The sequence below is a fragment of the Anomaloglossus baeobatrachus genome, chromosome 6 (assembly GCF_048569485.1).
Source record: "Anomaloglossus baeobatrachus isolate aAnoBae1 chromosome 6, aAnoBae1.hap1, whole genome shotgun sequence".
NCBI classification, from domain to species: Eukaryota; Metazoa; Chordata; class Amphibia; order Anura; family Aromobatidae; genus Anomaloglossus; species Anomaloglossus baeobatrachus.
The window spans coordinates 13,347,420-13,487,451 of NC_134358.1; the positions used below are offsets into that span (position 1 = coordinate 13,347,420).

The 140,032-nt window shown below is 52.4% G+C and overlaps 1 protein-coding gene across 1 annotated transcript; it reads left to right on the forward strand.

The window, feature by feature from the left end:
- Positions 1 to 3,241: 3,241 nt before the first annotated feature.
- On the forward strand, positions 3,242 to 102,201 carry LOC142243804 (alanine aminotransferase 2-like). Its single transcript, XM_075316008.1, has 12 exons — positions 3,242 to 3,267; positions 10,938 to 11,068; positions 24,799 to 24,888; positions 26,217 to 26,325; positions 26,417 to 26,550; positions 32,123 to 32,366; positions 33,508 to 33,587; positions 74,981 to 75,117; positions 78,430 to 78,601; positions 92,275 to 92,430; positions 100,412 to 100,524; positions 101,964 to 102,201. The coding sequence occupies exons 2-12, from the start codon at positions 10,946 to 10,948 to the stop codon at positions 102,052 to 102,054; spliced, it is 1,449 nt and encodes a 482-aa protein (XP_075172123.1). The 5' UTR covers positions 3,242 to 3,267; positions 10,938 to 10,945; the 3' UTR covers positions 102,055 to 102,201.
- Positions 102,202 to 140,032: the final 37,831 nt, after the last annotated feature.

The window sequence follows — 140,032 nt, forward strand, 5'->3', positions numbered from 1 at the left end:
CTGTGACATCACTGTGTGCATTATCCCTGTACTGTGACATCACTGTGTGCATTATCCCTGTACTGTGACATCACTGTGTGTACTATCCCTGTACTGTGACATCACTGTGTGCATTATCCCTGTAATGTGACATCTCTGTGTGTATTATCCCTGTACTGTGACATCACTGTGTGTATTATCCCTGTACTGTGACATCACTGTGTGTATTATCCCTGTACTGTGACATCACTGTGTGCATTATCCCTGTACTGTGACATCACTGTGTGCATTATCCCTGTACTGTGACATCACTGTGTGCATTATCCCTGTACTGTGGCATCACTGTGTGCATTATCCCTGTACTGTGACATCTCTGTGTGTATTATCCCTGTACTGTGACATCTCTGTGTGTATTATCCCTGTACTGTGACATCTCTGTGTGCATTATCCCTGTACTGTGACATCACTGTGTGCATTATCCCTGTACTGTGACATCTCTGTGTGTATTATCCCTGTACTGTGACATCTCTGTGTGTATTATCCCTGTACTGTGACATCTCTGTGTGTATTATCCCTGTACTGTGACATCTCTGTGTGTATTATCCCTGCACTGTGACATCACTGTGTGTATTATCCCTGTACTGTGACATCTCTGTGTGTATTATCCCTGTACTGTGACATCTCTGTGTGTATTATCCCTGTACTGTGACATCTCTGTGTGTATTATCCCTGTACTGTGACATCTCTGTGTGTGTTATCCCTGTACTGTGACATCGCTGTGTGCATTATCCCTGTACTGTGACATCTCTGTGTGTGTTATCCCTGTACTGTGACATCACTGTGTGTATTATCCCTGTACTGTGACATCACTGTGTGTATTATCCCTGTACTGTGACATCACTGTGTGTATTACCCCTGTACTGTGACATCACTGTGTGTATTACCCCTGTACTGTGACATCTCTGTGTGTATTATCCCTGTACTGTGACATCACTGTGTGTATTATCCCTGTACTGTGACATCTCTGTGTGTATTATCCCTGTACTGTGACATCACTGTGTGTATTATCCCTGTACTGTGACATCACTGTGTGCATTACCCCTGTACTGTGACATCACTGTGTGTATTATCCCTGTACTGTGACATCACTGTGTGCATTATCCCTGTACTGTGACATCTCTGTGTGTATTATCCCTGTACTGTGACATCTCTGTGTGTATTATCCCTGTACTGTGACATCACTGTGTGTATTATCCCTGTACTGTGACATCACTGTGTGCATTACCCCTGTACTGTGACATCACTGTGTGTATTATCCCTGTACTGTGACATCACTGTGTGTATTATCCCTGTACTGTGACATCACTGTGTGCATTATCCCTGTACTGTGACATCACTGTGTGCATTATCCCTGTACTGTGACATCACTGTGTGCATTACCCCTGTACTGTGACATCACTGTGTGTATTATCCCTGTACTGTGACATCACTGTGTGTATTATCCCTGTACTGTGACATCACTGTGTGCATTATCCCTGTACTGTGACATCACTGTGTGTATTATCCCTGTACTGTGACATCACTGTGTGTATTATCCCTGTACTGTGACATCACTGTGTGTATTACCCCTGTACTGTGACATCTCTGTGTGTATTATCCCTGTACTGTGACATCACTGTGTGTATTATCCCTGTACTGTGACATCACTGTGTGTATTATCCCTGTACTGTGACATCACTGTGTGTATTATCCCTGTACTGTGACATCACTGTGTGTATTATCCCTGTACTGTGACATCTCTGTGTGTATTATCCCTGTACTGTGACATCACTGTGTGTATTATCCCTGTACTGTGACATCACTGTGTGTATTATCCCTGTACTGTGACATCACTGTGTGTATTATCCCTGTACTGTGACATCACTGTGTGCATTATCCCTGTACTGTGACATCACTGTGTGCATTTTCCCTGTACTGTGACATCACTGTGTGTATTATCCCTGTACTGTGACATCACTGTGTGTATTATCCCTGTACTGTGACATCACTGTGTGTATTATCCCTGTACTGTGACATCACTGTGTGCATTATCCCTGTACTGTGACATCACTGTGTGCATTATCCCTGTACTGTGACATCACTGTGCGTATTATCCCTGTACTGTGACATCACTGTGTGCATTATCCCTGTACTGTGACATCACTGTGCGTATTATCCCTGTACTGTGACATCACTGTGTGCATTATCCCTGTACTGTGACATCACTGTGTGCATTATCCCTGTACTGTGACATCACTGTGTGTATTATCCCTGTACTGTGACATCACTGTGTGTATTATCCCTGTACTGTGACATCACTGTGTGTATTACCCCTGTACTGTGACATCACTGTGTGTATTATCCCTGTACTGTGACATCACTGTGTGTATTACCCCTGTACTGTGACATCACTGTGTGTATTATCCCTGTACTGTGACATCACTGTGTGTATTACCCCTGTACTGTGACATCTCTGTGTGTATTACCCCTGTACTGTGACATCACTGTGTGCATTATCCCTGTACTGTGACATCTCTGTGTGTATTATCCCTGTACTGTGACATCACTGTGTGTATTATCCCTGTACTGTGACATCACTGTGTGTATTATCCCTGTACTGTGACATCACTGTGTGTATTATCCCTGTACTGTGACATCACTGTGTGCATTATCCCTGTACTGTGACATCACTGTGTGCATTATCCCTGTACTGTGACATCACTGTGCGTATTATCCCTGTACTGTGACATCACTGTGTGCATTATCCCTGTACTGTGACATCACTGTGCGTATTATCCCTGTACTGTGACATCACTGTGTGTATTATCCCTGTACTGTGACATCACTGTGTGTATTATCCCTGTACTGTGACATCACTGTGTGTATTATCCCTGTACTGTGACATCACTTTGTGCATTATCCCTGTACTGTGACATCACTTTGTGCATTATCCCTGTACTGCAGTAGATGGACATCACACAATATATGAGGGGTAAATGTATCAGGGTCGCTCCCTTTTCTGCTGATACCCGCTCATTTTCTACACTGTGCCTGTTTCTGTGATATGTAAGGTCACATGACACATACCCTAAAATCTGCTATAGCAGCGAGTGTGTGACCTTTGACCTGTACGGTTAATAAATGATCCCTCACCAGATTACACTGTAACCAGGTCACAGGGACCGAGACGTAAAGATTCCTCCAGAACCAGAACAATCAGCGCCACAGCTAGAAACAGTCAGAAAGCAGGTAATGTGGGGGACCCCGAAAATGCCGGGGACACAGATGGGTGAGTGCACAGAATAAGGCCGGGATGATGGGAGTAGTGGGTGTATGTGACCCTGGATGATGGGAGTAGTGGATGTATGTGACCCTGGATGATGGGAGTAGTGGGTGTATGTGACCCTGGATGATGGGAGTAGTGGGTGTATGTGACCCTGGATGATGGGAGTAGTGGGTGTATGTGACCCTGGATGATGGGAGTAGTGGGTGTATGTGACCCTGGATGATGGGAGTAGTGGGTGTATGTGACCCTGGATGATGGGAGTAGTGGGTGTATGTGACCCTGGATGATGGGAGTAGTGGGTGTATGTGACCCTGGATGATGGGAGTAGTGGGTGTATGTGACATTGGATGATGGGAGTAGTGGGTGTATGTGACCCTGGATGATGGGAGTAGTGGGTGTATGTGACCCTGGATGATGGGAGTAGTGGGTGTATGTGACCCTGGATGATGGGAGTAGTGGGTGTATGTGACATTGGATGATGGGAGTAGTGGGTGTATGTGACCCTTGATGATGGGAGTAGTGGGTGTATGTGACCCTGGATGATGGGAGTAGTGGGTGTATGTGACCCTGGATGATGGGAGTAGTGGGTGTATGTGACCCTGGATGATGGGAGTAGTGGGTGTATGTGACATTGGATGATGGGAGTAGTGGGTGTATGTGACCCTTGATGATGGGAGTAGTGGGTGTATGTGACCCTGGATGATGGGAGTAGTGGGTGTATGTGACCCTGGATGATGGGAGTAGTGGGTGTATGTGACCCTGGATGATGGGAGTAGTGGGTGTATGTGTCGCGGGCGGAGGTGGGGACGATGCGCTCTCCCACTGCTCGGGTCCGGCTGCTGCTGCTGCTCAGTGGTGGCTCGAGCGGTGGGCCGGATCCCGGGGACTCGAGCGGCGTTCCTCGCCCGTGAGTGAAAGGGGGAATTGATTGTGGGGAATTTGGTTATTGTCCGTGACGCCACCCACGGTTGTGGTGAGATTGGTGACACCACCGCTGCTCTGGACGGGGATCCCGGGAGCGGTGACAGGGAGCAGCTTTGTTGTTAGTTCTCCCCTCCGTGGGTAGGGGGTTGGTTGTCCCGGGGCCCGGTGATGGGGTGAGGGAGGGAAGGCAGGCGGGTTACGGGGCCTGGCCAGGTGCAGGGTCGCGGGGGCAGCGCTGTGCCGCACGGCACGGTGGTACTCACTCAGGCAATGATACACACAGAGTCTCCAGTAAAACACACGGCTGGATGGAGCGGTCCCACAGACGGCTGCGGTGTTATTCCTCCCGGCAGGTTGATGGTGACTGCCTTTCCCTGCACCTGTGTAGTGTAATCGGTTCCAATGGGTTCCCACCGGTAACCCGCTCCCCAGCTTGTAGGCTGCTGAAGGAGCCCCTTTGCCCGCAGGCTCTGGCCCTGGGAACTTTAGCCTTGGCGGTGACTGTGTTTCCCTCTCTCGGTTGGACGGTTGCCTTCTGTCGGGACTTGGCTGCTGGGAAACCCCGGAGGTTCCCTTCGCTAACGAATTTGACAAATTGCACGGCGACTCCTAGCCTTGCCGGGGTCCGTAAGCCCCTGCCGGATGGTGCTGGCTTCTCTTTGCGTTCCGGTCCGGTACCGCCGGGCCAACGCCCGTCCACGGTCCTTACGGCTAGCTCCAATAGGCCACTCCTGCAGACGGTCACCACCGTCTGCCAACCTTGCTGTTCCGTCCGGGCCACACACCCGAACCAACTTCTGTCTACTCTTCTACCACTTCACCTCCTCTCACTGTCACTTCCAAAACTACTCTCCTGCTTTTTCCCGCCTCCAGGACTGTGAACTCCTCAGTGGGCGGGACCAACCGCCTGGCTCCACCCCCTGGTGTGAACATCAGCCCCTGGAGGAAGGCAACAAGGGTTTTTGTCTGACTTAGGTGTGCCTGACCGGGAGTGTGAGGTGTGAGGTGTTGTTGTCTGTGGCCCCTGGCTTGTCCAGGGCGCCACATATGTAACCCTGGATGATGGGAGTAGTGGGTGTATGTGACCCTGGATGATGGGAGTAGTGGGTGTATGTGACCCTGGATGATGGGAGTAGTGGGTGTATGTGACATTGGATGATGGGAGTAGTGGGTGTATGTGACCCTGGATGATGGGAGTAGTGGGTGTATGTGACCCTGGATGATGGGAGTAGTGGGTGTATGTGACATTGGATAATGGGAGTAGTGGGTGTATGTGACCCTGGATGATGGGAGTAGTGGGTGTATGTGACCCTGGATGATGGGAGTAGTGGGTGTATGTGACCCTGGATGATGGGAGTAGTGGGTGTATGTGACATTGGATGATGGGAGTAGTGGGTGTATATGACCCTGGATGATGGGAGTAGTGGGTGTATGTGACCCTGGATGATGGGAGTAGTGGGTGTATGTGACCCTGGATGATGGGAGTAGTGGGTGTATGTGACCATGGATGATGGGAGTAGTGGGTGTATGTGACATTGGATGATGGGAGTAGTGGGTGTATGTGACCCTGGATGATGGGAGTAGTGGGTGTATGTGACCCTGGATGATGGGAGTAGTGGGTGTATGTGACCCTGGATGATGGGAGTAGTGGGTGTATGTGACCCTGGATGATGGGAGTAGTGGGTGTATGTGACATTGGATGATGGGAGTAGTGGGTGTATGTGACCCTGGATGATGGGAGTAGTGGGTGTATGTGACCCTGGATGATGGGAGTAGTGGGTGTATGTGACCCTGGATGATGGGAGTAGTGGGTGTATGTGACCCTGGATGATGGGAGTAGTGGGTGTATGTGACCCTGGATGATGGGAGTAGTGGGTGTATGTGACCCTGGATGATGGGAGTAGTGGGTGTATGTGACCCTGGATGATGGGAGTAGTGGGTGTATGTGACCCTGGATGATGGGAGTAGTGGGTGTATGTGAAGGAAATAAGTATTTGATCCCTTGTTGATTTTGTAACTTTGCCTACTGACAAAGACCTGAACAGTCTATATTAATTTTATCAGTGAGATATAAAATATCCAAAATAAAATCCAGAAAATCAAATTATTTGCAGTTTGCAGAGAGAAATAAGTATTTGATCCCTCTGGCAAACAAGACTTAATACTTGGAGGCCGTCCCCTTGTTGGCCGCACAGCAGTCAGACGTTGTGTAGTTGATGATGAGGTTTGATGTCAGGATGAATTTTGCTCCTCTCCTCTTTGCAGATCATCGTTACGATTTTGAGGCTGCTGCTTGGCAACTCGGAGCTTCAGCTCCTCCATAGGTTTTCTTTGGGATTAAGGTCTGGAGACTAGCTATTCAACTTCATGACCTTAATGTGCTTCTTTTTGAGCCACTCCTTTGTTGCCTTGGCTGTATGTTTTGGGTCATTGTCATATTGGAAGACCCAGCCACGACCCATTTTTAATGTCCTAGCAGAGGGAAGGAGGTTGTCACTCAGGATTTTACGGTACATGGCTCCAACCATTGCCCCATTGATGTGATGAAGTTGTCCTGTGCCCTTAGCAGAGAAACACCCCCAAAACATTATGTTTCCGCCTCCATGCTTGACAGTGGGGATGGTGTTCTTTGGGTCATAGGCAGCATTTCTCTTCCTCCAAACACGGCGAGTTGAGTAAAGGCCAAAGAGCTCAATTTTGGTCTCAGCACCTTCTCCCAATCACTCTCAGAATCATCTAGATGTCATTGGCAAACTTCATGCGGGCCGGTTGCACCTGGGCCTTCTTCAGATGGGCCGGCCGCACCTGGGCCTTCTTCAGACGGCTGGTGCACATAGGCCTTCTTCAGACAGGTCGGCTGCACCTGGGCCTTCTTCAGACGAGCCGGCTGCACATGGGCCTTGTTCAGCAGTGGGACTTTGCAGGCACTGTTACGGCATAATGTGTTAGCAATGGTTTTCTTGGTGACAGTGGTCCCAGCTGTCTTGAGATCATTAACAAGTTCCCCCCGTGTAGTTTTCGGCTGATCTCTCACCTTCCTCATGATCCTGGAGACCCCACGAGGTGAGATTTTACATGGAGCCCCTGATTGATATGGATTGATACTCATTTTGTATTTCTTCCATTTTCTTACTATTGCAGCAACACTTTTCTCCTTCTCACCCAGCGTCTTACTTATGGTTTTGTAGCCCATTCCAGCCTTGTGCAGGTCTATGGTCTTCTCCATTCCAGCCTTGTGCAGGTCTATGGTCTTCTCCATTCCAGTCTTGTGCAGGTCTATGGTCTTCTCCATTCCAGCCTTGTGCAGGTCTATGGTCTTCTCCATTCCAGCCTTGTGCAGGTCTATGGTCTTCTCCATTCCAGCCTTGTGCAGGTGTATGATCTTCTCCATTCCAGCCTTGTGCAGGTCTATGGTCTTCTTCATTCCAGCCTTGTGCAGGTCCATGATCTTCTCCATTTCAGCATTGTGCAGGTCTATGGTCTTCTTCATTCCAGCCTTGTGCAGGTCCATGATCTTCTCCATTCCAGCCTTGTGCAGGTCTATGATCTTCTCCATTCCAGCCTTGTGCAGGTCTATGATCTTCTCCATTCCAGCCTTGTGCAGGTCTATGGTCCTCTCCATTCCAGCCTTGTGCAGGTCTATGGTCTTCTTCATTCCAGCCTTGTGCAGGTCCATGATCTTCTCCATTCCAGCCTTGTGCAGTTCTATGATCTCCATTCCAGCCTTGTGCAGGTCTATGATCTTCTCCATTCCAGCCTTGTGCAGGTCTATGGTCTTCTTCATTCCAGCCTTGTGCAGGTCCATGATCTTCTCCAGTCCAGCCTTGTGCAGGTCTATGATCTTCTCCATTCCAGCCTTGTGCAGGTCTATGATCTTCTCCATTCCAGCCTTGTGCAGGTCTATGGTCCTCTCCATTCGAGCCTTGTGCAGGTCTATGGTCTTCTTCATTCCAGCCTTGTGCAGGTCCATGATCTTCTCCATTCCAGCCTTGTGCAGGTCTATGATCTTCTCCATTCCAGCCTTGTGCAGGTCCATGGTCTTCTCCATTCCAGCCTTGTGCAGGTCTATGATCTTCTCCATTCCAGCCTTGTGCAGGTCTATGGTCCTCTCCATTCCAGCCTTGTGCAGGTCTATGGTCCTCTCCATTCCAGCCTTGTGCAGGTCCATGGTCTTCTCCATTCCAGCCTTGTGCAGGTCTATGATCTTCTCCATTCCAGCCTTGTGCAGGTCTATGATCTTCTCCATTCCTGCCTTGTGCAGGTCTATGGTCCTCTCCATTCCAGCCTTGTGCAGGTCTATGGTCCTCTCCATTCCAGCCTTGTGCAGGTCTATGGTCTTCTTCATTCCAGGCTTGTGCAGGTCTATGGTCTTCTTCATTCCAGCCTTGTGCAGGTCTATGATCTTCTCCATTCCAGCCTTGTGCAGGTCCATGATCTTCTCCATTTTAGCCTTGTGCAGGTCTATGGTCTTCTCCATTCCAGCCTTGTGCAGGTCTATGGTCTTCTCCATTCCAGCCTTGTGCAGGTCTATGGTCTTGTCCATTCCAGCCTTGTGCAGGTCTATGGTCTTCTTCATTCCAGGCTTGTGCAGGTCTATGGTCTTCTTCATTCCAGCCTTGTGCAGGTCTATGGTCTTCTCCATTCCAGCCTTGTGCAGGTCTATGGTCTTCTCCATTCCAGCCTTGTGCAGGTCTATGGTCTTCTCCATTCCAGCCTTGTGCAGGTCTATGGTCTTCTCCATTCCAGCCTTGTGCAGGTCTATGGTCTTCTCCATTCCAGCCTTGTGCAGGGCTATGATCTTCTCCATTCCAGCCTTGTGCAGGTCTATGGTCTTCTCCATTCCAGCCTTGTGCAGGTCTATGGTCTTCTCCATTCCAGCCTTGTGCAGGTCTATGATCTTCTCCATTCCAGCATTGTGCAGGTCTATGGTCCTCTCCATTCCAGCATTGTGCAGGTCTATGATCTTCTCCATTCCAGCCTTGTGCAGGTCTATGGTCTTCTCCATTCCAGCCTTGTGCAGGTCTATGATCTTCTCCATTCCAGCCTTGTGCAGGTCTATGGTCTTCTCCATTCCAGTCTTGTGCAGGTCTATGGTCTTCTCCATTCCAGCCTTGTGCAGGTCTATGGTCTTCTCCATTCCAGCCTTGTGCAGGTCTATGATCTTCTCCATTCCAGCATTGTGCAGGTCTATGGTCTTCTCCATTCCAGCATTGTGCAGGTCTATGGTCTTGTCCCTGACATCCTTAGAAAGCTCTTTGGTCGCCCATGTTGTAGAGGTTAGAGTCTGACTGATTAATGGAGTCTGTGGACAGGAGTCTTTATACAGGGGACAATGTAAGAGCTGTCTGTAATGCAGGGAACGAGGGGATTAGGAGCGGCTAAGTGTCTGTAGCCAGAACTCTTATGGTTGGTAGGGGATCCAATACTTATTTTCTTTACTAATTCAAATAAAGGTTTCTTTCAGCTCACCTATTCAGTGTCCATATTACTGGCTGTGAATCCACTTGCTTCTGGGCGGTCCAGGATACTAGAGAGTGGAAGGAGATCCAGCACTCGCCAGATAAAATCAATTCATTTATTTCAAAAAATCATTAAAAACATGGCACAATACACACCGCTTACGGTAAGGTCCTTACTCATATATAGCTGAGTAAGGATCTTATGGTCTGAAACGCGTAAGCGGTGTGTATTGTGCCATGTTTTTAATGATTTTTTGAAATAAAGGAATTGATTTTATCTGACGAGTGCTGGATCTCCTTCCACTCACTTATTTACTGTATATGACTCTGGATGATGGGAGTAGTGGGTGTAAGTGACACTGTTATAATGTGTGATAATATTGGGGTGTCAGGTGAGTGGTTATATCGGGGTGTCAGTGTGTGGTTATATCGGGGTGTCAGTGTGTGGTTATATCGGGGTGTCAGTGTGTGGTTATATCGGGGTGTCAGTGTGTGGTTATATCGGGGTGTCAGTGTGTGGTTATATCGGGGTGTCAGTGTGTGGTTATATCGGGGTGTCAGTGTGTGGTTATATCGGGGTGTCAGGTGCGGGAAAATATTGTGGTGTCAGGTGTGGGATAATATCAGGGTGTCAGGTCTGTGATGATATTGGGATGTCAGGTGTGTGATAATATCGGGGTGTTGGGTGTGTGATAATATCGGGGTGTCGGGTGTGTGATGATATCGGGGGGCCAGGTGTGTGATGATATAGGTGTGGAATAATAGCAGGGTGTCAGGTGTGTGGTAATATCACGGTGTCAGGTGTGTGAAAATATCGGGGTGTCGGGTGTGTGAAAATATCGGGGTGTGGCGTTTGTGCTAATATCGGGGTGTCAGGTGTTTGCTAATATCGGGGTGTCAGATGTGTGATATCGGGGTGTCAGGTGTGTGCTAATATCAGGGTGTCAGAAGTGTGATATCGGGGTGTCAGGTGTGGGAAAATGTGGTGTCAGGTGTGGGATAATATCAGGGTGTCAGAAGTGTGATATCGGGGTGTCAGGTGTGGGATAATATCAGGGTGTCAGAAGTGTGATATCGGGGTGTCAGGTGTGGGATAATATCAGGGTGTCAGATGTGTGATATCGGGGTGTCAGGTGTGGGAAAATGTGGTGTCAGGTGTGGGATAATATCGGGGTGTCGGGTGTGTGCTAATATTGGGGTGTCAGGTGTGTGACCTGTGTGTATGATGAGATGAATCTTGGTTCTTGCAGGAGACATTATGGCGTCCAGGAGGAAGCTGCTGACTCTGGAGTCAATTAATCCGAGCATCCGAGCGGCCAAGGTCCCGATCCTGGGATCCATCACGATCCGTGCGTCTGAGATCCAGAGGGAAATTGAACAGGTAACAAATACATCATAACAATATAAGAACACTCCGACACACAGACATAAGAAACTGGATCTCACCCACAATACAAGGCAGTAGATCTGGATCTCCTCATAAAATGTAGCTTACTGGATTTTTTCCATAATATAAGATAGATCTCCTGCCATAATATAACATACTGGATTCTCCACATAATATTAGATACTTGATCTCTTTCCACAATGTCAAATACTAAATCTCTTCTACACTATAATATACTGGATCTCCTCCACAATATAGGATAGTAGATGCTGGATCACTTTTTTCAATTTAATATAATATAACACATTTTATCCAGAACATGAGATATTGGATTTCCTCTACAATATAACTTACTGGATCCCCCCATAATATAGGTTACTGAATCTACTGCACAATACATGATACTAGATCTCATTGACAATGTAAGATAATGGATGTCCTTGACAATATAAGATACTGGATCTCCTTGACAATATAAGATACTGGATCTCCTTGACAATATAAGATACTGGATCTTCTTGACAATATAAGATACTGGATCTCCTTGACAATATAAGATACTGGATCTCCTTGACAATATAAGATACTGGATCTCCTTGACAATATAATATACTGGATCTTCTTGACAATATAAGATACTGGATCTCCTTGACCATGTAAGATACTGGATCTTCTTGACAATATAAGATACTGGATCTCCTTGACAATATAAGATACTGGATCTCCTTGACAATATAAGATACTGGATCTCCTTGGCAATATAAGATACTGGATCTTCTTGACAATATAAGATACTGGATCTCATTGACCATGTAAGATACTGGATCTTCTTGACAATATAAGATACTGGATCTTCTTCACAATCAAGGAAGGAAGAAAAAGTTCAGCTCACCCAGTCTGATGGAGACCCAATTGGAGGACAGGTGCACGGGGAAGAAAAGCCGGCCAGGCTATGGATTCCAAGGAGGGAAAAAGGATTCCAGCATCCACGTCCAATGGTATATATAAAAAATTTTCTTTATTGAAAAACATTAAAATGAAGATTGAGAATCACATCCTGGCAAATAAAATCCCTATGAGGACAAGGATATAGAGATGGTACGCGTTTCGAGCGATTGGACGCTCTTAGGGGTACTTTGCACGCTGCGACATCGATGCTGCGATGCAGAGTGCGATAGTCCCCGCCCCGTCGCAGGTACGATATCTTGTGATATCTTGTGAGATTCCCTGCGACGTCGATCTGGCCGGCGAACTGCCTCCTTATTAAGGGGTCGGGTCGTGCGGCGTCATAGCGACATCACACGGCAGGCGGCCAATAGAAGCGTAGGGGTGGAGATGAGCGGGACGTAAACATCCCGCCCACCACCTTCCTTCCGCATAGCTGACGGGAGCCGCGGTGACGCAGGTAGGAGATGTTCCTCGCTCTTGCGACTTCATACACAGCGATGTGCGCTGCCGCAGGAACGAGGAACAACATCGGACCATCGCGTCAGCGTAATTATGGAATTCGCCGACGCTGCACCGATGATATGATTATGACGCTTTTGCGCTCGTTAATCGTATCATCTAGGATTTACACACTACAATGTCGACAGTGACGCAGGAAGTGCATCACTTTCGACATGACCCCATCGACATCGCACCTGCAATGTCGCAACGTGCAAAGCCGCCTCAGTCCTGATCCATAATGTTACAACACATGTCGGGGATTTAAAGGAAAAGGGGGGGGTGTAAAAAGGATATGACATCACGGAAAAAAGTTAGAAAAATAATGCATGGGCGGTTATCCATATAAGGCAATACGTAATATAGCAAACCACATATGAAGGAGATGATATAAGGAATAACACATAAACATGCAAAAGATACGAAAAATACGCAAAATGTGCAAGGAATATAAGAAAATATATATTTTTCTAATAAACATATTGTTTTCATAGCCTAAGGCGGGCTTTGCACGCTGCGACACCGGTAACAATGTGTTACCGATGCTGCAGCGATAGTCCCGCCCCCGTCGCACATGCGATATCTAGTGAAATCTGCCGTAGCGATAATTATCGCTACAGCAGCTTCACACGCACATACCTGCCGTGCGACGTCCCTCTGGCCGGCGACCCGCCTCCTTCCTAAGGGGGCGGGTCGTGCGGCGTCACAGCGACGTCACACGGCAGTCGGCCAATTGAAGCGGAGGGGCGGAGATGAGCAGGATGTAAACATCCCGCCCACCTCCGTCCTTCTCATTGCAGCCGGGAGGCAGGTAGGTGATGATCCTCGCTCCTGCGGCTTCACACACAGCGATGTGTGCTGCCGCAGGAGCGAGGAACAACATCGCACCTGTCGCTGCACCGGCATTATGGAAATGTCGGAGGCTGCAGCGATGATACGATAATGACGCTTTTGCGCTCGTTCATCGTATCAAAAAGGTTTTGCACGTTGCGATATCGACCGCGACGCCGGATGTGCGTCACTTTCGATTTGACCCCATCGACATCGCACGTGCGATGTCGCAACGTGCAAAGCCGCCCTTAGTGCGGGATCGCAATGCCCTTAGCGAAAAAATTGCATGTATCCGTATAGGAATGAAAAGAATGGGTCATAATCCAAATGTCTCCAATACATGAGAATTCGATGTGGGACTCTAATGTGTCTCAAGAAACAAATATAAAAATAAGCATCAGAAAATGAAAAAAATTAAATACAATTGTGTAGAGCATATGAACATACGTGCATTAAACATATGTGTATTTGTGGCGCCCTGGACTAGCCAGGTAGTCACAGGTACTGCAACACACACCCCCACACCGAGACAGGCACATCAGCCAGACACAAAATCATTGTTGCCTCCCTCCAGGGGCTGATGTCCACACCAGGTGGGGTGGAGCCAGGCGGTTGGCCCTGCCCACTGAGGAGTTCACAGTCCTGGAGGCGGGAAAAGGAAGTCAGATCAGTTAGGGAGTGAAGGAGAGAGGAGTAAACTGACGGTGTCCGGGTGTGTGGCCCGGGCACTAAGAGCAAGGTTGGCAGACGGTGTTGGTCGTTTGCAGGAGAGGCGGATCAACGCGGAACCGTAGGACTGGGGACCGGTACCGAACCGGGGAGCGAAGTGAAGCCAGCACACACAGGCAGGGCCTACGGACTCCGACCAGGCTTGGAGTCGCCATTAGAGGTCAAATCCGTCAATGACCGGAAACCCAGGGGTTTCCTAACAGCCAAGACGCGATTGAAGGCAACCATCCGACCAGTAGAAGGAAATACAGCTACCGCCACAGCTAGAGTTCCAAGGGCCAGAGCCTGCGGGCAAAAGGGCTCCTCCAGCCCATATACACGCTGGGGAGCGGGTTACCGGTGGGAATCCATCGGGACCGAACATACACAAAGGTGCAGGGAAAGGCAGCCACCACCAACCGTCCGGGAGAAGCCACAGCAGCCGGCTGCGGGACCCGTCCATCCAGCTGTTTGGTTTACCAGAGACTTTGCGTACATTTGTGGCTGAGTGAGTACTACCGTGCCATCCGGCACCGCGCTGCGCTGTTCCCTGCGACCCTGCACCTCGCCAATCCTGCCTCCCCGTCACCTCACCGGGCCCCGGAACCACCAACCCCTACCCACGGAGGGGAAAACAACATCCCAACTGCTCCCTGCCATCGCTCCCGGGATCCCCGTCACCAGCAGCGGTGGTGCCCAACCTCACCACAACCCGTGGGTGGCGTCACGGACTAAATCCCCAAACCAAACCACCCCTTTCACTCACGGGCGAGGAGCGCCGCTCGAGTCCCCGGATCCGGCCCACCGCTCGAGCCACCGAGCAGCAGCAGCGCCGGACCCGAGCGTCAGCGTTAAGTCGAGCAGCGCCCCGCCGCCTGCGACATATTAAGAAAACAAAATATGAAAAAATGACACGGAGATGAATACGGATACATGTATGCACATGTGAACACATATGACTCATACATAGTCACCCAATTTGTAAAATAATGGACACCTGAATATGTAAGCATGTGGACAAGAGATATATATATATATATGAGCGTATAAAGCGCATCCTGGCAGGAAATAGAGACAATAATTCACAAAACTATCTACCATTTACTATAGAAGAAATATTAATTTTTAAATTTGTTATATATACACTTTAATATATGTTTTTGAGTTTGTCTCTCAAATTCATGCCCAGAGGCGCTCTAGTCTCCAACAAGAAAATCCATTGTGCTTCCCTTTTGTGCCTGATCTTTGCTATAGCCCCACCTCGGTGTGGTAATACAATTTTTTCTATAGCATTGACCCTGCAACTATCTGTATCACCTCCATGAATGGAGATAAAATGTTGGGGTGCAGCTGATGGACTCCTGCTGCCTCTGTTTCCAGCATCATACAAATGCTCAGAAATCCTACGTCTCAAGCTGCGCCCTGTGCTGCCCACATATTGAACATTACATGAACTACATGTGATGACAGAAATCACGTGAGTAGTTGCACAATTAATAAAATAATTGATGTTATATTCTTTTTTTGTAACACTGGAAGTTACTTTTTTCACATTGGGCATATACCGTATTTTTCGGACTATAAGACGCACCGGACCATAAGACGCACCCTGGTTTTAGAGCAGGAAAATAAAATTTTAAGCAAAAAATGGAGTCATGACACACTGTTATGGGGCGAGGATCTGCTGCTGACACTGTTATGGGGTAATATCCCCAAATTCTCTATTAAGATACCCCATCCTTGTAATGATCATCCTGCCTTGTATATACAGTATATACCCCCATCCTGCTATATACCCCCAACCTGCTCATATACCCCCAACCTGCTCATATACCCCCATCCTGCTCATATACCCCCATCCTGCTCATATACCCCCATCCTGCTCATATACCCCCATCCTGCTCATATACCCCCATCCTGCTCATATACCCCCATCCTGCTCATATACCCCCATCATGCTCATATACCCCCATCCTGCTCATATACCCCCATCCTGCTCATAATATACCCCCATCCTTACTCATAATATACCCCTATCCTGCTATACCCCCCCATGCTGGTATACGGCCCGCATCCTGTGGCAGATAAAAAAAAAACTGTTCATACTCACCTTACCTCACTCCCTGCAGCATCGCTCCTCCTCCCGTCTGTGTCAGCAGCAGCGCCGCTGAGTGGAGCCGTCTCTGTTCCCCTGCAGTACCACGATCTCTTCCTGGCTGCCGGCGGCCGCTGAGTGGAGCCGTCCCCGTTCCCCTGCAGCATTGCGATGTCCTCCTGGCTGCCGGCGGCCGCTGAGTGGAGCCATCTCTGTTCCCCTGCAGTACCACAATCTCCTCCTGGCTGCCGGCGGCCACTGAGTGGAGCCGTCCCCGTTTCCCTGCAGCATTGCGATGTCCCCCTGGCTGCCGGCGGCTGTGTGTGGACACGTTCGCACCGCGATGACGTCATCGCTGTGCGCCGCCGACACAGACAGGAGGACATCGCAATGCTGCAGGGGAACGGGGACGGCTCCACTCACGGCCGCCGGCAGCCAGGAGGAGATCGCGGTACTGCAGGGGAACGGTGACAGATGAGTGTACTGATTCACAGCACCCTGCGCTGATGATGATGCACGGGGGGCAGTGAATACAGCCGCACATGATCACTCCAGGCTGTAGTTGCCAGGGGTGATCATGTGGGCCGGCTGTTTATCCCTCGCCCATCATCCCGCCCACCTGTCAGCACTGAGAGATGATGGGCGGGATGATGGGCGTGCATATTAAATGAGCGGGTCCACGTGGTCACAGCAGGCGGCTAAAGCCTGCCTGTGCCCCCGATGACCCGCTCCACCGCAGCACCCTTGTGAGGTAAATCCAGAGATGATGATAAATTATGACCCAGTCACTCCTGACAGGACATCCCCCCTCCCCTCTTCTTCTCAGATGTCCAACATCTGGGAAGGTGTCACATCCCAGCAACACATCCAAGGGCCATCTCCTGTGATATGGAGATTAGATGAGCTGTGCACAATGGACACAGGATGACCCCCTGCCGTGACCCTGTAACAGGAGTTTATATCTCATTACAAGGCTATGGAAGCCACTAGACAGAACGACTCCGGTAAAATATGGTTAATACCTCGTAAGCCATATTTCCTATAAATACGGCAAGCATAAAAGTGATTTCCCTGCAAGCGGACGGTGCTAGCCCATATTTTATAGGGAAATGGGACCTTGGGAAGTACCCCAGGCGTGATATCGTCCAGTGGGGAACTAGCAGACAAGCCATGAGTCCTCTCGTTCTGCAGCTAAATTCATAACTGTCACAATGAGAGCATTGGCGTCCGCCTACGACGTTCCCAGGCAAAGTTATGGCCAATATCCCCTTTTTGGATATTACCCTGACTCCAGCCAGGGGTGGAGCAGTGTTCCCTCTGAGGTCACTAAGGTAGGAGGGGACAGGGTTTTGACCAGATTGATAACCACAGTTCGGACATTTTAGCTTGTTCTTTGCTCGGGGGTCTGAGTCTGGAAAGACCTGTGAGGGAGTCCTGGAAACCTGGTCTAACAGCGCCCCCCTGTGGCCAGACGCACAAGGTAACTGCTTGAACTGTATGCCTGTTTGTAAAGCATGCTCTATCTGTAACTGTACTCTGACTCATCTATGTATATATTCTGTAGATCCTCTATTGTATATATTGTAGTTTCTAGTGTGGTTTAGGCCGATTAAATTATATAATTAATCTTGGGCTGTTCTATTATCTCGATCTTGAATCCCACGTCTGTGTGTTCGGCTAATAGTTACCGTAAATCGGTTGGTGGCAGCGAGTTGTGCCAAGGATCATTGTGGGGCAGCCAGTGAGATTCGGAGAGGTTTTTATATATTCCGTCCGCGGAGGTCGGGGGAATATATACCTTACTCTCACCGGGAACCCTTCAATAATCGGCATAAGTAGAATAGCGGCCTCCTTGCTTTTTGTCGGGCAATTCCATATTTGGCCTGACTATAAGAGGGGCGCTAGAGAGCGTGTCACGTGCTCTGTCTGTCGGGAGGTATAAAGGAGGGGCGTGACTCCTGCTTATCACCCCCCGATCGTGACATTGGTGGCCAGCACAGGGAATTTCTGAGTGACCCCCCCCCCGGCTGTTCGTGACAACCCTCATTCCCCGCAGCTCTACATTCAGACCATAAGACGCACCCCCCACTTTCCCCCAACATTTGAGGGGAAAAAAGTGCGTCTTATGGTCCGAAAAATACGGTATTTGCACAGGCCGCAAACTTTCTGGCCACGTTTGTATGAGCCTACTACAGAAAGCCAATTGCAAGAATCTGATCTGGTGCGAGTGATGTGATCGCTTGGGGAAATAGTGGCAGCTTTGGCACGAATCTTACTCCATTATCAAGAATGGTTTTAATGGTATTATCTGTATATAAGATGGGAAGAAAGTTTCTTATAATGTTGACAATCATATAATAGTCGGTACTGAACTTAGTAGAGAACACAATGGGATTTCTATCAGAAGAAATTGAAGGGTTTTTTGTTTTCTAGATATTGATCTCGGTTCTTTAAATCTGCCCTAGTTTTGGCTTTGGAAATGGTTTTATCAGAATATCCACGGCATAGAAATCTGTTTTTTAATGATTTGTATGATTTGGAATGCGATATCATTAGACGAGCAGCACCTCCTAGCCCGAATAAATTCTTCTTCACAATATAGGATACTGAATCTCCTCTACAATATGTTGTGCCCCTCGTTAGACTTTGCATTGGCCGGCGAGTCTCGGTGAGGTCATCTCCTTAGGCCCAGGTAAGACCCTCTAAGACACACAGTCTCAGTCGTATTTTGGGGAGCTTTGTCCTCTGGGCTTTCGGTGCTCTTGTGGCGCCCTGGACTAGCCAGGTCGTCACAGGTACTACAACACAACACCCCCCACCCCGAGATAGGCACATCAGCCAGACACAAATCCTTGTTGCCTCCCTCCAGGGGCTGATGTCCACATCAGGTGGGGTGGAGCCAGGCGGTTGGCCCCACCCACTGAGGAGTTCACAGTCCTGGAGGCGGGAAAAGGAAGTCAGATCAGTTAGGGAAGTGGTTGTAGAGGAGCAAACTGACCGTGTCCGGGTAAGTGGCCCAGGCACCGAGAGCAAGGTTGGCAGACGGTGGTGGCCGTCTGCAGGAGAGGCAGATCGACGCGGAACCGTAGGACCGGGGTTGGGCGGTGGCCCGCCGGTACCAAACCGGGGAGTGAAGTGAAGCCAGCACAAACCGACAGGGCCTGCAGACCCCGACCAGGCTTGGAGTCGCTGTTAAACAGGTCAAATCCGTTAGTGACCGGAACCCCAGGGGTTTCCTAGCAGCCAAGACCCGATTGAAGGCAACCGTCCAAACAGCAAAAGGGAAATACAGCTACCGCCACAGCTAGAGATCCCAGGGCCAGAGCCTGCGGGCAAAAGGGCTCCTCCGGCACATATCCACGATGGGGAGCGGGTTACCGGTGGGAAGCCATCGGGACCGAACACACACAAAAGGTGCAGGGAAAGGCAGCCAACACCAACCGTCCAGGAGAAGCCACAGCAGCCGGCTGCGGGACCCGTCCATCCAGCCGTTTGGTTTACCAGAGACTTTGCATCCATTTGTGCCTGAGTGCGTACTACCGTGCCAACCGGCACAGCGCTGCGCAGTCCAAGCGACCCTGCACCTTGCCGACCCTGCCTCCCCGTCACACCTCACCGGGCCCCGGGACCACCGACCCCCTACCCACGGAGGGGAGAAAAACATCACAGCTGCTCCCTGCCATCGCTCCCGGGATCCCCGTCAATAGCAGCGGTGGTGCCCCAACCTCACTACAAACCGTGGGTGGCGTCACGGACCAAATCCCCAAACCAAACTACCCCTTTCACTCACGGGCGAGGAGCGCCACTCGAGTCCCCGGATCCGGCCCACCGCTCGAGCCAACGAGCAGCCACCGCAGCAGCGCCGGACCCGAGCGCCAGCGAGAGCGCAGCAGCGACGGCTCCCTCCCCGCCCGCGACACTCTCATCCTGCCCGACCTCGGGGTTTCTGCCCACATTCGGCCCTGTCAGCTGCCTGCCGGACACCAACTCCTTTTATTGTCCTCCAAACACAAGAACTCACAGACTACATTGGACTTTGTTCCTACCATTCACTCCACGATGCTGTATGTACATCTGTCCTCCTGTGGTCTCTAGAGTACCACGTCCTCACTCCCCACGTGCCTTCCTGCCTGATGCACCACTGCCCGGGGTCTGTGTGTGCCCCCAGACCTGCAGCTTTGTAGATCCACCTCAGCAGGTAACCAATAACAGAATCCTAACACCGTGGATTGAGAAGGTGCAGCGGCTACAGCCCCTTTGCCATTAGATACAGAGCATTTGTCTGGACTGCTGGTCCAACTTGCTGAGAGCCAACATGAGCTTGTCCGCGCGGTGTAGGATCCTTCTGCTTCTATGGACACTTTGCCTCAGACTCGTGCACTTTCACCACCGGTTCCTCAACACCGGCCACAGCCTAATATTCACCCGGGACTTTCTGCTTGGGCTATATCTCCACATTCGCCAAGTTCTCCAGATTTTGACATAGACATTAAGACCTATCGGGCCTTTGTAAACGAGTGTACCTTACACACTATCTACCATCCTTCTGTCTGCCTTCTGTAAAGTGTTTGATAATCGGGTCTTGTCCTCTCCACCGCTGATTCCCATGTGTCACATCCCAGAGGGTCTTCAAAACCTGCTCTGAATCGCAGAACCAGACCCCATGGAGATCCGCCAGGACAGATCATCTCTATCTGAGAGATCCCGTCGCCTGTGGTAGATCCACTCACTCCGCTGCAGCTCGAGGGAGAGACAGAAATGACTTTCAATTTATTACCTTCATAAACCTAACAGCCTTAGCAGCAGAAAAGGAAACAAAGAGAACATGAACTCAGGTTCTCCACATGCTAATGTAACGCCCCTGTAAACGGGTCGTTACATGGTATTAAATGTTACCCCATTTTTTCCCGGGCAGGAGGAAGAAGAGTCCCCACAACACACACTCACATCACACTGGCAGGAAGGAGTTAATAGCTTTTGCAGCATGAAGTTTTGAGTCCATGACTCATCCTGTCTCATTAATAAGCAGGTGGCTGGACTCAGGCAGGTCTCCATGACAACCAAGGGGAGGGGCCTGAATAGGAGTGAGTTTAGTGCAGAACACACAGAAAGTTGGTCAGAATGTCAGAGGCTGCAGCAGAGTGCAGACTTACACAGGACAGCTCCTGCTGAGGAGATGCCACGAGACCAGGGCTGATAACACCTAGAGGAGGGGAATGGAGCTGAGGACTGGGGATCCCTGGAGAAAGTTGTACCCGGTGGCGGTTGGTGTTAGGTCCGCTATCGGGGATGAGAGAGACAGAGAGGCGGCGAGTTCCCAAGATGCTCTATGCCACGGGGACGGCACTAACGCACCGAAAGGGAGAGACCCCCAGAACACCCTTCCTCCTACCTGCCCGGGACCGACCAAAGGCTACAGGTGGCGAGGACCAGCACCCGGGTGCGATGTCAAACGGACTTTAAATAAAGAACAACTGGAACCGCAGACCATGACTGCTGTGAGTAATACCGCCGCACTGTGCCCCCGGTGTCCCTGATGACTGTTGCCCTGGGTCTCATAAACCTCCCGGGGCCACCCCGCTCCACCCGTGGGGAGCGATTCGATCCGGCTGCCCGTAACACCTGCCCCGGAGAGAGACCGCGCAGCGGCGGCTGAACACCTGGCCGCAGACCACGGGTGGTGCTGCAAGCATCCCCCGTCCCTGTCCTGTACCGTTTCCTGGGGGAGAGCGATGGCAAGCTCCCCAGGAACCCCATTACCCTCCTTCCATCCCCCCTGTAACACCGGACTGATGGTCGGACTTTCCTTTTATTGAAACCCGCCGGGGGTCACGGAAGCAGGGTCGGGCCACTCACAGCCTGACCCCGAATACCACCGGCCCGGTGACCGTGCGAGCCCTGCAAGCCCCGGCGCGGGCGTTTCACTAAGGCTTGAGGTTCCACTCTGTACAACCAGAGCATCAAGGTGGAGGAACTGCTTCCTCCAAACACAGAACACTGAGTGTTTCCAGTTCTTTGGTGGCTCTAGTACCCTTCTTTTGGGTGTCAGTCCCCAGTTGAGCCCACCAGTAGGGAAATGGTAAGTCCTATGGCTTCCCCAGGGAACTCTCTACCACCTGGTACCTCTCCACCCATCCTATCAGGTCATCGGCATTCCAGGGATCTCCCTGGGCAATCCAAATCTGTACCAGCATCGGGAGGGATTGAACTGTACATATTTTGCAAAAGAGGGTGGTCGTTTCCACTGTGTGCCCTGATCCTGAGTTTGAGGTGTTCAAGATTTGGGGGAACACCCATACTGCCAAGGTTTGAGGGTGACGCCCCTGCCTCGAAGATTTGGTGGGATGCTCCTGCTTCCAAGTTTCAAGTGGACACCCTTTTTCCAGGGTTCAGGGGGACGTCCCTGATGCCAAGGTTTGGGGGAAACTTGCTGCAAAAATTCAGGCGGATGCCCTTATCTCCAAGGTTTATGGGGATACCCTGCTGCCAAGGTTCATGGGGATACCCTGCTGCCAAGGTTCAAGGGGACATCCTGTTTCCAGGGTTCAGGGAGATGTCCCTGATGCCAAGGTTTGGGGGAAACTTGCTGCCAAAATTCAGGGGGATGCCCTTATCTGCAAGGTTCAAGAGAATACCCTGCTGACCAGAAGAATATCCTGCTGCCAAAGATGAATGCTCTGTAGGAATATTGATCTTGTGCACCCTAGACAGGTCCACCACGGTCTTTTCTGCCTAGATGGGTCCACCAGGGTCTTTACTGCTTATATAGGTCTTTCAAGCTCTTTTTTTGCTTAGACAGGTCCACCAGGGTCTTCTCCTCCTAGATAGGTCCACCAGGGTCTTTTCCACTTAGATAGGTCCACCAGGGTCTTTTCCACTTAGATAGGTCCACCAGGGTCTTTTCCGCTTAGACAGGTCCACCAGGGTCTTTTCCACTTAGACAGGTCCACCAGGGTCTTTTCCGCTTAGATAGGTCCACCAGGGTCTCTTCCGCTTAGATAGGTCCACCAGGATCTTTTCCGCTTAGTTAGGTCCACCAGGGTCTTTTCCGGTTAGATAGGTCCACCAGGGTTTTTTCCGGTTAGATAGGTCCACCAGGGTCTTTTCTGCCTAGATAGGTCCACCAGGGTCTTCCAGTCCCCAGACCTGAATATCATTGAAAATCTGTGGGATGATGTGAAGCGGCTGTCCATGCTCGGCGACCATCAAGCTTAACTGAACTGGAATTGTTTTGTAAACAGGAATGGTCAAATCTACCTTCATCCAGGAACTCATTAAAAGCTACAGGAAGCGACTAGAGGCTGTGATTTCTGCAAAAGGAGGATCTACAAAATATTAATGTTACTTTTATGTTGAGGTGCCCATACTTTTGCATCGGTCAAATCTTGTTTAAATGCGGATTGCACATTTTCTGTTAGTAAAATAAACCTCATTTCAATCCAGAAATATTCCTCAGTCCATCAGTTATTAGATATATGAAACTGAAATAGCAAAAACCCAAATTGTTATAAAGAAAAAAGGTTAACATTAATAGGGGTGCACAAACATTTACATATGAGTGTACTATAACAGAAATGATAGGAAAACTGGAGGCTTCCCACAACACATGGCATTGTGGGTAATAATTAATCCAGTGATAAAGAATGTGGAATTGAGGAGAAAGGTCGAACATGATTGGCCACAGTATTTTTGGATCCTATGTAACTATGTAATATAAGATGCTAGATCTCCAGACAAAATATAGGATACTGGGTCTCCCACACTCTCAAATACTGGATCTCTATAACATTTAAAGATACTGGATCATCACCACAATATAAGATTCTGGATCCCCTTAGGAATACAAGATACAGTATCTTATATTCCTGAGGAGATACAGTATCTTGTATTACTGAGGAGATCCAGAATCTTGTATTCCTGAGGAGATCCAGTATTGTATATTCCTGAGGAAATCAAGAATCTTATATTATTGAGGAGATTCAGTATGTTATATCCCTGAAAGGATCCAGAATCTTATTTTCCTGAGGGGATCCAGAATCCTGAATGTTGAAGATGATCCAGTATCTTATATTGTGGTGGAGATCCAGTATTTTATATTCCTGAGGAGATACAGTATCTTATATTCCTGAGGAGATCCAGAATCTTGTATTCTTGAGGAGATCCAGAATCTTGTATTCCCGAGGAGATCCAGAATCTTTTATTCCTGAGGAGATCCAGAATCTTGTTGTTCCTGAGGAGATCCAGTATTGTATATTCCTGAGGAAATCAAGAATCTTATATTATTGAGGAGATTCAGTATGTTATATCCCTGAAAGGATCCAGAATCTTATTTTCCTGAGGGGATCCAGAATCCTGTATGTTGGAGATGAACCAGTATCTTATATTGTGGTGGAGATCCAGTATTATATATTCTTGAGGAGATACAGTATCTCCTCAGGAATTTAAGATACTGGATCTCCTCAGGAATGTAAGACACTAGATCTCCTCTGTAATCCAGGATTCTGGATCAGGTTGGGGACCGTTTCTCTCACGTCGGTTCTCGAGGGCTGGGTGTCTGGGATGGAGGATGTGTCTTGCTTGACCTGTAATAATTTTTTGTTGGTTTCCATATTTTGCCCTGTATAACTCCCATCATTCTCTGCAGGGGATCCACAAACCGTTCCCCAGGATCACCTCCTGCTGCTATGGGGACATGCAGATGATGGGTCACCGGCCGCGCACCTTCTTCAGGCAGGTCAGTATGTTTTGTCCAGCATACAGTGTTATCTGAAGCGCCAAACATCGGAGGATAAGTGGTGCCAGGTAGGTCAGATCACTACTCCTTACCGGGCCGGCTCTGTTCTGCTCGGAGGATGTCACGGCGACAGGGCCCGGTTCCGTGACCCCGGCGGTGTCGTTTTAATAAATGGCAGTGGGGATCTTTATATGGGATATGTGGTGACGCCACCTGTGGTAGTCGGCCAGATATGTGCCGCCGCTGCTATTCAGTTCCCTTGGTGTTGGTGGTGATGCAGCTGAGCTGGTATGCCTCTCCACAGGTAGAGCTGGGCGTCAGGGCTGTTAGGAGAAGTAGTCTTTACGAATGATGGAGGGACTTAACGTTGGGGTGTAGTTTCCTTTACCTTTTACTCAGTAGTAGATGATACAGGCCCGGGAGACTGGTCCAGCAGGTAACGGAGGTCCGGTCAGCCTGGAAGCAATTGAGGGGATCCACCTAGCCAGGTGGGTTGTAGGGCTTCCTGCTTGCGCTGTGATGTGTGGGTCCTGCGGCTTGAAGCTACGCTGTGGCCCTCTTCCTTGTGTCGGTACTGGTTCTCACCCGTATGGCAGGCAGCGCGAGTCCTTTACTGGTGCCGTTCCTTTTGTCACGGGTCCTGGCTCTACTAGGCTGCTGTGTGGGCCAGAAGACCTGCAGTCTATTGCCCTCCGGATTTAGCTGCGGTGACATCAGTACTCATGCAGCCTCGGACTCCGGTGTCCAATCCTCTGCTCTCGGCCCTGAGGAAGCTATGGCGCAGCTCCCTCCTCTCTACTCCTGACTTGTTCTGCCCTTTCAGTTTCACTTCTGTGTGTGTGTACTAACCCCTCCTCCAGGCCAGAATGCACAGGGAAGCTCTCCTCAAACCGGGTTCTTGAACTCCCCCTTCTGGTCTGGAGTTAGGAAGTGTTGAGTGCTGGTGAACCTAACATGGATGACCCCTCTCTTGCTTCCAGGTATAACGTCACCCCCTGTGAGGAGGGCAATGTTACTGTGGCAACCGGACCACTGGGGTGACACAACTGCTTATCATTAGGAGCAAGCCTTGGCTTTCAGCTAGCCCTGACTATGGTGGAACTGTCAGTCACGTGATGGCTATGGCCGTGGCAGCTCTGATGTCTCAGATTTTGGCTCCGCCAAGTGGTGCTGATGACGGATCTTACGGCCATAAATTGGGTCTTTAGTAAGGAGCCCAAAAGGTCTATAAGTAATGTTCTGGGGCTGAGACTCTGAGGAAAAAAATCCCAATTCATTGACAACAAGCAGAGATCTTTCATTATGTCCAGTCTTGGATGTTCCCCCAGGTCGCCGCATTGTGCACGTACCCCGACCTGCTGGAGAGCGCTCAGTTCCCAGAAGACGCCAAGACCAGAGCCCGGGCCATCCTGAAGACCCTGGACAGTGGGTCTGTGGGTGAGTGTGGCAGGAGATCTCAGGGATCAGGGAGATCTCGGAGATCTTAGGGTGGGATCCATGAGTCTCACAGATCTGACTGTGTCCACAGGCAGCTACAACCCTGACTACATCGCTCAGACCCTGCCACAGAAGATCGCCAGCTACGTAACCAGGAGAGATAATGGGGCTCCCAGCGACCCCCGAAATATCATAGTATGCAGCGGAGCCTCACAGGCCGTACTGGTGAGTCCCCTGCACAGACCTCCTCATGGGGGGCTGCACCGCTCTGCTCCGAGGGGGGCGAAATCAAGGGTGCAAATGTGCAGCCCGGCCTGTATGGTGAGAACCGCGAAAAGACGGGAGGAGCCGTCAACTCCCACAATGCAGTGCTGAAAAGTAACAGGACAGTGACTGCAGCTCTGGAGGATAAGAAACGATATAACAGCAGAAGAGTGACCGCAGCTCTGGAGGATAAGACAAGATATAACAGCAGAATAGTGACTGCAGCTCTGGAGGATAAGACACGATATAACGGCAGAATAGTGACCGCAGCTCTGGAGGATAAGAAAAGATATAACAGCAGAATAGTGACTGCAGCTCTGGAGGTGACTGTAGGATAACACACAATGTAACAGCAGAATAGTGACCGCAGCGCTGGAGGATAAGATATGATATAACGGCAGAATAGTGACTGCAGCTCTGGAGGATAAGAAAAGATATAACAGCAGAATACTTACTGCAGCTCTGGAGGTGACTGTAGGATAACACACAATGTAACAGCAGAATAGTGACTGCAGCTCTGGAGGATAAGAAACGATATAACGGCAGAATAGTGACTGCAGCTCTGGAGGATAAGAAAAGATATAACAGCAGAATACTGACTGCAGCTCTCAAGGTGACTGTAGGATAACACACAATGTAACAGCAGAATAGTGACTGCAGCTCTGGAGGATAAGAAACGATATAACAGCAGAATAGTGACCACAGCTCTGCAGGTGACTGTAGGATAAGACACAATGTAACAGCAGAACAGTGACTGCAGCTCTGGAGGATAAGATATGATATAACGGCAGAATAGTGACCGCAGCTATGGAGGATAAGAAAAGATATAACAGCAGAATAGTGACTGCAGCTCTGGAGGTGACTGTAGGATAACACACAATGTAACAGCAGAATAGTGACCGCAGCGCTGGAGGATAAGATATGATATAACGGCAGAATAGTGACTGCAGCTCTGGAGGATAAGAAAAGATATAACAGCAGAATACTGACTGCAGCTCTGGAGGTGACTGTAGGATAACACACAATGTAACAGCAGAATAGTGACTGCAGCTCTGGAGGATAAGAAACGATATAACAGCAGAATAGTGACCACAGCTCTGCAGGTGACTGTAGGATAAGACACAATGTAACAGCAGAACAGTGACTGCAGCTCTGGAGGATAAGATACGATATAATGGCAGAATAGTAACTGCAGCTCTGAAGGATAACACATGATATAACAGCAGAATAGTGAATGCAGCTCTGGAGGTGACTGGAGGATAAGACACGATTTAACAGTAGAATAGTGACTGCAGCTCTGGAGGATAAGACACGATATAACGGCAGAATAGTGACTGCAGCTCTGGAGGATAAGACACGATATAACGGCAGAATAGTGACTGCAGCTCTGGAGGATAAGACATGATATAACGGTAGAATAGTGACTGCAGCTCTGAAGGATAACACATGATATAACAGCAGAATAGTGACCACTGCTCTGGAGGTGACTGTAGAATAAGACACAATGTAACAGCAGAATAATGACTGCAGCTCTGGAGGATAAGAAACGATATAACAGCAGAATAATGACCACTGCTCTGGAGGTGACTGTAGAATAAGACACAATGTAACAGCAGAATAATGACTGCAGCTCTGGAGGATAAGAAACGATATAACAGCAGAATAGTGACTGCAGCTCTGGAGGTGACTGTAGGATAAGACACATTTTAACAGCAAAATAGTGACTGCAGTTCTGGAGGATAAGACACGATATAACAGTAGAATAGTGACTGCAGCTCTGGAGGATAAGATACGATATAATGGCAGAATAGTAACTGCAGCTCTGAAGGATAACATGATATAACAGCAGAATAGTGACTGCAGAACTGGAGGTGGCTGGAGGATTAGACATAATGTAATAGCAGAATAGTTACTGCAGCTCTGGAGGTGGCTGGAGGATTAGACACAATGTAATAGCAGAATAGTGACTGCAGCTCTGGAGGTGACTGGAGGATAAGACACAATGTAACAGCATGATAGTGACTGCAGCTCTGGAGGATAAGACACGATGTAACAGCAGAATAGTAACTGCAGCTCTGGAGGTGACTGGAGGATAAGACACGATTTAACAGCAGAATAGTGACCGCAGCTCTGGAGGATAAGACACAACGTAATGGCAGAATAGTGAGTGCAGCTCTGGAGGTGACTGGAGGATAAGACACATTGTAATGGCAGAAGAGTGAGTGCAGTTCTGGAGGTGACTGTAGAATAAGACACGATGTAATGGCAGAATAGTGACTGCAGCTCTGGAGGTGACTGGAGGATAAAACACGATGTAATGGCAGAATAGTGACTGCAGCTCTGGAGGTGACTGGAGGATAAAACACGATGTAATGGCAGAATAGTGACTGCAGCTCTGGAGGTGACTGGAGACTGTACCTGGTAAACAGAACTTCCTAAGGTTCTCTCCTCTGTAGTGGTGAGCTTGGCCTCTGTGGTGGTGAGCTTGGCCTCTGTAGTGGTGAGCTTGGCCTCTGTGGTGGTGAGCTTGGCCTCTGTGGTGGTGAGCTTGGCCTCTGTGGTGGTGAGCTTGGCCTCTGTGGTGGTGAGCCTGGCCTCTGTGGTGGTGAGCTTGGCCTCTGTGGTGGTGAGCTTGGCCTCTGTGGTGGTGAGCCTGGCCTCTGTGGTGGTGAGCTTGGCCTCTGTGGTGGTGAGCTTGGCCTCTGGAGTGGTGAGCTTGGCCTCTGTGGTGGTGAGCTTGGCCTCTGTAGTGGTGAGCTTGGCCTCTGTAGTGGTGAGCCTGGCCTCTGTGGTGGTGAGCTTGGCCTCTGTGGTGGTGAGCTTGGCCTCTGGAGTGGTGAGCTTGGCCTCTGTGGTGGTGAGCTTGGCCTCTGTAGTGGTGAGCTTGGCCTCTGTGGTGGTGAGCTTGGCCTCTGTAGTGGTGAGCTTGGCCTCTGTAGTGGTGAGCTTGGCCTCTGTGGTGGTGAGCTTGGCCTCTGTAGTGGTGAGCTTGGCCTCTGTGGTGGTGAGCTTGGCCTCTGTGGTGGTGAGCTTGGCCTCTGTGGTGGTGAGCTTGGCCTCTGTGGTGGTGAGCTTGGCCTCTGTGGTGGTGAGCCTGGCCTCTGTGGTGGTGAGCTTGGCCTCTGTGGTGGTGAGCTTGGCCTCTGTGGTGGTGAGCCTGGCCTCTGTGGTGGTGAGCTTGGCCTCTGTGGTGGTGAGCTTGGCCTCTGGAGTGGTGAGCTTGGCCTCTGTGGTGGTGAGCTTGGCCTCTGTAGTGGTGAGCTTGGCCTCTGTAGTGGTGAGCTTGGCCTCTGTAGTGGTGAGCCTGGCCTCTGTGGTGGTGAGCCTGGCCTCTGTGGTGGTGAGCATGGCCTCTGTGGTGGTGAGCTTGGCCTCTGTGGTGGTGAGCTTGGCTTCTGTAGTGGAGAGCTTGGCCTCTGTGGTGGTGAGCTTGGCCTCTGTGGTGGTGAGCTTGGCCTCTGTGGTGGTGAGCTTGGCCTCTGTGGTGGTGAGCCTGGCCTCTGTGGTGGTGAGCCTGGCCTCTGTGGTGGTGAGCCTGGCCTCTGTGGTGGTGAGCCTGGCCTCTGTGGTGGTGAGCCTGGCCTCTGTGGTGGTGAGCTTGGCCTCTGTGGTGGTGAGCTTGGCCTCTGGAGTGGTGAGCTTGGCCTCTGGAGTGGTGAGCTTGGCCTCTGGAGTGGTGAGCTTGACCTCTGGAGTGGTGAGCTTGACCTCTGGAGTGGTGAGCTTGGCCTCTGGAGTGGTGAGCTTGGCCTCTGGAGTGGTGAGCTTGGCCCCTGGAGTGGTGAGCTTGGCCTCTGTGGTGTGAGCTTGGCCTCTGCAGTGGTGAGCTTGGCCTCTGGAGTGGTGAGCTTGGCCTCTGGAGTGGTGAGCTTGGCCTCTGTGGTGGTGAGCTTGGCCTCTGTAGTGGTGAGCTTGGCTTCTGTAGTGGTGAGCTTGGCTTCTGTAGTGGTGAGCTTGGCCTCTGTAGTGGTGAGCTTGGCCTCTGTAGTGGTGAGCTTGGCCTCTGTAGTGGTGTGCTTGGCCTCTGGAGTGGTGAGCTTGGCCTCTGGAGTGGTGAGCTTGGCCTCTGGAGTGGTGCGCTTGGCCTCTGTGGTGGTGAGCTTGGCCTCTGTAGTTGTGAGCTTGGCCTCTGTGGTGGTGAGCTTGGCCTCTGTAGTGGTGAGCTTGGCCTCTGTAGTGGTGAGCTTGGCCTCTGTAGTGGTGAGCTTGGCCTCTGGGTGAACTTAACCTCTGGAGTGGTGGGCTTGGCCTCTGTGGTGGTGAGCTTGGCCTCTGTAGTGGTGAGCTTGGCCTCTGTGGTGGTGAGCTTGGCTTCTGTAGTGGTGAGCTTGGCCTCTGTAGTGGTGAGCTTGGCCTCTGGAGTGGTGAGCTTGGCTTCTGTAGTGGTGAGCTTGGCCTCTGTAGTGGTGAGCTTGGCCTCTGTAGTGGTGTGCTTGGCCTCTGTAGTGGTGTGCTTGGCCTCTGTAGTGGTGAGCTTGGCCTCTGTAGTGGTGAGCTTGGCCTCTGTAGTGGTGTGCTTGGCCTCTGTAGTGGTGAACTTGGCCTCTGTAGTGGTGAGCTTGGCCTCTGTAGTGGTGTGCTTGGCCTCTGTAGTGGTGAGCTTGGCCTCTGTAGTGGTGAGCTTGGCCTCTGTAGTGGTGAGTTTGGCCTCTGGAGTGGTGAGCTTGGCTTCTGTAGTGGTGAGCTTGGCCTCTGTAGTGGTGAGCTTGGCCTCTGTAGTGGTGAGCTTGGCCTCTGTAGTGGTGAGCTTGGCCTCTGTAGTGGTGAGCTTGGCCTCTGTAGTGGTGTGCTTGGCCTCTGTAGTGGTGAGCTTGGCCTCTGTAGTGGTGAGCTTGCCTCTGGAGTGGTGAGCTTGGCCTCTGTAGCGGTGAGCTTGGCCTCTGTAGTGGTGAGCTTGGCCTCTGTAGTGGTGTGCTTGGCCTCTGTGGTGGTGAGCTTGGCCTCTGTAGTGGTGAGCTTGGCCTCTGGAGTGGTGAGCCTGGCCTCTGTGGTGGTGAGCTTGGCCTCTGTAGTGGTGAGCTTGGCCTCTGTAGTGGTGAGCTTGGCCTCTGTAGTAGTGAGCTTGGCCTCTGTAGTGGTGAGCTTGGCCTCTGTAGTGGTGAGCTTGGCCTCTGTAGTGGTGAGCTTGGCCTCTGGAGTGGTGAACTTAACCTCTGGAGTGGTGAGCTTGGCCTCTGTGGTGGTGAGCTTGGCCTCTGTAGTGGTGAGCTTGCTTCTGTGGTGGTGAGCTTGGCCTCTGGAGTGGTGAGCCTGGCCTCTGTGGTGGTGAGCCTGGCCTCTGTGGTGGTGAGCTTGGCCTCTGTAGTGGTGAGCTTGGCCTCTGTAGTGGTGAGCTTGGCCTCTGGAGTGGTGAGCTTGGCTTCTGTAGTGGTGAGCTTGGCTTCTGTAGTGGTGAGCTTGGCCTCTGTGGTGGTGAGCTTGGCCTCTGGAGTGGTGAGCCTGGCCTCTGTGGTGGTGAGCTTGGCCTCTGTAGTGGTGAGCTTGGCCTCGGGTGGACATTACTGCCATCGCTTCCGCTGTGTTGTGTCCGCAGAGCGCTCTGTCCCTGGTGGTGAATGAGGAGCCGGAGCTGAAGATGGGGGTTCTGGTCCCGGTGCCCTGTTACCCGCTGTACACGGACACAATCGCCCTGTGTGGAGGAGTCATGCTACCGTATTACCCGGAGGAGGAGCGTGGTTGGGCCGTGAGTGCCTCCCGAATCCGGGAATCCCTTTCTGCCGCCCGGAAGCGATGTGTCCCCCGCGTGATCTGCGTCATCAACCCGGGGAACCCGACAGGTCAGGAACGTGGAAAGCGCTGAGTGCGGGAAATTACCGCCAACATGGAGTCCACCCGAGCTACGGATATCTGACACAGGGCAACACCGGGCGCCTCCGAAGAGAAGACCGGTCCTATAATGACAGGAGGAGCGGTGACCGGTCCTATAATGACAGGAGGAGCGGTGACCGGTCCTATAATGACAGGAGGAGTGGTGACCGGTCCTATAATGACAGGAGGAGCGGTGACCGGTCCTATAATGACAGGAGGAGCGGTGACTGGTCCTATAATGACAGGAGGAGCGGTGACTGGTCCTATAATGACAGGAGGAGCAGTGACCGGTCCTATAATGACAGGAGGAGTGGTGACTGGTCCTATAATGACAGGAGGAGCGGTGACCGGTCCTATAATGACAGGAGGAGTGGTGACCGGTCCTATAATGACAGGAGGAGCGGTGACCGGTCCTATAATGACAGGAGGAGCGGTGACCGGTCCTATAATGACAGGAGGAGCAGTGACCGGTCCTATAATGACAGGAGGAGCGGTGACCTGTCCTATAATGACAGGAGGAGCGGTGACCGGTCCTATAATGACAGGAGGAGCGGTGACCGGACCTATAATGACAGGAGGAGTGGTGACTGGTCCTATAATGACAGGAGGAGCGGTGACCGATCCTATAATGACAGGAGGAGCGGTGACCGGTCCTATAATGACAGGAGGAGCGGTGACCGGTCCTATAATGACAGGAGGAGAGGTGACCGGTCCTATAATGACAGGAGGAGTGGTGACTGGTCCTATAATGACAGGAGGAGTGGTGACCTGTCCTATAATGACAGGAGGAGCGGTGACCGGTCCTATAATGACAGGAGGAGCGGTGACTGGTCCTATAATGACAGGAGGAGTGGTGACCAGTCCTATAATGACAGGAGGAGCGGTGACTGGTCCTATAATGACAGGAGGAGTGGTGACCAGTCCTATAATGACAGGAGGAGAGGTGACTGATCCTATAATGACAGGAGGAGAGGTGACCGGTCCTATAATGACAGGAGGAGCGGTGACCGGTCCTATAATGACAGGAGGAGCAGTGACCGGTCCTATAATGACAGGAGGAGCGGTGACAAGTTTCGGGCACCTCTTATTATTATGTTCTCTCACCCTCAGGTCACGTCCTGACACCGGAGAATATCTCTGAGCTCATTCTCCTGGCGGCCGAGGAGAAGCTGCTGATCTTCGCGGATGAGGTGATCACTGTCTATCCGCGAATCTGAACCCAAAATCGCAGACCGATCTGTGAGATCCCATCATGTCAGATATGCTTCATAGCACTGTGTGTGCTGTGTATGGCGGTATAGTGTGTGCTGTGTATGGCGGTATAGTGTGTGCTGTGTATGGCGGTATAGTGTGTGCTGTGTATGGCGGTATAGTGTGTGCTGTGTATGGCGGTATAGTGTGTGTGTCGCGGGCGGAGGAGGGGACGCCGCGCTCTCCCACTGCTCGGGTCCGGCTGCCGCGGCTGCTGCGGCCTGCTGCTGCTCGGTGGCTCGAGCGATGAGCCGGATCCCGGGGACTCTAGCGGCGCTCCTCTCAAGGGGGGTTGTTGGGTGTGGGAATTGTTTATTGTCCGTGACGCCACCCACGGTTGTGGTGATTTGTAGACACCACCGCTGCTCTGTATGGGGATCCCGGGAGTGATGGTATGGGGCAGTTGGATGTTGGTCCTCCCCTCCGTGGGTAGGGGGTTGGTGATCCCGGGGCCCAGTGATGAGGTGGGGGATGCAGGGCTTGGTGGGATGCAGGGACGCGGGGGCAGCGCTGTGCCTTGCGGCACTGTGGTACTCACTCAGCCTGAGACGATGACACAGTTCTCGGTAAAACACACGGCTGGAAAGACGGTTCCCACGGACGGCTGCACTTGCTTTCCCCAGTAGGTGACGGTGACGGTCCCTTTTTCCTGCACCTAAGATGATGATGGTTGCGATGGGTTCCCTCCGGTAACACGCTCCCCGGCTTGGATATGGGCCGGAGGAGCCCTACTTTGCCCGCAGGCGCTGGCCCTGAGGAACTGGTGCCCTGGCGGTGGCGGTGTCTCTCTGTAACGGTTGGACTGTTGCCTTCAATCGGGACTTGGTTGTTGGGAGACAGTCGTCCCCTTCACTGACGGATTTGGCAAATTATGGCGACTCAAAGCCTTGCCGGGATCCGAAAGGCCCCTGCCCTGGTGCTGACTGTTCTTCGTATACTGCTCCAGACCGCCGGGTCACCACCCGTCCGCGGTCCTTCCAGCAACCTCCAAGCAGTCCCCCCTGCAGACTATCACCGCTGTCTGCTGACCTTGCTGTCACAGTCCGGGGCACACACCCGGACCAACTTCAGGCTTTACAAACTGTCACTTTCCCTTTCCTCAGCTTCTCTCCTTTGCTCCTCCACCACTTCCTTCCACTTCACTTCACTTCCCTAGCTTAACTCCACTCTAGCCCTCAGCTAGACTTCAACTGCTTGGTTTTCCCACCTCCAGAGCTGTGAACTCCTCGGTAGGCGGAGCCAACCGCCTGGCCCACCCCCTGGTGTGAACACCAGCTCCTGGAGGAAGGCAACAAGGATTTTTGGTTAGCTTTGGTGTTCCTAACTGGGGTGTAGGGTGTGGTGGTGTTATGACCTGTGACCCCTGGCTTGCCCAGGGCATCACATTCCCCCTTAGCAAAATGCAGACCGTCCGCGGGCTGCCCGTCCAACACCGGTTTTATTTTCTGAAAATATATAAAAGGTAAACGGTAACATAATAATAATAATAATAATAATTTTATTCATTTATATAGCGCTATTAATTCCATAGCACTTTACATACATTGTCAACACTGTCCCCATTGGGGCTCACAATCTATAGTCCCTATCTGTATGTCTTTGGAGTGTGGGAGGAAACCGGAGACCCCGGAGGAAACCCACGCAAACACGGGGAGAACATACAAACTCCTTGCAGATGGTGTCCTTGGTGGGATTAGAACCCAGGACTTCAGTGCTGCAAGACTGCAGTGCTAACCACTGAGCCACCGTGCCGCCCATAACATAACAATTCATGACATCATCCCACATCGGGAGGCACATTTCTTAAACGTTGCAAAACGGTTTACGGTTACGGTTTCCGCTCTCTCCCACCCAAGCAACCTGGCCCTGATGCTGCCCCTACAACCCAGGCAGCACCCCTTGACCCAAGTCCAGCACAAGTCACCCGAGCGGGATCTGTCCTTCCCCTCCAGAGGGTAGCCACCGGTTCCTGTGGTGGCTGGGCCCCAGCCGGCTCTACTGCGGGCCCTCCCTCCAACCTGCCTCTCCGGAGGCGGCACTGCGGAAACGGTAACGGTAAACAACTTATTTACAAGCCACTAGCGTCTGTGGTTGCCCTGCAAGTTCACGGGCTTGTCCATGGAAAGTCCTCCATGCAACTTTTTTAAACGGTCCCCTCGGGGACAAGAATGCCGGCAACGGCCGGTTCCCAATCACGGTTGAATCAGGTGAACTTCACGGTAATCATTACTTTCATCATTTTTAAACTTTTTCAAACAAAACTCACTTTGGTCCCAACGGGGACTGCTGCAGCGGGCATCCGCTGCCTTTACTCCGAGTCCTCAACATCACCTGAGGGAGGGGGCGCGGCGCTTACACGGGACTCCTGGCTGCCCCTCAGCTTAGCGTCCAGCGCGAACCACCCCCTCTCCCCACAGTGCCGGGTGTACTGCACGATGTCGCCCGGCATCAAGTTACGGCCGGGATGCTCCTCAGGCAGGTGGGCATTCACATCCCGCTGGGCTATAAACACTTCGGCCTCCAGGCCCGGTTCATATATAAACCCATAGCCCCGGCGGACATCAAACCGCCTCACCTGCCCTTCGTACAGCGGGCCCCGGACACGGAACGTTGCTTGACGGACGCTCTCTTTCTCTCTAATTGCTCGGGCCACCAGCTCCGCCTTCTTCCTCTCTCTCTCTCCGATCTCCAGGCCCAGCGGTACCGGCTCTCTGTCCCAATACGGCGCTGCTGCGAGCTCCGGCGCACGGGTCGGGCCCCGCGGGACATTCTGGACACTGCCCACTGTCAGGGATCTGGGCGGCGGGTCCCGCGGTGTCTTGGCCTTGGGCGCCGCCTTGCAGCGACAACCCGGCGCTACCTCAGCCGAGGTGTGGGGGATGGGCACAGGGGCTTTCCGCAGCTGGGCCTCCGGCTCGGAACGGGTCATCTGTTCCGGCTCGGGGGACCTCTCAGGGGCTGTCTCCGGTGCAGACTTCGGGGCCTTCCATGGCAGCACCTCCGTCTTGCTACGGGCTCCGGCTACAGGTCGGCCCGCCGGGGCGGGCATGCTGGGTATCGCTACCGGTTGCGGTGGTAGCGGGCCTAGTGGCGGGGTCACGGCTTCCGGGACGGGTGGCGAGGGAGGCGGCAGGGGGAGAGGGTTTGGACCGGGCCCCGCAGCCGCGATGACCGTCCCTTCAAGGCCATCGGGGCGTGGGTCACTCACCCTCCCTTCCTCGGCTTCCTCCTCGTGTCTCCGCACGGTCGCAATCACGTCCGCCATGTCGGCCTCCCACTCCTCCATGAGGAGCTGCATTCTGACCTGCAGCCTCTGGTAGAGCTGCGCAGTCCGGATCTCCACCCACGCCGCGGTTCCAGGCGCGGGGGCTACGGTGCTGCGGACGGCATGAACATGTTGCTGGCGGCCTCTCCCAGGAACAAGATGTCTACAGAGTCCTGGTGTCCCTGCTTTTATAGCTGCGCTCACATGCAGCCAGCCGCCATCGCGTCCCCTTTAGCTTCTTTTTAGCCACTCCACTATCGGGGTGGGGTTTTGGCCTTCGCGCCTCTGCTACTCGAGAAGACGCTCGAGCAGGGACTTTTCGCGCCAAAGATGGCGGCTTCTGAAATTTTCCGGCCGGACACCTCCGGCGGTAACAAGGCGCACCTCTACCAGACGGCAGAGCGGTAAGATCCTGTTCGTGACGCCAAGTTGTCGCGGGCGGAGGAGGGGACGCCGCGCTCTCCCACTGCTCGGGTCCGGCTGCCGCGGCCTGCTGCTGCTCGGTGGCTCGAGCGATGAGCCGGATCCCGGGGACTCTAGCGGCGCTCCTCGCCCGTGAGTGAAAAGGGGGGTTGTTGGGTGTGGGAATTGTTTATTGTCCGTGACGCCACCCACGGTTGTGGTGATTTGTTGACACCACCGCTGCTCTGTATGGGGATCCCGGGAGTGATGGTATGGGGCAGCTGGATGTTAATCCTCCCCTCCGTGGGTAGGAGTTGGTGATCCCGGGGCCCAGTGATGAGGTGGGGGATGCAGGGCTTGGTGGGCGCAGGGACGCGGGGGCAGCTCTGTGCCTTACGGCACTGTGGTACTCACTCAGCCTGAGACGATGACACAGTTCTCGGTAAAACACACGGCTGGAAAGACGGTTCCCACGGACGGCTGCACTTGCTTTCCCCAGTAGGTGACGGTGACGGTCCCTTTTTCCTGCACCTAAGATGATGATGGTTGCGATGGGTTCCCACCGGTAACCCGCTCCCCGGCTTGGATATGGGCCGGAGGAGCCCTACTTTGCCCGCAGGCGCTGGCCCCGAGGAACTGGTGCCCTGGCGGTGGCGGTGTCTTTCTGTAACGGTTGGACTGTTGCCTTCAATCGGGACTTGGTTGTTGGGAGACAGTCGTCCCCTTCACTGACGGATTTGGCAAATTATGGCGACTCCTAGCCTTGCCGGGATCCGAAAGGCCCCTGCCCTGGTGCTGACTGTTCTTCGTATACTGCTCCAGACCGCCGGGTCACCACCCGTCCGCGGTCCTTCCAGCAACCTCCGAGCAGTCCCCCCTCCAGACAGTCACCGCCGTCTGCTGACCTTGCTGTCACAGTCCGGGGCACACACCCGGACCAACTTCAGGCTTTACAAACTGTCACTTTCCCTTTCCTCAGCTTCTCTCCTTTGCTCCTCCACCACTTCCTTCCACTTCACTTCACTTCCCTAGCTTAACTCCACTCTAGCCCTCAGCTAGACTTCAACTGCCTGGTTTTCCCACCTCCAGAGCTGTGAACTCCTCGGTGGGCGGAGCCAACCACCTGACCCTCCCCCTGGTGTGAACACCAGCTCCTGGAGGAAGGCAACAAGGATTTTTGGTTAGCTTTGGTGTTCCTAACTGGGGTGTAGGGTGTGGTGGTGTTATGACCTGTGACCCCTGGCTTGCCCAGGGCGTCACATGTGCTGTGTATGGCGGTATAGTGTGTGCTGTGTATGGCGGTATAGTGTATGGCGGTATAGTGTATGGTGGTATAGTGTGTGCTGTGTGGCAGTATAGTGTATGGTGGTATAGTGTGTGCTGTGTATGGCGGTATAGTGTGTGCTGTGTATGGCGGTATAGTGTATAGCGGTATAGTGTGTGCTGTGTATGGCAGTATAGTGTGTGCTGTGTATGGCGGTATAGTGTGTGCTGTGTATGGCGGTATAGTGTATGGCGGTATAGTGTATGATGGTATAGTGTGTGCTGTGTGGCAGTATAGTGTGTGTGTGTGTGTGTGGCGCCCTGGACTAGCCAGGTCGTCACAGGTACTGCAAAAACACACCCCACACCCCAAGACAGGCACATCAGCCAGACACAAATCCTTGTTGCCTCCCTCCAGGGGCTGATGTCCACACCAGGTGGGGGTGGAGCCAGGCGGTTGGCCCCACCCACCGAGGAGTTCACGGTCCTGGAGGCGGGAAAGGAAGTCACATCAGTTAGAGAGGTGAAAGAGAGAGGAGTGAAGTGGTAGTAGAGGAGTAACCTGACCGTGTCCGGGTGTGTGGCCCGGGCACCAAGAGCAAGGTTGGCAGATGGTGGTGGCCGTCTGCAGGAGAGGCGGATCAACGCGGAACCATAGGACCGGGGACGGGCGGTGGCCCGCCGGTACGGAACCGGGGAGCGAAGTGAAGCCAGCACACTCAGGCAGGGCCTGAGGAACCCGACCAGGCTTGGAGTCGCCGTTAAACAGGTCAAATCCGTTAGTGACGGGAACCCCAGGGGTTTCCTAACAGCCAAGACCCGATTGAAGGCAACCGTCCGACCAGCAAAAGGAAATACAGCTACCGCCACAGCTAGAGTTCCAAGGGCCAGAGCCTGCGGGCAAAAGGGCTCCTCCAGCACATACACACGCTGGGGAGCGGGTTACCGGTGGGAAACCATCGGGACCGAACACACACAAAAGGTGCAGAGAAAGGCAGCCACCACCAACCGTCCGGGAGAAGCCACAGCAACCGGCTGCGGGACCCGTCCATCCAGCCGTTTGGTTTACCAGAGACTGTGTATCCGTTCTTGGCTGAGTGAGTACAACCGTGCCATCCGGCACCGCGCTGCCCCCGCGACCCTGCACCTCGCCAACCCTGCCTCCCCGGCACACCTTACCGGGCCCCGGGACAACCAACCCCTACCCACGGAGGGGGAAACAACATCCCAGCTGCTCCCTGCCATCGCTCCCGGGATCCCCGTCACCAGCAGCGGTGGTGCCCCAAACTCACCACAAACCGTGGGTAGCATCACGGACCAAATCCCCAAACCAAACCACCCCTTTCACTCACGGGCGAGGAACGCCGCTCGAGTCCCCGGATCCGGCCCACCGCTCGAGCCACCGAGCAGCAGCGCCGGACCCGAGCGGGGTGAGCGCAGCGCCCTCCCCGCCCGCGACATGTGCTGTGTATGGCGGTATAGTGTGTGCTGTGTATGGCAGTATAGTGTGTGCTGTGTATGGCGGTATAGTCTGTGCTGTATATGGCGGTATAGTCTGTGCTGTGTATGGCGGTATAGTGTGTGCTGTATATGGCGGTATAGTGTGTGCTGTATATAGCGGTATAGTGTATGCTGTGTGGCGGTATAGTGTATGCTGTGTGGCGGTATAGTGTATGCTGTGTATGGCGGTATAGTGTATGCTGTGTATGGCAGTATAGTGTATGCTGTCTATGGCGGTATAGTCTGTGCTGTGTATGGCAGTATAGTGTATAGCGGTATAGTGTGTGCTGTGTATGGCGGTATAGTGTGTGCTGTGTATGAGAGTATTGTGTGTGCTGTGTATGGCGGTGTAGTGTGTGTGCCGCAACCTCTAGCAGGAATGCCAGGCCTCAGACCTCGGAGCCTAGTTCTGCCACGGTGCCTCTGACGGCTCCAGCAATCCACAGGTTGGTAGGCAAATGGGAAAGGTAATACAGTTGTAGGGGAAGGTAAGTAGGGGGACGCAGGGGCTGATTCCGTAGTCAGTAGTATGGGAAGGTAAGTAGGGGGACGCAGGGGCTGATTCCGTAGTCAGTAGCATGGGAAGGTAAGTAGGGGGACGCAGGGGCTGATTCCGTAGTCAGTAGCATGGGAAGGTAAGTAGGGGGACGCAGGGGCTGATTCCGCAGTCAGTAGCATGGGAAGGTAAGTAGGGGGACGCAGGGGCTGATTCCGTAGTCAGTAGTATGGGAAGGTAAGTAGGGGGACGCAGGGGCTGATTCCGTAGTCAGTAGTATGGGAAGGTAAGTAGGGGGACGCAGGGGCTGATTCCGTAGTCAGTAGTATGGGAAGGTAAGTAGGGGGCCGCAGGAGCTGATTCCGTAGTCAGTAGTATGGGAAGGTAAGTAGGGGGACGCAGGGGCTGATTCCGTAGTCAGTAGCATGGGAAGGTAAGTAGGGGGACGCAGGGGCTGATTCCGTAGTCAGTAGTATGGGAAGGTAAGTAGGGGGACGCAGGGGCTGATTCCGTAGTCAGTAGCATGGGAAGGTAAGTAGGGGGACGCAGGGGCTGATTCCGTAGTCAGTAGTATGGGAAGGTAAGTAGGGGGACGCAGGGGCTGATTCTGTAGTCAGTAGTATGGGAAGGTAAGTAGGGGGACGCAGGGGCTGATTCCATAGTCAGTAGTATGGGAAGGTAAGTAGGGGGACGCAGGGGCTGATTCCGTAGTCAGTAGCATGGGAAGGTAAGTAGGGGGACGCAGGGGCTGATTCCGTAGTCAGTAGCATGGGAAGGTAAGTATTGGGACGCAGGGGCTGATTCCGTAGTCAGTAGTATGGGAAGGTAAGTAGGGGGACGCAGGGGCTGATTCCGCAGTCAGTAGCATGGGAAGGTAAGTAGGGGGACGCAGGGGCTGATTCCGTAGTCAGTAGCATGGGAAGGTAAGTAGGGGGACGCAGGGGCTGATTCCGTAGTCAGTAGCATGGGAAGGTAAGTAGGGGGACGCAGGGGCTGATTCCGTAGTCAGTAGCATGGGAAGGTAAGTAGGGGGACGCAGGGGCTGATTCCATAGTCAGTGGCATGGGAAGGTAAGTAGGGGGACGCAGGGGCTGATTCCATAGTCAGTGGCATGGGAAGGTAAGTAGGGGGACGCAGGGGCTTATTCCATAGTCAGTGGCATGGGAAGGTAAGTAGGGGGACGCAGGGGCTGATTCCATAGTCAGTAGTATGGGAAGGTAAGTAGGGGGACGCAGGGGCTGATTCCGTAGTCAGCAGTATGGGAAGGTAAGTAGGGGAACGCAGGGGCTGATTCCATAGTCAGTGGCATGGGAAGGTAAGTAGGGGGACGCAGGGGCTGATTCCATAGTCAGTAGTATGGGAAGGTAAGTAGGGGAACGCAGGGGCTGATTCCATAGTCAGTGGCATGGGAAGGTAAGTAGGGGAACGCAGGGGCTTATTCCATAGTCAGTGGCATGGGAAGGTAAGTAGGGGGACGCAGGGGCTGATTCCATAGTCAGTAGTATGGGAAGGTAAGTAGGGGGACGCAGGGGCTGATTCCGTAGTCAGTAGTATGGGAAGGTAAGTAGGGGGACGCAGGGGCTGATTCCGTAGTCAGTAGTATGGGAAGGTAAGTAGGGGGACGCAGGGGCTGATTCCGTAGTCAGTGGCATGGGAAGGTAAGTAGGGGGACGCAGGGGCTGATTCCGTAGTCAGTAGTATGGGAAGGTAAGTAGGGGGACGCAGGGGCTGATTCCGTAGTCAGTGGCATGGGAAGGTAAGTAGGGGGACGCAGGGGCTGATTCCGTAGTCAGTAGTATGGGAAGGTAAGTAGGGGGACGCAGGGGCTGATTCCGTAGTCAGTAGTATGGGAAGGTAAGTAGGGGGACGCAGGGGCTGATTCCGCAGTCAGTAGCATGGGAAGGTAAGTAGGGGGACGCAGGGGCTGATTCCGTAGTCAGTGGCATGGGAATGTAAGTAGGGGGATGCAGGGGCTGATTCCGTAGTCAGTAGTATGGGAAGGTAAGTAGGGGGACGCAGGGGCTGATTCCGTAGTCAGTGGCATGGGAAGGTAAGTAGGGGGACGCAGGGGCTGATTCCGTAGTCAGTAGTATGGGAAGGTAAGTAGGGGGACGCAGGGGCTGATTCCGTAGTCAGTAGTATGGGAAGGTAAGTAGGGGGATGCAGGGGCTGATTCCGCAGTCAGTAGTATGGGAAGGTAAGTAGGGGGACGGAGGGGCTGATTCCGTAGTCAGTAGTATGGGAAGGTAAGTAGGGGGACGCAGGGGCTGATACCGTAGTCAGTAGTATGGGAAGGTAAGTAGGGGGACGCAGGGGCTGATTCCGTAGTCAGTGGCATGGGAAGGTAAGTAGGGGGACGCAGGGGCTGATTCCGTAGTCAGTAGTATGGGAAGGTAAGTAGGGGGACGCAGGGGCTGATTCCGTAGTCAGTAGTATGGGAAGGTAAGTAGGGGGATGCAGGGGCTGATTCCGTAGTCAGTAGTATGGGAAGGTAAGTAGGGGTACGCAGGGGCTGATTCCGTAGTCAGTGGCATGGGAAGGTAAGTAGGGGGACGCAGGGGCTGATTCCGTAGTCAGTAGTATGGGAAGGTAAGTAGGGGGACGCAGGGGCTGATTCCGTAGTCAGTAGCATGGGAAGGTAAGTAGGGGGACGCAGGGGCTGATTCCGTAGTCAGTAGTATGGGAAGGTAAGTAGGGGGACGCAGGGGCTGATTCCGTAGTCAGTAGTATGGGAAGGTAAGTAGGGGGACGCAGGGGCTGATTCCGTAGTCAGTAGTATGGGAAGGTAAGTAGGGGGATGCAGGGGCTGATTCCGTAGTCAGTAGTATGGGAAGGTAAGTAGGGGGACGCAGGGGCTGATTCCGTAGTCAGTAGTATGGGAAGGTAAGTAGGGGGACGCAGGGGCTGATTCCGTAGTCAGTAATATGGGAAGGTAAGTAGGGGGACGCAGGGGCTGATTCCGTAGTCAGTAGTATGGGAAGGTAAGTAGGGGGACGCAGGGGCTGATTCCGTAGTCAGTAGTATGGGAAGGTAAGTAGGGGGACGCAGGGGCTGATTCCGTAGTCAGTGGCATGGGAAGGTAAGTAGGGGGACGCAGGGGCTGATTCCGTAGTCAGTAGTATGGGAAGGTAAGTAGGGGGACGCAGGGGCTGATTCCGTAGTCAGTAATATGGGAAGGTAAGTAGGGGGACGCAGGGGCTGATTCCGTAGTCAGTAATATGGGAAGGTAAGTAGGGGGACGCAGGGGCTGATTCCGTAGTCAGTGGCATGGGAAGGTAAGTAGGGGTACGCAGGGGCTGATTCCGTAGTCAATAGTATGGGAAGGTAAGTAGGGGTACGCAGGGGCTGATTCCGTAGTCAATAGTATGGGAAGGTAAGTAGGGGGACGCAGGGGCTGATTCCGTAGTCAATAGCATGGGAAGGTAAGTAGGGGGATGCAGGGGCTGATTCCGTAGTCAGTAGTATGGGAAGGTAAGTAGGGGGACGCAGGGGCTGATTCCGTAGTCAGTAGTATGGGAAGGTAAGTAGGGGGACGCAGGGGCTGATTCCGTAGTCAGTAATATGGGAAGGTAAGTAGGGGGACGCAGGGGCTGATTCCGTAGTCAGTAGTATGGGAAGGTAAGTAGGGGGACGCAGGGGCTGATTCCGTAGTCAGTAGTATGGGAAGGTAAGTAGGGGGACGCAGGGGCTGATTCCGTAGTCAGTGGCATGGGAAGGTAAGTAGGGGGACGCAGGGGCTGATTCCGTAGTCAGTAGTATGGGAAGGTAAGTAGGGGGACGCAGGGGCTGATTCCGTAGTCAGTAATATGGGAAGGTAAGTAGGGGGACGCAGGGGCTGATTCCGTAGTCAGTAATATGGGAAGGTAAGTAGGGGGACGCAGGGGCTGATTCCGTAGTCAGTGGCATGGGAAGGTAAGTAGGGGTACGCAGGGGCTGATTCCGTAGTCAATAGTATGGGAAGGTAAGTAGGGGTACGCAGGGGCTGATTCCGTAGTCAATAGTATGGGAAGGTAAGTAGGGGGACGCAGGGGCTGATTCCGTAGTCAATAGCATGGGAAGGTAAGTAGGGGGATGCAGGGGCTGATTCCGTAGTCAGTAGTATGGGAAGGTAAGTAGGGGGACGCAGGGGCTGATTCCGTAGTCAGTAATATGGGAAGGTAAGTAGGGGGACGCAGGGGCTGATTCCGTAGTCAGTAGTATGGGAAGGTAAGTAGGGGGACGCAGGGGCTGATTCCGTAGTCAGTAGTATGGGAAGGTAAGTAGGGGGACGCAGGGGCTGATTCCGTAGTCAGTAGCATGGGAAGGTAAGTAGGGGGACGCAGGGGCTGATTCCGTAGTCAGTAGTATGGGAAGGTAAGTAGGGGGACGCAGGGGCTGATTCCGTAGTCAGTAGCATGGGAAGGTAAGTAGGGGGACGCAGGGGCTGATTCCGTAGTCAATAGCATGGGAAGGTAAGTAGGGGGATGCAGGGGCTGATTCCGTAGTCAGTAGCATGGGAAGGTAAGTAGGGGGACGCAGGGGCTGATTCCGTAGTCAGTAGCATGGGAAGGTAAGTAGGGGGGCGCAGGGGCTGATTCCGTAGTCAGTAGTATGGGAAGGTAAGTAGGGGGACGCAGGGGCTGATTCCGTAGTCAGTAGCATGGGAAGGTAAGTAGGGGGACGCAGGGGCTGATTCCGTAGTCAGTAGCATGGGAAGGTAAGTAGGGGGACGCAGGGGCTGATTCCGTAGTCAATAGCATGGGAAGGTAAGTAGGGGGACGCAGGGGCTGATTCCGTAGTCAGTAGTATGGGAAGGTAAGTAGGGGGACGCAGGGGCTGATTCCGTAGTCAGTAGTATGGGAAGGTAAGTAGGGGGACGCAGGGGCTGATTCCGTAGTCAGTAGTATGGGAAGGTAAGTAGGGGGACGCAGGGGCTGATTCCGTAGTCAGTGGCATGGGAAGGTAAGTAGGGGGACGCAGGGGCTGATTCCGTAGTCAGTAGCATGGGAAGGTAAGTAGGGGGACGCAGGGGCTGATTCCGTAGTCAGTAGCATGGGAAGGTAAGTAGGGGGACGCAGGGGCTGATTCCGTAGTCAGTAATATGGGAAGGTAAGTAGGGGGACGCAGGGGCTGATTCCGTAGTCAGTAGTATGGGAAGGTAAGTAGGGGGACGCAGGGGCTGATTCCGTAGTCAGTAGTATGGGAAGGTAAGTAGGGGGACGCAGGGGCTGATTCCGTAGTCAATAGCATGGGAAGGTAAGTAGGGGGATGCAGGGGCTGATTCCGTAGTCAGTAGTATGGGAAGGTAAGTAGGGGGATGCAGGGGCTGATTCCGTAGTCAGTAGTATGGGAAGGTAAGTAGGGGGACGCAGGGGCTGATTCCGTAGTCAGTAGCATGGGAAGGTAAGTAGGGGGACGCAGGGGCTGATTCCGTAGTCAGTAGTATGGGAAGGTAAGTAGGGGGACGCAGGGGCTGATTCCGTAGTCAGTAGTATGGGAAGGTAAGTAGGGGGACGCAGGGGCTGATTCCGTAGTCAGTAGCATGGGAAGGTAAGTAGGGGGACGCAGGGGCTGATTCCGTAGTCAGTAGTATGGGAAGGTAAGTAGGGGGACGCAGGGGCTGATTCCGTAGTCAGTAGCATGGGAAGGTAAGTAGGGGGACGCAGGGGCTGATTCCGTAGTCAATAGCATGGGAAGGTAAGTAGGGGGACGCAGGGGCTGATTCCGTAGTCAGTAATATGGGAAGGTAAGTAGGGGGACGCAGGGGCTGATTCCGTAGTCAGTAGTATGGGAAGGTAAGTAGGGGGACGCAGGGGCTGATTCCGTAGTCAGTAGTATGGGAAGGTAAGTAGGGGGACGCAGGGGCTGATTCCGTAGTCAATAGCATGGGAAGGTAAGTAGGGGGATGCAGGGGCTGATTCCGTAGTCAGTAGTATGGGAAGGTAAGTAGGGGGACGCAGGGGCTGATTCCGTAGTCAGTAGTATGGGAAGGTAAGTAGGGGGACGCAGGGGCTGATTCCGTAGTCAGTAGCATGGGAAGGTAAGTAGGGGGACGCAGGGGCTGATTCCGTAGTCAGTAATATGGGAAGGTAAGTAGGGGGACGCAGGGGCTGATTCCGTAGTCAGTAGTATGGGAAGGTAAGTAGGGGGACGCAGGGGCTGATTCCGTAGTCAGTGGCATGGGAAGGTAAGTAGGGGGATGCAGGGGCTGATTCCGTAGTCAGTGGCATGGGAAGGTAAGTAGGGGGACGCAGGGGCTGATTCCGTAGTCAGTGGCATGGGAAGGTAAGTAGGGGGACGCAGGGGCTGATTCCGTAGTCAGTAGTATGGGAAGGTAAGTAGGGGGACGCAGGGGCTGATTCCGTAGTCAGTAGTATTGTTACGGGGGGCTGTCTGATAATAACTTAAAGGAGTATCAGACAGTCAGGGTCCACCGTGCAAAGACTCTGCTGCAGACTATGGCAGAGTGCAATACCTCTGTTAACTCACAGAAGGATATAATAAGTAAAGCAATTCCTCCCTTACTTGGAGGGTGTGTGGAATGATCTCTGTTAATAATCACAGAGATAAAGGCGATGTGTGCGAAATGGCACCTACCTAGGTCCGCTCTTCTAGTGGTGCAAAAGAGACGAACAGCAGCGTAAGCCGCACAAAGCTCCTACCTCTGTTCGCTCCCCTAGTGTGCGAGGATACGAACAACTGCCAGACGCAGTATAAGGAACGTTACCCTAGCGGCAACGTCCACCTACGAGTCGAATCACAAGGCCCAGCCAGACCATGTGCCTCAGGCACCTGCCTATGTTCGCTCCCCTAAGAGGTAAGGATACGGACAGCAGCCGAAGCTGTAAGGTATAAGAACGCTACCCTGCCGGTAGCGCTCACCTAGCATAGACAGAGGAATGCCTAGAGGAACGTGCACAGGGCGTCTACCCTCATGCATGAACCAAGAGGACTGAGCGCCATGCGGCGTGTGTCAGGGTCTTATATAGACTCTGTGCCTCATCCAAGATGGAGGACACCAGAGCCAATCCGCTGCCAGAACGACAAGAGTGACATCATGCTGGCCTATCACCGAGCAAGGCGTCACAAGCACATGACCAGCGACCAATCGGCATAGAAGGTGTCAGAGACATGTGACCTTGTGTCAGCGATGATGTCACCCGCACATGTGCAATGGCTCCAAGATAGGACTTAGTCTCCAGCGCTCGCACATGTGCAGTAGCAAGAAATCTGGACTTAGTCTCCAGCGCTCGCACATGTGCAGTAGCAAGAAATCTGGACTTAGTCTCCAGCGCTCGCACATGTGCAGTAGCAAGAAATCTGGACATAGTCTCCAGTGCTCGCAGCAACCGTAACAGTACCTCCCCCTCAAGGGCCCCCCTCCCGGCGACGCAGGTAATCGGCAACTAAGTCGGGAGCATGGACAGCCTCCTCAGGCTCCCAAGAGCGATGTTCCGGGCCGTAGCCCTCCCAATCTATCAAGAAGAACCTGCGCCCTCTAACCATCTTAGAACCAACTATGGCTCGTACCTCATAGCTAGAGCGAGAAGAATCAGAAGCAGGAGAGTGCACTTCACGAGCGTGAGGTAAAATTGCCGGCTTTAGCAGTGAAACATGGAATTTGTCATGGATCCTAAGATGGACGGGTAACTTCAATTGGTAGACTACAGGATTTACCTGTCGAAGAACCTCATAAGGACCCAGGAAGCGAGGAGCAAATTTGACAGAGCTCACTCTAAGTTTCACGTTTTTTGCAGAGAGCCACACAAAGTCCCCTGGAGAAAAGACAGGAGCCGGGCGACGAAACCGATCGGACACCGTCTTCATACGGTCCTTAGCTGCTTGGATTGACTCTTGAGTCCGATCCCAAACCTCTCTGGCATTAGTTGCCCAGTCGGCCACAAGAGGAGGAGGTGCAGCAGCGGGAAACGGTACCGGTACCCTAGAGTGTTTCCCATTATTGAGTACGAACGGTGTCTGCCCAGTGGCCTCAGCCAGCGAATTGTTAAGGGCAAATTCTGCCCAGGGTAGGAGGGAGGACCAGTTATCGTGGTTCTCAGCAACAAAGTGTCGAAGGTATATAATCATGGATTGATTGGTACGCTCAACCAAACCATTGGTCTCCGGATGGTATGCCGAAGATAGATTCAACTCAATTTGCAGAAGGCTACAAAGATCTCGCCAGAAACGGGAAGCAAATTGCGGGCCTCTATCACAAATGATACGATCTGGCATCCCGTGAAGCCTAAAGACATGCTTGAGGAATAGTTTGGCTAGTACCCTGGAAGATGGGATTCTCGATAACGGTACGAGATGAACCATCCGGGAGAAATGGTCCGTAATGACCCACACAAATCTATGTCCCTGTGAACATGGAAGATCACCCACAAAGTCCATGCCTACCACCTCCCATGGTCTATCTGGCACTGGTAAAGGATGCAAGAGCCAAGCCGGTCTCTGCCGTAATGGACGGTTGCGAGCACACGAGTAGCAAGAACCGACATATCTCTTGACGTGGCTGGCTAAGTGTGGCCACCAATACCACCTCTCCAGTAACTCTCGTGTCCGCCTAATACCAAAATGCCCACCCACCTTTGAGGTGTGGGCCCATGACAGTATATCATTCTGTCGATCAGGCGGAACAAAGGTCTTGCCCGGTGGGATTTGGTCTAACGTCACAGGGGAGAGCGTATGAAAAACCCTGGAGGGAAGGATAAGACGAGGTTCGTCAATCTCTTCCTGGGTAGAAAGCATAGAGCGAGACAGGGCGTCTGCCTTGTTATTCTTACTCCCAGACAGATAGTTGATGGAGAAGTGAAAGCGGGAGACAAACAAGGACCAGCGGGCTTGGCGAGGATTCAGACGCTGAGCGGTTTGTAAGTACGTCAGATTCTTATGGTCTGTATAGACCTGGAAAGGATGTTTCGCTCCTTCCAGCAAGTGACGCCACTCCTCCAAGGCTAATCTCAAGGCGAGAAGTTCCCTATCCCCAATGGTATAGTTTCTCTCTGCCGGTGAAAAGGTTTTAGCAAAGAAGAAACACAGCCTTTTTCTACCTGCACTGTTCTTTTGATATAAGACCGCACCAGCACCCACTGAAGAGGCATCAACCTCTAAGAGGAAGGGCTTACTCTCATCGGGTCTTTGAAGAACGGGGGCAGTTGAAAAGTGTCTTTTTACTGCCTCAAAAGCCTGAGATGTCTCAGTAGACCAGGCTTTGGGATTAGCACCTTTCTTAGTCAAGGCCACCAAAGGGGCCACCAAAGTAGAAAAATGGGGTATGAACTACCTGTAATAATTTATGAATCCTAAGAAGCGTTGCACCGCCTTCAAGGAATGAGGTTCGGACCATTGCAGGACAGCAGAGAGCTTTGCAGGATCCATAGCCAGGCCCTCTTGTGAGATAATGTAACCCAAAAAAGGCAATGAGGACTGCTCGAATACACATTTCTCGAGTTTAGCAAACAATGAGTGCTCCCTTAAACGGGAAAGGACACGAACGACATCCTGACGATGAGTCTCCAGATCAGGAGAAAAAATCAGGATGTCGTCCAGATACACCACTACTGAGGATAACAGTAAATCCCTGAACACATCGTTTACGAAGTCCTGAAATACTGCGGGTGCATTACATAACCCAAAAGGCATGACGAGGTATTCATAGTGACCGTCTCGGGTGTTAAAAGCGGTCTTCCATTCGTCACCCTTTCGAATTCGTACCAAGTTATACGCACCCCGCAGATCCAACTTCGTAAAAACTTGAGCTCCTCTCAGTCTGTCAAAGAGCTCCGAAATTAAAGGTAATGGGTATTTGTTCTTTATTGTGATTGCGTTGAGACCCCTGTAATCTATGCAGGGACGCAAATCACCCTCTTTCTTCCGAACAAAGAAAAACCCAGCTCCCGCGGGAGAGACAGACTTACGAATGAACCCCTTCTCTAAACTCTCTCTTATATAGGTCGACATGGCCTCCGACTCAGGTATCGACAGGGGTTAAACCCTGCCTTTAGGTGGAACCGAACCTGGGATAAGGTCTATGGCACAGTCATACGGCCTATGGGGTGGAAGAACCTCAGCACCCTGTTTGGAGAACACGTCAGCGAAATCCAGATAGGGTGTAGGTATGGGAGAGAGATCAGTAGATGCAACCGCAATGACCTTAGGTGGTAAGGGAAGACATCGGGACTGACATTTCGAACCCCAACTAATAATGCTGTCAGACTCCCAGTCAATGTGAGGAGCATGAGTCCGAAGCCATGGAAGACCCAGAAGGACGTCGTCTATACCCTCAGGCAAAACAAGAAAAGAAATCTCCTCTATGTGACCCTGAGACAGGGAAAGGCGCAAGGGAACTGTCCTCAATGTAATGGAGTCAGACAACATAGTTCCATTAACAACACGGACAGGAATAGGCGCCTCTAACATGATAGAGGGAATATTGTGTCCCTTTACAAATCCTGAGGACACAAAAGTCCCGTCAGCTCCGGAATCCACAAAAGCCATAATAGGCCATGTATTCTCAGATAACGAGAGCTGACCTGGGATACTACACTTAGAGGGTGCAGAAGACGTCTCTAGTAACCCCCCTCTAATGGTTACTAGGCCAGGGAGTTTCCCTGACGACTAGGACACTTGTTGGCATAGTGCCCAGCCTGACGACATACGTAACATATAGGAGGACCAGACTTGCGTAGTCTGGAGGACGTATGACCTAACTACATAGAAGTGGGAGATGTTTCAGATGCTGAGGAAGATGGTAGTGGACCCTCAACAACTGGAATAGCCCGAGGCTTAGGGCGTGAGGAAGAGACCTCGAGTCTACGTTCCTTATGGCGTACATCGATCCTCGTTGCTACTGTGATCAAGTCCTCCAGAGAAGCAGGGACCTCACGAGTAGCAAGAGCATCCTTGACATAGCCTGCCAACCCTCTCCAGAAGATAGGAATCAACACCTTCTCTGGCCAATCTAGTTCTGCCACCAGAGTTCTAAAAGCAATGGCATAAGAACTAATGGATAACGAACCCTGAGATAGATCTAACAGTCTCAGGGCCGCATCATGGGTAACCTGCGGACCCATGAATACCGCCTTAAGAGCATCAAGAAAGTCTTGATGTCTCAGAGTAACCACATCAGAGCGCTCCCATAGGGGAGTCGCCCATTCTAAGGCTTTGTCCTGAAGTAAGGAGATGATAAAGCCTACTCTGGACCTCTCCGTAGAGAAGCGAGAAGAGTTGACCTCTAGGTGTATCTGACACTGACTAATGAAACCACGACATGATCTGGCATCGCCAGAATATCTGTTTGGCAGAGCAAGTCGAGGATCATGTGCAGATGTCACCATGGTCTGAGGTTTATCCTCTATACTCTTGAGCCGTGACTCAAGTACTTGTATGTAACGGTGTAACTGCTGATATTCTGCCATAACTGCCAGACCCTTGGCTCAGTCCTAATGTTACGGGGGGCTGTCTGATAATAACTTAAAGGAGTATCAGACAGTCAGGGTCCACCGTGCAAAGACTCTGCTGCAGACTATGGCAGAGTGCAATACCTCTGTTAACTCACAGAAGGATATAATAAGTAAAGCAATTCCTCCCTTACTTGGAGGGTGTGTGGAATGATCTCTGTTAATAATCACAGAGACAAAGGCAATGTGTGCGAAATGGCACCTACCTAGGTCCGCTCTTCTAGTGGTGCAAAAGAGACGAACAGCAGCGTAAGCCGCACAAAGCTCCTACCTGCGTTCGCTCCACTAGTGTGCGAGGACACGAACCACTAGATATGGCACCTGCCTAGGTCCGCTCTTCTAGTGGTGCAAAAGAGACGAACAGCAGCGTAAGCCGCACAAAGCTCCTACCTCTGTTCGCTCCCCTAGTGTGCGAGGATACGAACAACTGCCAGACGCAGTATAAGGAACGTTACCCTAGCGGCAACGTCCACCTACGAGTCGAATCACAAGGCCCAGCCAGACCATGTGCCTCAGGCACCTGCCTATGTCCGCTCCCCTAAGAGGTAAGGATACGGACAGCAGCCGAAGCTGTAAGGTATAAGAACGCTACCCTGCCGGTAGCGCTCACCTAGCATAGACAGAGGAATGCCTAGAGGAACGTGCACAGGGCGTCTACCCTCATGCATGAACCAAGAGGACTGAGCGCCATGCGGCGTGTGTCAGGGTCTTATATAGACTCTGTGCCTCATCCAAGATGGAGGACACCAGAGCCAATCCGCTGCCAGAACGACAAGAGTGACATCATGCTGGCCTATCACCGAGCAAGGCGTCACAAGCACATGACCAGCGACCAATCGGCATAGAAGGTGTCAGAGACATGTGACCTCGTGTCAGCGATGATGTCACCCGCACATGTGCAATGGCTCCAAGATAGGACTTAGTCTCCAGCGCTCGCACATGTGCAGTAGCAAGAAATCTGGACTTAGTCTCCAGCGCTCGCACATGTGCAGTAGCAAGAAATCTGGACATAGTCTCCAGTGCTCGCAGCAACCGTAACAAGTATGGGAAGGTAAGTAGGGGGACGCAGGGGCTGATTCCGTAGTCAGTAGTATGGGAAGGTAAGTAGGGGGACGCAGGGGCTGATTCCGTAGTCAGTAGTATGGGAAGGTAAGTAGGGGGACGCAGGGGCTGATTCCGTAGTCAGTAGTATGGGAAGGTAAGTAGGGGGATGCAGGGGCTGATTCCGTAGTCAGTAGTATGGGAAGGTAAGTAGGGGGACGCAGGGGCTGATTCCGTAGTCAGTAGTATGGGAAGGTAAGTAGGGGGACGCAGGGGCTGATTCCGTAGTCAGTAATATGGGAAGGTAAGTAGGGGGACGCAGGGGCTGATTCCGTAGTCAGTAGTATGGGAAGGTAAGTAGGGGGACGCAGGGGCTGATTCCGTAGTCAGTAGTATGGGAAGGTAAGTAGGGGGACGCAGGGGCTGATTCCGTAGTCAGTGGCATGGGAAGGTAAGTAGGGGGACGCAGGGGCTGATTCCGTAATCAGTAGTATGGGAAGGTAAGTAGGGGGACGCAGGGGCTGATTCCGTAGTCAGTAATATGGGAAGGTAAGTAGGGGGACGCAGGGGCTGATTCCGTAGTCAGTAATATGGGAAGGTAAGTAGGGGGACGCAGGGGCTGATTCCGTAGTCAGTGGCATGGGAAGGTAAGTAGGGGTACGCAGGGGCTGATTCCGTAGTCAATAGTATGGGAAGGTAAGTAGGGGGACGCGGGGGCTGATTCCGTAGTCAGTAGCATGGGAAGGTAAGTAGGGGGACGCAGGGGCTGATTCCGTAGTCAGTGGCATGGGAAGGTGAGTAGGGGGACGCAGGGGCTGATTCCGTAGTCAGTAGTATGGGAAGGTAAGTAGGGGGACGCAGGGGCTGATTCCGTAGTCAGTAATATGGGAAGGTAAGTAGGGGGACGCAGGGGCTGATTCCGTAGTCAGTGGCATGGGAAGGTAAGTAGGGGGACGCAGGGGCTGATTCCGTAGTCAGTAGCATGGGAAGGTAAGTAGGGGGACGCAGGGGCTGATTCCGTAGTCAGTAGCATGGGAAGGTAAGTAGGGGGACGCAGGGGCTGATTCCGTAGTCAGTAGCATGGGAAGGTAAGTAGGGGGATGCAGGGGCTGATTCCGTAGTCAGTAGTATGGGAAGGTAAGTAGGGGGACGCAGGGGCTGATTCCGTAGTCAGTAGCATGGGAAGGTAAGTAGGGGGACGCAGGGGCTGATTCCGTAGTCAGTAGCATGGGAAGGTAAGTAGGGGGACGCAGGGGCTGATTCCGTAGTCAGTAGTATGGGAAGGTAAGTAGGGGGACGCAGGGGCTGATTCCGTAGTCAGTAGTATGGGAAGGTAAGTAGGGGGACGCAGGGGCTGATTCCGCAGTCAGTGGCATGGGAAGGTAAGTAGGGGGACGCAGGGGCTGATTCCGTAGTCAGTGGCATGGGAAGGTAAGTAGGGGGACGCAGGGGCTGATTCCGTAGTCAGTAGTATGGGAAGGTAAGTAGGGGGACACAGGGGCTGATTCCGTAGTCAGTGGCATGGGAAGGTAAGTAGGGGGACGCAGGGGCTGATTCCGTAGTCAGTGGCATGGGAAGGTAAGTAGGGGGACGCAGGGGCTGATTCCGTAGTCAGTAGTATGGGAAGGTAAGTAGGGGGACGCAGGGGCTGATTCCGTAGTCAGTAGCATGGGAAGGTAAGTAGGGGGACGCAGGGGCTGATTCCGTAGTCAGTGGCATGGGAAGGTAAGTAGGGGGACGCAGGGGCTGATTCCGTAGTCAGTAGCATGGGAAGGTAAGTAGGGGGACGCAGGGGCTGATTCCGTAGTCAGTGGCATGGGAAGGTAAGTAGGGGGACGCAGGGGCTGATTCCGTAGTCAGTAGTATGGGAAGGTAAGTAGGGGGACGCAGGGGCTGATTCCGTAGTCAGTAGTATGGGAAGGTAAGTAGGGGGACGCAGGGGCTGATTCCGCAGTCAGTGGCATGGGAAGGTAAGTAGGGGGACGCAGGGGCTGATTCCGTAGTCAGTGGCATGGGAAGGTAAGTAGGGGGACGCAGGGGCTGATTCCGTAGTCAGTAGCATGGGAAGGTAAGTAGGGGGACGCAGGGGCTGATTCCGTAGTCAGTAGCATGGGAAGGTAAGTAGGGGGACGCAGGGGCTGATTCCGTAGTCAGTGGCATGGGAAGGTAAGTAGGGGGACGCAGGGGCTGATTCCGTAGTCAGTGGCATGGGAAGGTAAGTAGGGGGACGCAGGGGCTGATTCCGTAGTCAGTGGCATGGGAAGGTAAGTAGGGGGACGCAGGGGCTGATTCCGTAGTCAGTAGCATGGGAAGGTAAGTAGGGGGACGCAGGGGCTGATTCCGTAGTCAGTGGCATGGGAAGGTAAGTAGGGGGACGCAGGGGCTGATTCCGTAGTCAGTAATATGGGAAGGTAAGTAGGGGGACGCAGGGGCTGATTCCGTAGTCAGTAGTATGGGAAGGTAAGTAGGGGGACGCAGGGGCTGATTCCATAGTCAGTAGTATGGGAAGGTAAGTAGGGGGACGCAGGGGCTGATTCCGTAGTCAGTAGTATGGGAAGGTAAGTAGGGGGACGCAGGGGCTGATTCCGTAGTCAGTAGCATGGGAAGGTAAGTAGGGGGACGCAGGGGCTAATTCCGTAGTCAGTAGCATGGGAAGGTAAGTAGGGGGACGCAGGGGCTGATTCCGTAGTCAGTAGTATGGGAAGGTAAGTAGGGGGATGCAGGGGCTGATTCCGTAGTCAGTGGCATGGGAAGGTAAGTAGGGGGACGCAGGGGCTGATTCCGTAGTCAGTAGTATGGGAAGGTAAGTAGGGGGACGCAGGGGCTGATTCCGTAGTCAGTAGCATGGGAAGGTAAGTAGGGGGACGCAGGGGCTGATTCCGTAGTCAGTAGCATGGGAAGGTAAGTAGGGGGACGCAGGGGCTAATTCCGTAGTCAGTAGCATGGGAAGGTAAGTAGGGGGACGCAGGGGCTGATTCCGTAGTCAGTAGTATGGGAAGGTAAGTAGGGGGATGCAGGGGCTGATTCCGTAGTCAGTGGCATGGGAAGGTAAGTAGGGGGACGCAGGGGCTGATTCCGTAGTCAGTGGCATGGGAAGGTAAGTAGGGGGACGCAGGGGCTGATTCCGTAGTCAGTGGCATGGGAAGGTAAGTAGGGGGACGCAGGGGCTGATTCCGTAGTCAGTGGCATGGGAAGGTAAGTAGGGGGACGCAGGGGCTGATTCCGTAGTCAGTAGTATGGGAAGGTAAGTAGGGGGACGCAGGGGCTGATTCCGTAGTCAGTAGTATGGGAAGGTAAGTAGGGGGACGCAGGGGCTGATTCCGTAGTCAGTAGTATGGGAAGGTAAGTAGGGGGACGCAGGGGCTGATTCCGTAGTCAGTGGGATGGGAAGGTAAGTAGGGGACGCAGGGGCTGATTCCGTAGTCAGTGGCATGGGAAGGTAAGTAGGGGGACGCAGGGGCTGATTCCGTAGTCAGTAGCTTGGGAAGGTAAGTAGGGGGATGCAGGGGCTGATTCCGTAGTCAGTAGCATGGGAAGGTAAGTAGGGGGACGCAGGGGCTGATTCCGTAGTCAGTGGCATGGGAAGGTAAGTAGGGGGACGCAGGGGCTGATTCCGTAGTCAGTGGCATGGGAAGGTAAGTAGGGGGACGCAGGGGCTGATTCCGTAGTCAGTGGCATGGGAAGGTAAGTAGGAGGACGCAGGGGCTGATTCCGTAGTCAGTAGCTTGGGAAGGTAAGTAGGGGGACGCAGGGGCTGATTCTGTAGTCAGTAGTATGGGAAGGTAAGTAGGGGGACGCAGGGGCTGATTCCGTAGTCAGTGGCATGGGAAGGTAAGTAGGGGGACGCAGGGGCTGATTCCGTAGTCAGTGGCTTGGGAAGGTAAGTAGGGGGACGCAGGGGCTGATTCCATAGTCAGTAATATGGGAAGGTAAGTAGGGGGACGCAGGGGCTGATTCCGTAGTCAGTAGTATGGGAAGGTAAGTAGGGGGACGCAGGGGCTGATTCCGTAGTCAGTGGCATGGGAAGGTAAGTAGGGGGACGCAGGGGCTGATTCCGTAGTCAGTGACATGGGAAGGTAAGTAGGGGGATGCAGGGGCTGATTCCGTAGTCAGTGACATGGGAAGGTAAGTAGGGGGACGCAGGGGCTGATTCCGTAGTCAGTGACATGGGAAGGTAATCAAATATACTATGCAGAAGAGGTTTCTGCACCAAACCGTGTAATACCTTATCACCGGATTTATAAGTCCGCTTCAGTCCTCCGTGTGGAAACAATGGTCATGGGTGCACGTAGACAAGGAAAGAGGAAATTCAAACCAATGTCCAGAAAGTAGAAATCTACGGCAGACGCCATCTGGTATTCCAAAGTGCTTTATTATTATTATTATTATTATTATTTATTATTATAGCGCCATTTATTCCATGGCGCTTTACAAGTGAGAGAGGGTATATGTACAACAATCATTAACAGTACAAGACAGACTGGTATAGGAGGAGAGAGGACCCTGCCCGCGAGGGCTCACAGTCTACAGGAGGAGAGAGGACCCTGCCCGCGAGGGCTCACAGTCTACAGGAGGAGAGAGGACCCTGCCCGCGAGGGCTCACAGTCTACAGGAGGATAGAGGTCCCTGCCCGCGAGGGCTCACAGTCTACAGGAGGAGAGAGGACCCTGCCCGCGAGGGCTCACAGTGTACAGGAGGAGAGAGGACCCTGCCCGCGAGGGCACACAGTCTACAGGAGGAGAGAGGACCCTGCCCGCGAGGGTTCACAGTCTACAGGAGGAGAAAGGACCCTTCCCGCGAGGGCTCACAGTGTACAGGCAATGGGTGATGGTACAATAGGTGAGGACAGAGCTGGTTGTGCAGTGGTGTACTGGACTGAGGGCTATTGCAGGTTGTAGGCTTGTTGGAAGAGGTGGGTCTTGAGGTTCCTCTTGAAGCTTTCCACGGTAGGGGAGAGTCTGATGTGCTGAGGTAGAGCGTTCCAGAGTATGGGGGAGGCACGGGAGAAATCTTATACGCGATTGTGGGAAGAGGAGATAAGAGAGGAGCAGAGAAGGAGATCTTGTGAGGATCTGAGGTTGCGTGCAGGTAGGTACCGGGAGACTAGGTCACAGATGTAGGGAGGAGAATGGTTGTGCATGGCTTTGTAGGTCATGGTTAGTGTTTTGAACTGGAGTCGTTGGGTGATGGGAAGCCAGTGAAGGGATTGGCAGAGCGGCAAGGCTGAGGAATAGTGAGGGGAGAGGTGGATTAAGCGGGCCGCAGAGTTTAGGATAGATTGGAGGGGTGCAAGAGTGTTGGAAGGGAGGCCAGAGAGCAGGAGGTCGCAGTAGTCGAGGCGGGAGATGATGAGGGCATGCACTAATGTTTTTGCTGATTCTTGGTTAAGGAAAGCACGGATCCGGGAGATATTTTTGAGTTGTAGTCTGCATGAGGTGTGAAGAGGGCTTGGATGTGTGGCTTGAAGGATAGAGCAGAGTCGAGGGTTACTCCAAGGCAACGAGCTTGTGAGACTGGGGAGAGTGAGTAACCATCGAGTTTGATGGAAAGGCTTGTTGGAGGAGATGAGGAGGAGGAAACAATGAACTCTGTTTTGTCCATGTTAAGCTTTAGGAATCGTGCAGAGAAGAAGGATGAAACAGCAGACAGACATTGTGGGATTCTGGTTAGTAGAGAGGTAATGTCAGGTCCAGAGAGGTAGATCTGTGTGTCATCGGCATAGAGATGATACTGGAAGCCGTGGGACTCTATGAGCTGTCCCAGGCCGAAGGTGTAGATGGAGAACAGCAGGGGTCCAAGAACTGAGCCTTGGGGGACACCGACAGATAGGGGGCGAGATGAGGAAGTGGTGTGAGAGTGGGAGACGCTGAAAGTTCGGTTATTCCATCATTATGTGAAGTTAAAAGTAGCGGTGAGAGAGCCGAGTGCAGGCCCCCTATGGACGACGCCCGTTTCGCACTTCCTTGTGCTTCAACGGGTCCAATGCAATGGTCGAGACCTCACCCTCTAAATAGAGGTACACCCGGGTTTCATCCAAATTAAAAACAAGCTGAGTGCCTAAATTACCACCCAAAAGGGCAGGCATTACAAACAAAGACAGTGTAACATACAAAATATAATCCAACAAAGAAGAAAGATACAAGTAAATCACCCAATAATCCGATCACGTTATAGAAAGACAGAGAAATCATTCCCAAACCTAAACTCCCTTGTGCCCGTTACTTAATAATGAATCTAACCCTTGTTTGTAGCAATAGTTCGTGGAGGTCGCCCCCTTGTCGTGGAAGAGAAAACCTCTCTAAACCTGCAAATTGCATGGAGTCCAGAGCACTATTGGGACACTCCTTATATGCTGGGTCAGGCGCGGAGAAGCTTTGCCTGAAATAATAGAATTAAAGTGCTCTTTGAACCAAACGTATAGGGGGCGAATCGTCTTCCCGATGTAGAACCTTCCACATGTACATAGGATGATATACACAATACATTTATATTTACAAGAAATAAACGTTTTTACAGTAAAGTAAAAGGGGCCAAAATAAATAGGATTGGAAGTCAAATGTGAACGCCAGAAACGGCAATTTCCCCCGCGGATAGTGCCTGTGGGGCGCGCTGTTTCTAGCCTTGTGGGGTACATTTCAATCTGTTCCTAACCACGAGATCTTTAAGGTTATTACTAGTGAGAGCCAGAGCGCGGCTGTTAGACTTAGCTCAGCTGCCTGTGTTCAGTGAGAGCTGCGCTGGCTGCACGCACACCGCTGCTGTGACCCGGGGAGGGTAGGTGCAGATTCTTTGCACCCACACTCCTCACATGGAGGGTCTGCACTTCCAGAAAATGGGGGGATACGTTCCCTGAGCATGCCCCCCATATTCTAGAAGGTCCATAGTCGTTGTGGGACTTCCAAAATGGATTACAGGGGATTTTTTTTTCTTTACAATAAATTGGTGAAAGTGGGAATGTTTTGGGGAGTGTTATTTCAAATTTATTTTTTTTTTCGTCTATTTTTTTGTCTATTTTTATTACTGACAGTTGGTGATGTCGGGTATCTGATAGACGCCATGACATCACCAACTGCTGGGCTTGATGTCAGGTGACATTACACATCTGGTATCAACCCCATTTATTACCCCGTTTGCCACCGAACCGGGGCACAGGATGAGCTGGGGCGAAGCACCAGCATTGACGCATCTAATGGAGGCGCCACTTCTGGGGCGGCTGCGGCCTGCTATTTTTAGGCTGGGAAGGGACAATAACTATGGACCTTCCCACCCTGAGAATACCAGACCACAGCTGTGCGCTTTACCTTGGCTGGTGAACCAATTTGGGGGGAACCCCTTTTATTATTATTATTATTATTATTATTATTATTATTTACAGTATTTATAAAAAAAAGCCTGGGGGCCCTCCAAATTGGTTCCCCAACCAAGGTAAAGCTGCCAGCTGTGGTCTACAGGCTGCAGCCATCTGCTTTACCCTAGCTGGCTATCAAAAATGGGGGGGACCCCACGTCGCTTTTTTTTTAAAATTATTTATTGTTTTGGCTAAATACAAGGCTAAGCACTAGAGTTGAGCGCGGTTCGCGGTTCGAGGTTCTCCAGTTCTAGGCTCGAGTGATTTTGGGGCCTGTTCTAGATCGAACTAGAACTCGAGCTTTTTGCAAAAGCTCGATAGTTCTAGAAACGTTCGAGAACAGTTCTAGCAGCAAAAAAACAGCTAATTCCTAGCTGGCTTTCCGCTGTAATAGTGTAATAGTCACTCTGTGACTCACACTATTATGACATTTCAGAGTATAGTGTGCGGGAACAGCGCCTTCAGATGTCAGATGCCTGCTGTTTGTTTTTTTTTTCCTTGTCTTCCTTCCCTAAGCGCGCGCGTGTAGTGGGGCGGGCCAGCATGTCAGCCAATCCCAGACACACACACAGCTAAGTGGACTTTTAGCCAGAGAAGCAACGGCATGTGTGATAGGATGTCCATGTCACATGTCCCTGCATTATAAAACCGGACATTTTCCTCCAGGACGCCATTATCTCTTCTGCGTCCTTGGTGTCAGACATCACTGGCGCAGCTCCGTCCTGAGTCCTATCGCTGATACTGCTGTATGCGCTCCATACACAGCACTAGACAGCTTAGGGATAGCACTTTCCATCAGTCCTTTTAAGGGCTCGTACCGGCAGGGTCAGAGCCATAGGTGACAGGTCCTGAAAACAGCGACAGCGTCTGTGTAGCAAAGGTCAGGGATTTCCTCCCTGCATTTCCCTATTAGAAGGGAATAGAAAGGCAGGCTTCCATTCCTCTACCCAGAGCCCCACAATCCTGCCACTGTACCCTCCTGTCCTCTGCACACTCCAACTCATTATAACTAAGCCATTATACTAGCAAACACTCAGTGTACCTAGTGGCATCCTAAACGTGGCTATTGTACTTTGCTATAGTCCCACTAGTGCAAAGACATTTGCAGCACCTCTGCCTGCATTGCACACTCCAACTCATTATAACTAAGCCATTATACTAGCAAACACTCAGTGTACCTAGTGGCATCCTAAACGTGGCTATTGGACTTTGCTATAGTCCCACTAGTGCAAAGACATTTGCAGCACGTCTGCCTGCATTGCACACTCCAACTCATTATAACTAAGCCATTATACTAGCAAACACTCAGTGTACCTAGTGGCATCCTAAACGTGGCTATTGGACATTTGTCTAGTCCCACTAGTGCAAAGACATTTGCAGCACCTCTGCCTGCATTGCACACTCAAACTCATTATAACTAAGCCATTATACTAGCAATTTTTGCTGCCAGTTTAAGGGCCGTAGTTGCATTGTCAGGGATATTTATTCTTTATTATTCTGCTGTTAATAAAGCTAGACCACCGCTGCAATCTACACCACCTCTCAATTTTTACTACCACATTTTCAGTCCACAATCTTGTCGCAATCAACATGAGTGGCAAAATGACAGATGCTGGTGGAAAGGGGAAGAGGCGTGGTGGAAAAGGCAAAAAAGGTTTAGTCCGTGGGGAAGGTGGCAAAGCTCCATTATCATCTGCTGAAGATAGACCATCTACCAGCAAAAGTAAGATGTCTACTACTTACCGTGGACAATCCGATGTGCTCCCTTTTTTACGGACACGAACAACAGGAACAAAGGTAGATGATGGCCAAAAAAGGAAAATGCTTGAATGGATCTCAAGTGGTCCAACAAGTGCCCTCTCAGACACTTCAAGTACCGCATCCAAAAAACACCAGTCCTCTGAGTTGTCATCTCAATCAAACTTGATTTCTCCCAGCTCTGAAGTCTCCATCAGCCCTGCACAGTATGGTGGAACTGAGATGGCTGAGTCTGCAGAGCTGTTCAGTCACACTATAGCCTGGGAATCAGAGGTCTGCTCCCAAGCTACAGTGACTACAGAACAGGAAATGGTCTGCAGTGATGCCCAGAACCTTTGTGACTCTGATTCAGGCCGTGAGGACCAAGTTTCGGAGCATAATGTTGACCCTTTGTCACAAACTGTAACACCTGTGGTTATAGACAATGAGGAACATACTGATGAAGATGAGACGCAGATACCCGATTGGTATGACAACTTAAATATTCGGTCAGGGCAAGAAGAGGCTCGGTCTGAGGGGGAGGGGAGTGCAAACACAACAATTGATGATGAAGTTCTAGATCCCACCTACTGTCAACCCACAGTCAGGCACTCGAGGAGGTCAACAGAGGTGGTGGAGGAGGATGCAACTGATGACGAAGTTACCTTGCGCCTTCCTGGACAGAGTCGGAGTACTGGTAGCACGTCTACAACTGCATCCTCAGCCACCACTCTGCCTCTGAGCATTATTCAGGGTGGATCAACAGGTCGCATGGCCTCTAAGCCTTGCCTAGCCTGGTCCTTTTTTAACATAGAAAAAGATCGCCCAAATTATGTGATCTGTAAAATTTGTCATGGTTCTCTTAGTAGAGGTCAAAACCTCAGCAGTTTGACAACTTCTTCCATGAATCGTCACATGAATAAATATCATATGGCCCGGTGGGAAGCTCACCGTGCTGCAATGCAGCCTAGCGGAGCGGACCATCCACCGCCTGCCCCTTCCAGTGCATCCGCGCGCTCTTCATCTTCTAGGACTGTGGGGACAGCTGTCACACCTGTTTTTCCACCCACAACTTCCACCATTGTAACCGCAACAGGCAGTTTGCTTGGTAGGTCGTCAGTTGGTTTGGAAGGGGAAACAAGTGAGTGTGTACAGCTCTCTCAGACATCGATAGCACCAACGTTGGATGAAGGCAACATCATGTCTCCGCCTGCACTTTCCTCACAAACCTGCATTTTTCCAGGGACACCCTACTCAACACCGTCTCCACACAGCAGCCAGATCTCTGTCCCTCAGATGTGGTCAAATAAAAGGCCATTTCCTGCGACCCATGACAAAGCTAAGAGGTTGACTCTATCCCTCTGTAAGCTGTTGGCTACCGAAATGCTGCCTTTCCGCCTAGTGGACACACAGGATTTTAGAGACCTTATGTCTGTCGCTGTGCCCCAGTACCAGATGCCTAGTCGCCACTACTTCTCTAAGAAAGGTGTGCCTGCGCTACACCAGCATGTCGCACACAACATCACCGCTTCCTTGAGAAACTCTGTGTGTGACAGGGTGCATTTCACCACCGATACTTGGACCAGTAAGCATGGACAGGGACGTTACATGTCGCTGACTGGGCACTGGGTAACTATGGTGATAGATGGTGAAGGGTCTGCTGCACAAGTCTTGCCGTCCCCACGACTTGTGTGTCAATCCTCTGTCTGTCCAAGTTCCGCCACTGCTTCTGCATCCTCCACCTCATCTGGGTCCTCCACCTCCGCCCCAAGTCTGCCTGGTCAGGCCACCAGCGTTCTCACAGCGCAGAAGGAAGCACGCACCCCTCATTACTAAGCTGGCAGCAGAGCGCAACGTCATCAGGCGGTCTTTAGCTTGACATGTCTTGGGAATAAGAGTCACACAGCTGAGGAGTTGTGGTCAGCTCTGCGGTCCGAGTTTAATAAATGGTTGTCTCCACTGAACCTGCAGCCTGGTAAGGCCGTGTGCGACAATGCTGCAAACCTGGGTGCGGCCCTTCGCCTGGGCAAGGTGACACACGTGCCTTGTATGGCTCACGTGTTGAACCTTGTCGTCCAGCAATTTTTAACACAGTATCCCGGCCTAGATGGCCTTCTGAACAGGGCACGAAAACTGTCTGCTCACTTCCGCCGTTCAAGCGCCGCAGCTGAGCGACTTGCATCGCTCCAGAAGTCTTTCGGCCTGCCGGTTCATCGCCTGAAATGCGATGTGGCGACACGCTGGAATTCAACTCTCCACATGTTACAGGGACTGTGGCAGCACCGCCGAGCCCTGGTGCAATACGTCATGACGTATAGCCTGGGCCAACGAGATGCAGAGGTGGGGCAGATCACCCTGATGGAGTGGTCTCAGATCAAGGACCTATGCACCCTTCTGCACAGTTTCGACATGGCGACGAATATGTTTAGCGCTGACAATGCCATTATCAGCATGACGATTCCAGTCATTTACATGCTGGAGCACACGCTAAACACTATTCGGAGTCAGGGGGTGAGACAACAGGAAGGGGAGGAACTACAGGAGGATTCACAACAACATCACCAAGGTCCAGACGTTCATCATCACCAACGCAGCAGGCATGGGACCATGGGGGGGACAGGGATCAACAAGGGCGCATGGTAGCAGGCGAGATGTTGAGGAAGGTGCAGGAGGACATGAAGATATGGAGGACGAACTGTCCATGGACATGGAAGACTCAGCAGATGAGGGGGAGCTTGGTCAAATTTCAGTTGAAAGAGGTTGGGGGGAGATGTCAGAGGAAGAAAGAACGGTTAGCACCTCTATGCCACAAACACAGCGTGGACTTGGTCCGCATGGCTGCGCAAGACACATGAGCGCCTTCTTCTTGCACTACCTACAACATGACCCTTGAATTGTCAAAATTAGAAGTGATGATGACTACTGGCTTGCCACACTATTAGATCCCCGGTACAAGTCCAAATTTTGTGACATAATTCCAGCCATAGAAAGGGACGCACGTATGCAGGAGTATCAGCAGAAGCCATAGAAAGGGACGCACGTATGCAGGAGTATCAGCAGAAGCTGTTACTCGATCTTAGCTCGGCTTTTCCACCAAACAACCGTGCAGGTGCAGGGAGGGAATCTCCCAGTTGTAACTTGTCAAACATGGGACGGTCTCGTCATCTTCAACAGTCTACCCGTACCAGTAGGACCGTATCTGGTGCTGGTAACAGCAATTTTATGGAATCTTTTCATAATTTTTTTAGACCCTCCTTTGCAAGGCCACCAGAGACAACAAGTCTGACACATAGTCAACGGCTGGAGAGGATGATACAGGAGTATCTCCAAATGAACATCGATGCCATGACTTTGCAAATGGAGCCTTGCTCATTTTGGGCTTCAAATCTAGAAAAATGGCCAGAGCTCGCAACTTACGCCTAAGAGATCTTGTCGTGTCCAGCTGCCAGCGTTGTCTCTGAACGTGTCTTCAGTGCTGCTGGGTGTGTGCTGACAGATAAGCGCACGCGTCTGTCCAGTGACAATGTGGACAGACTGACGTTCATCAAAATGAACAAGTCATGGATCCAGAAGGAATTTACTACCCCTGTGTCATCCTGGGGAGAGTAAATGCTTGTGGATTTGGAATGTGCTTGATGCAAATCTAGCTGTGAAGTGTACAACTAGGGCACAAGTGCTGCCTCTGAAGGGGTGGGTGTGTGTGGGGCACAATTTTTGGAAAAAAGGGAGGCTCCGCTTGGAGTAACCCTTGCTTACATTGTTTTTAAAAATGATCCAAGATGAACAAGTCATGGTTCAGCAAAGACTTTGCTACCTACCCCGGTGTCATCCTGGGGACGGATAAGAATGGCGTATTTTTGAATGTGCTTGATGCAAATCTAGCTGTGAAGTGTACAACTGGGGCACAAGTGCTGCCACTGAATGGGTGGGTGTGTGTGGGGCCCAATTTTTGGAAAAAAAGGGAGACTCCGCTTGGAGTCACCTTGCGGTGTTTTACATGATTTTAGAAGGGCATGCCATGCCTATATCTGTGTGTCCTCCTCTTTTTCTTTGTCCAGCTGTTTTGTTTTCGCATGAGTATATGTCCTTGTCACTTTCCCATGTGTTTGTGTTGTGTTGTGAGTTGTTTGTCACCTTTTGGACACCTTTGAGGGTGTTTTCGAGGTGTTTTTCTGTGTTTGTGATTGCCTGCCATTGTTTCCTATGCAGTTCGAGTTCGGTTCGTCGAACGTTCGACGAGCCGAACTCGAACGGGACCTCCGTTCGGCGAACCGACCTCGAGCCGAACCGGGACCGGTTCGCTCATCTCTACTAAGCACCCTTTAGTGCCACATGAAAGTCACTAAAGAGTGCCAGCCTAGAATATGCAGGGGGGTGGGACATTATATATGTGTTTGACATCGGTCTGCCTATCTATCTATCTATCTATCTATCTATCCATCTATCTATCCATCTATCCTTTTTATCTATCTATCTATCTATCCATTATCTATCTATCCCTCTATCTATCTATCTATCTATCTATCCATCCCTCTTTATATCTATCTACGGTATCTATCCCTCTATCTATCTATCTATCTATCCCTCCATCTATCCATCCCTCCATCCGCTGGATAATGGATGGATGGATAATGGATGGATAATGGATGAATGGATAATGGATGGATAATGGATGGATGGATAATGGATGGATAATGGATAGATAATGGATGGATGGATAATGGATGGATAATGGATAATGGATAGATAATGGATGGATGGATAATGGATGGATGGATAATGGATAATGGACGGATAATGGATAATGGATGGATAATGGACAATGGATGGATGGATAATGGATGGATAATGGATGGATAATGGATGGATGGATAATGGATGGATGATATTATAGCTTTTATTTGTGATGTATGTGTCCCCCCCCCCCCCCCCCAACAGTATGTGTGATGGAGCAGTGACCCTGCGGGAGCTTGATTCTGAGTTCTTGCAGGGTCACTGCCGGTCAGTAACGTCACTCTGAGTTGTGCTTTACGGCAGCACTGAAATTCTCACCCCTCACCTCCTCAGTCCTCGCCTCCTCAGTCCTCGCCTCCTCACCCCTCACCTTCTCACCCCTCACCTCCTCAGTCCTCACCTCACCCCTCACCTTCTCACCCCTCACCTCGTCAGTCCTCACCCCTCACCTCCTCACCCCTCACCTCCTCAGTCCTCACCTTCTCACCCCTCACCTCCTCAGTCCTCACCTTCTCACCCCTCACCTTCTCACCCCTCACCTTCTCACCCCTCACCTTCTCACCCCTCACCTTCTCACCCCTCACCTCCTCAGTCCTCACCTTCTCACACCTCACCTTCTCACACCTCACCTCCTCACCCCTCACCTTCTCAGTCCTCACCTCCTCAGTCCTCACCTTCTCACCCCTCACCTTCTCACCCCTCACCTCCTCACCCCTCACCTCCTCAGTCCTCACCTTCTCACCCCTCACCTTCTCACCCCTCAACTCCTCAGTCCTCACCTTCTCACCCCTCACCTCCTCAGTCCTCACCTTCTCACCCCTCACCTCCTCAGTCCTCACCTTCTCACCCCTCACCTCCTCAGTCCTCACCTTCTCACCCCTCACCTCCTCACCCCTCGCCTCCGCAGTCCTCACCTTCTCACCCCTCACCTTCTCACCCCTCACCTTCTCACCCCTCACCTTCTCACCCCTCACCTCCTCAGTCCTCACCTTCTCACCCCTCACCTTTTCACCCCTCACCTTCTCACCCCTCACCTCCTCAGCCCTCCCCTCCTCAGCCCTCACCTTTTCACCCCTCACCTCCTCACCTTCTCACCCCTCACCTCCTCAGTCCTCACCTTCTCACCCCTCACCTTCTCACCCCTCACCTCCTCAGTCCTCACCTTCTCACCCCTCACCTTTTCACCCCTCACCTTCTCACCCCTCACCTCCTCATTCCTCACCTCCTCATTCCTCACCCCTCACCTCCTCACTCATCACCTCCTCGCTTCCTCAGTCCTCGCCTCCTCAGTCCTCGCCTCCTCAGTCCTCGCCTTCTCACCCCTCGCCTTCTCACCCCTCACCTCCTCACCTTCTCACCCCTCACCTCCTCATTCCTCACCTCCTCATTCCTCACCTCCTCACCCCTCACCTCCTCACTCATCACCTCCTCGCCTCTTCAGTCCTCGCCTCCTCAGTCCTCGCCTCCTCAGTCCTCGCCTCCTCAGTCTTCGCCTCCTCAGTCCTCGCCTCCTCAGTCCTCGCCTTCTCACCCCTCACCTTCTCACCCCTTGCCTTCTCACCCCTCGCCTACTCACCCCTCACCTTCTCACCCCTCACCTCCTCAGTCCCTCAGTCCTCGCCTTCTCAGTCCTCGCCTCCTCACCCCTCACCTCCTCACCCTCTCAATCCTCACCTTTTCAGTCCTCACCTTCTCAGTCCTCACCTTCTCAGTCCTCACCTTCTCAGTCCTCACCTCCTCATTCCTCACCTCCTCGTTCCTCACCTCCTCACTCCTCACCTCCTCACTCATCACCTCCTCGCCTCTTCAGTCCTCGCCTCCTCAGTCCTCACCTCCTCAGTCCTCGCCTCCTCAGTCCTCGCCTTCTCACCCCTCACCTGCTCATTCCTCACCTCCTCATTCCTCACCTCCTCATTCCTCACCTCCTCATTCCTTACCCCTCACCTCCTCACTCATCACCTCCTCGCCTCCTCAGTCCTCGTCTCTTCAGTCCTCGCCTCTTCAGTCCTCGCCTCCTCAGTCCTCGCCTCCGCAGTCCTCACCTTCTCACCCCTCACCTTCTCACCCCTCACCTTCTCACCCCTCACCTCCTCAGTCCTCACCTTCTCACCCCTCACCTTTTCACCCCTCACCTTCTCACCCCTCACCTCCTCAGCCCTCCCCTCCTCAGCCCTCACCTTTTCACCCCTCACCTCCTCACCTTCTCACCCCTCACCTCCTCAGTCCTCACCTTCTCACCCCTCACCTTCTCACCCCTCACCTCCTCAGTCCTCACCTTCTCACCCCTCACCTTTTCACCCCTCACCTTCTCACCCCTCACCTCCTCATTCCTCACCTCCTCATTCCTCACCCCTCACCTCCTCACTCATCACCTCCTCGCTTCCTCAGTCCTCGCCTCCTCAGTCCTCGCCTCCTCAGTCCTCGCCTTCTCACCCCTCGCCTTCTCACCCCTCACCTCCTCACCTTCTCACCCCTCACCTCCTCATTCCTCACCTCCTCATTCCTCACCTCCTCACCCCTCACCTCCTCACTCATCACCTCCTCACTCATCACCTCCTCGCCTCTTCAGTCCTCGCCTCCTCAGTCCTCGCCTCCTCAGTCCTCGCCTCCTCAGTCCTCGCCTCCTCAGTCTTCGCCTCCTCAGTCCTCGCCTCCTCAGTCCTCGCCTTCTCACCCCTCACCTTCTCACCTCTTGCCTTCTCACCCCTCGCCTACTCACCCCTCACCTTCTCACCCCTCACCTCCTCAGTCCCTCAGTCCTCGCCTTCTCAGTCCTCGCCTCCTCACCCCTCACCTCCTCACCCTCTCAATCCTCACCTTTTCAGTCCTCACCTTCTCAGTCCTCACCTTCTCAGTCCTCACCTTCTCAGTCCTCGCCTCCTCAGTCCTCGCCTTCTCACCCCTCACCTTCTCACCCCTCGCCTTCTCACCCCTCGCCTACTCACCCCTCACCTTCTCACCCCTCACCTCCTCAGTCCCTCAGTCCTCGCCTTCTCAGTCCTCGCCTCCTCACCCCTCACCTCCTCACCCTCTCAATCCTCACCTTTTCAGTCCTCACCTTCTCAGTCCTCGCCTCCTCAGTCCTCGCCTTCTCACCCCTCACCTTCTCACCCCTCGCCTTTTCACCCCTCGCCTACTCACCCCTCACCTTCTCACCCCTCACCTCCTCAGTCCCTCAGTCCTCGCCTTCTCAGTCCTCACCTCCTCACCCCTCACCTCCTCACCCTCTCAATCCTCACCTTTTCAGTCCTCACCTTCTCAGTCCTCACCTTCTCAGTCCTCACCTTCTCAGTCCTCACCTTCTCACCCCTCACATTCTCACCCCTCACCTTCTCACCCCTCACCTCCTCAGTCCTCACCTCCTCAGTCCTCACCTTCTCACCCCTCACGTTCTCACCCCTCACCTTCTCATCCCTCACCTTCTCACCCCTCACGTTCTCACCCCTCACCTTCTCACCCCTCACCTTCTCACCCCTCACCTTCTCACCCCTCACCTTCTCACCTCCTCAGTCCTCACCTTCTCACCCCTCACCTTCTCACCCCTCACCTCCTCAGTCCTCACCTCCTCACCCCTCACCTTCTCACCCCTCACGTTCTCACCCCTCACCTCCTCAGTCCTCACCTCCTCAGTCCTCACCTCCTCACCCCTCACGTTCTCACCCCTCACCTCCTCAGTCCTCACCTCCTCAGTCCTCACCTTCTCACCCCTCACCTACTCACCCCTCACCTCCTCAGTCCTCACCTTCTCACCCCTCACCTACTCACCCCTCACCTCCTCACCTTCTCACCCCTCACCTCCTCATTCCTCACCTTCTCATTCCTCACCTCCTCACCCCTCACCTCCTCACTCATCACCTCCTCGCCTCTTCAGTCCTCGCCTCCTCAGTCCTCGCCTCCTCAGTCCTCGCCTCCTCAGTCCTCGCCTCCTCAGTCTTCGCCTCCTCAGTCCTCGCCTCCTCAGTCCTCGCCTTCTCACCCCTCACCTTCTCACCCCTTGCCTTCTCACCCCTCGCCTACTCACCCCTCACCTTCTCACCCCTCACCTCCTCAGTCCCTCAGTCCTCGCCTTCTCAGTCCTCGCCTCCTCACCCCTCACCTCCTCACCCTCTCAATCCTCACCTTTTCAGTCCTCACCTTCTCAGTCCTCACCTTCTCAGTCCTCACCTTCTCAGTCCTCGCCTCCTCAGTCCTCGCCTTCTCACCCCTCACCTTCTCACCCCTCGCCTTCTCACCCCTCGCCTACTCACCCCTCACCTTCTCACCCCTCACCTCCTCAGTCCCTCAGTCCTCGCCTTCTCAGTCCTCGCCTCCTCACCCCTCACCTCCTCACCCTCTCAATCCTCACCTTTTCAGTCCTCACCTTCTCAGTCCTCGCCTCCTCAGTCCTCGCCTTCTCACCCCTCACCTTCTCACCCCTCGCCTTTTCACCCCTCGCCTACTCACCCCTCACCTTCTCACCCCTCACCTCCTCAGTCCCTCAGTCCTCGCCTTCTCAGTCCTCGCCTCCTCACCCCTCACCTCCTCACCCTCTCAATCCTCACCTTTTCAGTCCTCACCTTCTCAGTCCTCACCTTCTCACCCCTCACATTCTCACCCCTCACATTCTCACCCCTCACCTCCTCAGTCCTCACCTCCTCAGTCCTCACCTTCTCACCCCTCACGTTCTCACCCCTCACCTTCTCACCCCTCACCTTCTCACCCCTCACCTTCTCACCCCTCACGTTCTCACCCCTCACCTTCTCACCCCTCACCTTCTCACCCCTCACCTTCTCACCCCTCACCTTCTCACCTCCTCAGTCCTCACCTTCTCACCCCTCACCTTCTCACCCCTCACCTCCTCAGTCCTCACCTCCTCACCCCTCACCTTCTCACCCCTCACGTTCTCACCCCTCACCTCCTCAGTCCTCACCTCCTCACCCCTCACCTTCTCACCCCTCACGTTCTCACCCCTCACCTCCTCAGTCCTCACCTCCTCAGTCCTCACCTTCTCACCCCTCACCTACTCACCCCTCACCTACTCACCCCTCACCTCCTCAGTCCTCACCTTCTCACCCCTCACCTACTCACCCCTCACCTCCTCAGTCCTCACCTTCTCACCCCTCACCTACTCACCCCTCACCTCCTCAGTCCTCACCTTCTCACCCCTCACCTACTCACCCCTCACCTCCTCAGTCCTCACCTCCTCACCCCTCAACTTCTCACCCCTCACGTTCTCACCACTCACCTCCTCAGTCCTCACCTTCTCAGTCCTCACCTTCTCACCCCTCACCTCCTCAGTCCTCACCTCCTCACCCCTCAACTTCTCACCCCTCACGTTCTCACCCGTCACCTCCTCAGTCCTCACCTTCTCAGTCCTCACGTTCTCACCCCTCACCTTCTCAGTCCACACCTTCTCACCCTCATCTCCTGAGTCCTCAGCCACAGACATCTTTTTCTTTCCTGTCGGAAAAGACCCAGAAATGTCCTCTCTGCTGCGTCACTTCCTTTTACCATATAAGGCAAAGGTAGTTTTGAGAACGGCCAGCAGAGGTCAGTGTAGATGCTACAACTCTTCCTACAAGGCTGCAGAAGGCACAGATAATGTCCAGCATTATAGAAAAACACAGGCCCATAAGGGGACAATCTAGTAGTGTCTATTCAGGGTCACTACATATGTGCTGTGTATTCAGTATTGTGTGTGTGCTGTGTATGGCAGTATTGTGTGTGCTGTGTATGGCTGTATTGTGTGTGCTGTGTATGTCACTATTGTGTGTGCTGTGTATGGCAGTACTGTGTGTGTGCTGTGTATGGCAGTACTGTGTGTGTGCTGTGTATGCCAGTATTGTGTGTGTGCTGTGTATGGCAGTATTGTGTGTGCTGTGTATGGCAGTATTGTGTGTGCTGTGTATGGCAGTACTGTGTGTGTGCTGTATATGGCAGTACTGTGTGTGTGCTGTGTATGCCAGTACTGTGTGTGTGCTGTGTATGGCAGTATTGTATGTGCGGTGTATGGCAGTATTGTGTGTGTGCTGTGTATGGTAGTATTGTGTGTGTGCTGTGTATGGTAGTATTGTGTGTGTGCTGTGTATGGTAGTATTATGTGTGTGCTGTGTATGGCAGTATTGTGTGTGTGCTGTGTATGGCAGTATTGTGTGTGTGCTGTGTATGGCAGTATTGTGTGTGTGCTGTGTATGGCAGTATTGTGTGTGTGCTGTGTATGGTAGTATTGTGTGTGTGCTGTGTATGGCAGTATTGTGTGTGTGCTGTGTATGGCAGTATTGTATGTGCGGTGTATGGCAATATTGTATGTGTGCTGTGTATGGTAGTATTGCGTGTGTGCTGTGTATGGTAGTATTATGTGTGTGCTGTGTATGGCAGTATTGTGTGTGTGCTGTGTATGGCAGTATTGTGTGTGTGCTGTGTATGGCAGTATTGTGTGTGTGCTGTGTATGGCAGTATTGTGTGTGTGCTGTGTATGGCAGTATTGTGTGTGTGCTGTGTATAGCAGTATTGTATGTGCTGTGTATGGCAGTATTGTATGTGCTGTGTATGGCAGTATTGTATGTGCTGTGTATGGCAGTATTGTGTGTGTGTGCTGTGTATGGCAGTATTGTGTGTGTGTGCTGTGTATGGCAGTATTGTGTGTGCTGTGTATGGCAGTACTGTGTGTGTGCTGTGTATGGCAGTATTGTGTGTGTGCTGTGTATGGCAGTATTGTATGTGCGGTGTATGGCAATATTGTATGTGTGCTGTGTATGGTAGTATTGCGTGTGTGCTGTGTATGGTAGTATTATGTGTGTGCTGTGTATGGCAGTACTGTGTGTGTGCTGTGTATGGCAGTATTGTGTGTGTGCTGTGTATGGCAGTATTGTATGTGCGGTGTATGGCAATATTGTATGTGTGCTGTGTATGGTAGTATTGCGTGTGTGCTGTGTATGGTAGTATTGTGTGTGTGCTGTGTATGGCAGTATTGTGTGTGCTGTGTATGGCAGTATTGTGTGTGTGCTGTGTATGGCAGTATTGTGTGTGTGCTGTGTATGGCAGTATTGTGTGTGTGCTGTGTATGGCAGTATTGTATGTGCTGTGTATGGCAGTATTGTATGTGCTGTGTATGGCAGTATTGTATGTGCTGTGTATGGCAGTATTGTGTGTGTGTGCTGTGTATGGCAGTATTGTGTGTGTGTGTGCTGTGTATGGCAGTATTGTGTGTGCTGTGTATGGCAGTACTGTGTGTGTGCTGTGTATGGCAGTATTGTATGTGCGGTGTATGGCAGTATTGTATGTGCGGTGTATGGCAGTATTGTGTCTGCTGTATATGGCAGTATTGTGTGTGTGCTGTGTATGGCAGTATTGTGTCTGCTGTATATGGCAGTATTGTGTGTGTGCTGTGTATGGCAGTATTGTGTCTGCTGTATATGGCAGTATTGTGTGTGTGCGGTGTATGGCAGTATTGTGTCTGCTGTATATGGCAGTATTGTGTGTGTGTGCTGTGTATGGCAGTATTGTATGTGCGGTGTATGGCAGTATTGTGTCTGCTGTATATGGCAGTATTGTGTGTGCGGTGTATGGCATATGTGCACTGTATATGGCAGTATTGTATGTGCGGTGTATGGCAGTATTGTGTCTGCTGTATATGGCAGTATTGTATGTGCGGTGTATGGCAGTATTGTGTCTGCTGTGTATGGCAGTATTGTGTCTGCTGTGTATGGCAGTATTGTGTGTGCTGTGTATGGCAGTATTGTGTGTGCTGTGTATGGCAGTATTGTGTGTGCTGTGTATGGCAGTATTGTGTGTGCTGTGTATGGCAGTATTGTATGTGCGGTGTATGGCAGTATTGTGTCTTCTGTATATGGCAGTATTGTGTGTGTGTGCTGTGTATGGCAGTATTGTATGTGCGGTGTATGGCAGTATTGTATGTGCGGTGTATGGCAGTATTGTGTGTGTGCTGTGTATGGCAGTATTGTATGTGCGGTGTATGGCATATGTGCACTGTATATGGCAGTATTGTATGTGCTGTGTATGGCAGTAGTATTGCGGTATAATCTATATACTATACATATTGTTGTCTTTGTTCTCTGGGTCGTGTTTATCTTCGCCTTTGTTCTTTCTTCTCATCCTCTCAGGTTTATCAGGATAACGTCTTCGCTCCGGGCGCCGTTTTCCAATCTTTTAAGAAAGTTCTTTACCAAATGGGAGCAGAGTACTCAGAACGGGTGCAGCTGATGTCCGTCCACTCCATCTCCAAGGGAATCAGCGGAGAGTGAGAACAGAATTATGTCTTCCATGGTATGAAAGTCTACACGCCCCGGGTACAATAACCTATTTTTGTCATGTAAATTATACGACCAAGAAGAAACATTTCAAGACTTTTACCCCCTTTAATATCATCAATAATGTGTGCAAATCACTGAGAAACAGAAATAATTCCAAGGAAAAGATAAAGATAGCACTACAATAATTCAGTTGCATAAGTGTTCACACCCTCCTATAATGGGCGGTGGTTGTGCTCAAAATCAGTGATCCCATCCCCCATGTTACACGGTATCAGCGCTCGGCCGCCGTCGTTCACATCTGATTAACCCCAGAGAAAGTGTCGCTGTTCTAGGTGAATTTTGCTGATATTTTCTGTAAACAGCCGACAACACAGCAAAGGTCTCACTGTGGAAAGTGACCCAAGAGAGGAAGGTACAAAGACATTTCCCAGGGGTTAGATACCATGGAGCCTGTGAAGACGTCATCAAGAAGGGGCTGATATATGACACGACACCGAGCAATGGACGTCTCTAATAGTGAGGAAAAGATGAAAAGAAAACTGGTCCAGAGGCTGCAGAGAGGCGACAGCAACATTAAAGGAGCTGCAGGGATTTCTGTCCAGTGCTGGCTGTGTCCTCATGTGACAACAATCTCCTGGATTCTTCATATGTCCGGCCGGTGAGGGAGGGGGCAAGACAAAAAACATCAAGGTCTCCACCGCACATCCCCTGAAGATCACCCTCCCCACAGTGAGGCCTGCTGGAGGCAGCATTGTGCTCGGGTTTTCAGCAGATGGAACTGGAGCTTTAGCCAAGTGGGAGGGACTTATGGACAGAACAAATACCAGACAATAATGGATACCAGAATTTTACCTTTCACCACAATGACCCTCAGCGACCTCCAAATCACGAGAAGATGGAAGAGGGTGCTGTGCACAGGAGACCCCTGAAATCTGCCAGAAGGGGAGGAGGGGGCAAAGATCAGTGATTCTAGAGGTGCTAGACCCCGACCCAAAAAGACTGAACACCCCAGACATTCACTAAAGTATTATTGTTAGGGCGTGCAGATTAATGCAACCATATTATTGCCCTTCTGTATTTGTTATCACCTCTTATTTTGTACCTCAGTATTTGGAGCTGGCACCATCCGTCCTGACCGTGCGTCCATTACACGTCTCCTCTGATTGTTCCTCTCCTGGTTTTGGCTACAACTAAGGTTAAAAAAAAAACCTCAAAGTGTGAACGGGGCCAAAGTGCTTTTATGTTTGTTTCTCAGTGGATTTGTGCAGATTCTGGCGACATTAAAGGCAGAAAAGTCCTGAAATGTTTGTACTTGCTGGGATTATTCCCATGACAGAAACCTTTGATATTACCAGGGGTGTGTAGACTTTTATATTCCCTATATTGTTAAATTTATCCATCCTGCATGGAGAAAAGTATGTGCCCTCCACCCCACATCCACCTCCTGGGGTTTCTCTGTCCTCATCTACGTCCATAGACATAAATATGGAGAAAAGTATGTGCCCCCCCACATCCACCTCTGGGGGCTTCTCTGTCCCCATCAGCATTGTGCTTGGTGATGTATGGCTCGGCATTGTGCTTGGTGATGTACGGCTCAGCATTGTGCTTGGTGATGTATGGCTCGGCATTGTGCTTGGTGTTGTACAGCTCGGCATTGTACTTAGTGATGTATGGCTCGGCATTGTGCTTGGTGATGTACGGCTCGGCATTGTGCTTGGTGTTGTACAGCTCGGCATTGTACTTAGTGATGTATGGCTCGGCATTGTGCTTGGTGATGTACGGCTCGGCATTGTGCTTGGTGATGTACGGCTCAGCATTGTGCTTGGTGATGTACGGCTCGGCATTGTGCTTGGTGATGTATGGCTCAGCATTGTGCTTGGTGATGTATGGCTCGGCATTGTGCTTGGTGATGTACGGCTCGGCATTGTGCTTGGTGATGTACGGCTCAGCAATGTGCTTGGTGATGTACGGCTCGGCATTGTGCTTGGTGATGTATGGCTCAGCATTGTGCTTGGTGATGTATGGCTCGGCATTGTGCTTGGTGTTGTACAGCTCGGCATTGTACTTAGTGATGTATGGCTCGGCATTGTACTTAGTGATGTACGGCTCGGCATTGTGTGCTTGGTGATGTACGGCTCAGCATTGTGCTTGGTGATGTATGGCTCGGCATTGTGCTTGGTGATGTACGGCTCAGCATTGTGCTTGGTGATGTATGGCTCGGCATTGTGCTTGGTGATGTACGGCTCGGCATTGTGCTTGGTGATGTATGGCTCGGCATTGTGCTTGGTGATGTATGGGTCGGCATTGTGCTTGGTGATGTACGGCTCAGCATTGTGCTTGGTGATGTATGGCTCGGCATTGTGCTTGGTGATGTGTGGCTCGGCATTGTGCTTGGTGATGTACGGCTCAGCATTGTGCTTGGTGATGTATGGCTCGGCATTGTGCTTGGTGATGTATGGCTCGGCATTGTGCTTGGTGATGTATGGCTCAACATTGTGCTTGGTGATGTATGGCTCGGCATTGTGCTTGGTGATGTACGGCTCAGCATTGTGCTTGGTGATGTATGGCTCGGCATTGTGCTTGGTGATGTGTGGCTCGGCATTGTGCTTGGTGATGTACGGCTCGGCATTGTGCTTGGTGATGTACGGCTCAGCATTGTGCTTGGTGATGTACGGCTCGGCATTGTGCTTGGTGATGTATGGCTCGGCATTGTGCTTGGTGATGTATGGCTCGGCATTGTGCTTGGTGATGTACGGCTCGGCATTGTGCTTGGTGATGTACGGCTCAGCATTGTGCTTGGTGATGTATGGCTCAGCATTGTGCTTGGTGATGTATGGCTCGGCATTGTGCTTGGTGATGTACGGCTCGGCATTGTGCTTGGTGATGTACGGCTCGGCATTGTGCTTGGTGATGTATGGCTCAGCATTGTGCTTGGTGATGTATGGCTCAGCATTGTGCTTGGTGATGTACGGCTCAGCATTGTGCTTGGTGATGTACGGCTCGGCATTGTGCTTGGTGATGTACGGCTCAGCATTGTGCTTGGTGATGTACGGCTCAGCATTAGTGCTTGGTGATGTACGGCTCGGCATTGTGCTTGGTGATGTATGGCTCAGCATTGTGCTCGATGATGGATAGCCCAGCATTGTGCTTGGTGATGTACGGCTCGGCATTGTGCTTGGTGATGTACGGCTCGGCATTGTGCTTGGTGATGTACGGCTCGGCATTGTGCTTGGTGATGTACGGCTGGTTTTGAAGAACCCTGATGACTATGTCTCTTCCTTTTCGTCTCTGTATATAAGGTGCGGGTTCCGGGCTGGATACATTGAGTTTGTGAATATTGATCCTGCTGTCTTTGAGTTTCTCTACATCCTGAAGTCTTTCGATATACCCGCAGTTATCGGGGCGCTGATGCAGGAAGTCGTCCTGGACCCTCCTCAAGCTGGAGACCCTTCTTATGAGACCTTCATGAAGGTGAGTAGTGGACAGATCCCCGTGGAGAACGTCCCCGGGAGAGGCCGGGCCTCAGCCTCCTCTCACACTCTTGTTGGGGGCTGCACTGATGGAGGAATCGATTCTTCAACCACAATGATAATAAGGTTTGGGGGGTTTATTCCTTTGATGCTGCAGCGGAGCCTTTATAAAGTGAAAAAAATAAATGTTCAAAATATGAGAACGTGGAATTATAAAGGCCCAAATGGCTGCCACCTACACACAGTCACGGACAAAAGTGTTGGCGCCCTTTAAACTGTCCCAGAAAATGAAGGATTTCTCCCAGAAAATTATTGTACTTTCCGCTGTTTTGTTATACACAGGTTTATTTGCTTTGTGTATTTGAACAACACAAAAAATGAGAAAAAAAGGCAAATTGGAGATAATTTCACACAAAACACCAAAACTCGGCCGGACAAAAAGGTTGGCATCATCTTAATATTTGATTGGAAAACCTCTGGAATAAATATCTGAAATCAATGACTTCCTATCACCGTCCACAGCTTCTTACACCTCTCACCCGGAATCTCGGACTCTTCTTTGCAAACTGCTCCCTGTCTCTCGTATTTGAAGGCACCTTCTGCCAAAGAGATTAATAAAGAGCAAAAAGTGATGAAAAGAAAGGAGTAAAACGATTGGAGAGCAGGAGAAATGGGCTCAGAACCCGGGATGGGGCTGTGAACAGGAGCCAGAAAGAGAACATTAAATGGAGGAGACATCAGGGGAGATGAGAGAAAGGAAAAATAGAAAATAGGAACATATAGATATAATGAACAAAAAGTGCTGAAGAGAAAGGAGTGAAACAATTGGAGAGCAGGAGATATTGGCTCAGAACCTGGGATGGGGCTGTGAACAGGAGCCAGAGAGAGAACACTAAATGAAGGAGGCATCAGGGGAGATGAGAGAAAGGCAAAAAAGAAAAAAGGGACATATAGATATAATTGATAAAGTATAAATAGACAAAGGATAAAAAGTGCTGAAGAGAAAGGAGTGAAACGATTGGAGAGCAGGAGATATTTGCTCAGAACCCAGGATGGGTCTGTAAACAGGAGCCAGAAAGAGAACATTAAATGGAGGAGACATCAAGGAGATGAGAGAAAGGAAAAATAGAAAAAAGGAACATATAGATATAACAAACAAAAAGTGCTGAAGAGAAAGGAGTGAAACAATTGGAGAGCAGGAGAAATGGGCTCAGAACCCAGGATGGGGCTCTGAACAGGAGCCAGAAAGAGAACACTAAATGGAGGAGACATCAGGGGAGAAGAGATAAAGGCAAAAAATAAAAAAGGAACATATAGATATAACAGATAAAAAGTGCTGAAGAGAAAGGAGTGAAACAATTGGAGAGCAGGAGATATTGGCGCAGAACCCGGGATGGGGCTGTGAACAGGAGCCAGAAAGAGAACATTTATATGAAGGAGACATCAGGGGAGATGAGAAAAAGGAAAAATAGAAAAAGGGAACATATAGATATAATGGACAAAAAGTGATGAAGAGAAAGGAGTGAAACATTTGGAGAGTAGGAGATATTGGCTCAGAACCTGGGATGGGGCTATGAACAGCAGCCAGAAAGAGAACACTAAATGAAGGAGGCATCAGGGAGATGAGAGGCAAAAAATAAAAAAAGGGACATATAGATACAAATTAAAAAGTATAAATAGACAAAGGACAAAAAGTGATGAAGAGAAAGGACTGAAACAATTGGAGAGCAGGAGATATTGGCTTAGAACCCGGGATGGGGCTGTGAACAGGAGCCAGAAAGAGAACATTAAACAGAAGAGACATCGAGGAGATGAGAGAAAGGAAAAATAGAAAAAAGGAACATATAGATATAATTGATTAAATATAAATAGATGAATAAAGGACAAAAAATGTTAAAGAGAAATGAGTGAAACAATTGGAAAGAAGGAGAAATGGGCTCAGAACCTGGGATGGGTCTGTGAACAGGAGCCAGAAAGAGAACATTAAACAGAGGAGACGAGAGGAAGGAAATATAGTAAAAAGGAACATATAGATATAAATGTAAATATAAATAGATGAATAAAGAACAATAAGTGTTGAAGAGAAAGGAGTGAAACAATTGGAGAGCAGCTGCATAGAGGCTCTCCTTGAGCACCTCCCCATCCCTTGGGTCTGGCGCACCCCGTCCCCTTTTTAGGTCTGGAGCACCTCCCCCTCTCTCTCTCTCGGATCTGAAGCACCTCCCCCTCTCTCAGACCACCTCCCTCTTTCGGACCACATCCCCCTCTATTGTGTCTCAGACACCTCCCCCTCTTTGGGGTCTGGAGCACCTCCCCTATCTGGTCTGGAGCACTTCTTACTCTCTTGGGTAAGGAGCACCTCCCCTCTCTTGGATCTGGAGCACCTCCTCCTCTCTCAGGACTGGAACACCTCTCACCTTCTCGGGTCTGGAACACCAATACTCAAATTTCAATAATTCGAATAGATATTATGATCAAAAGAACATCAGAACATGGTCCAAAGGTAACTATAAACAAAGGGGGAGGAGTAATAAATAAAATAAAAAAACATTTACTGACTCCACCAGTAAATGTTCTCTTTCTGGTTCCTATTCACAGCCCCATCATGGCTTCTGATCCCATTTTTCTTCTGCTACTTTTCCCTCAGCACTTTTTTACCTATTTATATTTTATAATTTATATCTCTATTTTCTTTTTTTTAGCTTTTACGTTTTTCTCATTTTCCTAGGTGGCTCCTGTAAATGTTTCTTTCTGGATCCTATTCACAGCCTCATCCCGAGTTCTGATCGCATTTCTCTTGTGCTCCTTTCCCCTCAGCACTTATTCATCAATTTATATCTCTATTTTCCTTTTTTCTTTGTTGCGTTTCTCTCATCTTCCTAGGTGGCTCCTCTGATAAATGTTCTCTTTCTGGCTCCTATTCATAGCCCCATCCTGGCTTCTGATCCCATTTCTCATCCTCTCCTTTCCCCTCAGCACTTATTTATATCTATATTTTCCTTTTTTTCTTTGTTGCATATTTCTCATCTTCCTAGATAATCATTCCTGTGATAAATGTTCTCTTTTTGGCTCCTATTCACAGCCCCATCCCGGGTTCTGATCCCATTTCTCTTACGCTCCTTTCCCCTCAGTACATACACTTATATTTTGTAATTTATTTGTATATTTTCCTTTATTTCTTTGTTGCTTTCTTTATTTCTTTGTTGCTTTTCTATCACATTCCTAGTATTGTTGAGTGAGTAGTGAACTATTCGCACTCGCTATGCTGTTAGCAAGTACTGTCCGCTACTCGCAAATTCATTATGAGTAGCGGGCGCAATGTAAGTCAATGGGAAATACTTGCTAAGTTGTGAGTAACCCGAAAGCCGTACTATTCTTTACTTGCACGAAAAGCACGGCTTTCGGGTTATTCGCTACTTAGCGAGTATTTCCAATTGACCTACATTTCGCCCGCTACTCATAACGAATATGCGAGTAGCGGATAGTTCACTAATGACTCAACACTACTTCCTAGGTGGCTCCTCTGGTAAATATTCTTTTTCTGACTCCTATTTAGAGCCCCATCCTGTGTTGTGATCCCATTTCTCTTCTGCTCCTTTCCTCTCAGTACTTATTAATCAATTTATATCTATATTTTCCTATTTTTCTTTGTTACCTTTTTTCTCACCCTCCTAGGTGGCTCCTCTGGTAATTGTTCTCTTTCTGGCTCTCATTCAGAGCCCCATCTCGGCTTGTGATCCCATTTCTCTTCGCTTCTTTCCCCTGAGTACTTATTCATCTAGTTATATTTTATCATTTACATCTACATTTTCTTTTTTTCCATTTTTGTCATCTTCCTAGATGGCTCCTCTGGTAAATGTTCTCTTTCTGGCTCCTTTTCACAGCCCCATCCCGAGTTCTGATCCCAATTCTCCTCCGCTTCTTTCCTTTCAGCACTTTTTACCTATTTACTTTTTATCTTCTATTTCTTTAGATTCCTCTTATTTTTTTCCTCTTATTTTAATTATTCCCCAATACTCAGTTAAGTTTCCCTTCCTTATTTTCCTACTGGTCTAAGCATCCCTGTGGTTGGTCTCATCTTTACTTCGGCCTTTGTAAACCCATCTGTTCTCATATGTTGCACATTTCTTTTTTTCACTTGATAAAGGCGTCAGTTTGGCATTTAAATGCGTTGTGAATAAAAACCTTATTATTATTGTCACAAACCACCGGGGGGGTCACTCAGAAATCCCCCGCGCTGGCTACCAGTACGTCACAATCGGGGGGTAACAAGTGGGGGTCACCCCTCCTTTATACCTCCCGACCGACAGACAGAGCACGTGACGCGCTCTCTAGCGCCCCTCTTATAGTCAGGCCAATTATGGAATTGCCCGACAATAAGCAAGGAGGCCGCTATACTACTTATGCCGATTATTGAAGGGTCCCCGGTGAGAGGAGGGTATATATTCCCCCGACCTCCGCGGGCGGAATATATAATATCTTCCCGAATCTCACTGGCCTCCCCACAATAATCCTTGGCACAACTCGCTGCCACCAACCGCTTCACGGTAACTATTAGCCGAACACACAGACGTGGGATTCAAGATCGAGATAACAGAACAGCCCAAGATTAATTATATAATTTAATCAGCCTAAAGCACACTAGAAACTACAATATATACAATAGGGAATCTACAGAATATACAGTTATGTCAGAGTACAGTTACAGTCAAAGCATGGGTTACAAACAGGCATACACAGTTCCAGCAGTTACCTTGTTGCGTCTGGCCACAGGGGGGCGCTGTAGACCAGGTTTCCAGGAACTCCCACAGATGTTTCCTGCACGTGCCCCCAGCGAGAAGAACGCTGGAAAATGGCCGAAGTAGGGTTATCAACCTGGGCAGATCCAGGTCCCCTCCTACCTTAGTGACCTCACAGGGAGCACTGCCACTCCCCCTGCATGGATCAGAATTATCCAGCAAAGGGGATTTTGGCTATAACTTTGCCTGGGAGCGTCGTAGGCAGACGCCAATGCTCTCATTGTGACAGTTATGAATTTAGCTACAGAACGAGGGGACTCATGACCTGTCTGCCAGTTCCCCATTGGCTGATATCACGCCTGGGGCATTTCCCAATGTCCTGCTCCCATAAAAAGGGGGTGCCGGCATCGTCCACATGCGGAGACACCATTTTTATGGTTGCCATATTTATCGGAAATATGGCTTGCGAGATATGAACCATTTTTTACTGGAGTCGTTCTGTCTGGCTATTTCCATAGCCTTGCTAACTAGCTAGCAGCTCCTACTACAGGGTGACGGCAGGGAGTCATCCTGTGTCCATTGTCCTGAAGCCACCTAATTTCCATATCACAGGACATGGCCATGGATTTGTTGCTAAACCAGTTGTGTGAAGGGAAGGGGGTAGTGACACCAGGAGAGGGCTTCCTGACATGACTTGAATGTCATGATTTATCGTCATATCTCCGGATTTACCTCACACCTCCCCCCTTTTGAGGGCGCTAGGGGGCAGCACACTCCGGTGTTCCCCCGTGCGCCCGTCCGCGACCTCTCCTTGTCGGGACAGCCCGTCTGCGTTACCGTGGTCACGGCCCCTTTTGTGGCGAATGGTGAAGTTGTATTGCTGGAGCGCAAGGCTCCATCGCAACAATCGCCCATTCGTCCCAGAGACGGTGTGCAACCAGCTGAGGGGATTGTGGTCCGTCTCCACGATGAAGTGGCGCCCGTATAGATAGGGTTGCAGACGCTGCAGGGCCCACACTATGGCCAGGCACTCCTTCTCCATCGTGGAATAGGCAACTTCCCTTGGTAACAGCTTCCTGCTCAGGTACAAGACTGGGTGCTCTTGGCTCGCAGAGTCCACCTGGCTGAGCACCGCACCGAGGCCGAAGTCACTGGCGTCGGTCTGTACTACAAACGGCCGCGTGAAGTCGGCTGCCTGTAGCACGGGCGGGCTGGACAGGGCGTCCTTTAGGGCCCGGAAGGCTGTCTCGCAGTCCATTGTCCAATCGACTGCAGAGGGCAGCTTCTTCTTGGTGAGGTCCGTCAAGGGCTTTGCCAGGCTACTATAGCATGGAACAAACCTCCTATAGTACCCAGCGGTCCCCAAGAAGGACATCACCTGCTTCTTGGTCCTGGGGGTGGGCCAGGATGCGATGGCCTCCACTTTCTCAGGCTCGGGCTTCAGTGTTCTCCCACCTACCCGGTGACCGAGGTACTGGACCTCGCTCATGGCCAGCTGACACTTTCCCGGCTTGATGGTCAAACCTGCCCGGTGGACCCGCCTGAGCACCTGTGCTAGATGCTCTAGGTGATCTTCCCAGGTGGGACTGAAGACGGCAATGTCATCCAGGTACGCGGCCGCGTACCCTTCAAGTCCCCTGAGCAGGGTGTTGACCATCCGCTGGAAAGTGGCAGGGGCATTCCTCATCCCGAATGGCATCACCGTGGACTCGTACAGTCCAAATGGGGTAATAAAGGCAGAGCGTTCCCTGGCCTTGCGAGTCAGGGGGATCTGCCAATATCCCCGGCTCAGATCCATGATGGTCAGGTACTGAGCCCCGGCCAACTGATCGAGCAGGTCATCGATGCGTGGCATTGGGTACGCATCGGCGACCGTGACCGCATTGAGCCCCCTGTAGTCCACGCAGAACCGAGTGGTTCGGTCCTTCTTAGGGACGAGGACTACAGGCGAGGCCCAAGCGCTGTTGGATGCCTGGATCACCCCCAGCTTCAGCATCTCGTCAATCTCCTGGCGCATGTGTTGCTGCACCTCCAGGGAGACCCGATATGCTGAACGCCGGATCGGGGGATGATCCCCAGTGTCCACGTGATGGACAGCCAAGTCAGTCCTTCCGGGCTGGTTGGTAAACAACCCCCGGAAGGGGTGTAGGGTGGCCCACAGCTGGGACCGTTGGTCCTCCAAGAGCTGGTGGCCAACCTCCACATCCTCAATGGATCCGCCTGCCCTAACCTGGGCTAGCATATCCAAGAGGGTTTCCGCTTCTCCCTCCTCGGGCAGGTTGCACACGGGGAGCGCACATGCCTCCCGCTCATGATGTGCCTTCATCATGTTCACATGGAAGGGCTTCCGCCTTCCACGGGCAGGGTCCAGGGTGACCAGGTACGTCACAGGGTTGAGCTGCTGGTACACGAGGTATGGGCCTTCCCAGGCTGCCTGAAGCTTGTCCTGTGGTACGGGGACCAGTACCCACACCTCTTGACCCACTTGGTAGGTCCTCTCACAAGCGTTCTGGTCGTACCAACGCTTCTGATCGGCCTGGGCTTGAGCCATATTGTCGTGTACCAGTTGCGTCAAGGCCTGCATTTTGTCCCGGAAGCGCATGACATACTCGATAACCGACACTCCAGGGGTGGCCAAATCCCCTTCCCAAGCCTCTTTCACCAGAGCCAGGGGGCCCCGCACACGTCGCCCGTACAGGAGCTCAAACGGTGAGAATCCTGTTGAGGCCTGTGGAACCTCCCGGTAAGCAAATAACAGGTGTGGGAGATACCGCTCCCAGTCACGCCCATGGGAGTCGACCAACATCTTAAGCATCTGCTTTAAGGTGCCATTGAACCGCTCGCACAGGCCATTAGTCTGTGGATGGTACGGGCTGGCCACCAGATGTCGCACCTGGACTTGCTTACAGAGGGCCTCCATCAGCTGGGACATGAATTGGGTCCCCCGGTCAGTGAGCATTTCCTGGGGAAAACCCACTCGGGAGAAAATCTCCAGCAATGCGGTGGCCACCTTGTCAGCCCGAATGGACGACAAGGCCACTGCTTCTGGGTACCGGGTGGCATAGTCCACTACCGTCAGTATGAAGCGTTTCCCGGAGCTGCTGGGGATGGCCAGCGGGCCGACCAGATCCACAGCCACCCTCCTGAAAGGCTCATCGATGATTGGCAGAGATACTAGTGGGGCTTTGGGGTGTGGCCCCGCCTTCCCCACTCTCTGACAGGTTTCACACGAACGGCAGTAGGCAGCCACATCGACCCCCATTTTTGGCCAGTAGAAATGCTGGTTTAACCTGGCCTTGGTCTTAGCGATCCCTAGGTGTCCGGCCATCGGAATCTCATGTGCGATCCGCAACAACTCCGTCCGGAACGGATAGGGTACCACCAACTGTCGGTCCCTGGGCCACGCCTCCGGTGAACCCTGCTGGACCGTGGCCCGGTACAGCCGTCCTTGGTCCCAGACCACTCGCTCCGGGTCCGAGTCCGAGGGAGGCTGTGCCGCCTGCTCCTTAAGAGCTTTCAGGCTGTCGTCAGCTTCTAACGCTGCCTGAAACCCCTGACTAGATGTGGCCAGAATCGACGAGACTGTCACATCTTCAGTCAGTACCCCGGGACCTGTGTCCTGGCCTCCACCTGACTCGGTTGCCACTTGGTCAGAAGGGGAAGAGCTATCGGACCTCCGGGAGGCCCCTTGGCTTCCAGCACTCCCACTGCGGGTGACAGCGGCCACAGCCGCTGCGACCGTGGGTCGTGCCTGCTCCTCCTCCGTTCCTGACCAAGTCGCCGGTTCAGGCAGACCTACCTGGCTTCCTGACACCCCGGTTGTGGGGGAACCATGCACCGAGATCTTACCTGGGAGCACTTCCGCTCCTGGACCGGCCCCAATCTCACCTGCCTGTTCCCCTCCTGCAGCAACAGAACCCCGCTGTGAAATCTCTGGGGACCCCACATTTGCTGTGGTAGCCCCCACCCCACACACTGGTCCTCCCCCTGCAGCACCCTGCTCTCTGCTTATCCCTGCAGAGGGCAACAGATCCCAGCTCACAGGCTGGTTACTTGTAGAGGCATTGTCACACCTTTCTCTGACCCCCTCCCCTGTCACAGCTGCAGCTGTGTGTGTGTCTATGGTGTCTGTGCAAGCAGAAATATCAGAGTTCACTCCCTCCTCCCTTACATCATTCATAGATAACACATTAACATTGTCAGGAGTCATGTCAGCACTGGCTGAAGGTTCAGCCTTTGGGGCGGGGCCAAACTGGGAGGTTATTTGCCCCAAATCTGTCCCAAGTAGCACGTTTGCAGGGATCCGATCAGTTACCCCCACCTCCCTCACCCCTCGCCCTGCGCCCCAGTCCACATAAATGTCAGCAACAGGCAGCGCCGGGTCAATGCCTCCAATCCCGGAGACAGCGAGGGTTTTTCCAGGGATCAAGTCTTGGGGGGACACCATCTCAGGCCGCACCAGAGTCACTTCCGAGGCGCTGTCTCGCAGTCCTATGGTCACAGACTGGCCGACGGTGACAGGTTGGAAGCTGTCCAGGGACCTACCACCACCCCCACCCACACAATACACCTTGGGCGGCCCTTGGGACGGGGACGGAGCCGGGGCCTTGGGACGCTGAGGGCACATGGCCTTGAAGTGTCCAGGTAGGTTGCACTGGTGGCACCGTCTTGGTTCCGCCACGGGCCTGGAGAGGGGAGTTGAGGGGGACACCCCCTGCAGTCTAGGGGCAGGTGGGGCAGTCGCAGAATTCATCTTACCCCCTCTCCAGGTGCTGCTGGTGGCCGCTCTCCTGGCCTCAGGGGCCCGGTTGTTGGTGTAGTCATCGGCAAGGGCAGCTGTAGCCGTGGATCCCTTTGGCTTCTGGTCTCGGATGAACTGGCGGAGATCCTCAGGGCAGTTCCACAAGAGTTGCTCCGTGATGAACAAGTCCAGGATCTCCGGTCCGGTGGAAAGCTGCAGGCCTTGGGTCCAGTGGTCGGCAGCTCGGGCAAGTGCCCGCCGGTGGTCAGCCCAGGAGTCCTTTGGTCCCTTCTGCAGCGTCCGGAACTTCTTGCGGTAGGACTCCGGGGTGAGGTTGTACTGTTGGATCAGGGCCCGCTTGATGGTGTCGTAGCCCTGATCCGCCTCAGCAGGCAAGTCCCCAAGGATATCCAGGGCCTTACCCCTTAAACGGGGGGTCAGGTATTTGGCCCACTGGTCCTTGTTCAGATGGTGCTGCAAGCAAGTCCGCTCAAAAGCAGTCAAGAAAGAGTCCAAGTCTCCATCCTTCTCCAGCACTGGGAAGTCCTCAACACGGACCTTTGGAAGTTTGGTGTCTTGAAGGTCACGTGTGGCTGATGAGGGCCGGAGCTGAGCTAGCTGCAGCTGGTAGTCACGCTCTGCCTGGCGCTCTTCACGCGCTGCCTGCCGCTCTGCCCTGCGCTCTGCCATGAGTATCTCGTAGGTATCCCGGTCTCCAGCCTGGAGAAGGGCCATAGCCATTTGAAGAAGGCTATCCGAGCCTCCCAGGCTCGGTGGAATGGCACGTGGTGATCTGCGGCCCGCTGCGGAGCCTGGTGATTCACTGTCCCTTGCAGAGCGGAGGGCTGGCATCTGGCTCGTTGAGGACCCTTGGGTGAGCTGCTCCTCATCTTGTCCATAATTGCCAGCTTGTGCGCTGTCCTCTGCAGAACGGTTTTCTGGCGTCGAGCTCCTGGAGGACTCGTGGGCAACCTCCTCATTACTGCCCACAGCACCGTCCTCCCTCTCTTCGGCTCCTGCTTTAGCATTGGCCAGTTGCATAGCTCTGCTCCTGGTGCCATCAGCCATTCTTGCAGACTTTTGGTCACTGACACAGAACTGACACCTGATGCCTCCACACACCTTACAGTATCTGCACTCTGACACTCTAGTGTTGAGCTAGTCTGAAGACCCCAGCAGCCACAGCTGCTGCAGGCAGTCTTTAGTGTCTGGGAGTATGGGTCTCACACTCACACACACTATTATCTCGATCCCACCGCTATGCCACCAATATGTCACAAACCACCGGGGGGGTCACTCAGAAATCCCCCGCGCTGGCTACCAGTACGTCACAATCGGGGGGTAACAAGTGGGGGTCACCCCTCCTTTATACCTCCCGACCGACAGACAGAGCACGTGACGCGCTCTCTAGCGCCCCTCTTATAGTCAGGCCAATTATGGAATTGCCCGACAATAAGCAAGGAGGCCGCTATACTACTTATGCCGATTATTGAAGGGTCCCCGGTGAGAGGAGGGTATATATTCCCCCGACCTCCGCGGGCGGAATATATAATATCTTCCCGAATCTCACTGGCCTCCCCACAATAATCCTTGGCACAACTCGCTGCCACCAACCGCTTCACGGTAACTATTAGCCGAACACACAGACGTGGGATTCAAGATCGAGATAACAGAACAGCCCAAGATTAATTATATAATTTAATCAGCCTAAAGCACACTAGAAACTACAATATATACAATAGGGAATCTACAGAATATACAGTTATGTCAGAGTACAGTTACAGTCAAAGCATGGGTTACAAACAGGCATACACAGTTCCAGCAGTTACCTTGTTGCGTCTGGCCACAGGGGGGCGCTGTAGACCAGGTTTCCAGGAACTCCCACAGATGTTTCCTGCACGTGCCCCCAGCGAGAAGAACGCTGGAAAATGGCCGAAGTAGGGTTATCAACCTGGGCAGATCCAGGTCCCCTCCTACCTTAGTGACCTCACAGGGAGCACTGCCACTCCCCCTGCATGGATCAGAATTATCCAGCAAAGGGGATTTTGGCTATAACTTTGCCTGGGAGCGTCGTAGGCAGACGCCAATGCTCTCATTGTGACAGTTATGAATTTAGCTACAGAACGAGGGGACTCATGACCTGTCTGCCAGTTCCCCATTGGCTGATATCACGCCTGGGGCATTTCCCAATGTCCTGCTCCCATAAAAAGGGGGTGCCGGCATCGTCCACATGCGGAGACACCATTTTTATGGTTGCCATATTTATCGGAAATATGGCTTGCGAGATATGAACCATTTTTTACTGGAGTCGTTCTGTCTGGCTATTTCCATAGCCTTGCTAACTAGCTAGCAGCTCCTACTACAGGGTGACGGCAGGGAGTCATCCTGTGTCCATTGTCCTGAAGCCACCTAATTTCCATATCACAGGACATGGCCATGGATTTGTTGCTAAACCAGTTGTGTGAAGGGAAGGGGGTAGTGACACCAGGAGAGGGCTTCCTGACATGACTTGAATGTCATGATTTATCGTCATATCTCCGGATTTACCTCACAATTATCATTATTGATGAACCGATTTATAGATTTCCTTTGTGCTTACACAGGAGTTGTGCCTGTCATAACACCAGGTGAGTGTAACCAGCACTCACTCTCCCTCCACAGAGTGTCACCCTCCTGTGCGCTCCCGTCGCCCTCCTGTGTGCTCCCGTCGCCCTCCTGTGCGCTCCCGTCGCCCTCCTGTGCGCTCCCTTCGCTCTCCTGTGCGCTCCCGTCGCCCTCCTGTGCGCTCCCTTCGCCCTCCTGTGCGCTCCCTTCGCCCTCCTGTGCGCTCTCTTCGCCCTCCTGTGCGCTCCTCTCGCCCTCCTGTGCGCTCCCATCGCTCTCCTGTGCGCTCTCGCCGCTCTTCCGTCTCCCTCCTGTGCGCTCCCATCTCCCTCCTGTGCGCTCCCGTCGCCCTCCTGTGCATCAACAAGAGAAAAGAATGTGCGAAAAAAGTGGGATCACCACAATGAATAAATATACAAAAATATCTTTATTATAGAAATAGGCACAAATACCAACAACCGATTAAAATCAATTAAAAAAGCAAAACAGCTTATGGGAAACACACATACTAAGAGTGCCAATGGTCTGACACCCAAAGAATACCTCACACCCTCAAAGAGCCCCAACCCCACAAACATATAATAATGCAATGATTCAAGACACAGTGTCCATAAACTGGGACCACCAAAAGAGCAGATGGAAAATGCAAAATCAATCAGACAGATCAGAGTCCCAGTAGATGCCGTGGTGGGTTGGCAATGCAGCAATATCGCCACCAATAAGCATGATTTAAAGCAAAAATAGCCCATACAATACCACCTACGGATGGACACACAACGGGGTGCAGGCAAGGGGTGGAGGGGTGAGGTATGAGCCCTCCTGTGCACTCCCGTCGCCCTCCTGTGCGCTCCCGTCACCCTTCTGTGCGCTCACGTCGCCCTCCTGTGCGCTCCTGTCCCCCTCCTGTGCGCTCCCGTCCCACTCCTGTGCGCTCCCGTCCCCCTCCTGTGCGCTCCCGTCCCCCTCCTGTGCGCTCCCGTCTCCCTCCTGTGCGCTCCCGTCTCCCTCCTGTGCGCTCCCGTTGCCTTCCTGTGTGTTCCCATCGCCCTCCTGTGCACTCCTTTCACCCTCCTGTGCGCTCCCGTCGCTCTCCTGTGCACTCTCGTCGCTCTCCCGTCTCCCTCCTGTGCGCTCCCGTCGTCCTCCTGTGCGCTCCCGTTGCCCTCCTGTGCATTCCTGTCGCCCTCCTGTGCGCTCCCGTTGCCCTCCTGTGCGCTCTCGTAAGCCCTCCTGTGCATTCCTGTCGCCCTCCTGTGCGCTCTTGTCCCCCTCCTGTGCGCTCTTGTCCCCCTCCTGTGCGCTCCCTTCGCCCTCCTGTGCGCTCCCTTCGCCCTCCTGTGTGCTCCCGTCGCCCTACTGTGCGCTCCCGTCGCCCTCCTGTGCGCTCCCGTCGCCCTCCTGTGCGTTCTGTTCCCCACATTTAGGCTTCTTGCACTTTAGTTTTCTTCCAGGCCCCATATTAAATGGGGACCCCTCTTTCACAAGTGGAGTAAAGCAAAACTTTATGCCCCAAACCCCCTGAGAAAACAGTGACCTCTCCTCCGAGACCCACAAAGGACACATTGACCTCTCTTCCATCTTTTTTTCCAGGAGAAGGAGACCCTGCTCCATAATCTGTCAGAGAATGCCCAGAACACAGAGAAGATCCTGAACCAGACCCCCGGAATCCACTGTAACCCCATCCAGGGGGGCCTGTATGCCTTCCCCAGGGTCAAGATCCCAGAAAGGGCCATCAGACTGGCACAGGTATCAGCATGGTCAGATGGGGCAAATACTGATGTCGCGGGCGGAGGAGGGGACGCCGCGCTCTCCCACTGCTCGGGTCCGGCTGCCGCGGCCTGCTGCTGCTCGGTGGCTCGAGCGATGGGCCGGATCCCGGGGACTCTAGCGGCGCTCCTCGCCCGTGAGTGAAAGGGGGGTTTTGGGTGTGGGGATTGTGGATTGTCCGTGACGCCACCCACGGTTGTGGTGAAGGGATGTACACCACCGCTGCTCTGGCTGGGGAATCCCGGGAGTGATGGTATGGAGCAGCCAGTTGTTGTGTTGCCCCTCCGTGGGTAGGGGTTGGTGATCCCGGGGCCCAGTGATGGAGTTGGGATGGTGGACAGGCGGGCTATGGGGCCTGTGGAGGTGCAGGGGCGCAGGGGCAGCGCTGTGCCGCACGGCACGATGGTACTCACTCAGCCAGGAAACACGACACAGTTCTCGGTAAACAAACGGCTGGTTGGACGGGTCCCTCAGACGGTTGCGCTGCTGATATCCCCTGCAGTTGACGGTGACGGTCTCTTCCCTGCACCTATGTGTTGTTGTTTGGTAGCGATGGGTTTCCACCGGTAACCCGCTCCCCGGCCTAGATATGAGCCAGAGGAGCTCCACTCTTGCCTGCAGGCGCTGGGCCTGGGAAACTGGTGCCTTGGCGGTGGCGGCGTCTCCCCTTTACGGTCGGACTGTTGCCTTCAATCGGGACTTAGTTGTTGGGAGACAGTCGTCCCCTTCACTGACGGATTTGGCAAATTATGGCGACTCCTAGCCTTGCCGGGATCCGAAAGGCCCCTGCCCTGGTGCTGACTAATCTTCGTATACCGCTCCGGTACCGCCGGGTCACCACCCGTCCACGGTCCTTTCGGCAACCTCCACTCAGTCTCGCCTGCAGACGGTCACCGCCGTCTGCCAACCTTGCTGTCTCAGTCCGGGGCACACACCCGGACCAACTTCAGGCTTCTTGCTGTCACTTTCTCTGTCGCTTTCAACTCTCCTCTTACTGTTTACTCCTTCTCCTCCTAAACTGATCTCTAGCTCTCCCCTGAGCTAACTGCCTTGTTTTCCCGCCTCCAGAGCTGTGAACTCCTCGGTGGGTGGAGCCAACCGCCTGGCCCACCCACTGGTGTGGACACCAGCACCTGGAGGAAGGCAACAAGGATTTCTGTTTTGACTTCGATGTACCTGCAGGGAATGTGGGGTGCATGTGGTGTTGTGACCTGTGACCCCTGGCTTGCCCAGGGCGTCACATTCCCCCTTAGCAAAACGCAGACCGTCCTCGGGCTGCCCGTCCAACACCGGTTTTATTTTCCTTTTTGTTTTCTGGAAAAAATAGAAAAACGGTAACATATTTACAAGTTATGACATCATCCCACATCGGGAGGTTCAATTCTTAAACATTGCAAACGGTTTACGGTTACGGTCTCCGCTCTCTCCCACCCAAGCAACCTGGCCCTGATGCTGCCCCTAAAACCCAGGCAGCACCCCTTGACCCGAGTCCAGCACAAGTTTCCCGAGCGGGATTTGTCCTTCCTCTCCAGAGGGTAGCCACCGGTTCCTGTGGTGGCTGGGCCCCAGCCGGCTCTACTGCGGGCCCTCCCTCCAACCTGCCTCTGCGGAGGCGGCAACTGCGGAAACGGTAACGGTAAAACAACTTATTTACAAGCCACTTAACGTTTGTGGTTGCCCTGCAAGTTCACGGGCTTGTCCATGGAAAGTTCTCCATGCAACTTTTAAACGGTCCCCACGGGGACAACAGTGTCGGCAACGGCCGGTTTTCTCAATCACGGTTTCAAATTAGGTGACTTTCACGGTAATCATCTTGCTTATCATCATCTTTCAAACTTGCAAACAAAAACTCAGTGGTGGTCCCAACGGGGACTGGACAACGGTGCTCTGCTGCCATCAGTCCGGATATTCAGCTTCATCCGAGGGAGGGTGTGCAGAACTCACTCGGCTCTCCTGGCTGCCCCTTAGTTTGGCATCTAGGGCGAACCACCCCCTCTCTCCACAGTGCCGGGTATACTGTACTATGTCACCCGGCATCAGATTACGGCCAGGGTGCTCCTCGGGCAGGTGGGCATTCACGTCCCGCCGGGCTATAAACACTTCGGCCTCCAGGCCCGGTTCGTTGATAATCCCATAGCCCCGGCGGACATCAAACCGCCTCACCTGTCCTTCATACAGCGGGCCCCGGACACGGAACGTCGCCTGGCGGAGGTTCTCCTTCTCCCGGATTGCCCGTGCCACCAATTCTGCTTTCTTCTTTTCCCTTTCACCGATCTCCGGGCCCAACGGTACCGGCTCCCTGTCCCAATACGGTGCTGCTGCGAGCTCCGGCGCACGGGTCGGGCCCCGCGGGACACTCTGGACGCTGCCCACTGTCAGGGATCTGGGCGGCAGGTCCCGCGGCGTCTTGGCCTTGGGCGCCGCCTTGCAGCGACAACCCGGCGCAACCTCAGCCGAGGTGTGGGGGATGGGCACAGGGGCTTTCCGCTGCTGGGCCTTCGGCTCGGAACGGGTCATCAGCTCCGGCTCGGGGGACTTCTCCGGGGCTGCCTCCGGTGCAGACTTCGGGGCCTTCCATGGCAGCACCTCCGACTTGCTACGGGCTCCGGCTACAGGTCGGCCCGCCGGGGCGGGCATGCTGGGTATCGCTACCGGTTGCGGTGGCAGTGGGCCTAGTGGCGGGGTCACGGTTTCCGAGACGGGTGGCGAGGGAGGTAACAGAGCGAGAGGGCTTGGACCGGGTCCCGCAGCCGCGATGACCGGCCCTTCCAGGGCATCGGGGCGTGGGTCACTCACCCTCCCTTCCTCGGCTTCCTCCTCGCGTCTCCGCACGGTTGCTATTACGTCCGCCATGTCGGCCTCCCACTCCTCCATGAGGAGCTGCATCTTGACCTGCAGCCTTTGATAGAGCTGCGCGGTTCGGATCTCCACCCACGCCGCGATTCCCGGCGCGGGGGCTACGGTGCTTCAGGACGGCATCCACATGCTGCTGGCGACTTCTTCCAGGAACAGGGTGCCTGCAGAGTCCTGGCGTCCCTGCTTTTATAGCTGCTCTCACATGCAGCCAGCCGCCATCGCGTCCCCCTTAGCTTCTTTCCGGCCCCTCCTCTATCGGGGCGGGGTTTTGGCCTTCACGCTTCTGCTACTCGAGAAGACGCTCGAGCGGGAACTCTTCGCGCCAAAGATGGCGGCTTCTGAAATTTTTCGGCCGGACACCTCCGGCGGTAACAAGGCGCACCTCTACCAAACGGCAGAGCGGTAAGATCCTGTTCGTGATGCCAAGTTGTCGCGGGCGGAGGAGGGGACGCCGTGCTCTCCCACTGCTCGGGTCCGGCTGCCGCGGCTGCCGCGGCCTGCTGCTGCTCGGTGGCTCGAGCGATGGGCCGGATCCCGGGGACTCTAGCGGCGCTCCTCGCCCGTGAGTGAAAGGGGGGTTTTGGGTGTGGGGATTGTGGATTGTCCGTGACGCCACCCACGGTTGTGGTGAAGGGATGTACACCACCGCTGCTCTGGCTGGGGAATCCCGGGAGTGATGGTATGGAGCAGCCAGTTGTTGTGTTGCCCCTCCGTGGGTAGGGGTTGGTGATCCCGGGGCCCAGTGATGGAGTTGGGATGGTGGACAGGCGGGCTATGGGGCCTGTGGAGGTGCAGGGGCGCAGGGGCAGCGCTGTGCCGCACGGCACGGAGGTACTCACTCAGCCAGGAAACACGACACAGTTCTCGGTAAACAAACGGCTGGTTGGACGGGTCCCTCAGACGGTTGCGCTGCTGATATCCCCTGCAGTTGACGGTCACGGTCTCTTCCCTGCACCTATGTGTTGTTGTTTGGTAGCGATGGGTTCCCACCGGTAACTCGCTCCCCGGCCTAGATATGAGCCGGAGGAGCTCCACTCTTGCCCGCAGGCGCTGGCCCTGGGAAACTGGTGCCTTGGTGGTGGCGGCGTCTCCCCTTTACGGTCGGACTGTTGCCTTCAATCGGGACTTAGTTGTTGGGAGACAGTCGTCCCCTTCACTGACGGATTTGGCAAATTATGGCGACTCCTAGCCTTGCCGGGATCCGAAAGGCCCCTGCCCTGGTGCTGACTAATCTTCGTATACCGCTCTGGTACCGCCGGGTCACCACCCGTCCACGGTCCTTTCGGCAACCTCCAATCAGTCTCGCCTGCAGACGGTCACCGTCGTCTGCCAACCTTGCTGTCTCAGTACGGGGCACACACCTGGACCAACTTCAGGCTTCTTGCTGTCACTTTCTCTGTCGCTTTCAACTCTCCTCTTACTGTTTACTCCTTCTCCTCCTAAACTGATCTCTAGCTCTCCCCTGAGCTAACTGCCTGGTTTTCCCGCCTCCAGAGCTGTGAACTCCTCGGTGGGTGGAGCCAACCGCCTGGCCCACCCCCTGGTGTGGACACCAGCTCCTGGAGGAAGGCAACAAGGATTTCTGTTTTGACTTCGATGTACCTGCAGGGAATGTGGGGTGCATGTGGTGTTGTGACCTGTGACCCCTGGCTTGCCCAGGGTGTCACATTGACAGTGTGGAAGACACCAAGACAGCGACCACGGGAGCCCACTATGCCAGGACGGGGCACCAGCATACCACACAAGGTGGCACTCCATCCACGTTATAGCGCGACATATAGGGTGACGCTCCATCCACACAACATAGGGCGACGCTCCATCCATGCGATACTGGGCGACGCTCCATCCATGCGATACTGGGCGACGCTCCATCCATGCGATACAGGGCGACGCTCCATCCACACAACATAAGGCGACGCTCCATCCATGCGATACTGGGCGACGCTACATGCACACAACATAGGGCGACGCTCCATGCACACAACATAGGGCGACACTCCATCCATGCGATACAGGGCAACGCTCCATCCATGCGATACTGGGCGACGCTACATGCACACAACATAGGGCGACGCTCCATGCACACAACATATGGCGACGCTCCATCCATGCGATACAGGGCGACGCTCCATCCACATAACATAGGGCGACGCTCCATCCACACAACATAGGGCGACGCTCCATGCACACAACATAGGGCGACACTCCATCCACACAACATAGGGTGACGCTCCATCCACACAACATAGGGTGACGCTCCATCCACACAACATAGGGCGACACTCCATCCATGCGATACAGGGCAACGCTCCATCCATGCGATACTGGGCGACGCTACATGCACACAACATAGGGCGACGCTCCATGCACACAACATATGGCGACGCTCCATCCATGCGATACAGGGCGACGCTCCATCCACATAACATAGGGCGACGCTCCATCCACACAACATAGGGCGACGCTCCATGCACACAACATAGGGCGACACTCCATCCATACGATACAGGGCGACGCTCCATCCATGCGATACAGGGCGACGCTCCATCCATGCGATACAGGGCGACGCTCCATCCACACAACATAGGGCGACGCTCCATCCATGCGATACAGGGCGACGCTCCATCCATGCGATACAGGGTGACGCTCCATCCACACAACATAGGGTGACGCTCCATCCACACAACATAGGCCGACACTCCATCCACACAACATAGGCCGACGCTCCATCCACACAACATAGGCCGACGCTCCATCCACACAACATAGGGCGACGCTCCATCCATGCGATACAGGGTGACGCTCCATCCACACAACATAGGGTGACGCTCCATCCACACAACATAGGCCGACACTCCATCCACACAACATAGGCCGACGCTCCATCCACACAACATAGGCCGACGCTCCATCCACACAACATAGGGTGACGCTCCATCCACACAACATAGGCCGACGCTCCATCCACACAACATAGGGTGACGCTCCATCCACACAACATAGGGTGACGCTCCATCCACACAACATAGGGTGACGCTCCATCCATGTGATACAGGGCGACGCTCCATCCACACAACATAGGCCGACACTCCATCCACACAACATAGGGCGACACTCCATCCACACAACATAGGGCGACACTCCATCCACACAACATAGGGCGACACTCCATCCACACAACATAGGGCGACGCTCCATCCACACAACATAGGGTGACGCTCCATCCACACAACATAGGGCGACGCTCCATCCACACAACATAGGGCGACACTCCATCCACACAACATAGGGCGACGCTCCATCCACACAACATAGGGTGACGCTCCATCCACACAACATAGGCCGACACTCCATCCACACAACATAGGGCGACGCTCCATCCACACAACATAAGAGGACGCTCCATCCACACAACATAGGGCGACGCTCCATCCACACAACATAGGGCGACGCTCCATCCACACAACATAGGGCGACGCTCCATCCACACAACATAGGGTGACGCTCCATCCACACAACATAGGGTGACGCTCCATCCACACAACATAGGGTGACGCTCCATCCACACAACATAGGCCGACGCTCCATCCACACAACATAGGGTGACGCTCCATCCACACAACATAGGGTGACGCTCCATCCACACAACATAGGGTGACGCTCCATCCACACAACATAGGCCGACACTCCATCCACACAACATAGGGCGACGCTCCATCCACACAACATAGGGCGACGCTCCATCCACACAACATAGGGTGACGCTCCATCCACACAACATAGGGTGACGCTCCATCCACACAACATAGGGTGACGCTCCATCCACACAACATAGGGTGACGCTCCATCCACACAACATAGGCCGACGCTCCATCCACACAACATAGGGTGACGCTCCATCCACACAACATAGGGTGACGCTCCATCCACACAACATAGGGTGACGCTCCATCCACACAACATAGGGTGACACTCCATCCACACAACATAGGCCGCCGCTCCATCCACACAACATAGGGCGACGCTCCATCCACACAACATAGGGTGACGCTCCATCCACACAACATAGGGTGACGCTCCATCCACACAACATAGGCCGACGCTCCATCCACACAACATAGGGCGACGCTCCATCCACACAACATAGGGTGACGCTCCATCCACACAACATAGGGTGACGCTCCATCCACACAACATAGGGCGACACTCCATCCACACAACATAGGGCGACACTCCATCCACACAACATAGGACGACACTCCATCCACACAACATAGGGCGACACTCCATCCACACAACATAGGGTGACGCTCCATCCACACAACATAGGGTGACGCTCCATCCACACAACATAGGGTGACGCTCCATCCACACAACATAGGCCGACGCTCCATCCACACAACATAGGCCGACGCTCCATCCACACAACATAGGCCGACGCTCCATCCACACAACATAGGGTGACGCTCCATCCACACAACATAGGGTGACGCTCCATCCATGCGATACAGGGCGATGCTCCATCCATGCGATACAGGGCGACGCTCCATCCATGCGATACAGGGCGACGCTCCATCCACACAACATAGGGCGACGCTCCATCCATGCGATACAGGGCGACGCTCCATCCATGCGATACAGGGCGACGCTCCATCCATGCGATACAGGGCGACGCTCCATCCATGCGATACAGGGCGACGCTCCATCCATGCGATACAGGGCGACGCTCCATTCATGCAATACAGGGTGTCGCTCATCAACACAATACTGCGCAATATAGAGTGACGCGCCTTACACACGATACAGGGCTATGCTACATCCAGGTAATACTGCGCAATACAGAGCAATTCATGCCATCCATGTGAAACTGCGCAATACAGGGCTACGCTCCATGCACACGCTACAGGACGGTGCTTCATCTAGGCAATACTGTGCAATACAGAGCGATTCTCCATCCATGTGATACTAAGCAATACAGGACCGCGCTCCACCTAGGCGATACTGCGCAATACAGAGCGATACTCATCCACGTAATACCGGGCTATACAGGGCAACGCTCCATCCATGCAATACTGATATCTCTTTCTTACTCCATTTTTCATAGGACCGTGGACAAGAACCTGATGACTTCTTCTGCCATCTTCTCCTGGAGGACACGGGCATTGTGCTTTGCTCTGGTAACGCCTTTGGTCAGGCAGCGGGGACTTACCACATCAGGTGCGCCATCATCACTCACGAAGAATATGTCTAGCACGTGAAACCGAAAACTAGGATAGCGCTCCACCGACCCATTCTCTAGAGTGGCTCTCCTCTATCTCCTTCTGGAGGGTGGACCTCCCCCGTCACATCCTCAAAGGTGTTTCCCATCTGTCTCCTCTTTTAGGATCGCACCATTTGGCTTCCAATAGGATCGCTTCTCTACATCTCATCTTGAAAGGTGGCTAATGTCCATCTCATCTTATAGGATGTCTCACTTCCATCCCATCTCGCAGGGTGCCTATAGTCCATCTCATTTTGTAAGATGGCTCACTTCCAATCCATCTTGTAGGATGGCTGCTGTCCATCTCGCCGTGTAGGATGGCATGCTTTCGTCCCATCTTGTAGAGCGGCTACTGTCCATCTCGTCCTGTAGAATAGCTCGCTTCTGTCCCATCTTGTAAAGTGGCTACTGTCCATCTCGTCTTGTAGGATTGCTCCGTTCATCTTGTGTGGTAGGGTGGTTATCTTCTGTCTTATTCTGTGGGATCGCTCCACTCCATTTCATCTTCTGAGATCACTCCACTCCATTTCATCTTTTGGGATCGCGCCATTCTGCCTTGTCCTGTAGAATCACTCCCCTCTGTTTCATCTTGTAGGATGACTCGCTTCTGGCCCATCTTGTAGGGGGGCTACTGTCCATCTCATCTTGTAGAATAGCTCGCTTCTGTCCCATCTTGTAGGGGGGCTACTGTCCATCTCATCTTGTAGAATAGCTCGCTTCTGTCCCATCTTGTAAGGTGGCTACTGTCCATCTCGTCCTGTAGAATAGCTCGCTTCTGTCCCATCTTGTAGGGGGGCTACTGTCCATCTCGTCCTGTAGAATAGCTCGCTTCTGTCCCATCTTGTAAGGTGGCTACTGTCCATCTCGTCTTGTAGGATTGCTCCGTTCATCTTGTGTGGTAGGGTGGTTATCTTCTGTCTTATTCTGTGGGATCGCTCCACTCCATTTCATCTTCTGAGATCACTCCACTCCATTTCATCTTTTGGGATCGCGCCATTCTGCCTTGTCCTGTAGAATCACTCCCCTCTGTTTCATCTTGTAGGATGACTCGCTTCTGGCCCATCTTGTAGCGGAGCTACTGTCCATCTCATCTTGTAGAATAGCTCGCTTCTGTCCCATCTTGTAAGGCGGCTACCGTCCATCTTGTGTTGTAGGGTGGTTATCTTCTGTCTCATCTAGTTGGATTGCTCCCCTCTATTTGATCTTTTTGATCACTCTATTCTGCCTTGTCCTGTGGGATCGCTCCCCTCTGTCTCATCTTGTAGGATGGCTACGTCCAGCCCGCTCTGTATGGTGACGTCTCTCGGTCTCATTTTTTAGGGTGACTTTCTTCAGTCTCGTCCTCTTGGGTCGCTCCACTCCTTTTCTTCATGTTGTTCTCCATCTTGTCTTCTAGGATCACTCTTCTCCATCCCATCGATGAATTGAAATCCATTCTACAGAAGATCACACAATTCCACACGAGGTTTCTGGCAGAATATTCCTGAGGATCGGTGATCTGGGAATCTTTCAGTAATCCGGCGTTCACTTCTTTCAAACATGGTCCCTGCCCCTATTCCCAGGATCCTACAAGAATCCAGATGTGGAGCCCCCATGAATCTACCATAATAAAGCCCAGATGGTCGGCCCTGTAATAAACAGATTATATATCATTCATATTTCATTGTTGCTCATCTTCATGTAAAGAACATCACAAACATGAAACATACAACCCCCGAAACAAACAAGAAGGTGATGATGTCATACTTGGGAGGAGCAGTGGAGTGATGACATCATGACTGAGAAGTAATCCTATAACTGTACTGTGCGGAGATCCCACCACATGTGATACCGGGAGGCTGGTGGACCCTATAGGTATTGGGGAATACAAAATGGGATCCCAATGAGGAGGAGATCAATAAAAAAATATTTATAGACAGAGCAGATCCATAGCCAGAAAGTGCAGATCCATAATCAATGGAGATCCCTAGCTAAAATTGAGTCATTTAAAGAACAGATTCACAGGCAGAAGGGATCCATAGCCAGAGATGATCCATAGAAAGAGCATATCCATAGCTACAGGGGATCCATAGCCAGAAGGAAACTATACATCTTCAAAAGTAATCCACTGCAAGAGCCAAGAGATAGCCAAGGGAGATACATAGCTATAAGGGATCTACAGGTAGAGGACATCCAAAATCGGGGGAGATCAAGAGTTAAATGAGATTCATAGACAGATGAGATTCATAGCCAGTGAGTATCCATAGCAAGGAGAGAAGGATCTTCAGAAGGAATCCACAGCAAGAGCCAATCCAGCCCAGAGAGATCCACAGCAACAATAGATTCATAGCCACAAGGGATCCAAAGTCAGAAGGCATTGACATTTAGGTGAGATGCATAATCAAAGGAGATCCATAATCAAAGGAGATCTACAGTATATTCCACAGGATTCATAGCCAAATATGATCCATAGCTGGAAGGAAATTATAACCAGAGTGGATCCTAGCCAGGGGGATTAATTGAAATAGTGAATTGATAACCAGAGTGGATCACTGAGATTCACAACCAGATGTTGGTGTGGTATATTACCCCAGGATCCTGTGAGATCTACAGCCAGAGGGGATCAGATCTGCCGAGTGTCGGTGGAGAAAATCATGTATCCACTATACGTTCCTGCTCCTCTCTCCATCCGGCCATACGAGCGTCTTCACCGTCCTCATCACATCACTGTCTGATAATCTCTCCCCTCCCTCTTGAGCCCTACTGTGCCGGCTCCGGTCGCCCACCTCAGCGCTGACGATCTGACACTTATTTCGTAGAAAAACTCCTCCACATCGGTCAGGACACTTGTAAGCGTGGCCGGGGCAGTATACGTAGGAGAGGGCACCCCGACACACTACAGAAAAGTGGGGTTGTGTGTGTGATGACGAGATTACCATGAACACCTTCACCTTCGGACCCGGGTGGTTCTGTCCCTCCCTAAGCCCCTTCATCTTCAGGATTAGGAGACCAGACGCGTTGTTATAAACCAGGCACACTTTACTTGGCAGACATCTTGGGTACGTAGGGCAGCAGGCGGGACACTTCACCTTGTCTTCATTATCAGAGACACACTCATAACGGTTTCTTTCACTCCACTTGTCTACAGTGAAGAGAGGGAGTAAATGAAGGGCACATCCTTCTTCTTCTTCTTCGAGCAGGATCACATGGGTCTATGGCTCCCGCACCCAAACCACTGACCGTGATTCCTTACCAAGGCCGCTCCTTGAGCCGATCCCCTCTTACCATGTTTCCGTCTAGGCAGATCCTTTCTCTTACAAGGTTCCTTTCACAGACGGCCAGCAGCGGAGTCCCTCCTGTGGTAGGCGTCTAGCATACAGGCTGCACCCAGCTGCTTCCATGATCAATTCCTAACTCCAATAATGTTTCTTTTGGTTCATGCTCCCTTGTACTCTCCAACAGCTCACTACCTGTCATGGCTCCACCTCCCCGTCCACATGGCTATGGGGCAGAGCCTTCTCTCGGGCCTTAGTTTCGGAGCTTGGATGTTTTATATTCTGTCATCTCTGGTGAACCAGCGCCTCCTATAAGCTTAGCACTGCTTAGCCTGTGATTCATGGTCCCTGTAAGTGTTTCCTGATCCGTCCTTCCCCTGTGCTCTGTCTGTATTCCGTCCCACCTCCTTCCTTCCCACAAGTCGTCCCCCCTTCTCCTACCTCCCCTCTCGGTTGCTTCCTCTGGTACTGACCTCGGCCTGACCTCGACCCCGCTTTTGCTCGTTCCTCCAGTCTTCTTTCTTACCGTACTGTGTATGACCTGGCCTGCCTGACCATCCCCCGCACACCCCGTGGTGTATTCTGGCTGACTCTGCAGGGCAGTGCTCCAGCACACACTGTGTGTCCACCTCCATGCTGATTCAGCTCTGTGTAGTGTCTTTTCCTGCAGGCCTCCAGCTCCCCCTGGTGGTAGCCTGACACTTCCCTTGTCTGCTCCTATGAGTTGTTCTTCCCACACTCCACTCTGCACTCCACTCTGCACTCCACTCTGCACTCCACTCTGCACTCCACTCTGCACTCCACTGAGCTCCCAACTGGAACTGCCTCACTTTTTTTGCCCTGTAGCTCCACCCCTTCCACTTGCCGGCAAAGTGTTAACCCTATCATTTCCATCTACAGACTGGGGAATCTAAACCTACCAAAAGGAAACCGTTTGTGGTCAGTGGTAGTACCGCAGGCAAATATAACAAAACTATACTATACTATGGGGCAATTGGTGTCTTCAAGGGGGAACTCGAGAACCCGACCACCTCCTTACAAATTATCACCCAATCCCCCAATATCATGGCTCCTCTTCCCTCCCGCATTTTAAGTTCTCTTTTTAACCTTTGAACCAGTCGCAGAAGTAGTTACCCGGCTCCTCGCTTCTCCGCACCCTACAACCTGCCCCGGACGCTCTTGCCTCACATCTGTCCCCTCTCCCGGCTGTCACCACTCACATAATACACTATGTGACCTCTCTCTTTCCCATTTGCTGTCATTAACCCGTTACTGAAAAAACATCCATTGACCAGAACTGCGGTGCTGACTACAGACATCTCTCTGATGATTCACTTCTTCACCCTTTACAATCCGGTTTCCACTCTTTACAGAAATTACCCTCACTAAAGTCTTTAAAGTCTTCCCCCCCGTCGCTGTCACATGCCTAGGCCCTCGCTTGCCCTGAACGCGCCCTGGCTAGTGAAAGGGCCGGTGACAGCACTAGTCTCACCACTGCAATAATACAACACAAGGTAAGGGAGACAGACAAAGGGAAAAAGACACAATAAGGAAAACACTCCAACTTTCTTTAACCCCTTCACGACCTTGGACGGATGTATCCGTCCAGGATCGTGTCCCGTTAAGCCCCGCCCCCTGCCGCGGGCAGGCGGCGTGGATCGGCACACATATCAGCTGTAATGCGGCCATTAACCCCTTAAATCTTGCTGCCAAAGTCTGACAGCAAGATTTAAATGCACGCGGCCATGTTTGTTACTTACCGCCGCCCCCACCGGAAGTCACGTGTGTTATCACGTGACTATCGGTGGTTGCCATCGTAGCACAGGGTCATGTGATGACGCCTGCTGCTATGATGTTTCACTTTCGTTTTCCCTCGGCCGAGAGCAGAGGGAAAACCAAAGTGACTGAATCTGCTGTTTACAGCTGTGATCAGCAGATAGCGATCAGCGATCGGATTGCTGATCGCTATAGCCCCTTAGGGGGACTAGTAAAATAAAAAAAAAAGTAAAAAAAAAAAGTTTAAAAAAATAAAAAAAAAACAAAAAACCTAAAAGTTCAAATCACCCTCCTTTCCCCCCATTGAAAATGAAAGGGTTAAAAAATAAATAAATATACACATATTTGGTATCGCCACGTTCAGAAATGCCCGATCTATCAAAATATAAAATCAATTAATTTGATTGGTAAACGGCGTAGTGGCAAAAAAATTCCAAACGCCAAAATTACGTTTTTTGGTCACCGCAAGTTTTACGCAAAATGCAATAACAGGCGATCAAAACGTAGCATCTGCGCAAAAATGGTACCGTTATAAACGTCAGCTCGAGATGCAAAATATAAGCCATCACTGAGCCATAGATCCCAAAAAATAAGAACGCTACGTGTTTCGGAAAATGGCGCAAAACGTGCGCCACTTTTATTGGACAAACTTGTGAATTTTTTTTAACCCCTTAGATAGTAAGTAAACCTATACATATTTGGTGACTACAAACTCGCACCGACCTGAGGCATCACATAGATACATCAGTTTTATCATATAGTGAACACGGTGAATAAAACATCCCAAAAACTATTGTGCGATCACACTTTTTTTGCAGTTTTTCCACACTTGGAATTTTTTTGCTGTTTTCCAGTATAATATATGGTAAAATATATATATATGGTAAAACCTATGGTTTCATTTAAAAGTACAACTCGTCCCGCAAAAAACAAGCCCTCATATGGCAAGATTGACGGAATAATAAAAAAGTTACGGCTCTCGGAAGAAAAGGAGCAAAAAACAAAAACGCAAAAACGGAAAGTGCCCGGGGGCTGAAGGGGTTAATGCAGCAAAACATCCCACAGCTGCAATAGTCAGAACTCCTCAGCTCCTTCCAGAGACAGGCTCCTTCCAGATTGGTCAGCAATAGAATGAGAATCTCCAACTGGTATCAGATGGTAACACACGTGACTTTTTCTATCAAATGGGAGTGGTCACAAAAGAGCTGCACCTGAGATTAAGGCTACAAAGCACAGCCAGGTAGGAAAGAGTCTTTAACCCATGCAGCACTAAAAGAAAATAGATAAATTAAAATACCAGTTGTAGACCTGCACATAATAAGGTGTTGTTACCTTCTGGTCCTAGACTTGCAGAGGTCTCTCCAGAGCGGGACACACTCATGACAGTGGATCACCAGATCCTCCTCACTGCGCTCCACTCGATCGGCCTCAGGGTCACCGCTTTCTTACTATTGCTCTTATTCATTTTTGCCTGGACTCCTGCAACTCTCTATTCATTGGTCTCCCTCTCTCTTTCTCCTCTCCAATCCGTCCTGAATACAGCAGTCGGGGTCGTATTTCTGTCCAGTTGCTACACAGATGCCTCCATCTTGTGGCAGACATTGCACTGGTTGCACATCTACTCGAGAGAGCAATATGAACTTATCCCTCTCCCCTACAAAGCGCTCCACAGATCTGCACCGCTCTACATCTCCTCCTCATCTCTGTCTATTACTCTACCCGTCTTCTCCACAGTGCTGCACCCCCTACATCTCCTCCTCATCTCTGTCTATCACCTACCCGTCCTCTCCACAGTACTGCACCCCCTACATCTCCTCCTCATCTCTGTCTATTACTGTACCCGTCTTCTCCACAGTTCTGCACCACCCTACATCTCCTCCTCATCTCTGTCTATCACCTACCCGTCCTCTCCACAGTGCTGCACCACCCTACATCTCCTCCTCATCTCTGTCTACCACTCTACCCATCCTCTCCACAGTTCTGCACCCCCTACATCTCCTCCTCATCTCTGTCTATTACTCTACCCGTCCTCTCCACAGTGCTGCACCGCTCTACATCTCCTCCTCATCTCTGTCTATCACCTACCCATCCTCTCCACAGTTCTGCACCGCCCTACATCTCCTCCTCATCTGTGTCTATCACCTACCCATCCTCTCCATAGGGCTGCACCGCTCTACATCTCCTCCTCATCTCTGTCTATCACTCTACCCGTCCTCTCCACAGTGCTGCACCACTCTCCATCTCCTCCTCATCTCTGTCTATCACTCTACCCATCCTCTCCACAGTTCTGCACCTCCCTACATCTCCTCCTCATCTCTGTCTATCACCTACCCGTCCTCTCCACAGTGCTGCACCTCCCTACATCTCCTCTTCATCTCTGTCTATTACTCTACCCGTCTTCTCCACAGTTCTGCACCGCCCTACATCTCCTCCTCATCTCTGTCTATCACTCTACCAATCCTCTCCACAGTTCTGCACCTCCCTACATCTCCTCCTCATCTCTGTCTATCACCTACCTGTCCTCTCCACAGTTCTGCACCTCCCTACATCTCCTCCTCATCTCTGTCTATCACTTACCCGTCCTCTCCACAGTTCTGCACCACCCTACATCTCCTCCTCATCTCTGTCTATCACCTACCCATCCTCTCCACAGTGCTGCATCACCCTACATCTCCTCCTCATCTCTGTCTATCACCTACCCGTCCTCTCCACAGTTCTGCACCACCCTACATCTCCTCCTCATCTCTGTCTATCACCTACCCGTCCTCTCCACAGTGCTGCACCTCCCTACATCTCCTCCTCATCTCTGTCTATCACTTACCCGTCTTCTCCACAGTGCTGCACCCCCTACATCTCCTCCTCATCTCTGTCTATCACCTACCCGTCTTCTCCACAGTGCTGCACCCCCTACATCTCCTCCTCATCTCCGTCCATCACCTACCCTTCCTCTCCACAGTTCTGCACCCCCTACATCTCCTCCTCATCTCCGTCCATCACCTACCCTTTCTCTCCACAGTGCTGCACCTCCCTACATCTCCTCCTCATCTCTGTCTATCAGCTACCCACCTCACTAATCTAACTCTTTCTTGTTCCCCCTTCCTCACTTTTTGTCAGACTCTCCTCCCTCCTCTTCATCTGTCTACATATCCTCCTACACCAGCAGCTCCTGGCACCAGTACTACACAGATCCCGGCTGATGACGGCTCCTGCAGCTTTATATGAAATCTCCTATGTATTATACTGAGGGCCGCACCATACATAATGAGGACGTTCTACTTATTGTGCATTTCCTCATAGATTGCAGCTTATGAGCAGGACCCTCGCTCCTCCTGTAACTGGTGACCTGTGTGATGTCTGTATTGTCCCCTCTGATCTGTATGTAAGGGGATGTAAAGTAAATGCAAGGAAACACTGCCATCTGCTGGCCAAAATAATGACAGGAACTACACGGTAAAGTGTGTGTTTCCTGGAGGGAAGAATTTAGAGCGGATGCCGGGTCAGGTGACAGTAGAGTCGCAATTACTAAATATAAAAAGGTAAAAAACTACACAAAAAGATAGCACTGAGCCAAAGAAATGACTTGTAAAACAATTTTATGCAAGATTGATAAAAAATGTAAGAAGTCACTAAAACAGATTCCAAAAGGTTGTACAAAACAAATATATACATTCACATATCAATGCAAACATGCAATAAAACGTACACAAAATGTGTGTGTGTATGAAGGGCCGCAGAAGGAAAACTGAAAAATCAAGAACAAAAAATGGATGATGTGCAATACCCACAGTGTCCACAAGATGGCAGTGAAATATCAAAATACACGGACAAGAAGAAAACAGACAAAAAGGTTACACCACAAAAAAGAATGTGACACCCTATGCAAAAAAAGGGAAAACCGCTGCAACAAGCGAGGGCGAAGAAATGGTGGTGAAGGGCGCAAGGTGTAATGAGGAACAAAGCTCCATGACACCACGGTCTATTATCCGGTCTATTATCCGGTCCATTATCCGGTCTGCGCTTCTGACTATGGGCTCGATGAACTCACTTCACCGCAACGTAAAGCCGGAGCCCACGTCAGGAGTATTGTACTGCGGCGCAGGTTGTGGACCCCTCTACACCCGAACCCCCATCAGTAGACCCAGTAATGACTATATTGTCAGATCTAGAGCCCGATAACGCCGCCGCTGACCGCTACTGATGGGAGCAACGGTCCAGAAAACCATCAGAGAAGGGATGGGGCGCGCCGGTAACATACAGCTCTTTGTATTTTCTTCCAAGGGTTGGTGCGGGACACAAAGAGGCTTCAGACATCGAGCTCTCACATAATGCGTTTAACCCCTTCACCCCCAGGTGATTTTCCGTTTTTCCGTTTTGTTTTTTTTTCGCTCCCCTTGTTCCGAGAGACGTCATTTTTTTAATTTCACCGTCAATCTTGCCATGTGAGGGCTCGTTTTTTTGTGGAACGAGCTGTACTTTGAAAAAAGATCATGAATTTTTCCATATAGTGTACTGGAAAACAGCAAAAAAGTACTAAGGGAAAATTGCAAAAAAAAAAGTGCGATTGCACAATTGTTTTTCGAATATTTTATTCACTGTGTTCACTATATGGTAAATCTGATGTGTGGGTGTGATGCCTGAGGTCGATGCGAGTTCGTAGACACCAAACATGTATAGGGTTATGTGAAGATGTAATTTACCCTCTCACTGTATATGCTGTGATACTATGTCATGATATGTATATTTCCCTGTCATTTATTTTGTATAATATGTCATGATATGCATATTTCCCTGGTTGTATTAGTTGTAATTCATGTATTTTCTTGGGGGAGCTACTGATATCAATGTGTCTCTCTCATACAATTGTAGTCTTGGCATCTAATGTGATTATGTAAATAGCCTGTCGTCTTCTATCCAGAGTTGTGTATCTAATCTGTAATTGCATTGGCCAGTGAAGGAATAGTCATTGTTCTGCACAGCAGGGGATCCCTTCATCTACTGTGGCTGGCAGACATATCGGAGCCCTGTGATGGACCAAACCATTGATGATAGGATGTGTGACCCCTACCCCCTGAACAAGGTGGGCTGGTCAAGGAGCACAGACAATGCATTTTCACTTTTTGTAACTTCAGAGTGAGCTGAAACTTGGAAGAAGAAGGAGCTCCCAGCCTGGGTGGCTATGGACACGGACGGAGCTAGGCCTGTGTGGCGGCCCGTGGGATTGTGTGGAACTCTTTGGACTACTGTAAGGACGATTGCTTTGTTATCCGGTCCAAGGATTGTCGGGAAGGGCCCCCGAATCTGTTTTACGTGGACTTATCGTGTGCTGTTCCAGTGTTCTTGTGAATAAACCTGTTGGATCGTCCCTTGGCCTCGTCCATCCTTTGCTCTGTTGTACACCCCCGTCACAGGTTACTTTTATCTAAGGGGTTAAAAAAAAATCACATTTGGCCCAAAAAAGTGGTGCACTTTTTGCTCCATTTTCTGAAACCCATAGCGTTCTCATTTTTTGGGATCTTTGGCTCAGTGATGGCTTATTTTTTGCGTCTCGAGCTGACGGCTTTAATGGTACCATTTTTGCATAGATGCTACATTTTGATCACCTGTTATTGCATTTTATGCAAAATTTGTGGCGTTTGGAATTTTTTTGCAGTTACGCCGTTTATCAATCAGATTAATTGATTCTATACTTTGATAGATCGGGAATTTCTGAACTCGGCGATACCAAATATGTGTATATTTTTTATTTTTTTAAGTCTTTAATTTTCAATGTGTTGAATGGGAGTGATTTTAATTTTAATTTTAATTTTTTAAATTTTTTAAAACCTTTTTTATTTTTAAATTTATTTTTTTTTATTTTACTAAAGGATCAGCAGTCTGATCGCTTGTGCATTTCTGTAGATCACAGCCGCAAAGCTCAGATCTGCTGAAATGCTGCTCTCCTTTCACACACGGAGCACTGCTGGCAGTGAGAGTATTTTTTTTATTTTTTTAACCCATTAATTTTCAATGGGGCGAATGGGGGGGGTGATTTGAACTTTTATTTATTTGTTTTTAATTTTTTAAAACTTTTTTCATTTTTTTAAGTACTCCTAGGGGACTATAAGGATCAGCAGTCTGATCGCTTGTTCATTTCTGTAGATCACAGCCACACAGCTCAGATCTGCTGACATGCTGCTCTCCTCTCACACACGGCGCTCTGCTGGCAGTGAGAGTATTTTTAATTTTTTTTTAACCCATTAATTTTCAATGGGGCGAATGGGGGGTGATTTTAACTTTTATTTATTTGTTTTTAATTTTTTAAAACTTTTTTTTATTTTTTTTAAGTACTCCCAGGGGACTATAAGGATCAGCAGTCTGATCACTTGGGCATTTCTGTAGATCACAGCCGCACAGCTCAGATCTGCTGAAATGCTGCTCTCCTTTTACACATGGCAGTCTGCTGGCAGTGAGAGGAAGTGACTCATGAGAGTCATCACCCTGTGCTACCATGGCAAACATCGTGAAGAGGTTAAAGAATATTAATAGTAATGAGGCGACTTTTTTGGAACAGGCCGAGGATCCAAAATAAACACTAAGTCCTAGGAGTTACCGCAAAAAATCTGATCGATGTTGCCTTTATTAGAACAGTCTTTATCTCGGGCTTCTCTTTTAAAGGGAGCAATAAGAAGAAAAAGATACAGGAATTTCAGGGACAAAAAAAAAGAAAGGTTCATTTTTCACTTCAAATTTTCCCCATTAGCGAGTGACATAAAATCCGGTCTCCTGAGGATTCGGCATCTCCTGGAGAATGATACAGATGCCGCTGCTTGTGTCACGTACAGAAAGTGTCACCATCAGAGATTTATTCGCTGAAAACCACCAAAAAATCGGTAAGAACATTCAGATCCGGTAGGAAATTTTAGAAACCGAAATTGTCGGTTTTGTGGCTTTTATAAAACAGATAATCCTTGGAAAATCGGCTGTGAAATGCGTCGTCAGGCAGTTTGTTTCTTGCGAAACGTGGTTTTTTTGTTTATACTATACTTTGTCTATGCGCCCCAGTGTCGTACCGCCGTTACATCCGATCACCTGCTTCACATCTGGTGTCATCAGGAGAACGCAACTTCCAAGCGCAGACATGGATCAGGTGGTGAATGGGTGCACAGCGGCAGCCCCCCCCCCCCGAGCTAGGCTTACAAACGCTCTAAAGGTTACAGGTAACAATCTGATGATGCGGGACTGGGATGAGGGACTAAAAAGTATGTTAAGTATGCACTATATAACACCTGCCTTACATAATAATAATATACTTTACCTACATTGGCAACTCTCTCCCCATTGGAGCTCACAATCTAAATTCCCTATCTGTATGTCTTAGGAGTGTGGGAGGAAACCCACGAAAACACGGGGAGAACATACCAACTCCATACATGCAGAGATAGCCTTGTTGCTGCTATATGGAGAGTCAGGTTCAGGCAACCCAGAAACTGTGATACTGTAGATAAAGTTATCAAGATTGTAGAAGACAAGCGCGGGATACGACTGACTTGGCTAATTTAAGTATTTGCATCTAATGGATGAACAATTCCGGGGCGGCTGCGAGCTGCTATTTTTAGGCTGGGGGGGCCCAATAACCATGGGCCTCACCAACCCAAGAATACCAGCCCCCAGCTGCCGGCTTTATCTTGTCTGGTTATCAAAATTGGGGGGACCGCATGTCAATTTTTTTAACTATTTAAATAATTTTTTTAAAAAGCTGCAAGAGGTTCCTCTTATTTTGATACACAGCCAAGATAAGCACACGGCTGGGGCTGCAGCCTGTAGCTATATGCTTTATCTGTGCTGTATATCATAATATGGGGGGCCCTATTAATTTTCACGCCACTATAGAGACGCAGACAACATGTGTGAATCCAAGCATTCAGACACTCACACAGGGTGGGGCGCAGTCTGACTGCAACCAATCGGAGATGCCGGGCTGGCTGGTGGTTGGGGGAAGCAGTGCATATGTATGAGGGTAATGAGCGGCCCCGGAAGTAGCATTACAGCTGTGCGGGAGACTGGTAAGTATAATGCCTCTGCCTTATTCCCTATTTTCTTTTTTTCTTTCCTTTTTTTTCGGATGGCCAAATCCTAATAGTTACCAGGAGCTCCCTGAGAACTCTGGATCCAGGGTCGGTGCAGGACACTAGGTATCCGACATGGATCCCAGATTGTACAGTCTGGGTTCACCCATCACTAATGCTGACCTGAGTGTATCAGACACAATAGTGTTATAGTGTAAGGGGGTGTAGGGCTCTGCCGCCCCGACCAGCAAATGCCCTGTCTGTATAATGTAATGTCTAAAGATGATATAATGGTGTAACATGTGTATGAGGCCACTAGATGGCGACAAGGTGTAAAACTGCTTCCCTCGTGCTCTCCGGGCTGGAGAGAGTTAATGTGGGGAGGAGATTAGTTCACAAAAGGGTTAATAGACAGGAAGAGGAGTGTCCACCCGTGAGAGGGGTGAGGAGAAACCCCGATAATTATAATTCCACTGATCCTCTGGGTCGATTCCCCGGTGCCGGACACGTGGGGCCCTAATGTAGAGAGGGCTGTTTAACTGCGCCCCAAAGTGTGGGGGAAGTCCATGTGGCCTGGATGGTGGCCCTTCCCTGGCATATACCTAAAGAACCCCATCAGTCAGAGGACAGTGGTCTCCAACAACGGGACAAAAGTGGGCAGAGGAATGCCGTCCAAGAAGGCCCCGTCATAGCGTCTGGCTATATCCCTGTGTGTGGGACGAGGGGTGACATGAAGCACGGTGTGAACCTGCCCTGAACAATGCAGATGGGTGAAGGGATGAGGGGCTCGGTGGCTCTACCGGGAGCCCGAGTACCAGGGAAGTGATGGCCTGCAAAGTGGAGTAACACTGGTTGTTATTGGTAACCTCGAATAAGAGTGTGCGTTGATAGTTAAAGAGATGATGTGTGCCCCCGTAACACTGGAAGCGTGTGCCCCCGTAACACTGGAAGCGTGTGCCCCCATAACACTGGAAGCGTGTGCCCCCGTAACACTGGAAGCGTGTGCCCCCGTAACACTGGAAGCGTGTGCCCCCGTAACACTGGAAGCGTGTGCCCCCGTAACACTGGAAGCGTGTGCCCCCGTAACACTGGAAGCGTGTGCCCCCGTAACACTGGAAGCGTGTGCCCCCGTAACACTGGAAGCGTGTGCCCCCGCAGGCCAGACGGTGGACTGTGAAGTTGTCACATAAAAACGCTTGTTGTGGTGAAGCACTTTGTGTCTGTGCGGTGCTTGAAGGTGCGGGGACCTGCTGCAGCCTGGAAGCGGTCCAGAAGACGGAAACAGCCCTGACCTATGGCCCAAAAGTGAGTACCACGCACCACAAGTCCCAGCAAATATCCCCCTTCACTGTGGAGGTGGCCGGGACTGTACAGCAAATGGGTTTCATCCCTGCCCCCGTCTACAACTGCCCCGTGCAATCCCTACAACTGCCCCGTGTCATCCCTACAACTGCCCTGTGCAGTCCCTACAACTGCCCTGTGCAGTCCCTACAACTGCCCCGCGTCACCCCCACAACTGCCCCCATGTGTCATCCCTACAACTGCCCTGTGCAATCCCTACAACTGCCCCGCGTCACCCCCACAACTGCCCTGTGCAATCCCTACAACTGACCCGTGTCACCCCTACAACTGCCCTGTGCGATCCCTACAACTGCCCCGCGTCAGCCCCACAACTGCCCTGTGCAATCCCTACAACTGCCCCGTTCACCCCTACAACTGCCCCACGTCACCACAATTGTCCTGTGCAATCCCTACAACTGCCCTGTGCCTCCCCTACAACTGCCCCGTGCGACCCCTACAACTGCCCCGTGCCTCCCCTACAACTGCCCCGTGCGACCCCTACAACTGCCCTGTGCCTCCCCTACAACTACCCCGTCCATCCCTACAACTGCCCTGTGCCTCCCCTGCAACTGCCCCGTTCCAGCCCTATAACTGCCCCGTGCCACCTCTACAACTGCCCCGTGCTTCACCACAACTGCCCCGTGCTTCACCTACAACTGCCCCGTGCTTCACCTACAACTGCCCCGTGCTTCACCTACAACTGCCCCGTGGTTCACCTACAACTGCACCGTGCCACCCCTACAACTGCACCGTGCCTCCCCTACAACTGCCCCGTGCTTCACCTACAACTGCCCCGTGCTTCACCTACAACTGCCCCGTGCTTCACCTACAACTGCCCCGTGCTTCACCTACAACTGCCCCGTGCGACCCCTACAACTGCCCCGTGCTTCACCTACAATAGGATGGAAGGTTTATACAAACCATAAAGTGACAAGTGCAATTAGTGAAGTGGAAAACACAACAGGTGAACACCGCCTGCAGTGTAGCGCACCGGACACCCCCGCACATGGGCACAAGTGAGGCCCCCCGGTGTATTGGGCAATAAGTGTCAGAATGAAAAACAGAGATATACTAAAATTGTCCACAAAGGGGCAGTGTCACCTAGAAAAGAAGAGAATCAAACTATACCTGGAAGATAATGTGAGGGGAGATGTGACATGAACAGAGAGACGCGGACGATAGATTATATCAGGGGACAGGGACAGGGGGAACCGAGACTGGACGAAGAGAGGGACACCACAGGGAGAGAGGTACCGAGACTGAACGAAGAGAGGGACGCCACAGGGAGAGGGGGGCCAAGACTGGACGAAGAGAGGGACGTCACAGGGAGAGGGGGACCGAGACTGGACAAAGAGAGGGACGCCACAGGGAGAGGGGGACCAAGTCTGGACGAAGAGAGGGACGCCACAGGGAGAGGGGGACCAAGACTGGACGAAGAGAGGGACGCCACAGGGAGAGGGGCACCGAGACTGGACAAAGAGAGGGACGCCACAGGGAGAGGGGGACCAAGACTGGACGAAGAGAGGGACGCCACAGGGAGAGTGGGGACCGAGACTGGACAAAGAGAGGGACACCACAGGGAGAAGGGGACCAAGACTGGACGAAGAGAGGGACACCACAGGGAGAAGGGGACCGAGACTGGACGAAGAGAGGGACACCACAGGGTGAGTGGGGACCGAGACTGAACGAAGAGAGGGACGCCACAGGGAGAGGGGTACCGAGACTGGACGAAGAGAGGGACGCCACAGGGAGAGGGGGACCGAGACTGGACGAAGAGAGGGACGCCACAGGGAGAGGGGGACCGAGACTGGACGAAGAGTGGGACGCCACAGGGAGAGGGGTACCGAGACTGGACGAAGAGAGGGACGCCACAGGGAGAGGGGGACCGAGACTGGACGAAAAGAGGGATGCCACAGGGAGAGGGGGACCGAGACTGAACGAAGAGAGGGACGCCACAGGGAGAGGGGGACCAAGACTGGACGAAGAGAGGGACGCCACAGGGAGAGGGGGACCAAGACTGGACGAAGAGAGGGACGCCACAGGGAGAGTGGGGACCGAGACTGGACGAAGAGAGGGACGCCACAGGGAGAGGGGGACCAAGACTGGACGAAGAGAGGGACGCCACAGGGAGAGGGGGACCGAGACTGGACGAAGAGAGGGACGCCATAGGAAGAGGGGGACCAAGACTGGACGAAGAGAGGGACGTCACAGGGAGAGGGGGACCAAGACTGGACGAAGAAAGGGACGCCACAGGGAGAGGGGGACCGAGACTGAACAAAGAGAGGGACGTCACAGGGAGAGGGGGACCAAGACTGGACGAAGAAAGGGACGCCACAGGGAGAGTGGGGACCGAGACTGGACAAAGAGAGGGACGCCACAGGGAGAGGGGGACCGAGACTGGACGAAGAGGAAAAATGGAAAAATAGCTGAAATTGTACTAAAAAACCACACAATACAGACGAAGTTATCGCCCACCAATCCAGTCAGATCCATCAGTGATTTCCCCCCTCATGGTTTCTCCAGGGGACGTATAGACATTGGCCGCTCCGGGTGCAGACCCCCGATGTACAGGACGGGCTGACTGTTGTATTCCCTTTCACAGTTTCGATGCCGTTTTGTTCCTCCGGGGACGTATAGACATTGGACACCACCTTGTGTTGGCCAGATCCTCCTTCCCGGAGATCCTCGGGGATCCCGTCCCTCGTCGCCCGCTTCTCTTCTATCCAGAGCTATCGGACGTCATGTTACGAGATATTGACGATATTAGTCTATTACGTCACCGCTCCGGCCGCAGTTTATTCATTAATGTGTCTCAATCCTCTCACATCCACCATCATGAATCCGTCCACTCTGAAAACCATTCGACACCTCAACATCTCCACTGGATATTCCTGGATTATACTACGTGGACGGTTACTGGAGGCTTCACCATTACATGACAGGCGGCTTCAGACTTTTCTATAATCAATTTGCAGTTTTGTAACAATGTATGCAGCTGTAGTCTCAGGAGGAGAGCAGAACTGTGCAGGCTGCAGCTGTAGTCTCAGGAGGAGAGCAGAACTGTGCAGGCTCCAGCTGTAGTCTCAGGTGGAGAGCAGAACTGTGCAGGCTGCAGCTGTAGTCTCAGGAGGAGAGCAGAACTGTGCAGGCTGCAGCTGTAGTCTCAGGTGGAGAGCAGAACTGTGCAGGCTGCAGCTGTAGTCTCAGGAGGAGAGCAGAACTGTGCAGGCTGCAGCTGTAGCCTCAGGTGGAGAGCAGAACTGTGCAGGCTGCAGCTGTAGTCTCAGGAGGAGAGCAGAACTGTGCAGGCTGCAGCTGTAGTCTCAGGTGGAGAGCAGAACTGTGCAGGCTGCAGCTGTAGTCTCAGGTGGAGAGCAGAACTGTGCAGGCTGCAGGTGTAGTCTCAGGTGGAGAGCAGAACTGTGCAGGCTGCAGCTGTAGTCTCAGGAGGAGAGCAGAACTGTGCAGGCTGCAGCTGTAGTCTCAGGTGGAGAGCAGAACTGTGCAGGCTGCAGGTGTAGTCTCAGGCGGAGAGCAGAACTGTGCAGGCTGCAGCTGTGGCCTCAGGTGGAGAGCAGAACTGTGCAGGCTCCAGCTGTAGTCTCAGGTGGAGAGCAGAACTGTGCAGGCTCCAGCTGTTGTCTCAGGAGGAGAGCAGAACTGTGCAGCCTGCAGCTGTAGTCTCAGGAGGAGAGCAGAACTGAGCAGGCTGCAGCTGTAGTCTCAGGAGGAGAGGAGAACTGTGCAGGCTGCAGCTGTAGTCTCAGGTGGAGAGCAGAACTGTGTAAGCTGCAGCTGTAGCCTCAGGTGGAGAGCAGAACTGTGCAGGCTCCAGCTGTAGTCTCAGGTGGAGAGCAGAGCTGTGCAGGCTCCAGCTGTAGTCTCAGGAGGAGAGCAGAACTGTGCAGGCTCCAGCTGTAGTCTCAGGAGGAGAGCAGAACTGTGCAGGCTGCAGCTGTAGTCTCAGGTGGAGAGCAGAACTGTGCAGGCTGCAGCTGTAGTCTCAGGTGGAGAGCAGAACTGTGCAGGCTGCAGGTGTAGTCTCAGGTGGAGAGCAGAACTGTGCAGGCTGCAGCTGTAGTCTCAGGAGGAGAGCAGAACTGTGCAGGCTGCAGCTGTAGTCTCAGGTGGAGAGCAGAACTGTGCAGGCTGCAGGTGTAGTCTCAGGCGGAGAGCAGAACTGTGCAGGCTGCAGCTGTGGCCTCAGGTGGAGAGCAGAACTGTGCAGGCTCCAGCTGTAGTCTCAGGTGGAGAGCAGAACTGTGCAGGCTCCAGCTGTTGTCTCAGGAGGAGAGCAGAACTGTGCAGCCTGCAGCTGTAGTCTCAGGAGGAGAGCAGAACTGAGCAGGCTGCAGCTGTAGTCTCAGGAGGAGAGCAGAACTGTGCAGGCTGCAGCTGTAGTCCCGGGTGGAGAGCAGAACTGTGCAGGCTGCAGCTGTAGCCTCAGGTGGAGAGCAGAACTGTGCAGGCTCCAGCTGTAGTCTCAGGTGGAAAGCAGAACTGTGCAGGCTCCAGCTGTTGTCTCAGGAGGAGAGCAGAACTGTGCAACCTGCAGCTGTAGTGTCAGGAGGAGAGCAGAACTGAGCAGGCTGCAGCTGTAGTCTCAGGAGGAGAGCAGAACTGTGCAGGCTCCAGCTGTAGTCTCAGGTGGAGAGCAGAACTGTGCAGGCTCCAGCTGTAGTCTCAGGTGGAGAGCAGAACTGTGCAGGCTCCAGCTGTAGTCTCAGGTGGAGAGCAGAACTGTGCAGGCTCCATCTGTAGTCTCAGGAGAAGAGCAGAACTGTTCAGACTGCAGCTGTAGTCTCAGGAGGAGAGCAGAACTGAGCAGGCTGCAGCTGTAGTCTCGGGAGGAGATCAGAACTGTGCAGGCTGCAGCTGTAGTCTCGGGTGGAGAGCAGAACTGTGCAGGCTGCAGCTGTAGCCTCAGGTGGAGAGCAGAACTGTGCAGGCTCCAGCTGTAGTATCAGGTGGAGAGCAGAACTGTGCAGGCTGCAGCTGTAGTCTCAGGAGGAGAGCAGAACTGTGCAGGCTGCAGCTGTAGTCTCAGGTGGAGAGGAGAACTATGCAGGCTGCAGCAGTAGTCTCAGGTGGAGAGCAGAACTGTGCAGGCTGCAGCTGTAGTCTCAGGTGGAGAGCAGAACTGTGCAGGCTGCAGCTGTAGCCTCAGGTGGAGAGCAGAACTGTGCAGGCTGCAGCTGTAGTCTCAGGTGGAGAGCAGAACTGTGCAGGCTGCAGCTGTAGTCTCAGGTGGAGAGCAGAACTGTGCAGGCTGCAGCTGTAGTCTCAGGTGGAGAGCAGAACTGTGCAGGCTGCAGCTGTAGTCTCAGGTGGAGAGCAGAACTGTGCAGACCGCAGCTGTAGTCTCAGGTGGAGAGCAGAACTGTGCAGGCTGCAGCTGTAGTCTCAGGTGGAGAGCAGAACTGTGCAGACCGCAGCTGTAATCTCAGGTGGAGAGCAGAACTGTGCAGGCTGCAGCTGTAGTCTCAGGTGGAGAGCAGAACTGTGCAGGCTGCAGCTGTAGTCTCAAGAGGAGAGCAGAACTGTGCAGGCTGCAGCTGTAGTCTCAGGTGGAGAGCAGAGCTGTGCAGGCTGCAGCTGTAGTCTCAGGAGGAGAGCAGAACTGTGCAGGCTGCAGCTGTAGTCTCAGGAGGAGAGCAGAACTGTGCAGACTGCAGGTGTAGTCTCAGGTGGAGAGCAGAACTGTGCAGGTTGCAGCTGTAGTCTCAGGTGGAGAGCAGAACTGTGCAGGCTGCAGCTGTAGTCTCAGGTGGAGAGCAGAACTGTGCAGACCGCAGCTGTAGTCTCAGGTGGAGAGCAGAACTGTGCAGACTGCAGGTGTAGTCTCAGGTGGAGAGCAGAACTGTGCAGGCTGCAGCTGTAGTCTCAGGTGGAGAGCAGAACTGTGCAGGCTGCAGGTGTAGTCTCAGGTGGAGAGCAGAACTGTGCAGGCTGCAGCTGTAGTCTCAGGAGGAGAGCAGAACTGTGCAGGCTGCAGCTGTAGTCTCAGGTGGAGAGCAGAACTGTGCAGGCTGCAGGTGTAGTCTCAGGCGGAGAGCAGAACTGTGCAGGCTGCAGCTGTGGCCTCAGGTGGAGAGCAGAACTGTGCAGGCTCCAGCTGTAGTCTCAGGTGGAGAGCAGAACTGTGCAGGCTCCAGCTGTTGTCTCAGGAGGAGAGCAGAACTGTGCAGCCTGCAGCTGTAGTCTCAGGAGGAGAGCAGAACTGAGCAGGCTGCAGCTGTAGTCTCAGGAGGAGAGCAGAACTGTGCAGGCTGCAGCTGTAGTCTCAGGTGGAGAGCAGAACTGTGCAAGCTGCAGCTGTAGCCTCAGGTGGAGAGCAGAACTGTGCAGGCTCCAGCTGTAGTCTCAGGTGGAGAGCAGAGCTGTGCAGGCTGCAGCTGTAGTCTCAGGAGGAGAGCAGAACTGTGCAGGCTCCAGCTGTAGTCTCAGGTGGAGAGCAGAACTGTGCAGGCTCCAGCTGTAGTCTCAGGTGGAGAGCAGAACTGTGCAGGCTCCAGCTGTAGTCTCAGGTGGAGAGCAGAACTGTGCAGGCTCCATCTGTAGTCTCAGGAGAAGAGCAGAACTGTTCAGCCTGCAGCTGTAGTCTCAGGAGGAGAGCAGAACTGAGCAGGCTGCAGCTGTAGTCTCGGGAGGAGATCAGAACTGTGCAGGCTGCAGCTGTAGTCTCGGGTGGAGAGCAGAACTGTGCAGGCTGCAGCTGTAGCCTCAGGTGGAGAGCAGAACTGTGCAGGCTCCAGTTGTAGTCTCAGGTGGAGAGCAGAACTGTGCAGGCTGCAGCTGTAGTCTCAGGAGGAGAGCAGAACTATGCAGGCTGCAGCAGTAGTCTCAGGTGGAGAGCAGAACTGTGCAGGCTGCAGCTGTAGTCTCAGGTGGAGAGCAGAACTGTGCAGGCTGCAGCTGTAGCCTCAGGTGGAGAGCAGAACTGTGCAGGCTGCAGGTGTAGTCTCAGGTGGAGAGCAGAACTGTGCAGGCTGCAGCTGTAGTCTCAGGTGGAGAGCAGAACTGTGCAGGCTGCAGCTGTAGTCTCAGGTGGAGAGCAGAACTGTGCAGGCTGCAGCTGTAGTCTCAGGTGGAGAGCAGAACTGTGCAGACCGCAGCTGTAGTCTCAGGTGGAGAGCAGAACTGTGCAGGCTGCAGCTGTAGTCTCAGGTGGAGAGCAGAACTGTGCAGACCGCAGCTGTAGTCTCAGGTGGAGAGCAGAACTGTGCAGGCTGCAGCTGTAGTCTCAGGTGGAGAGCAGAACTGTGCAGGCTGCAGCTGTAGTCTCAGGAGGAGAGCAGAACTGTGCAGGCTGCAGCTGTAGTCTCAGGTGGAGAGCAGAGCTGTGCAGGCTGCAGCTGTAGTCTCAGGAGGAGAGCAGAACTGTGCAGGCTGCAGCTGTAGTCTCAGGAGGAGAGCAGAACTGTGCAGACTGCAGGTGTAGTCTCAGGTGGAGAGCAGAACTGTGCAGGCTGCAGCTGTAGTCTCAGGTGGAGAGCAGAACTGTGCAGGCTGCAGCTGTAGTCTCAGGTGGAGAGCAGAACTGTGCAGACCGCAGCTGTAGTCTCAGGTGGAGAGCAGAACTGTGCAGACTGCAGGTGTAGTCTCAGGTGGAGAGCAGAACTGTGCAGACTGCAGGTGTAGTCTCAGGTGGAGAGCAGAACTGTGCAGGCTGCAGCTGTAGTCTCAGGTGGAGAGCAGAACTGTGCAGGCTGCAGCTGTAGTCTCAGGTGGAGAGCAGAACTGTGCAGACCGCAGCTGTAGTCTCAGGTGGAGAGCAGAACTGTGCAGGCTGCAGCTGTAGTCTCAGGTGGAGAGCAGAACTGTGCAGACCGCAGCTGTAGTCTCAGGTGGAGAGCAGAACTGTGCAGACTGCAGCTGTAGTCTCAGGTGGAGAGCAGAACTGTGCAGGCTGCAGCTGTAGTCTCAGGAGGAGAGCAGAACTGTGCAGGCTGCAGCTGTAGTCTCAGGTGGAGAGCAGAGCTGTGCAGGCTGCAGCTGTAGTCTCAGGAGGAGAGCAGAACTGTGCAGGCTGCAGCTGTAGTCTCAGGAGGAGAGCAGAACTGTGCAGGCTGCAGCTGTAGTCTCAGGAGGAGAGCAGAACTGTGCAGACTGCAGGTGTAGTCTCAGGTGGAGAGCAGAACTGTGCAGGCTGCAGCTGTAGTCTCAGGTGGAGTTCAGAACTGTGCAGACTGCAGCTGTAGTCTCAGGTGGAGAGCAGAACTGTGCAGACCACAGCTGTAGTCTCAGATGGAGAGCAGAACTGTGCAGGCTCGAGCTGTAGTCTCAGGTGGAGAGCAGAGCTGTGCAGGCTGCAGCTGTAGTCTCAGGTGGAGAGCAGAACTGTGCAGACTGCAGCTGTAGTCTCAGGTGGAGAACAGAACTGTGCAGACTGCAGCTGTAGTCTCAGGTGGAGAGCAGAACTGTGCAGACCACAGCTGTAGTCTCAGGTGGAGAGCAGAACTGTGCAGGCTGCAGCTGTAGTCTCAGGTGGAGAGCAGAGCTGTGCAGGCTGCAGCTGTAGTCTCAGGTGGAGAGCAGAACTGTGCAGGCTGCAGCTGTAGTCTCAGGTGGAGAGCAGAACTGTGCAGGCTGCAGCTGTAGTCTCAGGTGGAGGGTAGAACTGTGCAGGATGCACAGTAAAGGCTGAACCCAAAGTGTGTTAAGACGTCAGTGACAGGCGGTGGAGGAAGGGTCATGGTTTGGGGAATGTGTTCTGCAGCGGGAGTTGGACCTCTCATACAGATACATGGCAGAGTGATACAAGTGTGGATCAGAACCTTCTTCACATGCGGCTCCTTACTTGTGTCCATTACTCAATCAGCAGCAATATTCATGCAGGACAATGCCCCCTGTCACACAGCAAAACGGGGAAAGCAGCTCCTGGAAACAATGAAATGGCCAAAGCCCAGAGTCCTGACCTAAACCCAATAGAAAACCTCTGGAAAATCCTAGGTGACAAAGTTATGTCCAAGCAACACACAACAAAGAACTGTGGGAGAGACTGGAAGAAAAGTGGACCAAAATCCCCCCAGAGCAGTGTGAGAGACTAGTGATAGGACGTCATTCCTAGCGACGGCCGGTGCACGTCCTGATTGTGACTGTTGTCACCTGCAGAACATTTCCTGATCACCTCTCTACAGTCATTGCTGCTCTCTAATTATCAGCAGCACGTGTGGGGCAAAGTAAAGGGTTTATAATAGTGATAAAGTTTGGATCTTTTGTAAAACCTGCTCTAGTGGCATGGTGCACCCCTTACCCTGCTCTAGTGGCATGGTGCACCGCCTACCCTGCTCTAGTGGCATGATGCACCCCTTACCCTGCTCTAGTGGCATGGTGCCCCTCTTACCCTGCTCTAGTGGCATGGTGCGCCCCTTACCCTGCTCTAGTGGCATGGTGCCCCTCTTACCCTGTTCTAGTGGCATGGTGCACCCCTTACCCTGCTCTAGTGGCATGGTGCACCGCCTACCCTGCTCTAGTGGCATGATGCACCCCTTACCCTGCTCTAGTGGCATGGTGCCCCTCTTACCCTGCTCTAGTGGCATGGTGCGCCCCTTACCCTGCTCTAGTGGCATGGTGCCCCTCTTACCCTGTTCTAGTGGCATGGTGCACCCCTTACCCTGCTCTAGTGGCATGGTGCCCCTCTTACCCTGCTCTAGTGGCATGGTGCCCCTCTTACCCTGCTCTAGTGGCATGGTGCCCCTCTTACCCTGCTCTAGTGGCACGGTGCACCCTTACCCTGCTCTAGTGGCATGGTGCCCCTCTTACCCTGCTCTAGTGGCATGATGCACCCCTTACCCTGCTCTAGTGGCATGATGCACCCCTTACCCTGTTCTAGTGGCATGGTGCCCCCCTTACCCTGTTCTAGTGGCATGGTGCCCCCCTTACCCTGCTCTAGTGGCATGGTGCGCCCCTTACCCTGTTCTAGTGGCATGGTGCGCCCCTTACCCTGCTCTAGTGGCACGGTGCACCCCTTACCCTGCTCTAGTGGCACGGTGCACCCCTTACCCTGCTCTAGTGGCATGGTGCCCCTCTTACCCTGCTCTAGTGGCATGGTGCACTCCTTACCCTGCTCTAGTGGCATGGTGCCCCTCTTACCCTGTTCTAGTGGCATGGTGCCCCTCTTACCCTGCTCTAGTGGCATGGTGCCCCTCTTACCCTGCTCTAGTGGCATGGTGCCCCTCTTACCCTGCTCTAGTGGCATGGTGCACCTCTACCCTGCTCTAGTGGCACGGTGCGCCCCTTACCCTGCTCTAGTGGCATGGTGCCCCTCTTACCCTGCTCTAGTGGCATGATGCACCCCTTACCCTGCTCTAGTGGCATGATGCACCGGTTACCCTGCTCTAGTGGCACGGTGCACCCTTACCCTGCTCTAGTGGCATGGTGCCCCTCTTACCCTGCTCTAGTGGCATGATGCACCCCTTACCCTGCTCTAGTGGCATGATGCACCCCTTACCCTGTTCTAGTGGCATGGTGCCCCCCTTACCCTGTTCTAGTGGCATGGTGCCCCCCTTACCCTGCTCTAGTGGCATGGTGCGCCCCTTACCCTGTTCTAGTGGCATGGTGCGCCCCTTACCCTGCTCTAGTGGCACGGTGCACCCCTTACCCTGCTCTAGTGGCACGCTGCACCCCTTACCCTGCTCTAGTGGCATGGTGCCCCTCTTACCCTGCTCTAGTGGCATGGTGCACTCCTTACCCTGCTCTAGTGGCATGGTGCCCCTCTTACCCTGTTCTAGTGGCATGGTGCCCCTCTTACCCTGCTCTAGTGGCATGGTGCCCCTCTTACCCTGCTCTAGTGGCATGGTGCCCCTCTTACCCTGCTCTAGTGGCATGGTGCACCTCTTACCCTGCTCTAGTGGCACGGTGCACCCTTACCCTGCTCTAGTGGCATGGTGCCCCTCTTACCCTGCTCTAGTGGCATGATGCACCCCTTACCCTGCTCTAGTGGCATGATGCACCCCTTACCCTGTTCTAGTGGCATGGTGCCCCCCTTACCCTGTTCTAGTGGCATGGTGCCCCCCTTACCCTGCTCTAGTGGCATGGTGCACCCCTTACCCTGTTCTAGTGGCATGGTGCGCCCCTTACCCTGCTCTAGTGGCACGGTGCACCCCTTACCCTGCTCTAGTGGCACGGTGCACCCCTTACCCTGCTCTAGTGGCATGGTGCCCCTCTTACCCTGCTCTAGTGGCATGGTGCACTCCTTACCCTGCTCTAGTGGCATGGTGCCCCCCTTACCCTGCTCTAGTGGCATGATGCACCCCTTACCCTGCTCTAGTGGCATGGTGCCCCTCTTACCCTGCTCTAGTGGCATGGTGCACTCCTTACCCTGCTCTAGTGGCATGGTGCCCCCCTTACCCTGCTCTAGTGGCATGATGCACCCCTTAGCCTGCTCTAGTGGCATGGTGCCCCTCTTACCCTGCTCTAGTGGCATGGTGCACTCCTTACCCTGCTCTAGTGGCATGATGCACCCCTTACCCTGCTTTAGTGGCATGATGCACCCCTTACCCTGCTCTAGTGGCATGATGCACCCCTTACCCTGTTCTAGTGGCATGGTGCACACCTTACCCTACTCTAGTGGCATGGTGCGCCCCTTACCCTGTTCTAGTGGCATGGTCCACCCCTTACCCTGCTCTAGTGGCATGGTGCCCCCCTTACCCTGCTCTAGTGGCATGGTGCGCCTCTTACTCTGCTCTAGTGGCATGGTGCCCCCCTTACCCTGCTCTATGGCATGGTGCCCCCCTTACCCTGCTCTAGTGGCATGGTGCACCCCCTACCCTGCTCTAGTGGCATGGTGCCCCCCTTACCCTGTTCTAGTGGCATGGTGCCCCCCTTACCCTGCTCTAGTGGCATGGTGCACCCCCTACCCTGTTCTAGTGGCATGGTGCCCCCCTTACCTTGCTCTAGTGGCATGGTGTGCCCCTTACCCTGTTCTAGTGGCATGGTGCCCCCCTTACCTTGCTCTAGTAGCATGGTGCACCCCCTACCCTGTTCTAGTGGCATGGTGCCCCCCTTACCTTGCTCTAGTGGCATAGTGCACCCCTTACCCTGCTCTAGTGACTAAAGAAAGTCTAGAACATGTGCAGTGGCAGCTCGCTCAGCACATGCGCAGTGGCAGCTCACTCAGCACATGCACAGCGGCAGCTCACTCAGCACATGCACAGCGGCAGCTCGCTCAGCACATGCACAGTGGCAGCTCGCTCAGCACATGCACAGCGGCAGCTCGCTCAGCACATGCACAGCGGCAGCTCACTCAGCACATGCACAGCGGCAGCTCACTTAGCACATGCACAGCGGCAGCTTGCTCAGCACATGCACAGCGGCAGCTCGCTCAGCACATGCGCAGTGGCAGCTCGCTCAGCACATGCGCAGTGGCAGCTCGCTCAGCACATGCGCAGCGGCAGCTCACTCAGCACATGCACAGTAGCAGCTCGCTCAGCACATGCGCAGTGGCAGCTTGCTCAGCACATGCGCAGCGGCAGCTTGCTCAGCACATGCACAGTGGCAGCTCGCTCAGCACATGCACAGCGGCAGCTCGTTCAGCACATGCACAGTGGCAGCTCGCTCAGCACATGCGCAGCGGCAGCTCGTTCAGCACATGCACAGAGGCAGCTTGCTCAGCACATGCGCAGCGGCAGCTTGCTCAGCACATGCACAGTGGCAGCTTGCTCAGCACATGCGCAGTGGCAGCTCGCTCAGCACATGCGCAGCGGCAGCTCGCTCAGCACATGCACAGAGGCAGCTCGCTCAGCACATGCACAGTGGCAGCTCGCTCAGCACATCCACAGTGGCAGCTCGCTCAGCACATCCACAGTGGCAGCTTGCTCAGCACATGCACAGTGGCAGCTCGCTCAGCACATGCACAGTGGCAGCTCGCTCAGCACATGCACAGTGGCAGCTCGCTCAGCACATGCGCAGTGGCAGCTCGCTCAGTACAAAAGCCAGTGATAGTTTTGTTTTATAAGGAACAGCCTAGTTTGAGGAAGGGGAGATGGCCGGTCATTTCCTTGCAGTCCTATCAAGGGCTTAACAGGGTATGGCTTTGTCTTAAGGCTGCTTTACATCAGACAATCTATCGTGCGATAGATCGTCGGGGTCACGGTTCTTGTGACGCACATCCGGTATCGCTGGCGATGCCGGCCTGTGTGACACCTCCTAGCGACGCATTATCGCTCACAAATCGTGATTCGGGTACTGCTCGCTAGGTTCCATAATATCGTTTAATTTAGTTGTTCATCGTTTCCGGGGTAGCACGCGCCGCTCCGTGTGACACCCCGGGAACGATGAACAGCAGCTCACCTGTGTCACGCGGCCGCCGCCGGCTATGTGAAGGAAGGAGGTGGGCGGGATGTTTACGTCCCGCTCATCTCCGCCCCTCCGCTTCCATTGGCCGGCGGCCGTGTGACGTCGCTGTGACGCCGAACGTCCCTCCCACTCCAGGAAGTGGACGTTCGCCGCCCACAGCGAGGTCGCACGAGAGGTAAGTATGTGTGATGCGGGTTACTGACTTTGTGCGACACGGGCAGCGATTTGCCCGTGACGCAAAAAGGACGGGGGCGGGTACAATCGATTGTGAAATTGCACAATCGGTCGTACCGTGTAAAGCAGCCTTTAGAGATGAAGAAGAAGGATGATATTTTGACGCAGTCAAACAGAGAGGTCCTTGCGATGTTTGGGTAATTTTTTGGGGGGTTGTATCTTTCTAAAGTGTCCCCTTCTGTAGAGGATATACAATCCTTTTTAATGCGGATGGCTATGCTGACTCTTCTGAGAATTCCCAGGCATTAGATGCTCCGTTTAGCCTAGAACTGGAGCCTCATCCACAATGTCTAAGTCCCAGGTGCGGACGGCTGCCCACTGAGGACTTTACGGGCTGCGGCAGCATTTTATCACCGCAGTTGTTGGGGATGGTCAGTGCAGCACTTTGTGGACGGGAGGCCCCCGCCATCTATGAATGGAGCGATTATAGTAGTGATCCCTAAACAGGAGCGAGACCCCGGAATCCCATCGCCCGATCTCCCTTTTGCCTATCAATGTTAAAATACTTGCCAAGGCCCCGGCTAACCAAATATCTAAGGTAATTATGTCCCATATACACCCAGATCAAACTGGTTTCACGCCGAATACGCTTTATTCGACTCTGCAATTACCCTCGGAGGGCGGCCATTCAAGAGCGGTGGTCTCCCCAGATGCCACTAACGTGTTCGATAACGTGGAGAGGTACTACTTGTGGACGGTTCTCGCCAGTGTGGGCTTCTGTGAAAAATTCATCTCTTGGGTGAAATTATTATATGCGGCACCGAGGGCCAAGGTGAAAGTAAATGGTCTGTTATCGGAGGGGTTTTCCCTGGGTCGGGAGACGAGGCAGCGGTGCCCCCATCTCTGCCGGTATTCACAATTGCTATTGAACCTTTGGCTGCGGCACTGAGGGCATCATGGGAGGTGATGGGCTTCTAGGGAGGTGAGGGGCTTCAAGGAAGGTGAGGGGCTTCAAGGGAGGTGAGGAGCTTCTAGGGAGGTGAGGGGCTTCAAGGGAGGTGAGGGGCTTCATGGGAGGTGAGGGGCTTCATGGGAGGTGAGGGGCTTCTAGGGAGGTGAGGGGCTTCTAGCGAGGTGAGGGGCTTCAAGGGAGGTGAGGGGCTTCAAGGGAGGTGAGGGCTTCTAGGGAGGTGAGGGGCTTCAAGGGAGGTGAGGGGCTTCATGGGAGGTGAGGGGCTTCTAGCGAGGTGAGGGGCTTCAAGGGAGGTGAGGGGCTTCAAGGGAGGTGATGGGCTTCAAGAGAGGTGAGGGGCTTCTAGGGAGGTGAGGGGCTTCTAAGGAGGTGAGGGGCTTCAAGGAAGGTGAGGGGCTTCTAGGGAGGTGAGGAGCTTCTAGGGAGGTGAGGGGCTTCAAGGGAGGTGAGGAGCTTCTAGGGAGGTGAGGGGCTTCACGGGAGATGAGGGGCTTCTAGGGAGGTGAGGGGCTTCAAGGGAGGTGAGGGGCTTCTAGGGAGGTGAGGGGCTTCAAGGAAGGTGAGGGGCTTCTAGGGAGGTGAGGGGCTTCACGGAAGGTGAGGGGCTTCAAGGGAGGTGAGGGGCTTCAAGGAAGGTGAGGGGCTTCTAGGGAGGTGAGGAGCTTCTAGGGAAGTGAGGGGCTTCTAGGGAGGTGAGGGGCTTCTAGGGAGGTGAGGGGCTTCTAGGGAGGTGAGGGGCTTCACGGGAGGTGAGGGGCTTCAAGGGAGGTGAGGGGCTTCTAGGGAGGTGAGGGGCTTCTAGGGAGGTGAGGGGCTTCAAGGAAGGTGAGGGGCTTCTAGGCAGGTGAGGAGCTTCTAGGGAGGTGAGGGGCTTCACGGGAGGTGAGGAGATTCTAGGGAGGTGAGGGGCTTCAAGGGAGGTGAAGGGCTTCTAGGGAGGTGAGGGACTTCAAGAAAGGTGAGGGGCTTCTAGGGAGGTGAGGGGCTTCTAAGGAGGTGAGGGGCTTCAAGGAAGGTGAGGGGCTTCAAGGGAGGTGAGGGGCTTCTAGGCAGGTGAGGAGCTTCTAGGGTGGTGAGGGGCTTCACGGGAGGTGAGGGGCTTCAAGGGAGGTGAGGGGCTTCACGGGAGGTGAGGAGCTTCTAGGGAGGTGAGGGGCTTCAAGGGAGGTGAAGGGCTTCTAGGGAGGTGAGGAGCTTCTAGGGAGGTGAGGGGCTTCAAGGGAGGTGAGGAGCTTCTAGGGAGGTGAGGGGCTTCACGTGAGGTGAGGAGCTTCTAGGGAGGTGAGGGACTTCAAGAAAGGTGAGGGGCTTCTAGGGAGGTGAGGGACTTCTAAGGAGGTGAGGGGCTTCAAGGGAGGTGAGGGGCTTCTAGGGAGGTGAGGGGCTTCTAGGGAGGTGAGGGGCTTCAAGGAAGGTGAGGGGCTTCTAGGGAGGTGAGGAGGTTCTAGGGAGGTGAGGGGCTTCACGGGAGGTGAGGAGCTTCTAGGGAGGTGAGGGGCTTCTAGGGAGGTGAGGGGCTTCAAGGGAGGTGAGGGGCTTCTAGGGAGGTGAGGGGCTTCTAGGGAGGTGAGGGGCTTCAAGGAAGGTGAGGGGCTTCTAGGCAGGTGAGGAGCTTCTAGGGAGGTGAGGGGCTTCACGGGAGGTGAGGGGCTTCAAGGGAGGTGAGGGGCTTCTAGGGAGGTGAGGGGCTTCAAGGAAGGTGAGGGGCTTCTAGGCAGGTGAGGAGCTTCTAGGGAGGTGAGGGGCTTCACGGGAGGTGAGGAGCTTCTAGGGAGGTGAAGGGCTTCTAGGGAGGTGAGGAGCTTCTAGGGAGGTGAGGGGCTTCACGGGAGGTGAGGAGCTTCTAGGGAGGTGAGGGGCTTCACGGGAGGTGAGGAGCTTCTAGGGAGGTGAGGGGCTTCTAGGGAGGTGAGGGGCTTCTAGGCAGGTGAGGGACTTCAAGAAAGGTGAGGGGCTTCTAGGGAGGTGAGGGGCTTCTAGGGAGGGGCTTCTAGGCAGGTGAGGGGCTTCTATGGAGGTGAGGGGCTTCTCTCAGGGCAATGTAGTTGATACGGTGGCATTTTATGCAGATGACAGGCCAAACTCGATAGAATATGTGATATCTATTCTCAATCATTTTGGGGAATTCTCAGGGTTGACGATCAGTTGGGACAAGTCCTCTCTGATGACCTTAGACCCCCTCCTCCTGATCCCGGGGGTCTTGTTGAGCAGTTGAAGTTCACTCCCTCCTATAAATACCTGGAGGGCGGCAGATTACGAGGAATGACACATTACGCCTCTCCTAAACAAGTCTCAGCAGAAAACCAAAGCTCGGTGTAAACCACCGCTCTCAATAATAGGGAGCGAACTGCGGAAATGATCCTTATACTACAGACCCTATATTTATTACAAACTGTACCAATATGGCTCCCGAAGCGTATACTCTACATGGTTAATAGTATATTTACAGCGCTAATGTCGCGGGCGGAGGGGTGGGAACACCACTCGCCTGGGAATCGCTGGCGCTCGGGTCCGGTGCTTCTGCTCCTCGGTGGCTCAAGCACGGGGCCGGACCCGGGGCTCGAGCAGCGCCTCCTCGCCCACGAGTGAAAAGGGGAGGTTTGTGGTGGGATGTCGGTCGTGACGCCACCCACGGGTTGTGGTGACGGTGGGCACCACCGCTGCTGGTGACGGGGGATCCCGGGAGCGATGGCGGAGAGCAGCTAAGGTGTTGACCACTCCGTGGGTAGGGGCTGTTGGTCCCAAAGCCCGGTTGCGGGGTGAAGGTATAGGTGCAGGTGCAGGTGACGGATGCGGGGAGGCAGCGTGGGCGCGGGTGCAACGTTACGGTGCAGCGCGATGCCGGATGGCACTGTTGTACTCACTCAGACACAAAGGACAGAATCTCTGGTAAACCAAACGGCTGGATGGACGGGGCCCGCAGTCGGCTGCGGTGTTTTCACTCTCCCCGGACGGGTTGATGGTGGCTATCGTTTCCCTGCACCTGTGTAAGTGTATTTGACTCCTATGGCTTCCCACAGGTAGTACGCTCCCCGGCGTGTACGTGTTGGGAGAGCCCGGTTGCCCGCAGGCGCTGGCCCTTGGATCTCTGGCCCTTGGCGGTGGCTCTTATCTGGACGGGTTGGGCTTTTGCCTTTTAACGGGACTTGGTTGGGAATGAACCCCTGAGGTCCAGACCGCAATCAGAGAATTTGACCTTTACGACGGCTCCGAGCCTAGTCGGGGTCTGAGTACCCTGCCTTGGTGCTTAGCTTCAATCTGCTCCCCGGTTCGGTACCGGTGGGCCACCGCCCGACCCCGGTCCTACGGTTCCGCTGACCTCCACCAACTCCTGCAGACGGCCACCACCGTCTGCCGACCTTGCTGATTGTGCATTGGCTCCGACCCAGACACACACAGTTTTATACTCCTCTCACTTCCACTCTCTACTACAATCTCTACTGTCTTTTCCCGCCTCCAGGCCTGTGAACTCCTTGGTGGGCGGGGCCAACCGCCTGGCTCCGCCCCACCTGGTGTGGACATCAACCCTGGAGGGTGGCAACAAGGATTTTGTTTGACTGGTGACACCTAACCAGGGGAGGGTGTGTGTGTGGTGTTACTGTACTGTGACCCCTGGGGTCCAGGACGTCACACTAATATGGAAAAAGGGAGCAGCGTGGATTACATTACCGACATTACACAAACCTAAAGTCAGTGGGGGACGGCGGTTCCTGACCCGTTTCTATACTAGCGGCACAGGTACTACACTTTAAGAATTGTTGGGGGGATATATGGGAACCTCCTCATCGTTGCTTGTAATGTTACGACATGCATTAACCCCTTCCTTCACCCTGGGCAATTTTCCGATTAGTTTTTTTTTTCCTCTCTTTCTTCCAAGAGCCGTAACTTTTTTATTTTTCCGTCAATCTTGCCATATAACAGCTTATAATTTACGGGAAAAGTTGTACTTTTGAATGAAACCATGAGTTTTACCATCTAGTGTACTGGAAAACTGCAAAAAAGATCCAAGTGCAAAAAAATTGCAAAAAGTACGACTACACAATTGTTTTTGGGATATCGTATTTGAAACGTTCACTATATGGTAACACTGATGAGTCGGTGTGATGCCTCAGGTCAGTACGAGTTCATAGACACCAAACATGTATAGGTTTACTTTTATCAAAAAATTCACAAGTTTTTCCAAAAATGGCGCACTTTTTGCACTATTTTCGGCAATATATAGCGTTCTCATTTCTCGGTATCTATGGCCCAGTGATAGCTTATTTTTTGCGTCTCGAGCTGACATATTTAACGGTACCATTTTTGCGCAGATGCTACTTTTTGATCACCTATTAGCGCATCTTGCACAAAATATGCGACAGCCAAAGAACGTAGTTTTGGCGTTTGGAAATTTTTTTGCCAATACGCCGTTTAGCAATCAGAATAATTGATTTCATATTTTGATAGATCGGACATTTCTGAACGCGGCGATACCAAATGTGTGTATAACCCTTTGATTTTCATGGGGGCGAATGGGGGGTGATTTCAACTTTTATATTAGATTTTTTTTATTTTTTTAAAAACTTTTTTTCATTTTTTATAGTCCTCCTAGCAGTCTGATCACTTGTTCCTTTCTGTGGATCACTGCTGCACAGCTCAGATCTGCAGAAAAGCAGCTCTCCTCTCACACACGGCGCTCTGCCAGGTATTAGAGGAACTGACTCATGATAGCTACAGGAGTCATCACATGACCCTGTGCTACAATGACAAGCATTGGATCCATGTAATCATGTCCGATGGCGCCGAGTAAGTGAATCACATTTTGACAGTGAGATGCAACGGGTTAACAGGCACAAGTGGAACATGGATCCACCCATGCCTAATAGCCACATGTCAGCTGTTCAAATCAGCAGGGATCCCTGCCGGCTTCCCACGGTAGCCAGTGGGGATTAACCTGACACAATCCATGACATACTCAGTACGTCATGTGTCGTGAAGAGGTTAAGGAGAGGGGATGTGACTGCGTTATTAGACTCAGGAGGGGTCCTGCTGACCTGTAATCTGTATTATATGATAAGAGAGATGGGGAAAACATGGGAGAAAGTCACAGATATAATGAAGGTGGGGGGGGTCACTAAATACTAATCTGGGGAAATGCGAACCTCCCTGAGTTAAACAAATTGCGTGGTTTGGCAGAGGAGAGGCATACATAAGACGCAGCAGCCATTAGGTGAGGAGCCTTAAGACGTATGAGGAGCTCAGGAGAGAATGTGATATACCGAATAACAGCTTCTTCCGGTACCTACAACTCAGGCGCGCATGTGAGGCGCAAGCTAAAACTAAGAGATGGTCACCGGAGGATCGTACCCCGCTACTGGATATATCGGCAGCAGCGGGAGACGCAAAGGGGCGATCTCAATGTATTATATGAAGCCAACAGTAGGCCGGAGGGAGGAGGGGCAGAGGGATGTGGGGCCTATCTCCTCAGATGTATGGGAGGGGGTAGTGCGCGATATTCCTTTACTATCCGCTAGTGAGTCACACAGGCAATTATTTTAGGGTATATAGGACATTTTTACTCAAAATATGGACTAAGCCCAGACTAAGATCATAGGAAATGTGGAATGGTGGATGGACCGGAGGCATCTCATGTGGAATTGCCCACGACTACGAAGGTCCTGGATCTCATAGACTCTGTACATCACTGTCAGGGTGATGAAGGACCTCTGATGTGTATCCTCGAATACACGGCAGAACGTCAGGAAAGTCAATCTAGCCATTGCACAGCACTATATTATGCACGGAAGACTACAGCGTCTGTGGACACATACCACGGCTCCGGGGATTAGAGATCTGATTGATAATATAAATTACACCCTCAGGGTAGAGAAATATGAGAAAGGAAAGGCCTTCAATAAATGTGAGGACCCCTGGCCCCCCTGGTTGGCCACTCCAAACCTGGCACCAATGACTTTGACGTGGCCTGGATCCTTGTTAGCGGGACCATCCTATGTGGCATACACTTTCCAGATGGTGACAGTGATATATGTGATCTAGTGGTTTCTAAGGGAGGGAGAGACGCTGCTGCTCTCCAGAACTCAATGTGTGATTGGATTGGGATATAACATTTGCTGACGGAATGTATTTTATGAATTGGCAAAAACAAAAGTGAATATTTGATCAATGGATCATTTGGTTTTGTGGGAAGGGAGGGAAAGGAGCGGCTTTGGTTATTTCCTTGTTTACGTGTCTTTTCAGTATATACAAAAACTGTTCAATAAAAGTGTATCTGACTTAAAGAAAGGAGGAGAGCAGAACTGTGCAGGCTGCAGCTGTAGTCTCAGGTGGAGAGCAGAACTGTGCAGGCTGCAGCTGTAGTCTCAGGTGGAGAGCAGAACTGTGCAGACTGCAGCTGTAGTCTCAGGTGGAGAGCAGAACTGTGCAGACTGCAGGTGTAGTCTCAGGTGGAGAGCAGAACTGTGCAGGCTGCAGCTGTAGTCTCAGGTGGAGAGCAGAACTGTGCAGGCTGCAGCTGTAGTCTCAGGTGGAGAGCAGAACTGTGCAGGCTGCAGCTGTAGTCTCAGGAGGAGAGCAGAACTGTGCAGGCTGCAGCTGTAGTCTCAGATGGAGAGCAGAACTGTGCAGGCTGCAGCCTCAGGTAGAGAGCAGAACTGTGCAGACCGCAGCTGTAGTCTCAGGAGGACAGCAGAACTGTGCAGGCTGCAGCTGTAGCCTCAGGTGGAGAGCAGAACTGTGCAGTCCGCAGCTGTAGTCTCAGGAGGACAGCAGAACTGTGCAGGCTGCAGCTGTAGTCTCAGGTGGAGAGCAGAACTGTGCAGGCTGCAGCTGTAGTCTCAGGTGAAGAGCAGAACTGCAGCTGTAGTCTCAGGTGGAGAGCAGAACTGTGCAGCCTGCAGCTGTAGTCTCAGGTGGAGAGCAGAACTGTGCAGACTGCAGCTGTAGTCTCAGATGTAGAGCAGAACTGCAGCTGTAGTCTCAGGTGGAGTGCAGAGCTGTGCAGGCTGCAGCTGTAGTCTCAGGGGGAGAGCAGAACTGTGCAGGCTGCAGCTGTAGTCTCAGGTGGAGAGCAGAACTGTGCAGACTGCAGCTATAGTCTCAGGTGGAGAGCAGAACTGTGCAGACTGCAGCTGTAGTCTCAGGAGAGCAGAACTGTGCAGGCTGCAGCTATAGTCTCAGGTGGAGAGCAGAACTGTGCAGGCTGCAGCTGTAGTCTCAGGAGGAGAGCAGAGCTGTGCAGGCTGTAGCTGTCATCTCAGGTGGAGAGCAGAACTGTGCAGGCTGCAGCTGTAGTCTCAGGTGGAGAGCAGAACTGTGCAGGCTGCAGCTGTAGTCTCAGGTGGAGGGCAGAACTGTGCAGGCTGCACCTGTAGTCTCAGGTGGAGAGCAGAACTGTGCAGGCTGCAGCTGTAGTCTCAGGTGGAGAGCAGAGCTGTGCAGGCTGCAGCTATAGTCTCAGGTGGAGGGCAGAACTGTGCAGACTGCAGCTGTAGTCTCAGGTGGAGAGCAGAACTGTGCAGGCTGCAGCTGTAGTCTCAGGTGGAGGGCAGAACTGTGCAGGCTGCAGCTGTAGTGTCAGGTGGAGAGCAGAACTGTGCAGGCTGCAGCTATAGTCTCAGGTGGAGAGCAGAACTGTGCAGGCTGCAGCTGTAGTCTCAGGTGGAGAGCAGAACTGTGCAGACTGCAGCTATAGTCTCAGGTGGAGAGCAGAACTGTGCAGACTGCAGCTGTAGTCTCAGGAGAGCAGAACTGTGCAGGCTGCAGCTATAGTCTCAGGTGGAGAGCAGAACTGTGCAGGCTGCAGCTGTAGTCTCAGGAGGAGAGCAGAGCTGTGCAGGCTGTAGCTGTCATCTCAGGTGGAGAGCAGAACTGTGCAGGCTGCAGCTGTAGTCTCAGGTGGAGAGCAGAACTGTGCAGGCTGCAGCTGTAGTCTCAGGTGGAGGGCAGAACTGTGCAGGCTGCACCTGTAGTCTCAGGTGGAGAGCAGAACTGTGCAGGCTGCAGCTGTAGTCTCAGGTGGAGAGCAGAGCTGTGCAGGCTGCAGCTATAGTCTCAGGTGGAGGGCAGAACTGTGCAGACTGCAGCTGTAGTCTCAGGTGGAGAGCAGAACTGTGCAGGCTGCAGCTGTAGTCTCAGGTGGAGGGCAGAACTGTGCAGGCTGCAGCTGTAGTGTCAGGTGGAGAGCAGAACTGTGCAGGCTGCAGCTATAGTCTCAGGTGGAGAGCAGAACTGTGCAGACTGCAGCTGTAGTCTCAGGTGGAGAGCAGAACTGTGCAGGCTGCAGCTGTAGTCTCAGGAGGACAGCAGAACTGTGCAGGCTGCAGCTGTAGTCTCAGGTGGAGAGCAGAACTGTGCAGACTGCAGCTGTAGTCTCAGGAGGACAGCAGAACTGTGCAGGCTACAGCTGTAGTCTCCCCCCATTGTTTTAACATGTAAAATGACCACCGATCAGGTATATACAAGTCAGTCGGCCATCTTTTACTGATCTAATTACACAGGACCACACTTCTATGTGCACAGAACGATAGTTATACCATTGTTCTGTGCACATAGAAGGCCACGTTTTCAGACGCGGGTCCTGTTTACCTCTTTGAGCAATGCACTACCAGGAACAATGAGACTTATTTGCTAAAATTCATCGCACTTGACAAATGATCATTGTCCTCTTACACTGGGCGTTTACTGACCTAATTAAATGAGCCAATAGTTAGGAAGTAGTGATGAGGCAACTCGCAGATAACCGAGACCAGCTGATCCCAGTGATCGAGTTACAAAAATCTGATTCTGGGCCGGATTCTGGTCCCCATACAAGTCTGTGCGGACTAGAATCTGGCGATTACAAATGGTGGTAGAAGGGATAAGGGCATGGGAGCAGGCGTGCTGTACTTACCGAGACACTGGCATGGCTGTACGCTGCTCGCCGTCCGCGCATTCACTTCCTGGGCCGCTAATTACTGCTCATCCATATGCACGGCTTTCCCCGCCCACCGGTGCCTGTCATTGGCTGCAGTCAGATGCACCCCCACCCTGCGTAGCAGCTGACTTCTCCTGGGCAGGGAGGGCAGTGCAACTGTCTGCGGGTCAGTAGCGTGGTATAAAAATAAATAAAATAATTGGTGTAGGCCCCCCACCCTTCCGTATTGATTCCCAGCACAGATAAAGCCAACGGGTACAGGCTGCAGCCCCCAGCCGTACGCCTATCTTGGCTGTGTATCAAAATAGGAGGAACCACTTTTTTTTAATTATTTAAATTATTTTAAAAAATCACCGTGCGGTCCCCCCCAATTTTGATACCGAGTCATGATAAAGTCCATCAGCTGGGGGATGGTATTCTCAGCCTTGGGAGTCCTATGGCTATTAGGCTGCCCCCAAGGCTAAGAATAGCAGCCTGCAGCCGCCCGTGATTGTTGCATCCATTAGATGTGACAAGCCCAACGGTTTATCCTACTCTTCCCGATTGCCCTGGTGCGGTGGCAATCAGGGTACTATCAGAGGTTAATAACAGCCCACAGCTGCCACTAAGCCCTAGATTAATGATGGCAGCCATCTATGACACCCCCATCACTAATCTGTAAGTGAAAGAAATAAACACAAATACCGAAAAAATCCTTTGAAAAAAACACCCTTTTTCACCACTTTATTAACCCCAAAACACCCCTACAGTTCCGACATAATCCACACGAGGTCCTACGACGATTCAGCTCTGCTATGTATGCACTCATAGCACATGGTCATAGAACAACGACCTCCTGCTGTGAGCTCCCGGCAGAGTGAGCCTTGCGACCAGCGATGACATCACTCAGGTTATTTGTGGTCACAGGTGGAAGATGTGATGTCACCACAAATCACCTGAGTGATGTCATCACTCATCACGGCTCAATCTGTCTGCAGTCACAGCGGGCAGTCATGCTCTATGGTCGCTCGCTCTGACTGAGTTGTAGCAGAGCCAAGATCGTCGTGGGACCTTGTGTGGATGTTGGACCTTCAGGGGTATTTTGGAGTTAATAAACTGGTGAAAGGTGTTTTTTGTAGGTTATTCCAAATAAAGGATTATTCTCAGTGCTTGTGTTTATTTCTTTTTACTTATAGGATTACTGATGGGGGGTTTCATAGACCCCTAACCATCACTAATTTTGGGCTTGATGACAGTTGTGATTGCCACCGCACCAGGGCAATTGGGAAGAGCCGGGTAATGTGTCGGGATTGTCACATCTAATGGATGTAACAATCATTGGTGGCTGCGAGTTATTTTTAGGTTGGGGGGCCCTATAACCATAGGCCTCCCCAGGCTGAGACTACCAGCCCCCAGCTGTCAGGCTTTATCATGGCTGGGTATGAAAATTAGGGGGGGCCGCACGCCAGTTTTTTAAAATTATTTAAATAATTTAAAAAAATAAATAAAGCTGCATGCGCTTCCTCTTATTTTGATACACAGCGAAGATAATCGCACGGCTGGGGGCTGCAGACTGTAGCCGTGGCTTTATCTGTGCTGGGTACCATAATATGGGGGGACCCTACATCAATTGTTTTATTTTTATACCACGGTACTGCAACCAATCACATACGCCAGGCTGGCTGCTGGGCGGGGAAAGCAGTGCATATGGAT

Coding starts and splice junctions, on each gene's coding strand:
- LOC142243804 (XM_075316008.1), top strand. CDS start 10,946: ATGGCGTCCAGGAGGAAGCTGCTGACTCTGGAGTCAATTAATCCGAGC. Junction 24,889..26,216: donor CGCGCACCTTCTTCAGGCAG/GTCAGTATGTTT, acceptor ATGTTCCCCCAG/GTCGCCGCATTGTGCACGTA. Junction 92,431..100,411: donor GGGCCATCAGACTGGCACAG/GTATCAGCATGG, acceptor CATTTTTCATAG/GACCGTGGACAAGAACCTGA.